We start from the raw sequence: 132175 nt of genomic DNA on the forward strand, positions 1-132175 counted from the left end.
GTCCAATTAAAGCAGCTCCAGCTAAGAAACCAGCACGCGGGCACACAAACAAACAAATAAATACATTAAAAAAAATAAATAAAAATAACTAAAATAAAATAAATTACAGGGAAAGGAAAGGGATTATACAAGGCCTCTGACAAAAAATGATGTGGGCAATTTTTGTATCCATGGTAACTGACTTTTTCAGTGTCACCACTTTTGCTATGGCACGCCCAACACAGATATATAAGGGTTTGTGCTTTGTCACTACGAAGTCCCCATTCACAAACACCTGTGCCTGGTGCAGGACACCAGGCATCCGCTCATTCAGACCGACAGACGTCAGCCCCACTGATCGCACCTACCCGGCACGCGCAGCCCCTCTGCAGCTGCGCACCGGTGACGCAATATGGAAACTTTTTGAAGCGCGTGCTGCTGATTAGCTGCACAGCTAGCTGGCTGGTCTATTAAAGCCTGTAAGTGTCAACTGTAAACTTGAATTTTTGTGTGTGTTTTAAATAAAAAAAAAAACAAAAAACTGCATTGTTTCCATGACAACAAGTAATAATGGCACACTTTGGGTTGTAATTTTTTATCTTTTTTCCCCTTTTTTTTTTTTTTTTTTTTTTTTTTTTACTGTTAATGTGTATATGCTTTCAACAAAAGCATTATGAATTTGCTTTCTTGTCTTCTTTTCTGATGGTCACACATGGTAATCTACCATAGTTCCAGCAGCCACACAGGCTTGCCCAGCTTTTTGTAAATTTAATTTAATTTAAATTTACTGGCAACTTCTTCCGAGAACAAACTAGACATTATCTGACACTCATCAACAATTTGATTGTCAGGCAAACAATATAGAAATTCCACAAAAGCATGATTCACGTGTACACTTGAAGACAACTGGATGTAAGCTGGTTGGTAAAGAAAGTAGGTGGGCTGCGGCGTTCAGCTTAATTGGCTGCACGATGAGCTCAAGGGAGAGGCAAGCATACAGGACGAATTTGTCTTGTATACAATGACTGTTCATTTTCTTCTCAGACGAGGCGCTGCCACAGCAAAGACACTTCATTGTAGCTACAGTACATGGCTTTATATAGGCTCAGGAAATGAATCACTCTGTCAATAAATGGCAACAAAATAAACTGAAATGTATTCAAGGCTCTCTATCTGGAACACAGCGATGTGATATCTGGCACTTACTGAGCTATAGATATTCCCTCTCTCTCTGGTCTGCCTTTTTTTTTTTTTTTACTTTGTCTCCCTCCCTCTCTTGCACTCTCCACCCTCTCTCGCTCTCTCGCCCACAGAGAGTGGGTGACCTGGAATGAGCTCTCCCACAGACGGCTCTGCTTCCAGCCAGAGAGGGGCAGTATGTGGAGCTCGGTTATGCCCGATTCTCAACATAATCAAGCATTCGGATTTCATAGACACCTTAGAGAACCGCTCATCTCAAAAACTGATGGGTGATTACTCGCTGTCACACTGCTGATGTCAGTGAAAAGTTCATGAGCGCAGCGGCCAAATCAATTAGCCAGGAGTGATGCACTGCTGTGTCTTCTCCACTTGGCTACATCAGCAATTATCCTCAACTTGAAAAGGTCAGTCAATAATTTAACAATTAATTGCAGGTAAGAAATTAGAAAGTGCTGGAGTGCTCCAGCGATACCTGTGTTCATGAAAATTGCCCATCTTCATTTTCGCAACAAAAACTCAACCACTTCAGAAACAGTCGAACCGAATAAGCATTAATCAGGTGAGCAATTTAGACTTTTTAAACTGAAGCAAGTTCAGCCTAAGTAATTGGCACAAGTTAAGCTTGGGGATTTGAATAATTCATATTGTGAATATCATTAGAAAAGAGTAAAATATACTGTAAATGAGAAACATCTGAGCTTCCTTAGCAAGAGGTTCAAAATGTATGAATTCCATGCGAAATATCCCTGCAAGCGAGGGTCTCAGCTTCAATAGTTACTGTAAATAAAAAGGAAAAAATACACTCACAGCGGGGAAATTAAATAATTATTTGATTCACTGCTGAATTTGCAGTTAGCAAGACATGAAAGGTCCATTCAAATGAAAGTAATATAAAAATAAGATACTGTTCATTTCTTTGTAAGTCAGCAAACTTACAAATTCAGCAGGGGATCAAAATATGGTGTGTGTTAAAGACACTAGTTTGGGAAATATGCGAATACGTTTTCTTTACTTAGTATCTATACTCGTGAATATGAAGCTACTTACTAAAAGTGCAGTGAAAAATGTGTCGCAGCATGCAGCATTATTATTAAGTCATTTTAAAAAGTTATTTAACTGCATAAACTTAGAAGCACCCTACAGTTTGCATTGAAATAATCCAATAAAAGGGTAATTACTGACCAACATCACTGCTTTAACGTTCCCCATAAATACTGAATTTGCCTGAGTGCTTTGCTGGGCTGTTATCACACTTAAGTTTCCATCAGTGGAGCTTCTGCTGCAATGCTACAATCAGGCAAAGCCATCCATATACAGGACGGTGTACACTGACTTAGAGCTTGTCTGTCCAGCCACACCAGTCAGCTACAATATTAAAACAACCAGTCTAAAAACAGATTTGAGGTGTGAGGGATAGATTTATTTTAGTTAACAAAGGTCACATTTTCAGTGTGACGTTTTGGTCATAGTTCAAGAATTCACATGCTAATGATCACAGAAGTGAACACAAATTATTAATAAGAAAAAATGACAAAGTGATGACATTTTCCAAAAGGTCAAAGGCCAACTTAATATAATAATGTTTTGCAAAAACACTTTTCTTGCCATTACTCAACCCTATATCTCAGGAACAGAAGGGAATATTGTGATCACTGAACTGAGACTAATCTTTAGTGCTGATCTATTAAATTCCCATGAAGTCTTCACTACATACAGTACATTATATAAATCTGTTTCCAACATACATGCAACTGAACTGGTTTGCAGTGGTGTAAAAAGTAAAAAAGATATTCTAGTTCCTCAAAAGCCGGGCTTAGTGCTATAGATTTGGTGCTTAGTACCAAAATACCATAGAATGTAAATAAAGGATGGCTGTTAGGCGCATACAGTTTAGTTGCATTGACTTCAGTTGCCAGTTTGCAGTCACGAATACAACATGATGTTCATTTTGTAAATCTTTCTTACATGTCAATGAAAAAAATTACCAGATTTCATATATTTAGACTTCCAACATCTAAAAAAACAGAGTAGCTGGTAAAACGATTGTCATGACAAGAAGATGATTTTGGTTTTTTGCATGTATTTTTGCCATGAAGTTAGTCTTTAAATCAAACACACCTCTTGCTCCCTCACTTACTCGCTGTTTAGTTCAGTTCCAGCCAAGATTACTAAAAGAGAGACCTTGTGCAACCGGATCTATACACCCAATTCCAAAAAAGGTCAGTCACTGTGTAAAATGTAAATAGAAATAGAATGCAATGATCTCATCAACCTCACAAACCCATATTTTATAACATAGAAAATATATGAAATGTTTAAACTGAGACATGTCACTATTTCATTAAAATACAACTCAGAATTTAATATAAATTTAATGGGTTTTGTCTCGTATTAAACTATGAAGCTGTGGGAGCACTACTGGGAACTCTGCAGAAATTGTGCAGCACATTTAGTTAGCAGCCTTTGGGAATGCTGGTCATTAGGCTGAGAAAACCTTTGGATACAGTATCTGTCTGAAACTATCCCTAAAACTGTTATTTGAATACATAAAGAATAATTTCCAGGTTTCATGAAGCAACCAGCAAGTTGCATCTGACAGACAGGGGAGTCGTATAGAGGTCACAGCCTTCCTGTTCTGCAGCGTTATGGCACACAAACAGAGGAGCAGGGAGTACACCGACTCCTCAACATGGCCCACTCGAGTAACAGCCTTGAACACCTGCAAAAACATGCAGAAATTATGCAATCTAGTATATCTGGGGAAGTACATATTTAGAGTGTGCTGGCTAATTTGCACTTAAAGCACCAGGGCACACTCTCTGGTACTCCGTTTGACAGCTTGGAAATCTGCAAAACTACAGGAAATCCCATTTGTATATTGCGTGTGTATCAAGTGTTCAATTCTCCGGGTGCTCGGAGTGTACGTTGGGTACTCAGGGCACTGCAGCCAAGAAGTTGGTGCAATAGAGCATTTCAATGTTGGAGACTGTAGCCAAATCAAACTAATTGGTCCAGTCCACAGAACAATTTAAAATAGCTCATCTTGAGGCTGTAACTTTTTATGACCTTTCTATTATCAGCGTAGCCAGAGGGTGCTTTAAATCTCTTACTGGCAATAACAAAAGCCTGACCGTGAGATTGAAGCATTATTAATTTTCAGATTACCACAGATCTCCTGATGAGGACAGACAGTATGTCCTCTAAATACGAGATTTACTAAAATGCTAAAAGGTTTGTCAGAACTTATTAGCTGTTGGGAAAAAATGGGACTGGGCTGTTTTTCACTAAAGTGTTTGAGGGGCTGTTTGTGTTAGCACACGGGACTGCAAAGGACTCAGTGAGACGCTGGATAGAACTGATAATGAACATGTGAACCAGCAAATATTTACAGATGAACTATAGCACTCCAGTGATGTATTTTTAGATCCCCTTTGAACGCTTAAAAGCCACGAGAGTACTTGTTTCGCTTGTTTTCCATTAACTTTGACAAGTAAAAAAAATCCATGCGATGATGTCAGTCAGGAGAGCAGCTTATCAGTTTAGTGTTGTTGATTAAGCTTCGACTAGATTGGCATACGTTTATCTGGGGATAACTCTCCGATTATGGGGATGAATCCAATAACCAGATAATAACATAAAACCCTCAGCCCGGCCATCAGCCAACTGCTGATCCTGAGTTCTTGGTGGTGGTGGGGAATGTTAAGGTTGAATGCCGGCATCAGCAAATCAGGTTAATAGGGAGAAAATGATCGGTTACTGGCTTCTCTGGGGATAAGAAAAGAGTGTGGGCTTATTTGTTTGGATGCTGTGAAGAAGAGCGTGTAAAATATTCTATTTTCAAAGTCTTAGAGGGAGCAATTATTGAAATATTAAAAAGGAAAGAATTCCTGAGGCACTGGCAGCGGGATAGACTGAACAATTACCTGAATTGCTGTCATGAGATTTAACCATTGATCAAGTCACTTCGTGAAAGTTCAGCTTGGGCTGCATTCCCTCGTCGTGGGTTTACTGTTCCAATCGATATTCCTTGATCACAAGTGTGACAAATCACTGAGCAAGTGATTAAGTCATTTTCTGCCATTGATCAATTGCATTAAATCTTGAACATGATGTTTTAAAAGGTTTAAACAACCGAACTAATAAAGGGATACAAAAACGGTTTTATAAAGTTAGTGCTTATAATTCTTTGCTGAATTTTTAAGTTGATCAATCAATCAGTTTGCTCAGACAAGTGCCCACTCAGTGTGCTGGCAAATGACTGTTTTAATCCCCGTTTGTGTCTCAGCTTGGTTATTGTGTAATTTCATGCAGATTGGTTTTTGAGACATTTTTCTCCTGAATGAGAAACTGCGGCTCTGTGAGGATATCGTCCATCTGTTGCATCTCCTGAAAGACCACAGAGGGATTGTGGGGTGGGGACATTATGCAGTCACACTTGCACACAGACGCCTACCTCTTTGTAAGGTAATGCTGTAGCATTTTCTTGCACATATGGTGTGGTCGATGTGATCAGTGAAGGCCACATTATTATGGCTCCAGTGGGATAATTTGTCTCCCGTCGGTGTCGTCGGTGTTTTCCACCTACTGTGCAATCTTCTACGATGCTTTGTACTTGGGTACCAGATGGCCACTTTTATTTGTGATACCCTGCATCCATGAGAATGTCATAAACATGCTGTTATGGACTGACATACAGTTAGTGTCGCTATTACTTATTAACTGGGTGCTTCATTAACTTAACCTTGCGATTGGCGGGTTGGACCACCTGCCAGAACTGCAATAATTTTTCATGGCATAGATTCAACAAGTTGCTGGAAACACCCCTCAGAGATTTTGATCCATGTTGACGACATGATAGCGTCAAATAGGTGCTGCAGATTTGTCGGTGCCACATCCATGATGTGAAACTCCCGTTCCACCACATCCTCAAAAGATGCTCAATCGAGATCTGTTGACTGTGGAGACTTTTCACATTAGAGAGCTTTGTGACATGGTGTGGGTGTGTTATCCTGCTGGAAGCAGTCATCAGACGATGGGTAGGCACCCATACTCAGGCAGGTTGTGGAGTTTAAACAATGCTCAATTAGTACTAAGGGGCTCAAAGTTTGTAAAGTCTGCACCACCATCCACCGCCACCACTAACTGTTGATGCAAGACCGGATGGAACCATGCTTTCATATTGTTTACACCACCTAACCCTGACATCGAAATGTCACAGCAGAAATTGAGAATTGTTGGAAGTCTATGTGAAATCCTGCTTTTAGGGGCCATGAGTAGCATCATGCAGGGGCATAACCAGAGTTTAGAACTTGGTTAGGTGCAGAGATTTTTCTCTTAATGTACCATATTTTAAGTGCAGCACCTGGGCTCCAATGACCAGTAGAAAAGGATGGCCCTACTAAAGACACCAGGTCTTAGAATTGCAAGCAAAAGCAGAAATAGTAAAAACTGTAAAGGAATTTATTTTCTAAAGCTTCCCTCTTTTGCAGGAGAAATGGTGTGTAAAGAAATATGGAAGAAGAGAGTTATGTGTTTAAAACAATTAAATACAATAACAACAACAAATACATCTTCACCATCCATCCATCTTCATCCGCTTTATCCGGGGCCGGGTCGCGGGGGCAGCAGCCTAAGCAAAGAGGCCCAGACCTCCCTCTCCCCAGCCACCTCCTCCAGCTCATCCGGGGGAACACCAAGGCGTTCCCAGGCCAGCCGAGAGATATAATCTCTCCAGCGTGTCCTGGGTCTGCCCCGGGGCCTCCTCCCGGTGGGACATGCCTGGAACACCTCACCCAGGAGGGGCCCAGGGGGCATCCTTGTCAGATGCCCAAACCACATCTTCACATTTAATCAAAAGCATAAGATGAACGGATACTTACGCAGGGGCTCTGACCATATTGAGATGCTTGTCTGCGTACCTTGACTGCAACAAGTAGTATGTGAGTTACTGTTGGCTTGTTACAAGCTCAAAGCAGTCTGGCAATTCTCTTCTGACCCTTGACCTCAACACTCACTGGACATTTTCTGTGAGCTCTGGCAATGGTTGTGTGGAGAAATCTCAGTAGATTATTAGTTACTGGAATACTCAGACCAGCCTGTCTGACACCTGTCATTAATTCAGGTGTACTTAATAAAATGACAGTAACGTCAGTGTCTGGTCACACCAGCAAATCATTAAATGTAACCGACTCCAGCTTGATGTGCCTTTTGAAATTTCATTGCAGCAGTTCACAGAGCAGTCAGTGGTATAAATCCTTTTTTTTCTGTAGAATTACATACTTTTGATTTATTTCCACAAATATTCAATGTCTCATCATATATTTCTTACTAAAAGTGTTAGCAAGTACCCCTTCAGCACTTTTTAGAAATCTGTCCTCCTCAGAAGTGCCAGGCTTAAAAGCGGGCACTCCCCCAAACTGGAGAAAACTGGGACAGCTGTGATGTTACTCCGAAAAAATGTTTTGTGTGAGAAACCCCAAACTGTATCCATTACAATGAGATTATGTGGATTTTTTTCCCCCCACTTTGACAAGCTGTTTGGATTGTAAGCACATACAGTACTGTGTGTAAAAGAAGAATGGATATCATTTGCTAGAATCAGCATCCTGTCAGTGGATTCCTGCTGGTATACTTCCCTGTTAAACATGCAGATATGTACACACAAACACGGCATATGCACCAATTAGGTAATTAGTTTGGTTGGATTCACGTGACACAGCAATGTATGCGGAGACGTGTGCATATGAGTCATAAGTAAACAAGTGAGTGTGTCATGCCTTAAATGAGGTGAACTTGCTCCAGCTGTTTCTTGACATTATCGCCGACTTTCTCCAGCTGCTACTGGAGGCTACACCATTCATTTACTCTTCCCCACAGAGGGGGGTGCGACAGACAGAGACACAGAAAGCGTAAACAGCTTTGGCAAAATCTCGATGCTAATTAGTCACGTGCCAACTTCAGAGGGTTTGTGTGAGTCTATGTGGAATGGAGAATTTGCTCAAGAAATACCTTTGATGGCTCTCCTCTCCCATGCATCCTGATTACAATTGTTGCTGCCTGTGCTTTTTCTGCAACTGGCAAAAACACTGTGGCGTAGGTGGACTGACCATGAGTGGCCAACTGGGACCAGCAGCGAGCTGAGAGAGCCCTGTGCCTTCCCCATGCACAGAGAGGGAGGGAGAGAGAGCACAGCGTGGGATGAGGGGGCTGGGGGGTTGTTGAGGGCATCACTTGATCACTTGTCTGTGGCTCTACTTTTAGGCTCTTGTTTAATTTCTGTAAATAGAAAAAGAGCATGCAACGAATGAACATAAAGCTCTGGTGAACTATAAACATTTATAGGCATCCTGTAAAAGTCAGAGGGGGAAGGGGTCGTTTGAAAAGCATGCAATGTAAGGATAATTGCCTGTTAACCAGCCGCTGTTGTTCTACTGGGTGACTGCTTTTAATAAGGAGTGGGGGTCCCTAAAGGCAATAGCAGGGGTTAATCTACAAATGGTTGGCAAGTGTGTTAACCTGCATATGCTTTTCTTTCATATTATGGGGTTTCAAGTGTATCTTAACAAGTCATTTTGCCTTTTCACATTAAGACATGGTTACTAGTAAAATGAACAATGGCTCTCTCAGTGTGAGAAAGTGTGAATGACACCAGGACCCTGAAATTGAGGCAGCCAAACAGAATTCATCCAGAAAGTGCAACTCAGCACACAAAAGGTCAGCCTTCTCTTAAATGTTTGACCTTCACTGTACTCCATGCAGGGCATGACATGGGCTTTTGGGTTGTTTTTTTGTTTTTGCTTTTAGATTTCAACACTTTAAAAGTATTGAAATCCAGCTGACGGGTTATGTCACCAGTGTTACCCCTCTGCCTCTTAGCAGATGCACTGATGATATAATTTGAAAATTCTCAGTGATTTTCATAAAAAGTTGACTTAGACCTTGAGTTCAAAGTCACTGAGATTTGAACTTTTGTGAGATTTTTAGTAGCTGCACATATGGTGTCAATTTCAAAATCCTGCATCGCCTCATTCTCGAGCTATTGCATTCACAAACTTGGGTGTCCCACCTGCCCAACGGCGTTTTAACAGTACCCCTCAGCCTTTTATGCAAGATGGGGTAAAAAAACCCCAAAAACTATAAAGCTTCTGAGTTCAAAGCTTTTTTACCTGCAACCACAATTTGTGAAATTGCAACTAGTTTGGGAGCCAAGCCTGGTCCAAAATAAGCCAAGTGCATTGTGGAAACTTGAAGCTTTTACTAGAGATACTCTTCAAAATGTGTCTTTCTGTGATGCAGTCAGACACTATGAATCCAGATCCAGTGGTGGAACTTTTGAAATTAAAACTGTCGCTTCCTTAATGTAGTTTCAGTGATCTTTTATTTTATCCTATTAACTTGTTTGTATTTATTTCTGCTGCTACTCACCAACCTGCCAGTTTCTCACATAGCCACTGCTTTTTCCAGTTAATGCCAGTGCACACTGCAAGACTTTTGCACTGATTTTCCACTCCTAAGCAAACCTGATTCTGCAGCTGCACAGCCAAACCTTATTACTCCAGCTGCATGGTATGTGTATATACCAGCCCAGTAATATTGCAGGTTCAGTCTCATGCTTTCAATATTTACTTACATGTTCTCTCTCTCTGAATTCATCACATCTGCTTACGGAAAGCATTCTCCCCTCTGTTAAATCAATCAGATCTTGCCATGACCTGTGAAACTGCTGCAGGGAGCTGTCATTTTAGTGTCAGATCAATCCAGCCCTCATCCGCCAACATTCAGCTCCAGTTTCAGAACCAGCAGCCAACGCTCGCTGGATTGAGCTCATCAGCAGCCCCGCTCCATATCTTCAGATCATTCTTCACTTCTGCTCCACCACCACGGCCTAGACGCCATTCAAAGTGCGAACCGCTTGTCACAAACTAAGCTTGTATAATAATGACGCTCCTAATCAAATAAATGTAATTAGTTTGGAAGCTTTTCCCTCCCTTGGCTCCATCCATTCTGTTTGTAAAAGCTAGTCACTTCTCTATTTTCTACAGAATCCGCCCACTACCGGCTCAGTAGACAGTTTGACTTGTCATGTTGTCTGCACAGGTGCAGTTAATACAATTAAAAATGGCTGCACTGTGCATGCTGGCCTCTTTGGGACACTTGATGGAACCAAACTTAATGAAATTAGTTTCACCTGTGCTTTTTCTCATTTGCCAAGTTAAAATGTGCAGCGTTGAAAAGGTCTGCTGCAGCCTGCTGTCTTCAGAGACAGAGACCATTACCCCAGCTAGTTTTTCTTTGGACTTTTGGCTGACTGCCTGATCCCTCCTGGCCTTGTTTGCCTCTGATGGCCGGCTACCTGTTACTGACCTAAATGCTGTCTTTTTGACAAGTAAAAGCCTATTTTTGTCCCACTACCTGCTGTGTTTGCTTGCAGGTCTCATTTCAAGTCTGCTATAGATACAACCTAATTTTTGAGGCTCCACATTTAATATGTTTTTATGAGCAGAACACAGAAACCCTGCTGACATTAGTAGGAGTAGCACAGTTAAGTATATGAATGCACTGTATTGATTTTTAGCCACTGCCTCTTAGGATATTTCCACCTTCACTACTTAACTGAACCTGTCGACAAACCTGGACCTCATTACCCCATTAGACCCACGCTATATGTAGCTTCCTAGTAGTTCAACTTTCTTCTCCAAATTGTCTATTGCAGCCTTTTTCTCTGCATCTACCCACCTGCCAGTGTGCCTGCTTGCATTGGTAACTTTGAACCCAGCTAGTTTTTGGACTTTTGGCTGCCTGCCCGAACGCTTCTAGTCCTGTTTGCTTCTGCTGACTGCCTACCTGTTTCTGACCTACATCTTGCCTTATGCCTAGTAAAGCTTCTTTTCTCATACTTACTCCTACCCGCTGATTCTGCCTCTGAGTCTGACACCTGTTACAGTGCTAACCTAAATTTCGAGCATGCTAAATGTAGGGGCAGAGAACACGAAAACCATTCCAACAACGGCAAGAGCAATGGAGCACAGTCATAAAAACCAAACAGTGTCTGAAGTATTTGTCCCAGCTAGTGAACCACGAGCTAATAAAGGGCACTGGAGGATAAAACTGTCTTCTTTTAATGCTCACCTGAATGTTTGATTTCACATTCAATTTCATTACATGTTACGAGTGTTTAAAATGCCAAGTCCATTTTAAAGGCTCTCTTGAAAAAAAATGATTATACTGTCTCTTTGTAGACCATGCAGTACTTTAATGTCTTCTCTGCGGGGTGTGGTGTTATTGCCGATCTGTAGAAGTTAGCCCTTCTGAATATAAATTTATGGAACCTGCCTCGTCCCGAACATCGATACACAAAGGGGAAGAGAAAAAAAATTGATAAATCACAGCTGCACATCTTCCACATATTAGGCGTAATATGAATAAATGTCTCAGATTGCAGTACAATTAGTCAAAGCAAGCAGCAAGTCTGCCAAGTCTAAGGCCACAGCTGTCCCTTCTGCTAGGTGTCTCTGCTCCATGTCTAAATAAAAAAGAAAATCAACTATGGGTGGACTGCCTACTTTCCTCTACTTAAAAAGATCAGAAATTGTAATTTGGCTTCATATAACAAGCTTACAAGATGCGTCAGCTTTCATATAAATTCCAATTCTGTGCTTCCGAGTGCCAACACAGGTGTTATCTCTGTTCCACAGTACCATCCCGACATGAAAGCCGAATCTCAGAACCGAGTGGCTCCCGATGATCAAATAATCACCTGCTGTGCAGAAAACAACGTGATAATTTTATCTCTGTTGCCCCTTTGCTCTCATGTTCTCAATAGTGGAGTAGATCTAAAGCTACACCAAGCAAACTTACAATGTTGTGTTCAAAACACCCAGAGGGGAAAGATGCTGAAGCTGAATCATGTTTTAATAGCCCCTTTCAAGAAATACAGCTAAGTGGGTTTGCTGTAATAAATGTTGTGAATGTAGATAAATACCAGAGATTTGTTCTAGTAAATGAAAGCTCATTCCCGGAAGCTGTAGAGGAGACAAATAACGTTACTTTCCATTATCTGTAAGCGATAACCAATCAGTCAGATATCATCCTGTGACGGGAGGTTCCTAGTCATTAAAATCAAAGCCAAGCTTTGCAAGCAAATAATAAAGTATTAATTCATTAGGTCTACTTTCAGTAAATCCTGCTCTCTTTCCTCATTTATTACACTAAAATGTTCAAATAAAAACTCTAAAATGTTCGACTGTTTTGTTTTCAAAATATTCTGAGCCGCAGATTTTTTTTATTAGTAAAATATTAACTTTTGGTGATAACAAACCATACAAAAAACAAAATCAGGTAGAAATGCGGACACAATAATCAGAGTACGACATGCAACTGAGAAAATCCACAGATGATGTGGTTACATGGAATCCGTCATGCACAATCATTTATCATGTCCCCATACAGGTATATTGTCACAAACTGATATTATCTGGGACATGATTGGTTGTTACTTTGAGTTTGTTTTGTTGTACATGTACAAAGACAACAAAGGGCGATAAATATGCATATCCTTTAGGGATAATAAATGAATTTCTGAGTTTTCTTGATTGCTACTAGACGTACATGCTATTCTGTGCTGTATCTATGACCTATTAGTCCATTTATAGCGGACATGCTTTTTACTAAACTAACTGATATATTCCCATGGGTCCACACCAGTCGTTTGTTTTTTTTGTTCATCTTTCACACACATTTGATTTTTTGTAATTTTTGTAATTCTTTCCCCACACACCACAAAACAAAACTACTGCAGTATCTGTGGAGGAATTAAATAAATCTTTATGTTTTCAGAGGCTTCAGACTGACAAGCAGTTTCATGGCCAGGTGAGAGCTGCTCCATTGTTATTTCGTGACAAATTAAGTGGATAAAATATCTGGAATTGATTTCAGCTGTTGAAGTTGCATTTGGTAGTTTTTTGGTTGAAGTCTCAATAAATATGAGGTCCAAACAGATGTTGATGACAGTAAACTTTGGGAATAGCAACATTTAAAATGTGGTACATTCTTAAAGAAAAAGGAATGCAGTTGCCCACTCACCAACACCAACAAAAAAAGATAAATAAAGTGGGTGATCACAGAATTCTTTCTATGGTTAAGAAAAACCACTTCACATCAAATTAAGACATTTTTCAGGAAGAAGGTAGGTGTTTTCCTGTCGCATCAATCAAGAAACACCCTTGTGGGAGGAAATGTAGGAAGTTTACAGCAAGATGCAAACCACTGGTTACACTCAAAAACAGGAATGCCACATAATACTTTCCCAGAACACATCTGGTAAAACACCAGAATAATGGCAGGAGTAAAGTATGGATCCGAACCATACCACATCTGCCAAAAATGGTGGAGGCAGTGCTCACTGTATTACTGCCAGTGGAACTGGGTCACTGGTGTTTACTGATGATGAGTAAAAACAGCCAGGAGAGTCAATTCCCACCTTAATTCTTTGCACTATTTTCCCTCTCTCTTTGAGAGACCTAACATTGACCCGGAACACCATGTCTGCTCTGTACAAGTCCAACATGAAGTTTACCACTTTAGCCTCCATCACAGTATACCAACTGCAAACTAATTTCCAACCGAGCATGCTATTATTTTCTTATTATTAAGGAAGTATCTTGATGTTGTCACCGGAGGCAATACCAAGCTGCAGCACACAAAAAGATGAACTCATTCAGCAACAATATGCAATAACCTGCCAATCAGATTTAATGGCTCATTAATTGAAGGTGCTAGAATGCTGTTCCGGCCTTTTCCGGTCCGTTCCAGCCCATTTAAACCCCCCTGGTGACTGCTGACAGAAGTAGCAGAAAGAATTCTTAAGTGCGCAGGGTTATACTCTGTGCTCAGCCAAAGATTGCAAAACTGACTAGAAAGCTTTTCATCCAACCTAACTCTTCAGTGAGCAAGTCAGCCACCTCATCTCAACCCAATAAAGCATGTCTTTCAATTACTGAAGACAAAAATGAATACAGAGAGACCCACAAACAAGCGACAGCTGAAGGTGGCTGCTGAAGGCTTGGCAGAGCATCTCAAGGAGGAAGCACGGCATTTAGCGATTTCCACTGAGCCTCTAAAAATGTTGATAATATCTTGAATTAAAGCTTATATCACATCTTGATTGTCTGATTTAAAATGCGCTATATAAAAATGTGCCATTGTTCAAATAGTCATGGACCTAACATTATAACTTATATATAACTTAATGTCCTTCTTTTTTTAAAAAAAAAAATTTATGTTCTCCCTCATAAAAGATTTTCACATTTCTCCACAGCAGGTCTTCTTCATTATGTAAGTCAATAAGTAACTGTCATACGTCCTTTCTTAACCTCTCAGATGTTTTAAGACAATTTATCATCATTAACTAACCCTCGCGTGCACACACACACACACATACACACACACACACACACACACACACAAACTCACACTTCATTGAAGAAGGTGTTTGATTGGATACATTGCCTGCGAGTCTCCAATCTGGCCTGTGGATGCACAAAAACAGCAGTTTTATGTGAGTGGTAGGAACAAATTCACTGCGGTTTGGAGTTCAACAGCAGGAAAGTGCGTCTCTGAACAGGAAGGGATTCAACATGTGACTCAAGGACACTTTAGCAGAAGCAGCAGGGTTTATTTGAAACTGATGGACACACAGCAGGGCCCTCGCTACTCCGACAGCCTCGCTGTTCTCCACGATCCAGCCTATCCAGGTGGAGCCTCTGTTAAGTGGATATGAACGTATGAGCCCTGCTGCTTTCCTCTCTTCCCAGCTCTCTGCTCCTCTCCGTCTCAGTCTATAGATTTGTCTCTCCTGCATGCAGACAAACACATACACACACACACACACACACACACACACACACACACACACACACACACACACACACACACACACACACACACACACACACACACACACACAGTCCTTCTGTCCCAGTGGGATTTCTCTACACTCACCCTCTGACCTGCTACAGAGACTGTTTGTCTCAGAACAGCTGTTTCAGCTCGAGACTCTGCCGACTCCTTCAGCAGGAAAACTAATGCTGGCGATCCACTCACTGCTCTTCTGCCCATCTGCTGTTCACCCAGCAAAGTCTGGTAAGCAAGAATGGTCACAACCGCATCCGTTTCAGACTCGAAAGGTAAGTAAGCAAGGGAGGGCTTTTTGTGGGGAGCTTTTGCTTTTCATTAAGAAGCCATGCATTTAGTTTCTTCCTTAAAAAAAAAAAGTTTATCTCTTATATTCTTCTGCACTAATATTTCTCGACTCAAATAGCAGTATATCTTTATCTTCTGATACCACTCCTGTAACTTGATGCATGACCTTTGAGTAACTGGGTTTTGCTCTATATGTTGTTCCGGAAAGGCAGCTCCAGCGTGTGGGGTGACACTGTAACTTTCCTTGACTGATTCACTCCGGAGGTGCCCAGGAACATGTCAAGCATGATTGATATTTACTGTTTTCAGGCCCAGAGCAAGCTGTTGTTGGGGAGCAACAATTTCTCGCAGCAACTTCTGGATGTAACAGCTCCAAAACAGCCAAATAATTCAAGCAAAGTTTTAATCCAAAGAGAAAAAAAATAGCACAAATGCTCGAAGCTGTTGCCACCCTGTAGCTCTCTAAAAATCACTAAAGAAGCATGCAAAGAGAAAGAGACAGAGAGAGAGAGTCATACCCTCTGCTATCATTTACTAAATACAGTGGTTCCCAGTGTTTTTCTTTTTTTTTCTTTTTTATTCTAAAATGAGGCAATGTCTGCTTGAAATCAATCCTCACAGGTTACAGATCAAATTAACCTTTTTCAAATTAACCAACATTTGAAAATGACTCCTTCCCATTTGCTCAAATAATTTTTGGAGTCCTGAAATTATCCACCACTTTAAAAATGCAATTTATTTGAGGAAAGCCTTAAGACATTAAAACTACCCATTTTTCTTTTTCTCCTGGCTGCTCCCTTCAGTGGTCAGCACAGTGGATCATCCGTCTCCATTTCATCCTATCCATTCATTGCCATCACCAGCATCCTCCTCTGTCACACCAACCCTCTGCCTGTCCTCCTTTATTTATGAATCTTCTCAGTGGTCTTCCTACATGTTCAACATCCTTTGTCCAATATAACCATTTCCAAGCCCACTCAGGCTGGTATCTCCACTTTTTCTCAGAAACACTCAACTTGGGCTGTCCCTCTGATGTACTCACATTCACCCTTTACACTCACCTCCAAATACTCCACCCTGCCTGCACTCTCCTCTTCACTTCTCTTGTGCACCACCTGTTGCTTTGGATGGTTAACCCCAGGTATTTAAACTACGTTCGCTACCTCTGCTCCTTACGCCTTTCCACCCATCGCCCTCTCATTTACAGATAATGTATTTTTGTCCTGCTTCTACTGATTTTCATTCCTCTTTTTTCCAGCACATACCTCCACCTCTCCAGCATCTCTTCCACCCGCTCCCTACTCTGGCAGGTGTGATCTACAAATATCAAAGTACATGGAGACTCCTGCCTGACCTCATCTGTTAAACCGTCCATCGCCATTGCAAACAAAAAGTGGCTCTGAGCCGACCCCTGGTGTGATCCCACCACCACCTTCAATCTATCTGTCACTCCTACCACACACTTCACCACTGTCTCATGAACCTCCTGCACCACCCTCACATACTTCTCTGCCACTCCTGACTTCCCCATGCAATACCAAAGTTCCACTTTTGGCACACTATCAAATTCTTTCTCTGAGCAAAACATTTTTCACTCTTTTTATATTTTACTGGTTATTTTACATCCATCATTCAGTTCAGTTCAATTTCATTTACATAGTGCCAAATCAACAAAACGGTTGCTTGAAGCGCCTTTATATTGTAAGGTAAAGACCCTACAAAAATGGAGAGAAAATCGAGAAAACCCAGCAATTACACGACCTGCTATGAGCAAGTGCTTTAGCCACAGTGGGAAGGAAAAACTCCCTTTTAACAGGAAGAAAACCAGGCTCAAGGAGAAGCGGCATCTGCCGTAACGAGTTGGAGGTAATTCAAGACAAAAGACATGTGGAAGAGAGCCAGAGATGAATAATAACTAATGATTAAATGCAGCACATAGTGAGTGAGAAGGTGAGTGAAGAAGAAACAGGGTGCATCATGGGAGGACCCCAGCAGCCAAGACTTATTTCAGCGCAACTAAGGAAGGATTCAGGGTCACCTGATTCAGCCCGTCATCTATGTGACACTAAATATGACATACGTCTACGATGAGTTTAGTGCACATTAGCTGTTCACACTGAGAGCTCTGAATATGTTTTTTAAAAAATGAGTTGAGTCCAGACAGCCGACTTCGCATTACCTGCGCTACCTGTTGTGTCTGGAAGCAACAACTATGAAAGATATCAACCAAAAACCGAACAAATCCGCTGACTGGCTGAACCCTATAGCATGTAAGTCGCTGTTTCCTTAACAGTGCCAAAAATAGCTCCGATGTAGCCAAAGGCTTGTTTGTGTGTGTGTGTGTGTGTATTTTTTTTTCCTTAAACACCAGCGAGGTGTTCTTGCTACGCGTCTCGCCACAGTGGGTTTTATATCAAAGCCAAGACCTGTTTTGATACAGCCGGGCCAGCCGGTCATGTGTGGGGGGGAGACGGCAAGGTCGTCTGGGTTATGGAGTGAATCCAGTGGAGATGCAGCAGTTTGTGGCTCTCTGCAGTTTGTTTGTTGTCAGGCGGGTCCATCTGGCGGGCAGCAGAAGGATTGCTCATGTGGAGACGTTAATGGCACATTTTGTGTGTGTGTGTGTGTGTGTGTGTTGTTGTTGTTGTTGTGGTAACTCTCACCTTCATCTGTTATGCTCCATTTCCCCCTTGAGCCATCTCATGACACACTTTCCCACCGTTGCTGAGTCCGGATGAGAGGAAGTGTTTAATGCAACAATAAAAAAACGCGCACTGTATAGCAAAGCTCCGACCAGCAGGCAGGTACACTGCAGGGGAAATGAACTTTTACCCACTTAATGGTGCTCCATCTTTTGAAATAAGCGGAGGTAGTTTATTAATTAGGTTCACGTCTTATTCACGTTTTATTAAGAATGAATGTCACGTGCTTCCCTTGTTGATTTTTTACACTGCATACATCAGCGTGCATCGCCGTGTATATGACTGCTGTTGCCCATCCGGGGGACCTTATCTCTTCACACCGGAGTGTGTGGAACTCAAGCCCCCGGCCGGCCGCCGAAGAATAGCGGTCGTTAAATATTCATCCTCCGTTCCCGGTGGCACACTTTTCCTCCCTGCAGACCGACCCTTACTGCTTCGAGACCCGCTAGAGCAGCAGCAAAGGCGTAAAGCTGTGTGAGTAATTAAGCTTTTTTTTTTTTAATTAAAAAGGGGATTGTTTTTTTATTTTATTTTGATTTTAGTCTTTCGCTCTATCTTGACCCGTAGGAGGATGGTGAAACGTGAATATGGAGCTCCAGTAACGTGAGGCTGCCCGTTCCCGAGGTCTGTGTGTGCCAGGGAAAGGTTGGTTATAGGTGCATAAATCCACACCCATTCCCCCTCCCTCCATGCCTCCCACATACAGTGCACATCTATCTGTTTGCCCGCATGCTTTGGCTTTGGTGGGTCTTATTCTCTCCTGCAGTATAATGTTTTTCCTGGAGCTGGATTGTTTCTCCCAGCCCGTTATTATAAGACTAAACTAAATCATGTAAGGAAATGCAGAATTGTTAGGTAACTGCTGTGTGTTGTGCAAGCTTTTTGCCACAGGCCTGTAAACTTACCTGATATCCGACCAACTCCTGACTACAAGAAGTGCTGCAGGTGTAATGCTGCTCCACTAGATAGCAGCAGATTACTGTGTGTGTATGTGTGTGTGCACGTGTGTGTGGATGTATGTGTGCAAAGTGACAAAGATGGTCTACAGCTTCCCCTTGGGACCTGAATGCGTTTGATGAGCCTCATCAAGTCCACCTCTGTCATAACTCTGCTTTTTTTGCCCCCTCCCGGGCATTTATCCCAGTTTCTCTATGTTGTCTCTTCTCCGCAAATTCTATCAAAAGATGGAGGACCACCTGCCAGCAGCGATTGCTTTGGGAGACTGGCTGCAGCTCAGAGCTTTTCACATTTGATAAGGGCTTTTCATTCTCCTTCAAAGGCGGATGTACAGTTTGAAACAAACTGTGGGAAAGCCAGGGGAAGAAAAAAAAAAACACTCTTTCATCACACTCTCCATCTATTTAATACACACGTGCACCCACTCAAAGGCATCTTTATGAGAAACCCTGTGCACACATGCACTGCTTGTGCCCTTTCCTGGTGTGTAATGATCAGATAGACTTACATCCAGAGACCAAAAGATCAGGATCTGGCAACCCAACACCTATACTCTGTAACAGGACTGATCCAGCAATCCGACCCCTTCCCTCTCGAAGAGGAATAATTTGGTTGATGGCACTAATAATCACAGCCCTGTTACTGATCCTTCACTGGTTCTCTGTGTATGTGTGCGTGTGTATGTGAGAGTCATTCCTCTGTCATTGATACCTAGAGGGAAGACGTCATATCTCTAGCAAGTGGGTGCTTCTCCTGCCTCTGCTCCTTCTTCTGCTGTTACGTATGTGGAAGTAGGTTGGTGGTGGCTGCATTGCTCATTTTGAGGCTGTTTAAATATAATATTTCTTGAAAAGAAGCCTGTGTGAGCAGGACACACACACACATGCACACAGCTGACAGAGTTCAGGAAACAGAGTTAGAGAATATTTAAGGTTAGATAGCATAAATGTGTGTCTGGGTGGTCAGGTCAGGGTTGTTATTTATTACATCTTTGTGGGGATGATGACATTTTACTGCTAATCAGGCTTATCTTATGCATCCCATGTCCGTCTACCTCTCTTTATCCTTCTCTGTCTCTCTCTCACTATCTCAACCTTTTGTATTATTTATGCCCCGCCCCCTCAGCCGCCCAGAGATCTCAAGTTTCACCTGTAGAGCCAGATGACAAATTAAGACTCCTTCTACGAGCTGCCAAAAGGAACTCTTTAAACCTACACATATACACACATACACGCACATTGGTTGTCACACACTCTGAGGAGGGCTTGGTGAACAAAGTGGCGTGTTGAGTGAGAGAATGTGTTGTAGTGAGCAACAGAGGACAGAGTAGGTCAGAGGAAGAAGCTCGGTGTGACCCAGAGACATTTGCCCAGAGTTTTTTGCTGAAGAAGAAACTTGCAAACAGGACGCGTCAGATTTGAAGACTGCAGACCCCAGCCAAGAGCGCAGCACTTCCTCTTTTGTGACGTTTTTTTTGTCAGTGAAGTGGAGGTGACTATGACGGGAAAGGTTTGGATGAATGATTGCGGCTTTAACTTCAAGTCTACAGATGAAGCACTGACTGGACCGTAGAGGGAGTACAGCTGGAGCTGGTGAAACAGCTCCATATGTTGTTTGTGTGTTTTCAGTGCTTGCAACTGCACAAACGCAAACACCGTAGGGATCAAACTGTGTGGAAATGAGTAAAATCAACACAGTAACAATCTCCTTTCAAAGAGTTTGCAGTGAGGTTTACAGTCAACACGTTGCATACTAATGTAGAATTGCAATTTACAGAAGGCTTTTAGAGCTGACCTTAAAGCCTATAGTACAGCTGGACATTGATAGATGATGGCTCTTTTCACTGAGGTTGTGTATCGCTAAGAGATTTCTGCATGGAAACTGGACATTTCTAGATGATGTCTTCATATTGTAATATAGAGATAGGTAAAGGATATGATATTACGACAGTATTCGTGCTAAGACAAGAACACTGACTTATCTTACTAAATGCATTTTACTCATGTTTCTGAATGTGATAGCAATATTAATGTTAGTCTTATTTGTATGTGTGAGATTGCAGCCATTCATCTATCTATCTGTCTATCTATCTATCTACCTACACAGAAGCCTTCATGGGGACCCGATCTGGGCAGTGTCAAACTGCTTTGGCCAGGTGGACCTGTCCTTACACAGATACAGAACCCGCATATAGCTCTGGCACAAAGTCAAACAGGCACATATAAGGCAAGGAGTCTTTTAAAGGTCAGACTTTTTGGAACACAACATGCCTTTTATTGAACTTGAGACATTCGCACAGTGGTGCCTTCCAAACTCTACACATGTGATATCTTTCTATTTGTCTTTTGAAGGTCAGCTCCATTGCATCTCGTAGAGAGGGCATGGTGTGCCCTTAGCCAAAATGCCTGGCAAGAAAGACCCCAAAAAGGACGCAAAGAAGGGTGGAAAACCTGAACCAGAGAAAAAGAAGGAGGAGGAAAAGAAAGGCAAGGATGACAAAAAGGGAGGGAAGGACGACAAAAAAGCCAGCAAGGATGATAAGAAAGGCGGAAAGGATGATAAAAAGGGTGGGAAGAAGGGAAAAGAGGAACCGCCCAAGGGGAAAGATGATGGAAAGAAAGGAAAAGACAAAGGGAAAGGCAAGAAAGTGGAGTCTGAGGAGGAAGAGGAGGAGCTCCTGAGCGATGAAGAGGATGAAGAGTTCAGTGATGAAGAGGATGAGGAAGACTCAGAGGATGATAGGAGAGGGAAGGGGCGAGGAGGCAGGGGAGCTAAAGGAAAGAAAGTGGGGAAGTCTAGACGGGGTGAAGACTCAGAGGATGATGATGATGAGGATGAAGATGAAGATGACGAGGAAGACGAGGATGATGAGGATTATGGGAAATCCAAAAAAAAATCCAAGGACGATCGCCACCATAAAGGAGGGAAATCCGATGCTGACGCAAAGAAGAAAAAGGGCAAAAAGAAAGAGGAAACGCCACAGATTCCAGTGAAAGAAATCCCAAGGAAAGGTCTAAAGAACATGTCCAGGATGTTCATGAAGTTTTCAGGCTTCAAGCGACGCAGGAACAGCAGGAAGAAGCTTAAAAGTACTTCACGTTTATTCCTGGGTTTGGGGAAGAGAAAGACGCGAATTGCTAAGAAGAAACGTCGCAAGTCCATGCTGAAGAACACCTCTCGTTTCATGATGAGATTCAAGGCCAGCAAAAAGAAGAAAAAGGAGAAAGAGGCCAAAGAGAAAGCAAATGGTGGGAAGAAGCCAACCTATATGCTGCTTCGCCTGGGAGGGAACAACTCCAATGAGAAGAAAGGGGGCTTCTTCAAAGGCTTATTTGGGAAAAAGGACGGTGATGGGGCTGTTGACGACTTCAAGAACAGAAGTCTACTGCTGGGGAAGGTTGCAGCGGCAACTAACTGGCTGACCAAACGCTTCCTGTCCACCAAAATGCGGGAAAATTCGGGACAGCATGGCTGGCAAGGGCGTAGAGCTCACAGTCGGCAAGCCAGCTCCCGACGTTATCTCCAGGGTTACCAAAACAATGGTTATGAGCATGAGGAAGATGTGTACGGATACCAGAAAGTATATGAAGGGTATGATGACGGTTATGGAGATGAGGCAGCATATGGAAATCATGGTCACTATGGTTACTATGACAATGACAATGGGGCAGGGGGAGCAGGATATCAAGACCTTGGTTACTATGAGGATGATGGATTCAGTGATCCAAATGCAGAATATTATCCTGATGTTCTTTATGATGAGAGCACGGGGGAATATTATAACCCTTATTCCTCTGCTGATTACTATGCTTACGAGCAGCAGCAGGCAATGTATGGTGATGAGGGTCTGGACTACTATGCAGTAATGGGTGATGACCATATGTATGGAGGGGAGGTGGATGGGTTCCTTGACCCTCAGACTCAGGGCTATTACGATGAAAATAATCAGGGAGTTTACTATGGTGGCGAACAAGTGGGCTATTATGACATTGGACAGGCAGGTTATTATGAGAACCCTTATGTATCATCTATGGGAATGCAAGGTGGATTTGCGCAGGACTATCAACTTAGCTATACTGATGTTGGCATGCCATACCAAGACTTCAGCTCCCAGCAGGCAATTGGATTCCCTCCAGGAGGCCAACAGGTGTTTGGGCTTGGAAACCAAGTTGTAGGTCAAGGACAGGACCTGTATGGAAACCAGAATGTTGGCCAGATGGATCAGTATGGAGATGATATCAGTTTAGTTCAAGGGGGGGAGATGACGTTTAGAGTTCCCAGACCTCAAGTGCGCCTTTTCGGGAAAGAACGTCTAGATGTTACCTTGCCTCCTCCACCAACTTTGCCGCCTGATCCAGAATTTGAAGACATGTCAGACATCCAGTACGAAGACCAGATTCCTCTCGTGCCAGGTCAGCCTGGTGGCATGATGTCATTACAACAACAGATGGCAATGTCACCACAACAACAAATAATGATGTCTTCTCAGCAAAATCTGTTGCCCCCTCAAGAACCAATAATGATGTCCCCTCAAATGATATCACCTCAGCAGCAAGTCATGTCACCGGAGCAGCAGATGATGTTACAACAAGACCAGAGTATGTCCCCCCAAATGATGTCATCGCCAATTATGTCACCACAGCAACAAATGATGTTAACGCAGCAGCAGCCGATGTTGCCACAACAACAGATGATGTCCCAGCAAATGATGTTGCCACAGCAGCAGACGATGCCCCAGCAAATGATGTTGCCACAGCAGCAGATGTCACAAGAGATGATGTTCCCACAACAGCAAATGATGTCACAGCAAATGATGTCACCACAAGAGCAAATGATGCCACAGCAAATGATGCTGCCACAACAACAGATGATTTCACCACAGGTAATTCAAGCTGTACTGTGTCATTGAACCTGACAACGTTCTTAAAGCTAGAGAGTCACAGGAGGGTGTCTTTGCTGACTTTCAGTGAGATTCATATTGCAATGTGAATATAAAAAAGAAAAAAATAGGACATTCAAAAGAGTACACATGCACTGCCCTTTCAAGTTACACAGTTCTCTTGTTTTAAATAATCCCACCACACAGAGAAATGTGGCAGTAACATATTCCATAAATAAAGAAAATATTGCTCAACATTGTTCAATTCAGTTTTTCTATATAGTGCCTAATCACGATAACAGTTGCCTCAAGGTGGTTTATATTGCGAGGAAAAGATTCTACAATTGTATAGGGAACAATCAGACCACCACGACAGCGGTAAGGAAAAACTCACTTTTAACAGGAAGATACTGACAGAAGCAGGTTCAGGGAGGGACGGCCATTGGTTGGGGGCGAGGGGAGGGAGACAAACTAAAAACACACTGTGCAGAGAGCCAGAGATTAGTAATAACTAAGAGAGTGAATAGCGCTGAGTGAAGAAGAAACATTCATCATCGGAAGCCTCCAGAAGCCTAAGCATTGTACAATATAACTAAGGGAGATATGTGTGGGGTCATATGATCCAGTCTGATCCAATCTTAAAAGTAGAGCAGGTGTCTGTCTCCCAAGTTCAAACTGGGAGCTGGTTCCATAAAAGAGTGGCTTGAAAGTGTCTGCCTCCCATTCTACTTTTAAATACTCTGGGAGCCACAAGTAAACCAGCAGTATGAGAGAGAAGTTGGGGTAATATGGTAAATTTAATTCTAGATTCAATATGGAGCCAATGAAGTGAAGCCAGTATGGGAAAAATATGCTCTCTCTTTCCCTCCAGTCCCTATCAGTACTCTTACCAACTGAAGGCTTTTCTTTTTTGGGGGGATGGGGGGTGGGGTTAGGACAGCCTGATAATAATGAATTACAATAGTCCAGTTTAGAAGTAATAAATGCATGAACTACTTTTTCAGCATACTGAGATGGGATGTTTCTATTTTTAGATTCTGAGTACTAAAACCTAAACATGTAACACTAAACGATTAGTGATAGCAGCATTAAACCATTTCATTTCATTTGAACTGGAAATAGCCATAGATAATCAATAAGCCAATGTTAGACAGGTGTACCTGCTTTCTTTTTTGCTTATGACCAACAATGTGATAAATAGTTCTTTGAAATAATTAGTGTAACATTTTCTTGATAAAAAATAATATTCCAGGCAAAATCAGCTTGCAAATCTGATAACTGCTTTTCACAGCCTGTAAGTTACTGGGCTAAAGTCCATGTTTCCATTTTGAACATAAAGCTTTGTGCTCTTTCAGCAGCAGATGATGAATGACCCAATGATGATGCCACAGCAGCAGGGTTATGGCCCACCATCCATCCCTACTCCAACTGCAATGATCATTAAGCAAGCGAACATGTCCCCTCTTCCGGGACGCCGTATTCAACCCTCTCCGACACCATCCCGCCGTTCTGTCATTATGCCCTCCCCACAAATGCAACGTCATCCTTCTGCTATGGCTTCCCCAGTACCCTCTCCTATGTTTGCACAAAGACGCAGTCCCTCTCCACAGCCATCCATGAGGAGTGGTTTAATTAATGCCCAAAGACCGCCCTCTATTATGTCTAGGCAACTCTCACCTCCTTCCTCGCCTATGGCCTCCCCGCTTGCTCGTCGTAGAATGCAACCTCAGAGATCACCCTCTTCCCTTGCTCGAGGTCCTTCACCCCCCCACTCTCCCCGTGCCTCAATGATCCGGCATAGTCCCCCACCGTCACCAAGACCATCAATGAGGCGACGATCTCCACCTTCTTCACCTCGTGCTTCCATGAGAAGGCGAAGTCCTCCACCAGCACCCAGTCCTGCCCGCAGCCCATTTGAAGCTAGAAAGATTCATAGGTCACCATCTCCTACCCTCTCTCCTGCTCATGTATCTCCCCCCCTCTCTCCACAACTCAGCAGAAGACCATCTCCTTCCCCATCTCATCGTAGCTTATCTCCTGCTGGGCCCCGGCCTCACCTATCATCCCCTACTCTTTCTCGCCGCTCAACTCGACTGCTTAGGGATCCAACACCAGTGGCCCGGCCTCGGATGGGTGGAAATGTTCCTTTAGGTACTGTCAGACCCTCCCCTATGGGTCTCCGAGGACGTCCAGTGCCCCCACCAACCCAGAATGTGCGTCCTTTTCGTGCCTCCTCTATAAGAAGCAATAGGTCTTCTGTTCTCACAGTGGACTCCTCGCTTCAGTCCTCTCCTTTCCACTCCCCTCACATGGTCCACCGTGCTCCCTTGAGGAGAAGAGAGTCTGGAAGATTACCTCCTCGTCCCATTGCTCGAGGACGTCCACTTGTGGCCCAGCGGTCAGTAAGAAGTATGCCACCCCCTTCCCCACAGTTGTCCATTAAACACATACCGCACTCCGCGTCCCCGCACCTCTCTCCTCGAGTCTCCCGTCAGCCCTCCCCCCTCCTGCCCCCTCGTGCTGTCCACTCGCCCACTTACACACCAGAAATTATGGCCTATGCTGATCCTTACACTCAACAGTCACATCAATTTGTAGCTCCATCTTCTCCCATGCTTTCTGGTGCTTTGCAGAACCAGTCTCTCCGACAAGCCTCCTTCTCATCCCCCCTTGGACCTCAGGTAGCCCAAATGGTAGGGATGGAGGATATGGTTCCTGAAGTAGACCCTTATGTTCCCTTGTCCCCTACTTTGTCTGGTGCAATGCAAAACCAGGCTATTCATGATGCCTCCTATGTCCCCTCACTCCAGAGACCATTGTCACCTTATGGTCAGCCTATGGCACCCTCATCTCCTATGCTGTCTGGGGCTCTGCAAAATCAAGCTCTACGAGATGCATCTTATGTTTCACCTTTACAAAGGCCAGTGTCACCTTATGGTCAGCCTATGGCACCCTCATCTCCTATGCTGTCTGGGGCTCTGCAAAATCAAGTTCTACGAGATGCATCTTATGTTTCACCTTTACAAAGGCCAGTGTCACCTCTTGAACCTTCTCTGTCCCCTTCTTCTCCATTACTATCTGGAGCTCTGCAAAACCAGGCAGTGAGAGAAGCGTCCTATGTATCTCCTATTTATAGACCTCAATCCCCTTATCCCCCATCTGTACCTCCATCTCCAGTGCTCCCTGAAGCCATGAGACATGGACAGGCACTAAGAGGCGTAGCTTCCTATCAGACACAGTTCAGTTTGCCATACGGACCAACTGTTGTTACGCCATATGATTATATCTCTGAGCCTGCCCCTGCGCCGCTGCTCCATGATGCACTGCAAAACCGATCTGGTTTGCAGAGTGTCTCAACTATGAGATCCCCTATGATGCAGCGTCGTAACCCTTATGCACCAGCTGGGCCTCAGCTCCACAGTGCTCTTCAGCAGAACCCAAACCTTCGTCAAGCTTCTTATCACACTCCTGTGCAACTCAGACGATCTCCATATGGACCCAAACCACCCTCTTCCCCAGCATTAGGAAGTGCCCTGCAAAACCCACAATTGATGCAAGCGTCTTACCGTCTGCCAGATGGAACTTTGGTTTCACCATATGCAGATCCACGTTCCTCCCCATTGCTTGGCCATGCCCTGCAAAATCAGCAAGTTCGTGGAGCTTCGTATGTTTTGCCCGATGGATCGATCAGGGTACGTAAATGGAATATGTCAGTTATGTAGGCTACAACAACAGCTGCCTCATTACATTATACTCTTCTAATTTACACTCTGCCTCTACCCACATAGGACCCTCGTATGCCTCAGAAGCCAATGTCTCCTAACCTCTCGAGAGCTCTTCAGAATCAGAACCTTAAGACTGCTTCATATACTCTTCCGGATGGGACCATTATAGATCCTAGACAGCAAGTAATCCATGTCTTATGTTCCTTTCTTAACTCATTCTTTTCATCATCTGTTTGTTCAAAATAATGAATCTTTTAATGCATTTTTCTCTCTTTGTTTTTGCTCATTCAGCAACCCATTTCCCCAAACTTGGCTAAGGCCCTAAGAAACCCAGTTTTGCGTGAGGCCTCCTACTCTCTCCCTGATGGGACCATTGTGATTGACCCCAAGAAACAAAAGTCCCCCAATCTCGCAGCAGCACTTCAGAACCCTTACCTCAAAAGTGCATCCTACACCTTGCCAGATGGCACCATCATCATTGATCCACGCAAACCTGTCTCTCCAAACCTTTCCGGTGCCCTCCAAAACAGCGCCTTGCGGAGTGCCTCATTCAAATTACCAGAAGGGGTTCAAGACCCCAATACACCCATATCACCAAACTTGACCAAGGTTAGTTATTGATATGTTATGTGCTATGAATATCTCTTTCAACTCACCCTCTCTTCCCCACATAGTAGGACTTGTGTAAAAGTTAACAAGTATAAGTATCATGTCTTTAAAAGTTCTCGTGGCTCCAGTTTGTCTAATAATCACTGTTGACCTGAGGTGCCTCTTTAATTCACTGATGACTAAATCATTTGTCTCTGTTTTAAAACTTAGGCTCTCCAAAACCCAGCCTTGAAAGGAGCTTCATACACACTCCCAGATGGAACTATTATCATTGACCCAAGAAAACCAAAGACCCCCAACCTGGCAGCTGCCTTGCAGAATCCTTATTTAAAGGGTGTGTCCTACACCCTGCCCGATGGAACCATCATCATTGACCCACGGAAGCCAGTTGGCCCTGATCTCTCTAAAGTGCATACCTGTTAAAAATAGTATATCATTTAGCTTTGCTACAGTAATCTGTTACTATTTATTACTATTTACTATTACTATTTATACTATTCAATAAAGTATAAAGTAAACATTATTTGTATTGCTTTTATTTATGTTTTTATTGCTGTTTTAGTTGCCTTTTTTTGCTTCTAAAGTTAAGCATAACATTCTAGCTATTACAGACTATTGAAATGAAGTGTAATATTGGGGACATTTTAGTGACCTAAACTGCACTCTTGAGTAACTTCTCTGCTTTTCCTCTGCCTCCTTCAGGCTCTTACGAATGCAAACCTTCGAAGTGCATCATATCGTCTTCCTGATGGGACCCTGGTAATCCCTGGTCAGCCTCCAAACCTTTCATCTGCTCTGAGGCAAAACCGGGCTCTTCGTTCTACAGGTCTCTATCATTTGTCAGAAAACTCTGTGCTGACAGGCGTGCCCAGACCCACACCTCCCAACCTATACACTGCGCTGCAGAAGGAAGATATGCGTGGCGCCAGTTACAGGTAGGAAACTATTCTGTTACTGGAAACTATCACAAGTGACCTGATTAGGTTTTTCCAGGTAAATAACCTGTTAGGAAATCAATCTGCAAGCTGGGGATTCATTTAAACTAACTAACAGACAAACCCAAATCATCTCCAGTTGACTTTATAAAATCTGCATATGTTGATGGTTCTTTTATACTTTGATTCTGACCATTTTGCAGCATTTAGTCTTGTATACTCCACATACTAGAGAGTAGGCCCACTTAATGTTCGTGTTCACATTTTGCCAGTGTTCCACAGTTATGTGCTATTCATCAATTTTCTTGTCCATTAGGCTTCCAGATAAATCACTTCTCACACGGCGGTTCCACAATCCAAGCCTGTCTGATGCCATTCAAAACCAGCAGCTTCGTTATGCTTCATACACGGTGCCAACAGGACTGCAGGGTGAGGACAATCGCTATGCTGTGATTCCTCCGTATGGGCCACGCTCAGGCCACTGGGCCAGAAATGCCCAAGGAGGAGGGGATGGAGGTGAGGACGTTTGGGCAGCTGAGAGGGTTTTACCACATGGCACTGTCCAGAATTTATCTAAGTGGTCGATGTACAAAGAAGATGGGGTGTTAGAAGGATATTCACCCGCACCTCGATTTGTGGATGGAAAGGCTCAGGACCCAGACTGGGCTCCGGAGAGAGAGAGAGCCAGGCTGAAAGTACCAGGTCAAAGCTGGTATGACAAGGTACCCGAATGCAAGATTAACCCATTTTTAGGAGGATTTAAGTTTCTATAATTCTTTACAATTGGTGGAGAATAGATTGGCATAGGAACAAGCGTAATGTACAGATTATTCAAGCAATAACTGAGAAGCTTTAAAGCTAAATGGCCCTAGCAGCATTTCCTTGTAGAGTTCACAAACATCTGAATTTCTGCATGTTTTGCATCAGCTATGCATTGAGCCGTGACTGTACACCCCAGGCTTTGTTATTTGTGAGTGCTTGACTAATTATGTACATTTCATGTGTGTGTCCAGATCTATTCTATCCTAAGCATGCCCACAACAAGCCACAGGGTTAAACGCTGGGCGGAGGGAATGGAGGACTTGACACAGCTCCCGTAAGCACAAACCATTATTAGCAGCCTCGCTTCTTATTTACTTATATCACACTCTTACAAGCAGTTTATTCCCTGAGCACAGTGTAACACAGTTTGTTCTATGGCTTGTTTGTTCCCAGTGTCCCTGTAAGCTCTGAAAAGCTTTGAAACACTATAATTATGTAAATTATATGTTAAGTATGTGAGTGTTATTAAAAACACATCCAGAGCAAAAACCCCACATTAGATATTTGTTTTGTTTTTAACTACAAGTCTTCGGAAATCAGAGAGCTCTTGAGTGTCTTTGAAAACGAATTAATGCTGGACGTCAAAGTGAGAGTGGGAGTGCTGCTTCAGCAGGACAATATGTGCTCAGGACATGAATTTTAATTTTCTGTGTTTAATTTCAGTGAGCTGAATGAGACCACTGTTCTGATGAACCTGAAGAAACGCTACGATCAGGATCTTGTCTATGTATGCTAAATCACTCATTTGCAAATTAAATAACGTAATATCATAAAATGTCACGGACACTGCCAGCTGCCTCAGTTCGTTTACCCTCCCTTTTGTCCTTCTGTCATCTCTGTTTTCCACTCAGACCTACATAGGCAGCATCCTTGTGTCCGTGAATCCATACAAGTTGCTCAACATTTACGGGACAGACATGGTGCTCCTTTATGAAGGTCATGGACTGAGTGATAACCCCCCGTAAGATCTGTGTTTGTGTGTGTGTGTGTTTGGGCTTTTGCATGTGTTAGAGTTTCTGCAAAGAGGTAATGCAAGATAGGCCATTTTTGAGTATTTTACTATTAATAAACTGCACAAGAGTATTAGGCTCGAAATGATTTAATTCTAACTTTGTCTCAGAAGTATGACAAAGGTCAGACATTTTCCCTTGAATTTAGCAAGAAGTCACCCTTTCTAGACTATTTATTTATTTATTTTTGTAGACTACCTGTTTTTGGATTTATCAGATGTGAACATGTCTACCTTGTTTAGAATATAATGAATTAGACGGCACTAGCCCTGTAGTTCTAAACTGAAAAAGTCGACAGGAGCTTTTCTTTTTGTTTATAAAGCAAAAAAAGCAGGTAGCTAGCTAGCATTATAGTTCAGCTTAAAGGATGCCGTTATTTTTTACATTCTGTCAGGCTGCCACTAGCAAAGTGAAACACTGAGCTGGCATAGTTCAGAATAAAGAAAATAGTTCCTTCATGAAACTTTTTGGGGGGAATAAACGGGTTGTAATTCATTGCAAGAGACATTGCTAATGACTTTTTCAAATGCAGCTTTTGGCAGTTTAATACACTTTATTCTAGAGAAAGGCAGATGTCTAAACAGCTAATTTCTCCTGGTTACCTTAACCCCAAAATCTAGATGCATAAATAAAACTAAAGGCCAGAGAATGGTTCATGGTTCCAACTTTTTCTGAACCATGAACCACAATTGTTTGAAAATGGAGTGCTTATTGAAACAATTTTTTGAAAAAAGAAAAATATTAATTTGCATATATATGAGTTTTAAAAAAATGTATTGTGTAATTCATTTTGGTTTTCGTGGGTGAAGAAATTCACACTGATGATGCAAAAGTCTCAAAAACTCACAAAACACCACGTATCAAATGTGATACACTAGCCGTTAAAAGGTTAAACCTTTAAGTGAAACCTTTACAGCTGTGTTTTTGTGGGCATACGCTGTCCCACTACATCTGTCTACATGTGTCGTAAGCTGTGCTCTGAGATCCTGTACGGCGGTAAATAAAGGTGTTAAAGGCCAGCACCTCAGGTGTTAGTAACAGGCTTGCGTTACACTGTTAATGGTCTGTTGCCAAGGGAGAGTTTGGTTATGGATTTCACTGCCACTTCTACACACACCAAGCTGACATGCACACAGCTGGTGTGTGTGTGTGTGTGTTTATTCTAATTCGACATCTTTTGTTGTGTTGCAGTCATCTCTTTGCCATTGCTAATCTCTCATATACCACCATGATGGATGCCAAAAAAGATCAGTGTATAGTGATCAGGTATGAACTGCTGATTAAAGTCTGATTAAAGGCATCATAAAACGAGCGCTATAAATCATTCATATTGGTGGTTTTTGTTATTCCAGTGGAGAAAGTGGGTCAGGGAAGACTGAGGCCACTAAATTGATCCTGCGTTACCTGACAGCCATACACCACAAACGCAATGTCACGCAGCAGGTATATGTCCAGTGTCCAATTTTTTTGTATGAGTGGACAGACACAGAATGAAGCTCATATTTAGACAGTTTAAACTAACTTTTTTTTTCTCTCACATCGTGGTCTTTAAATCTATCTTCTGCCTTCAGATAGAGGTAAAGTATTCTCATCGCTTCCCCCATATTTTGCTCTCTTTGCCGTCATACTGAAAGTGCTCATAGTAATTTTCCCTCTGTGCTGACTGGGCAGATCCTTGAGGCCATGCCCCTGTTGGAGTCTTTTGGGAATGCCAAAACAGTGCGCAACGACAACTCTTCACGCTTTGGCAAATACACGCAGATCTACATGGACGAGTGAGTAGTAACAACTTTTGCTGATACATTCTTCTTCTTTCAGCTGCTTCCTTTGGTGTTGGTGTTACGCCAAAAAGGGATTTCCGATGTTTCAGCGTGTTTTTTTATTTGTAATATTTTTGCTTTTATTGTTAGATAGACTGTAATCTATAGCATTTATGAAGAGGCTATATATAAAATAAAGAAACGGCCTATTTTGTGACTCTACTCTGTGTTATACATTATCTCGCCCATTTTGGTCTCTTGAAATGTCTTTATAGATCTGTAATGTTATCCCTGTATCATAACATACACACAGAAACACACACACACACACACACACACACACACGCACACACAGAGAATTGGTGACACTGGGCTTACTGGGGAATATGCTAATGTGTCCCACTGACACAGTTAGATAAGGAGTTGATTTTCTGTTAGAACTGTGACAGAGAGCAAATTACACATGCATGACTTGTTACTTAACTCAGCCTTACTCTGTGTATGCATGTGTGTGTGTGTGCGTGTGTGCGTGTGTGTGTAATTTTACCAGGGGTGTAATCAGCGGTGCCATAACGTCTCAGTACCTGCTGGAGAAGTCACGCATTGTCTTTCAGGTGAAAAACTCTCAAACACACGCATTCACACAACAGCTCAGGTGGAGTCTTTTTACCACTGAGTCATGAGCCCCATTCAGACATGCACTCCTTTCCATTAATCTAACGCCATCTGAACCTAGCGCTACATATCCTAGTAGGCACACTGTTCTCTTTCCTGTAAAACCTGCAACAGCAACCTTTCTTGGTACTAGGCCAACGGCATTTGCGTTGAAGAACAGGCAAGCACAAAGTCGTAACAGTGTCTTACCTGTGTAATTAAATTCACTGTTAATTTCAAGTAAAAATTCAAGTAAAATTTAAACATTGCTCTGTGATGTGCTTTTGCCATCCACAGTCCAGATATACCTCTAAGCCTGGTGTAAGGGAGAATTAAATGTTCACATACTGTGGCTCTAATAACACTGACGTATATCTGAATGGCTTTGAATGACAGACAGCTGTGTCCTACAGACAAAAAGAGACAGATGTAGAGATGTAGCCCGAGACCTTTCTTCGTGGTCGCTTTCATCTGGTCACACATCCTTTGAGTATCCCTCAAATATGTGTTTCTCTGTCAACGGCATTATGTGTGTCCGTTTCAGTCATAAGAGATTTAAACTGCTAAGCAGTCCTAGTGTGTGTGCGCATGTGTCAGGGTGACTTTTTTCTGTATGTGTTTTTATTCACAGGCCAAATCAGAGAGGAACTATCACATCTTCTATGAGATGTTGTCAGGCCTTCCTCCTCATGAGAAGCACTCACTGTACCTGCAGGAAGCTGAGACTTACTACTATCTCAATCAGGTGCTCAAATTCAAACACGCAGACATCCATCAGATATCAAAGAAAATCACAAGGACATTAACCTCCTGTAGAGTTACCATTAGCATAACTGCTACTTCAGTAAGCCTTAAGCCATTAAGTCTTGGGACTAAAATTCAATAAGAACCATACTGCAAAAGCAGCCCAAGAGTTTCTTGAGGCAAAGAAATGGGATAATCTGTAATGACCAAGACAGTCACCCGATCTCAGCCCAATAGAGCATGCTTTTCAGTTACTGAAGCCTAAACTGGATGGAGAGAGACCCACAAACAAACAGCAACTGAAGGCAGCTACAATAAAGCCCTGGAAGAGCATCTGTGTCACGTTATCTATAATATATACATTTATAAAAAATGGCTTGAATTCCTAAACAGTTAATGGAATTTTTTTTGTGAAACCCATTAAAGCTGAAAGTCTGCGCTTGGATTACATGTTGATTGTTTTATTTAAAATCCACTGTGGTGGCGTGTAGTGTGATCCAAAATCAGCCATTGTTAAACCAGTCCTGAACAATGGATGGTCATCCCGAAAGAGATCAGACTAATGTCACAGTATTAATACAGCACAGAAATGACCATTTCACTGCTCACAGATTTTCCATTGTTTTTGAGAATTTACTGTACTAGCTGCTTTGCTTCATAGGTGTTGTTTCATTTGTTTCCACATTATTACCCTTAGTTATTGCTCCCTAGTATTACTCATCTAAAAACTATGGCTTATGCCAAGTCGTTACTTGGTTATCACCACGGTAATTACATGCTAATTAAAGGGTATTATCACACTATCACCTATAAAACGCGTCCAAAATGATTTAACACAGGATGAGGTGATCACACAGAGCAACTTTATATTTAAATACCTCCCCCGGCATTACAACAGAGCAACCATATCTGCTTACAGTCAACTGTTTCTGACCTTTGAAATGTGTTGATGCTAAAACCATGAAACCACAGCCTATCCTGGTGAATAGGATTAACATTATACTTGTTGAATGTCCACTTTTCAACATTTATATTGAAACACAGGTGTGCGTAACTGCAGCCCAGCAAAGCTACAGGCACAGCTGTAGTCTTGTTTCTTCTTTGTCAGCTGTCCTGCCAACACCAAGTTTTTTTTCCACACAAAAACAATTAATTAGGGCCATTTGTTCATAATTATGACATTTTCTGTTTGTTTTTGCACCTGTGGGCTTTATTTCCAAGCTGATTTGCGCTGTTGTATTTCTTTATGAGGTAGTGTTCATCTTGGACTATTTCCCACCCAGTTAGCGGTGTGTTTGTGGTAATTACAACAACATTTTTTGAAGAGTAACTTAACACTGGGCTGAGAGATAGCGTGTCATTGCTCTCCCTGACTGAAAGTGTGCTGACAAGTGAGCCCTTTTGCACTCGTAACTGCAATCGCCAGTGAGGTCATGGTGCTCTGATACACCCTGAAGTGGATCCTCTCCATCACTGCACCAAGGGACTCAAATCGCTGATAAGTTGCTCTTAGATTAGACCTAAAGAGGGTAAAATGTGTTTTCCCTAACGGTGCACGTGTGTGTCCATGCATGCAGGGAGGGAACTGTACCATAGCGGGAAAGGATGACGGGGAGGACTTCAGGCGTTTGCTGAGTGCCATGGACATCCTGTGTTTCACCCCAGAGGAGCAAAATGGCATCTACAGACTTCTTTCCTCTGTCCTTCATCTGGGGAACATCTACTTCCAGCCACACCTGGTCTGTCTTTCAAACACAAACATGTATTTAGTTTCACAACCTAATGGTGAGGATGACGTTGGCAGTAATAATGACAGTGACTCCATATGTATGTGTCTGCGACTGTGTCCCGCAGGCTGAGGGTCAGGAGGTCGCGTCAGTGGTGAGCACGCAGGAGATAAGGGTGGTGGCTGAGATGCTGCTGGTCTCACCTGAGGGCCTAGAGAAATCTGTCACCTTCAAGCTGACAGTAAGTGGTGCACACTTTTGCAGAAACAGCCCCGTGCACACACCACAGATATGATTATTTCTGTAACAAAATATAGATGTTAGAGATGTGTTTGATCCCCCAGGATACGGTGCGGGAGAAGATCTATACTCCGCTCACAGTGGAGAGTGCTGTGGATGCCAGGTGAGTGAGTGACTAAAAGTCTCAATCTGTTAAATTAAACATGATGCACCTTGCTCTGCTTGGGGGAAAAAACTGAAAATCTTAGGGCTTTTTAATGTCCTCATGTTTTTTTCACCCCCTTCTTTAAAATCATACCAGGAGACTGCTGAGAGGGAGCGAAGAGTCTGTGATATTCTCTTCCAATCTTTGGTAGAGGCATGTGAGGACAAAGGACGTCAGGGCTTGAAGTCGGGGGGGGGGGGGGGGGGGGGGGGGGGTTTCAGATGTCCTCTGTTTCCATAGGAACCGGGTTTTCTGTTTCCATAGAAACCTTATTGTGCGTTTTTCATAGAGATGCTGTTGCCAAGATCCTGTATTCGCTGCTGTTTAGTTGGCTGACGGAGCGCATCAACGGACGCGTCTACCCTCGCAACGAAGCCCTCTCCATCTCCGTGCTGGACATTTATGGATTTGAGGTCACACTGAAGAGCACTCGCAGTAACGTCACATCTGTGTTTGTGTCTGAGCTGACCCGTGTGCTAAGTGACTCACATAACCCCCAGTTGTCTCTTCTGTGTGTCCTCCAGGAGCTACAGGTGAACAGTTTTGAGCAGCTGTGCATCAACTACGCCAATGAAACTTTGCAGTTCTACTTTAACAGGGTCATTTTCCAGGAGGAGCAGGTCAGAGAACCACAAGTTAATGTGTTCATTTCCCATTTAGCTCACATCAGTGACATCACTGACCAGTTTGTTAGGTACACCTGTTCAACTTTTCATTAATGCAAGTATCTAATTGCCCAATCACATGTCAGCAACTCTATGCATTTAGGCATGTAGATGTGGTCAAGACCACCCGCTGAAGTTCAAAGTGATTTAAGTGATTCTGAACATGGCATAGTTGTTGGTATGAGATGTGTCCGAATGGTTTAGAAACTGCTGATCTGATGGGATTTTCCCAAACAACCATCTCAAGGATTTACAAAGAACGGTCTGAAAAAGAGAAAATATCAGTTTCTCTGTGAAAATGTCATTTTGATGTCAGAGTTCAGAGCAGAATGGCCAGACTTCTTCAAGCTGATAGGAAGGCAACAACCAATGTATCCAAAAGAATGAATCCACAATGCCTTGAAACCTGAAGCAGATGGGCTACAGCAGCAGAAGACCACACTGGGTGCTGCTACTGTCAGCTAAACACTGAAACTGAGGCTATAATTGACACGGGCTCACCAAAACTGGACAAAAGATTAGAAAAATGTTGCCTGGTCCACTGAGTTTCAATTTCTGCTGCAACATTCAGATGGTAGAATCCAAATTTGGCATAAACATCATGAAAGAATGGATCCATCCTGCCTTGTATCAATGCTTCAGGGTGCTGTTGGTGTAATGGTGTGGGGATATTTTCTCGGCACACATTGGGCCTCCTTAGTGCCAGATGAGCATTGTTTAAACACCACAGCCTACCCGAGTATTGCTGCTTACTATGTCCATCCTTTTATGACAACAATGTACCCATCGTCTGATGGTTGCTTCCAGCAGAATAATACACCATGTCACAAAGCTCAAACCCTCTCAGACTGGTTTCTTGAACACAGTGGGTTTCACTGTACTGAATGGCCTCCACAGTCACCAGATCTCAATCCAGTACAGCACATTTGGGATGTTGTGGAACAGAAGGTTCACATCATTGATTTGCAGCCAACAAATCTGCAGCATCTGTGTGACGTTATCATGTCACTAAGGACTAAAATCTCTGAAGAATGTTTCTGAGCAGCTTGTTGAATCTATGCCATAAAGAATTAAAGCAGTTCTGAATGTCAAACACATTCAGAGCACAAACTAGCAAGGTGTTCCCAATAAAGTTTTCAGTGACTGTATGTATGCGAGGCTGCCTGCAAACGATCACAATAGTTTACAGGCAGCCACAAAGCAAAAACAACAACAACACAAAAAAAACACATAGTTCGCCACTGAAGCCAACAAGATAATTTAATGTAGCGACAAAAAAAAGTTAAAATGACACCAGAGAAGCTTAAAGAGTTTTGTGTTAATGATACAGAAGCACAACTATGAAACCTATATTCCCGTTTCACAGTTATAGCCCCATGTCACCCGTCTAAAAAAGGAGGGATTTCCAGAGGCACATTTAAACTCAGGCTATCAAATCTTTCACAAATCATAGCAGAAAGCAAGAAATAATTAGCAGCGAGTTAGTCGAGTTTTACACACACCAGCCTGACGAATCTTGCGCTTGTTTTGTGCTGAATTGTGCTGCGTAGGAGGAGTACATGCGGGAGCAGATCAAATGGCAGCAGCAGCCCTTCGGCCACAACGAGGCATGCCTCGACCTTATTGCTGCTAAGCCCCATGGGATACTGCGCATACTGGACGACCAGTGTGGTTTCCCTCAGGTAAGCCCATTCCTGTTAAACTAATAACCGTTTTCTCCAGAGTTATTGGAACTCGCTTAAATTGAATCAAAAACACATACAATATGAAAGTGAATACAATAAAGGTAAACACAAGCAGTTTTTAATTAAGACAAAGGTGTTTAATGACTTATAACTCCACGGAGAGAGAAGCCCCAAGTGTGCGAAGAACAAGTGATTGAGACAGACTCAGTATGTGGAAAGCGAGCGCACTTATAATAAGCTTATATTAGATTACAGGAAACTTTGGAAGAGTTGCACTCTTTAAGCGTGCTGTTAAAAAAAAAAACACAAGCCAACAACAGCTCTAACTTCATATTTCATATCTCAGTTTTTTTTTAAAATTGAGTTAAAAAAGAAAAAAAAAAACCCTGCACTATTGGATTTCTCATTAACCAGGAGACTGTATTGTAGCCAGCTTCAATCAATACAAAACTATCCCACATGCTCACTTAATTGCCTACCTGCTGCTATCATTATTCCCGGGGCTCCCAGTGTAAGAAGCTGTCTGAGCTCATAGTGAGATAAATGTATTATAAGTCTCTGATGCTCGGAGTGAAACATGAACACGCCGTTACATGAAAAACCCACTGAGGCGATCTGCCAAACGCACACACGCAGACACGCACAGGAAACATGTGTTTGTGCTGTAGAGGTTTAGTTTCCATGGCTCAACAACCATTAACCATCTCCAATCATTGCTAGGCAACAGACCACACCTTCCTTCAGAAGTGCCACTATCACCATGGAAACAATCCGCTCTATGCCAGGCCAAAGATGCCACAGCCAGAGTTTACCCTGAAACACTATGCAGGGAAGGTCACCTACCAGGTACTTCCTGCCTTCCCAGTTTTCTTTCTTTCCTGCTTCTCTGTGTTTTGCTTTTTAACATTTTCAACTTTTAATTTCTCAACATTTCAATCTCTTTTATAGCCTTTTTTTTTTCAATGTTCTTCCTCTGATCATTTCCTTTTTCCCCCCTCTTTTTTTGCATTCTCATATAAAGTGCATCTGGAAAGTATTCTCAGCTCTTTGCTTGTCCTACATTTTGCTATATTACAGCATTATTTCAAATCACTGATTAAATTCATTTTCCACTTTAGAATTCTACAAACAGTACAACAAAAGTTTGCTTGAAATTTTTGCAAATTTATTAAAATAAAAAGCTAAAATATAACATGCACATAAATAAGAATTCACACCCTTTGCCAGTGATCATCTGTCAGATGTCTGTACAACTTGATTGGAGTCCACTTGTGGTAAATTCAGACATACAAGGGCCGCAGGTCGGACTCAAACTGGGGCTTTTCAGCCGTATAGCATATGTGCCCCTGCTCAAACACTGAGTTAAACAGGTGCCCATCAGATCCAAAGTCCACATTGTTCTTGGATGTAAGGATTTTAAACAATTTAAAATGAATACACACCAAAATCCACACATGACATTTTTAATTGAAAATTTGAGTGAGTGATTTTTCTTTTAGTTGAATAATTGCTTAACAGCTCTAGAATTAACAGTCTGTCCATCCATCTATTTTTTTTCCCATCCATTCTTGTTCAGGTTCACATGCGTGGCTTCTATTGTGAATAAATCATTGTGAAATAGTACACGGGAGTACTGAAAAATTGTGTTATAATGACGAATGAATGTGATATAATATTGAAGGTTATTAGGTTTTTCATCAAAATGTCTTGCTTCGGCCAGTATGATTGTGAAACAGGTAGTCGCTTGAATGCTGTCTGGTATGTTTTAAACATATTCTAATGTAATCTGTCAAAGCCAGACTCCAGAGATATTTCCGTTCCATAAAAATCTCCCTGTCGTTCATGCATGTGGCTGTAAATTTCTGGTTTGAATCAATTTGCAATAGTTTTGAATGATTTGTGATGCAGGTCTACAAATTCTTGGATAAGAACTTTGATATGGTGCGCCAGGATGTTTTGGACCTCTTCACCCAGAGCAAGAACAGAGTGAGAAGTGGAAATGCTCAAAAAAAAAGTATTGATTCAGATACTAAAGTATGGTGAAGCATGATATTGTAACGTGGATATTATCTGTGTCTTTCTGTGTGTGCAGATGGTTTCGAGCCTCTTCTTGAAGCACTCAGAGTCTTTGTCTCAGCAGCGGTCTAACGTGCGGCGCAGCAGCGCGGCTCGCCGTTATCAGGCCAACACGGTCAGCGCAAAGTTTCAAAGCAGCCTGCAAGAGCTGCTGGAAAAGATGGAAAGGTTTTAGGCTCATTTATCTTTTTAAAACAAGAAGACTGCATCGCAGCTTTCTTTGAAATCTCTCCCTCTTTGACACTCACTCGAGTTCCCACAATACACTGAGCCTGTCATCAGTTCAGGTGGACCACAAAGTCAAGCTCAGCTACAACTGCGATGAATCAGCTGAATGTTCAGCTAACAATCTTCTATGCATCCAGCTGACAAATCGCATAATGGGTGGGCAATTTAAGTAGCTTTATCCTAAAGTCACACAAGGAAAAACAGTGGACCGCAGTGCAGCCGTGTGCAGTAAAATTAAATGCTTGCTTTGAAGATGAGAATCAGGTCAGTTACTGTCTTTAAAGCGGTTTTGGTGGATCAACATGCTGATAAAATAACAATACAACTGAGCCAGTGTGCAGCTGAATAGGGTCAATCTGGCAATTATGTGAAATCTGTTTGTGATAATCTGGTGTTTAACTGTGACTAATTCGATTAAATCACAAATCTGTTGGCATCAAATTCACATTAACTACTTTCATTCAGACTCCAGACACAACCTCATAGATTTGAAACAAATATTCAGAAATTACTTGTAAACTAACCATGTTACCAGCAAACCTGCTTTTATATAGACATGTAACCAGATTACAATCAAACGGAGAGATGAGTCCCCCGTTGCAAAAAAGACACCTGCATACATGTTAACCTTGACTCAGAATATAAATTAGAAAGTTACTTGCCAACTTTTACCAGTCTGTATGTGAGTGGTTGCAGAGAGTCAAGTCAGACTGCAGTTGTTTGGAGACAGGTTGCCAACCACCAGGCAACTGGTGCAGTCACCTTCCAATCAAAAGTGGTCGCTCATGAGGTTGCCATCCTGTTTTTGCTGTAGTGTGACTGAGCCATGACTCTGCTTGCAGTTAAGAATCATCTGCAAGTCCCTTTGTACCAAGCCCCCCCCCCCCCCCCCATCTCCTCCTTTTATGGTGTGTCTGACTTAATCAGTATCATGTCTGCTGTCAGTTCTGTGCAGACAGTCTCGTTGGTCCTCTCCCTGCTGCCTCTAGCTTTGCACGTGTGCACATGAAAGGACGGGGAGGTGAGCAGCGCCACACCACCAAATATGAATCGCAGTCGTGGGAAATATTAATCTCCCTTTGACTAAAGTGGTCCTGACTATCACTGGTGAAGAAAGATAATGATGCTTCATAAATGTATGAAATTGTCTGTGATGAGAGTGTCTGATGTGGGCAATGAGCAAAAGAAGGAGTGGTTTCTTTCACAGCTCTCATCAAACAACGCACACTCTATCATGGCCTTGTTCCTAAAGGCGAATTGAACAATTTGTTTTGCCGTGGTGTACCATTAGACTAAAGTGATTATCTCTGACAGCCTTATTAGCCTCAATCATGTCTCAAATATATGAAAACTGAGGCCTCAGGAGGTCTGTCAGTCTGAAATTGTTAATAATGTAGCTCCAGCTATAAAAGTACATGCCATGCATTCTCATTTTCAGCTGGAAAGTAGACTTCCCCGCACAGTTTATCAGGTTTCATCACCTCATGCATTTGTTTATTCACTCATCCATCCATTCATTCTCATCTATCTGTGACAGGTGTAACCCTTATTTTGTGCGATGCATCAAGCCAAACCATCTTAAGGTATATTTGCAAGTTGGATGATGTGTGCAGGCTTGCAGTGCTTTCTTGTTTAGATTTCTATTCATTTCTGTTTTTAAAAAAAGCATATATATATATATATGTGTGTGTGTGTGCATGTACATTGTACTGTTATAGGAGCCAGGAATGTTTGACATGGAGCTGGTCAAAACTCAGCTGCATTACTCCGGCATCATGGAGACCATCCACATCAGGAAGGAGGGTTATCCAATCAGACTGCACTTTCATAGCTTCCTATCGAGGTTGGCCACCTACTTATCTCCAAGCTGATTGTGTTTGAATCATCATTCTCAGCTTCCTTTCCTCAAATAAATTGTTTCTGCTGCCCTCTCCGCTCGCTGCTTTCAGTTTTCAAAAATTGCTCAGATGATTGGTCTTTTTTTTTTCTGGGTAGAATACGTTTCACACAGATTTCTTCACGCTGAAGTAGCCATCTGGCTTTTGTCACCTCCTGCAGTAGGAGAGCAGCTGAAATCAATTGATCTCACAGCGCCGTTCACTGCCAAAGTAGTCTGAGAAAAAAACCCAATGTCAGCACAGTCCAGCGTTTACAATAAGATTCACAGATAGAAGTTACCGAAGCTGTGAATGCCCAGATTCCCAATAAGCTCTCAGATAAGCAAAGATACACAAGATTTAGGTGTTTTCACAGAATTCAGATTGAACTGTCACATGTCGATGCAGGTATAAAGCCCTGCTCTGCCTGAAGGATACTCCACCTGCAGACGGCGAAAACTGCGTTGCCATGCTCCAAAAACTCGGTCCAGTGAAGACCGACTCGTATCAGCTGGGTGTCAGTAAGGTGAGCGTTCTCAGAAATCTGCACACAAGTACAAATCGTGAGGTCAGCTATGTCGTGCTTTAGATTTAAAAACAGATGAGTTTTTATTTGTGTGTGTGTGTGTTAGATTTTTCTGAAAGAGGAGTTGTATCAGCTGCTGGAGGGCAAGCGTGACCGTCTGCTGAACCTCGCTGCCAGGACGCTGCAGAGATACACGCGCATGCGCTTCATCCGAAAGAACTTCATCAAATTCAAGCGCTTTCTGATTGTGTTTGAAGCTCGTAGCAGAGGCTACCTGGCCAGGTAACGTGCCCATCGTGTTGCCTTCATCTAACGCTTCAAAGCATCATCACTTCACATTTCAAATGTCCTTATATATATATATATATATATATATATATATATATATATATATTTCCTCCTCAAAAAATACAGAAAACAGAGAAAAACTCCAAATAGTCACAATCTTATTTCTCTATTCTAAAAATCTTAAAGCTGAACACTATCAGTATCATCAGTCTTTTCCTGGAAGTCGACTGAGACTCGGCTTTCTTCAGCAGCCAACACGTTGCCCTGTTTAGTCTGGAGTTTCAGTCCTGCACTTGGCAATTTAGGCTTTAGGGTTTGGTTTCACAGAGTCAAACAGGTCAAACCTTATCTCAGACAACCTGCTTCTTTGTCCTTGATGTGAGGAGACAAGGCCAGAGGATTCAGGCTGTACTTATCCATCAAAGGTGATAGATGTCTGATTCGCTGCCGGCCCAGCAAAGCCCATAGATGTTCCAATTTACATTTTGTTCTAGTGTGTAAAAAAATCAATAAAAAAGCACTAAAACTCAAGGTCAGACATTTCAAGACATTAATTATATTTCAGGAGCGGCTGGTCTCCCTCTGATGAATTTGGGGAAATGATACATTAAATCTTGTTACACCGGTTGCAGCATTAATTCTTATTAGAGTAGGATGTCAGACTTTTGAACAAAAACATGGCAATTTTATTCATTTCTTTATTTACATACAGTCATGATAAAAAGAAAGGACATAATAAAAATGATATCAACTACTTAGCAGGTTTTAAAATTAGGTAAATGCAACCTGACATCAACAAAAGTGCATTACATATTAAACTTTGTCATTTTTTTTACTTTTTTTTAAACAAAAATTTAAGCAAAATGCAGAAGCAGTGTGTGAGAAACTAAGTACACCTCTTGACTTAATAGTGTCTAAAACCACATTTAGACATTTACATACAGTAATCATTTTCTGTATGACTTTATCAATCTCTCACACCTGAATGCTCCAGAGCAGAAAAGTGCAAAAGCTTCTGCTTCTACACAACAGCTGCTCACATTCGCTGATGATCAATTTGATTAACAGCACCCAGCTGCTACTTACCCTCTCAATTCCTATGGAAGCAGTAAGGGTCATCTTAGTTTTGCACACGCTGCTGCTGCATTTTGCTTTAGTTTTTGTCAAATAAGCGCATGACAGTGTAATATGTCACATTTGTTTGCTCATCTGAGATCGTATTTTTGTCATTTTAAGACCTGCTGATGACGTGATTGTTTTTATAACGTCCTAAAACATAAAACGTCCAAATTTTAAAATTTTGATATTTCAGTGATTTTACCATGACTCTATGCATTGAACATTAAATCAGTGTTTTCTCTGCTCTCTGTTTGCTTCTTTTCGAATCTTTCATGATTAATCCTTCCCCTAAACAGGAAAAACTTTGCTCTGAGGAGGAAGTACCTAATCAGGTTACGCACCGTCGTGCTGCTCATCGTCAATCGCCAGCGTTACATGAGGGTAGGCGCACACAGTTAAATAAATTGCTGGACGCATTTACATATTTCTAAAAACAAGCGAACAAATAAAAAATGAACCAGCCTGTCAAGTATGATGCTGTTGTGTTTCTGTCAGACAGTGGTGGAGCCTGCAAGGAAGGCGGAGGAGGTGAGACAGGGAGGACGTAGGGAGAATACGTCAAAGGGAGGAGGGCCGCATTTTGAGTAAAAGAAGAAGATTTCGTGTACGTGTATAAATGTTTGAGTGTGTGTGTGTTTGCAATGTGTGCAGGATCGCATCAATCGAGAAGTGGTGAATGTGACAACATTGCCCATTCCCGCTGAGCTGGCCGCCCTGCTACAGGCTGCTTCAGGTACACACACACACACTCATATATAACACTTGCTGATACGAAGACAGTGCTATAAAAATCCTCCATCAGAAGATGTGTTCCATCTTGTTTGCAGGTGGCCTCGAGAATATTTGCTGTCGTATTTCTGTGCTCACACACGGCCTGCTGCTCTTGTTTGTATGCGTGTGTTGTGCAGGTGGTGAGGAGCTGCATTCTGACTGCTTGGCTGTCGTTCAGGCTCCAAAGGTTCAGGTTGACCCCCAGCTGACCCTGCCCCTGGACATCAACAACTACCTCGTGACACACTACATCCGGGCTATGTTTAGGGTAATAATGAAGATACACAGTTATGTTCAGATCGTGTTAGAGGACATTACACTGACTTACATTTATCGCATGTAGACTTTCTGTAACCCTAAACATGCTGCTGCTGCTACTTGCTGAACCATAAACCTTTTACTGTAACATTAAATCAAGTGGTTGTCATAAAATTTAATTATTTACATCAAGAGGACTTGCTTTTTGTCACCACAGGGGAAGCAGGTCTGCACAACATCACTGTCTAAACAGCTTCATGTCCCTTACAACAGGAAAAGTACAAGCACTCGGGAAATGCATGCAAATTTTTGTGAATGGTTTAAATAAATGGGAAGCGTCACAGGACTCATTTATATGAGGGTTGTAAATGGTGACTGCATATATCATTTCTCAGGCTGGGTGTGTGTGTGTTTATAGGAGCCGTTGTTTGGGATGGTGACAGCCCCGCTGGAGAATTCCCTGATTCGAATGGATGAGGAGCTAAAACACGGAGCCCTCAACGTTTTCCTTCTGGTATAGTTACATTCAGTTGTTGCTGGGTAACTCTGGTATCTACAGTGTAAATGAAAAGCTTGCGGTGCTGAAAGGTCAAATCTAATGTCAGGAAATGAAAAGCAATCAAATGAATGTGTCCTCCAGTTTTTGGCACTTTAAAAATCCCTCAGCTACAGTTAAGTCCACAGTTTTTTGGAAAATTATACTTTTTTTTTTCTTGTAATGTTGCCTCTGTATGACACTTCAGTGTATTTTAAATCAAACATTCAAACAAGCAGGTGACCAGGTGAAGCCGGGTCTCTTGTTATTTCTTTAAAGCTTAGGCAGATAAAAGATCTGTGGCCGAAGGTGCATTTGCAGGCTCTTCAGCTCTCAATACGAGGTCCCAAGACATGCAAGGGAAGGAGGCTGTCAGAGAGGTGGCAAAAACTTTAGGAGTGGCCAAATCAACCCGCACCAGAGTGATGGGAAGAGAAAAGTATGGAGAAGGAGAGAGACAGCTCACCATCCAAAGCATATCACATTATCTGTCAAACATGGGGGGACAATGTTACAGCATGGGCATGTATGTATGGCTGCCAGCGGAACTGGGTCACTGGTATTTATTGATGTTGTGACTGCTGATAGAAGCAGCAGGATGAATAGTGAAGTGTGCAGGGCTACACTCTCTGCTCAGACTCAGCCAAAAGCTGCAAAACTGATTGGACAGTGCTTCACAGTGAAAAAGGATAGTGACCTAAAGGAACCCAAGAGTTTGTCCAGGCGAAGAAAGTACAAAATATTACTCAGTGACCAATCTCAACCCAGCCGAGCATGCTTTTCAGTTAGTGAAGGCAAAACTGAATGCAAAGGGACCCACAAACAAGCAAGCATCAAGCAGCTACTGAAGCTTTCCTTTTTTATGGAGCTTATAGTTGGGGCTGGATCAGGTGACCTTAAATCCTCCCTTAGTTATGCTGCAATAGGTCTAGGCTCCTTCATGGCTTCCCATCAAGTACTGACTGTTTCTTCTTCACTTACCTCTTTTCACTCACAGTGTGTTTTCACACCACTCTGTTATTATTAATTAGTTATTATTAATCTCTAGCTCTCTTCCAAAGTGGGTCTTTTGTCCTGTCTTCCTCCCCTCTCCCCAAACCGGGCATGGTATTCTGCTGGAGGTTTCTTTCTGTTAAAAGCGAGTTTTTCCTTCCCGCTGTCACCAAGTGCTTGCTTATAGGGCGTCGTTTGATTGCAGGTGTTTTCTCTCTATTATTGTAGAGTCTTTACCTTACAATGTAAAGCACCTTGAGGTGACGTTTGTTGTGATTTGGTGCTTTATAAATAAAACTATATAAATTGAGGGAAATATGCATAAAAATAGCTGTAGTTCCTAAATAGTTCGTATAATATTTATATTAAACCACTTAATTAAAGCTCAAAGTCTGCACTTCCATCACATCTTAGTTGCTTGATTTAGTATCTGTCCTGGTCCAAACACTTGTGGTTCTAACTGTATCTGTGCTGATTTAACCATCAGTTTAATTGGACATCAACTGTTCAAAATCAGTAAAACCTTTTTTTGACCAAACCTATAAATTTGGGGGCTTGAGTTTTACTTATGCATGTCTTAACTACCAACTACCCGTGCTTTTAATAGATACTTAGGTTTATGGGCGACCCAAACTTGAACGGGGCTCAGGAGAATCTGTTTGGGAACTACATCATCCAAAGAGGACTGGCCAATCCCAGCCTCAGAGATGAGATTCTGGTTCAGGTGGCAAATCAAGTAAGAACCACTTTTTGTGTCTACTAATAAACTACATTACTAATTTTTTTTTTTCCTAATTTACTTCATTGCCGTCTTTTGTACCACTAGGTGTGGAGGAATCCTAACATCCTAAACTCAGAGCGCGGCTGGCTCCTGCTTTCTTCCTGCCTTTCTGCCTTCCTGCCCTCTCAGAGGCTTGCAAAGTACCTGCTGAAGTAAGACGTGAGCCTGCATCATATAAACCATCCATCACTATCAGCAACAGTTTATTGATCTTTATGCTCTAAATTAATTTGTTCTTTTGAAGTGTTTTGCCCCTTGGTATATTTTTGCTGTGGTTATGCTGATACTTGTGCTTGTTCATGCTTGTTGTTGTTTTGCAGGTTTGTGTCTGACTATGGGCCGGAGGGCTATGACTGTGTGTGCCAGCACCGTCTGCTTCAGGCCCTGCAGAGGTTCAGTGTCGGGCCAGAGTATGTCAGGACGTACCCACCCTGCCTACTGGAGTGGACCGCCAATCGCAAGAAAGCTCACACGGTTCTGCATGTGCACTGTTTCGATGGTGAGAAAATGAACAACACACAATAAAAACCTTTATGAAAGAAAATGCAAGCATTTTTTTTTTTTTGCCTTGTTTGTTTGTTTTTTTTAGAGATGTGTCAAAGTGCCCCTGAGCCTGAGCCTGGGTCTACCAACTATATTTGTAGTCAGCATATTCACTTTCTTTGAATTTAGTTAAGCTCAATCCTATTTTCAAATCATTTTGTCGTTTTGTAAAACTTGCTAAGAAGCAAAAAGGGAGATGATCAAAAGAATGTTGAAAAAAATTGCATTTATATATATTTTTTAACTACCCTTTGCCTTTTTGACTGAATGCTCTTAATCTGGTGCAGCAACACTGTGCAACATGTACACACATAATAACTATGAGATGCAATCAAAGGTTACCTTACCTGATATAAAGTTGGAGGATCTCCATTTTCAGGATCACCTCCTTGTGTACCTCTGGTTCACTTTCAGCGAGGATGCTGCTTTTCTATTGCTCTTTGGAAGCGTTTTTTTTTTTTTTACCTATTTGTAAAAGAAGATGGGAAGAGGGCAAAAACCAGGTTAAAATGACTCATGTCTCAGTCTTTACTGAGACTAGATGGTGTCAAGTATCATGTCAGGAGCATGATGTAGGAGAATGGTCCTAATTTTTTCCCACATTCAGCAGGCGTTGCACTGTGAATTTATTACCCAGGATCGGTCTGTGAAAACTGAATCTTTCTGTAATGTCCTGAGATGTCCAAGGGAGATTATTCACTGCCATTATTCACACCGACACAATCATCGCTCACCACCCACAGTGTTTGACAAACGATTTTGTCCTTTTCTCCAAAGATAAATGGAAGTTGAAGCCTCGGAGTAATCTAAAATTAGCAGGAGACCATCTAAAATGTGAGATTGGCCACATTTATATCTGTATGGGAGGAGTTGTGGTCTTATTATTGAACCTATTGAACTGGTCATTTGGTACAATTTGACTCTCTGTAGCTGAGGCAACCTTGACTGTCTTTATTTCCCCCTGAGCCCTGTCAATGTGTGCACTCTCCAGCATGACAGCGGTAGCTGTCTCTCTCTCTCTCATTTCCGCCTGTCATTCAGCTAATCTGCCCTCGAGCCTCGTGGCAAGTCCGCTGAGGATTAGACAACACCTGATACTTGCTCTGGTTCACTGGTCTTGTTTGTGCCTGTTTGCTGTACTGGTGTCTGTGGGAATCTTCCCAAACACACCAGTGAGGGCGCTGAGAAGTTTGTTTAAGCAATACAGAAGGGAGAATGGAAAACAACACAGCATTTAGCAGTTCATTTTATTCACTCTGGGACATTTGTTCTTCAGGTGTGTCCTTTCTGTGTCCACTGCACTCATGGACAACAGGAGAAGAGATGGCCAAAGACATCTTACAACACAGGTAGCATCTTTGCACAAAATTCACTGGGCAATGTAGAAATGCTGAAAAGAGAAAAGCTGATGACAAGTGAACAGATTACAGTCTTGTATTGTGTGCCTCTGTGTGCATATGTGTGTCTAGGGGTGTGGTGGAGGGCCGTCGAGGATGGTCGGTGCTGCTGAAGGAGCCGGCTCAGTGGGTGGAGCTAGAGGGCTCAGACTACGTTCTGGACCTGATGTCAGATCTGGAACTTCCTGCTGACTTCCCCAAACACAGCAGCTACTTCATCATCTCTGCACAGGAACCAACCAGAGTGCGGGCCAATGCCAGCATGTAAGAGACACACACACACACACACACACACACACACACACACACACCCAGAAATCTCTGAGATTTCATGAACCCATCCAGCCATTATGGGGTTGAGTTTGTCACTGTTTACATTTTAAGATGATGAAGTTAATAAGTGCATTTTCTCTGGTGCTGTACTTACTCATAACTTTGAGATACTTTTGAGATACAACTTCAGGCCTGCTGGAAATATTCAACTTTCCAATCCACTGGTAGCACAAATTCCATTTAAAAATGTACCAAGGCTCTTTGGATCCATTGTTACAGGATTTTAAATAATTTCCCACTGGAATTTTCTTTAAATATTTCACAAAAGGCTAACATTAAGGGACACATCAACAAGGTTAATATAGATTTATTTACTGCAAATTTAGATTTTCTTCCTTCTTGCCCTGTTATTGATGTCACAACCCCAGATATTTATCATTTAACAACCACTAAACCCAAATACCTAAGCATACATGATGATTTAAAAACAACTCCACCTTGACCTGATACATCTCTGAAATGTCAGTATGATGAAATAATATACAAAAAGTTTCTAGTCTCAGAGGTATTTTAACTTCAGATGCTTAAGGTTAGTATAGTTATAAATTATGCTTTCCTTTGTCTGTACCTGCAAACTGAGTGATTCAGTTAGAAACAACAGTAAATACTGTTTGTAGCTGTTCTCAGCAAAAAAAAAAAAAAGTTAAAAAAAAACAAACAACAAAACTCCTTAAGCTGCAGACTGTATATAAAAGATGGAAGTTGCCAGCATGATGTCAGGGATTCATTTGTGAAGCCACATTTTAAAAGTTAGATTTTAGCATTTTGTCTGTCGCTGTCTTACTTTTATTGAAGCTGGAAGTGGGACATTAGCTGCATAAACAGCTAATGTTTGCAAGCTTGGCTAGCAAAGTGCATCTGAAAAACACAGATATTTGCTAATTAATACTGTGTAGCATACAAATAAAATGCTAAATCTCACCCAGACTTCAAAGTGTACTCTTTGTCAGAGAAACTTAGCAGGTAGCTATTGGTTATGGCTCTCTGGGTTTGTACCCACCTATCATTAATGCGATTAAATAGATGAATAAGAAGACTGAACATTTGTCATGAACTGAGAAATTTGCTATGGAGACCAGAACAGGTTTTTGTTCCAGGGTGAAACATGTCGATTTCTGCTGTGAATTTGGATATTCTGGCATGTGAGTCTCTGGGGACTGACTTTCACTTTTGAATCCAGCCTCAAACACCAATTCTTTGGCTTCATTTTCCAATCGCAGAGGTTGCCCCCTGCTTAAAAGCAACTGCACATTCCCTGCTCGGCACCAGATAAAAATGCAGTAGCACAAATAGTGACTCATTGGTTCACAAAGCCGAGCTTTTATTAGCTGAAGACAGTTGGTAAAGACCAAAAATGGAGCTTCCCAGAAAAACAAAGACATGAAAGTTGCTTGGAACTGTTGGATGTGTACATAACTAATTGTTTGCATGTTAGTAAACCTTTAAACAACTTTAAAGGACATTTTAAAAGTCTGTAAAGGTGTCGCCACCAGTTTTAAACAGCCTTTTCTTTCTTATTGTGTTACAGAAGCCTGTTGGGGGGTGGCTTTAACACAAACGATGATGTCATATCTATAGCCATGTCTAGCTCGGATGCAATCAGCCAAGGTACATCACTACACCAAACATATGTGTGCACATATTGATTGTGACTGGAGCAGACTTCAAAGTCCTCTCCCCTCTCTCAGACCTGGAGCCTCACAGAGGGATGGATCGTTATCTTGACAGCCTGTTTGACCCTGTGCTGTCTGACGGAGCTGGAGTAAGTTACATAATTCATTCACTCTGAAACACTTGCGCATGCGAGCAGACTCCTCCATCAACCACTTACTGTCAGTCACTGTAAATCTCTGTAGAGCTCTATTTTTAGAAAGTGGGCATGGAGTGTGCCTTCAAGGAATGAGCTGTATACTGGGTAAAAGTCAGTGAGATGTACAATGCATATAGAGAGCACTTTTGCCACTAGCACACAGACAGTTGTGAATATACCTATGAGAGCAATTTCCAGTAGAAGCACCCAGTTTCAGGTCTGTCCTATGGACGTGTAGGTCTGAGATGTTCAGAAAGTCTAGTGTTTGATCGAATAAACCTTTTTGTAATTTGCAGCCATTTTTTCCACAGTTTTTCCACCAATAATAGTAAAAATATAATACAAAACATAACTGGATAAGGTGCATAAAATGAGAGTAAGGACAAAAGTCATTAAAGAGAGCAAAATCTAATTAAAGAAGAACAATAATTGTTTTACATCACCTTCTCAACAGGCGTCATTGAGAGACTGAGAAGATTTAAAAGGAACACGAGACTCAGTGGGAGTTTGGTAGAGAGTGAATATCATAATGTGAGGCCCTAATAGCAAAAGCCTGAGCGTCTTTGTCACAAACTGTGAGCTCCAAGTTAATTACAACAAAACTGTGACTGGGAATTAGGGCATGTTTCTAGAAAGGAGGATATTTAGCAAAGTGTGTCTGGTGATTTATGTTTTTTAGCCTGGTTGTGCCAGATAAAAGCTTTTTTCACTTGAAAATTGTTTTCTTACAGCAGTAAAAACAGTTATTCTTCATCTAAAATGTGTGATTGCAGAGACTATCTGAAGACTGAGTTAAAGCCTTTTGTCAGGGCAGTGGTGCAGTGAATGCGTGACTTTGTCGGCCGGCCAGTCCTCTGGACGCCGATGTGGTGAATGTTAGTCATGCTATCGGATGTGGCTGACAGGAATTAGCATGTATCAGATGTGTTCTACAGACCTCTCCCGGCCAGCAACCTATTCCGTTACCCAGTTACCGTAACTGTCACAGCCACCAGATCGCCACGATGATTTCCCACCCAGGGGATCTGCTTACGAGGGACTGACTCTCTGGCAAATGAAGGGCTTATTTTTTAATGAGACATGACCCACAAACGCACACACTCCTGAGGATTTATGGGTCAGTGGCTGATTTCTGATGGAACGGTTGCACACTGAAGAGGGAAATTCCTCTGATCACACAGCAGACAGTCACTCGCTCTAAGATACTGTAAGCACAAATGCTGTTTCAACAAGCAGACACACAGATACATACATATATTGTATTTATATTTAAATATATACACATACAAATATACATAGAGTTCTGTGCAAAGGTTTTGAGCTAACCCTCTTTTCTCTACATTTGCTTACAAGCAGCCTGACCTTCTTGTGATTTTTAAAATGGACAGTTCTCCAGGCTTTCTGAAGGCCTTTCAGAGTTTTTCTTTGAAGATTGGCTGCTTTAAAAAAAGAAAAAAGAAATCAGTTTAGACCTTGAACCTGACATTTTCAGAGGAATTTTCTTTTTGTTAAGCTACTTTTAAATTGTACCTTTAGGCACTTGGTCCATTTTCTTATTTTGTATCTATGAAAAATGACAAATATAAGAGTTTGAATGGGATCAAATGGTATTTGTGCATCAACAGGTGATTACCGAAGAGCTGTTAGCTGAAAATTTTTACCTCAGCATTGTGTGCAGTGTGTCCTTAAAAAAATTGAGGAAGCTGAACTTTGCTGAAACCTCATTAGAAATGGTCTAAGTGGAAGTGTGGCTGTGGAAAAAGCCATGGAAGCAGAGAAAATGCATTTGGTTTGCCAAATTATACAAATTACACAAGAGCTGAACCGAAAATCAGTGACAACAGGTGTGATTGAGCGATTAATCCAAATTCAAAGTATTTGAAGTGTTTCTTAATACATTTAGAGCAAAAATGACTTTGACTCTTTGGTGCTTGACCTCACGGTGACTATATTTATATATTATTATATACTGTATATATTTATTTTATATACAGTCTGTGGTTTTAAAGTCTGCTTGTGTATCCTCACAGGAAGTAGAATCAGCTGGCGGACTTTCCAGTCGGATGAAGGGAGCTGGGGGAGTTGGTGGTGGTTGGCATCAACAAGGAGCGTCCACGGGCCCACCGCCTCCACCTGGAGGTCAGTCACAGACATGGGCACACATGCTAAATATTTACTCCTTCGCACTCCACAGTCCTGACAGATGATTAGCGTGTGAAATAAAACAAACACACTTAAAATCTGACAGAAACTGGATGGCTGTGTGTGTTTGTGTTCACAGCTGTGCGAGTACTTCCTGTGGGAGGTGTGATGTCGCCTCCTGTTGCTGCAGTGGCACCTGTAACACCTGGTTTGTATAACGAATGATGATGATGGGGGGGAATCATCAAACATGATTTTCCATCTTGTTTACTGTGTTTTTCCTCCAGATGCCCGGCAGGCTGTTTTGTCCCAGCAGCAGCAGGCGATCGTGAACCAGCAGGCCGTCATCATGGTGCGCCTCGGTTTTGGATCCGCGTCTGTTTATCTATCCCACTGCTCTCTGCTACCAATGTAATGTGTCATGTTCTTGTTTCTCAGGCCCAACAGATGACTATGCAAGCCATGGCTATGGTCGGCAGCCCGGTGTCGAGTCCGCCCACCTCCCCGATCATGAGCCCTCCCATGAGTCCTCTGTTCCATCACCCTCTGAGCCCTTATGCCCCCACGAGCCCGTATGCTGCCATACCGCCAAGCCCGTATGCAAACATGCCACCGAGCCCCTACGCCAACTTCACCCCAACTCCCTTTGCAGCAGCAGACATCCCGCCTCGCCCCCATCCTCTCTCTGCTCAGGCTCCGTCACAGCCTCAGGCTCGGCCTCCTGCCGGTCCCCAGACTCAGCCTCAGGCCTCCCCTGCCAACCCTAACCCTGAGCCAGCCTCCACAAAAACTGACAAAGCTAACCCAGCAGCACAGGTCAGTAACTCCGAGACATGTGAGGAAACAGTTCGCACTGACACGTTGCGTAATATTCCAGCACTGCCGAGTGTATAAAAGAGGCTGCCGTGAACTTAAAGCAACAGGAGCCGTTTATTTGAAATACAAAGAAGATATGTGTTGTCAGGATAATAAGCAGCAGCTGGTTCAAAAAAAACCCCCAACAAATATAAAAAACCAAAACACATAAATGCATCAACCAAAGATCTGCAATAGTAAACATACACATTTTTAACGCCAAATCAGCCAATCGAAATCAAGCGTATCTGAAAGTGACTCTCAAATGTTCAGACAAATGAGGGTGAAGCAGTTGTGCGACTTCAGCTGCTGCGGAGGCGGCTGCAACTTTTCTTTGGTTCTGATATCTTAGTTTTACTCGTGGAGGTTACTCTGGGTCTGCAATCCTCCGTAACACTGTTTGGAAGTGGTATCTTTTTTTTTCTAAGAGTAATAATTGAATATTTTGAGTTATGAAGCTGCGCCTGATATTATTAGAAAGGTTGAACCCCAGTGCTCCCAGTACCAGAGACAGAGGGGGAACATCTGGTTTCACTGGCTCTGCTATTTAAATATAGATATGTGTGGTATCCACAGAAACATCAGAATCTCAGCTAAAAACTCACTAATTCATTAAAGAGATAAATAGATTCACAAACACTATGTGCAGATTGCCTCGTTCACCCTATGCACAGCACCCTGAAAACACAGATCTCTTTATAAGGTGAGAACAATCAGCTGTGACTGAACTTGGATGAGTGACGAAACGTTTCTTCCTTATTCGTTTCTTTATGCACAGACGCAGACGTATTATATGGTATAAAAGACAAAATAAGGTGAAATTCGGTGTCTGCCTTGGTTACTGTTTTGGTTTTGTTTTTAAGGTTGCAAATTACAAATTTAGTTTGCCAGTCTCATCCTCCCTTTGATGTGATGCCCAGAATCCCTACCTGCAAACATTTACTCTCACAGTTTGCCCATCTTTATTTCCCTGGCACACGTTGCTGAGTAAAGTGGCGCGTATTAAGTATTCTGAGGAGAAAATTTCAGACAGGTTATGGGCGAAGGAGTTAAATTGGATTGAGGCACATTCCATCAGTGCGAGATTTCAGCTCACTAGTTGATGGATGGCTCACCAAACTGAATAGAATATCTCCCTCCGTCTCCGCTACATCTGCTAAGTTCATGTCAAGTGATGAGATCCTCGGGTCATCCCTTTTTTTCCCTCCGAGCTCATAAATTTCTGGGATGGTTTGTACTTTGATTTGTACAGTGAGATATGTAAAGTTGTTTCAGCGTCTATATGACTTTTCCTCTTACATTATTACAAATCCTCATGTTTGTAGTGGTCAAAGGGAAAATAGTTATCTGAGAGGGAAAGATGTCACCCTGTGCATTGACTGTATTGTCCTTTGATCCACCAGTTTTATACCTTTCATTTTAGACCTTCCTTCATGTCAGAACTCTGGCATGTCTATCTTTTAATGTTGCAAATCAACAACAAAAAAGTCCCCCAAAAACATTATGCACAGTTGCAGACTATCCACAGGTTTGTCTGCACCAAAAACACAGTCAGCTTCTTTTTTCTTTGCTCCCTCACTGACTTCTCTGGCAAAATTACAGATGACTACATTGAACATCTGCAGAATCTTGAGTGCAAACTCTCTGTTTTCTCTCTCTGTGTGTGTCTGCGTGGCTTTTTCAGGCTCAGTCAGCCAAGGACAGCGTCCCTCTGAGAAAAGCTCCGGGCATCCCCATGAACAAGGACAAACCAGTCAGGAAATTTGGTAAGAGAGTGAGAGAGAAGTTCGCTTCTCACAGAACTCTCATTTAAGAGAGCAGAGAAAATCTAATCTGTTTTTGCGGATGCCTCAGCCCCGGTTGTGACGTCTCCTCTGCCCCCTGCTGGAGAAGTGGTGAAGTATTCACCTCAGACTTCAGATCATGTCATCCCCAGCCAAGATATCCAAGGTAACTGCAATTTTTGACAGGTTCACACACACATGTGAATGAGTCTTTTTCTTGACATTCTTGAAATATTGTATAAAACTTTGAAACCACCCCCTGTTGACATGTTTTATTTCATTAAAAAGAAATCATTAAAAGATACAACTCTCCACCACCGCCGCCGGACCCACTGCCACCTGGCAAGAGGTGAGGCTACACAAACACGCACGCACGTGTTCTGTGTTGAGGAATCAGCTCGGTGATCAGATTTTCCTACAACAAACTTTGCTTGTAAATCCAGCACAGCAGTTGATGCTGTCTGCAGACACAGAAATAACTGTGCACGCTGTAAACAAAGCACCGACAGACACCGGCTCCGACGTTAACGCCTGCATTAAGCACGCAGCACCAGAACGATCGTGTTTACACTCAGTAAACATAAACGCAGATTATGCAATTTGATGTATTTGTAGTAGAAAAGCCCTGCGCACCGTAATGTGTGATGTTGACACTGTGTGGTTGTACTTAGGAGACCAGAAGGGAAGTTTAAGAAGACGCAAACACCTCGCGATGAAGCTTTACAGATCCTCAAACCACAGATGGAGAACCCTCCTGCTCCACAGGTGAACACACACACACACACACACACACACACACACACACACACACACACACGTTAATGCAAGCAGATACAGTTGTGGTCAAAAGCTTAAATCCACTCATCATAGGCACAACTGTCATGGTAATTTAAGGTTTTGTTCTTTTTACTGGGTGGAATGATTGTACAGGTGCAGCTTTAATGACTTAAAAAACTACAACTGGTTTAATTTAGTTTGAATTTATTATTTTATTTTCTATAATCCACACAAGGCAAACCAGTCCCACTGGCAACAAAACAGGTTCAGAGCGTGACGCTTCCACCACCGTACTTAACAGCTTTTGTTCTTAGGTCTGAGCATCACCTGACCCTGTGTGGATGCAAACGTTTGACCACAGCTGTAAAAGGTCACATAACAAAATGTTTTTGTGTCTCCCCAGCCCAAACGTCCTGCTGCTGCTTCACCCTCTGCGTCTGCAGTGAAAGAGGCAGGGTTTAAACCCACCAAGAGCACAAAGACCAGAGCGCCTGCCCGTCCCCTCCCCATACCTCCTCCAGGTATACACTGATTTGTGTACAGATGAAGCTAAATCACTTGCCCTTGTTAGAAAAATCTCAGCTTTAACCAAACAACAGTAGTCATCTCAGGACCCTATAATCCTCAGGCTCAAAGAGGATCGACCATGACCAACTGGGATGAAAGGAAAGAGGAGAGGGAACAGTTCTGTTTTGTTTAGATCAAATAGACCTTACAAGAAGAAATTACGTGCTGAAGATATTGTCTGGCTCACAGAAAACCTGCAGAACCTGATTTTAGTTCAAAACTGTGTTTCAAGGCTTATAAATGATGAATAAAAAAGAAAAACCCACATGAGCCCTGTTTTAGCTTCCCTTCACTGGTTTCCAGTCAGCTTGGGAAATTAATTTAAAGATTTTATTAATCACATTTTAAGTGTTTTATTGCTTGGTTACGAGCATTATTACTGCTGCCCTACCAGCCAGATTGTCAGCAAGGACTCGGATGACTAGATCAAGTCTAAAGCTGAGTGTTTTTTATTTTCACCAGGGGACTCTAAGCTATAAAACTGGTTCAGTCGGTGACAAATTTTAAATCACTTCTCAAAGTCTTTCAATAATGTTTCTAATTTACTTCACATTTTATAGTATTTATTGTCGGGCTTTGTTTGCCTACTTCATTTTCAGAGGTCTGCTTTTATTCATCGTACTCTATTAAATTGCTTATTCTGAATTTGCCTTTATAAAGTAACTCATAATGTATTTGGAAAAGTGCTTTATGAATAAAGTGGTTGAAAATTCCCAAGCTTTTATTTCTCCTCCAAACCTCTATGCCACGTGTTTAGTTAATGTTTTTTTAAAAAATAACATATATGCTTATTGTTACATAAAGTTAAGGCCAAGCACCCAGAAAAGAGTCTCTTAACAGTTTTCAGGTATTACTGGGTCATTATGTTGCCTCCTTGCCTCTTTTTTATCTACTTCTCTGTCCTCCTGACGTCATCTAGGAAATGCCACTTTAATAGTTCCAGGTTTCTCTGAGAATTTCTAGTAATTTGATATCTGGTTATTATAAAGTTTTGGCCTACTCACTGGATAGTTAATGTCCTTGCATTTGGGTTCATTTTCTTCTTTAAGTTGGTTATTTGTGTTCTTAGTTTCCTCAGTGTTTCCCAGTCTGTTCCTCCATCTTTCTTGTTTCTGTCTTAATGTCATGGTTCCACCTGAGTAATTTCTTTTGTTTAATGCAGAGTCTGCATTAGTTCTCTTTCCACTTTTACTTGAACACTTGGGTTTCTTTCCTGCCCTGCATTAGCGTTTTTTCCTGCTTCCTGAATGTTTTCACCTGTGTCTAATTTCCCCTCCTGTTCCTTGTTCTCAGTTAACCCAGTGTGTATAAATAGTCTTGTCTCCTCTTAATCCCTCTCAGATCTTTGGTCTCCTCCCCCTTTTTTTCTGTGATCTGTATGTTCTTTTAGACTTTTAGTATTCTTCACTTTGCCATTTAACAGCTTGCTTTTGTATCTTGACTGTCAGTTGTAATTTTCCTGACATCTCACATTACCTGCTTGTAAACACTAAGTAATAGCTGAGACAACTGTAATAGCTCTCTAAAGGTCAGGATATTGACAGTTGTGAAATGGGAGGACTGTCACAGCAAGCCGGCAGTGAGACCCCACATGACCCTGAAGGCACATAGATTCTGAACTATAAGAAACGTTTGACTTTCTGTTAAAAAAAAAGAAAAAAAGAAAAAAGTTTACAAAATGTTGGAATGAGTTTTCCCTATTTTCTGTAGTAAACTAATAGCAGACATAAAGATTCACTTCACATTAGCCTCCCCTATACTGTGGAGTGCTAACTAGCACAGGTTAGGGTGCTAAACAGAAATGGTGAGCATAAACACCCTTGTCTGGTTTCCCTCCTATTCCTTGTTCCCAGTTAGCCCAATGTGTATAAATAGTCCTGTCAGATCATTTGTTTGCCTCACTCTGTGTTTCTGTGATCCACACATGATCTTTTAGATTTTAAGGTTTCTTAACATTGCAAGCAGTTATTAAACTGCTTTCTTTTGTGTCATGCTTGCATTTTGTAACGTCAAAATAGATAACTATAATAAATTACTCTGGACGTCAGGGGAAGGAGGGCAGTGAAATGCAAAGTTTCTTTGCGTAGCTTAAAGCACAGGTTTGCCTGAGCACAGCCTCATCTCTAGCTTCATGTATAAATAAGAGTGTTGACCGGAGGTAACACAGACATAATCTGACCTGTTTTTTGCAGTCTCTCGAGAACTTCCAGTAGAGACGCAAACTATCCAGACGCAGCTTCATCAGAGGACCAATGAAGAGCACTACACCTACACCAATGTTCCCTGGAGGCTGTATCTGAGGAAGGAAGTGAGCACATATACAAATATAAATCATAAAAATTCCACTTATTCTGACCTGTATCTCCTCACTATTAAACCACGTTTCCTACCGCATTTCTTTTCCTTCACAGGTATTTTATCCCAAAGACAGCTTCAACAGTCCCCTGGTGCTGGATCTAATTTTCAAACAGGTAACTTTTCTTTTCTTTTCTTTCTTTTTTAAATTTCCAACCCATTTGAGCTCAATAAGTTTAACTAATAACACAAAGATCATAGAAAGATTCGTCTTAATAATTTCTAACAATTCCTCTTCTCTGCTCTCCTCTGTCCTCCAGATAGTAAATGACACCTTGTCAGAGGCGTGTGTTCGCGTCACCCGGGATGAAAGGCAGAAAATGAAAGCTCTTTTTGGTAGTCTGTCTGTTCTTCCGGGAGACACTTTTTAAGATTGTATGCTTGAATCTCTTTGACATTCATGAGTTTGTGTGTGTCATTTTGTGCAAATGGCAGCTAAGCACGGCGTCAGACAGAATATGGATCCAGTGGAGGAGCACGTAAAGAAAACTGTTGTCACAGCAGCCAGGGAAACCTGGGAAATATACTTCTCCCGACTCTTCCCAGCCTCGGTGAGCCTGGCGGTGAATCCTTAGGGCAGTATGATTTCTGAGTCGGTGGGGAATTTTCATTTTTAATAACACTTTTTTATATTTTTTCTGTCTACATTTCTGCAGGGTAGTGTAGGAACGGGGGTGCAGGTATTGTCAGTGTCCCACAGTGGAATCAAACTGCTAAAGACTGTAAAAAGCAGTGCTACAGCTCCAGACTACTTCCGAGTCCTAAGACCATACACGTATGTGCTTGTTTGTCTCTGTGTAGATTTCTGTCACAGACAAATACACCAAACATACACGGAAATACAGCACATAATGCAACAAGCAACGTTTGCACAATTCTAACAAACGTGACAGTCAGTATTTGGTGTGAACACCTTTAACACAGCCTGAACTCTCTTAGGAAACCTTTCTCATCCTGTCTTTAAGAAGTATTCAGGAATAGTTCTCCAGGCTCCTTGAAGGACATTCAGAGCTCTTCTTAGGATGTTGGTTGCCTTCTGTTCTCTGCTGATATGATCCCACGCTGCTTAAAAGAGGTCTGTTGAGGTCTGGGCTTTGGGGAAGCCAATCCGTGACTGATAGTTTTTCATTTTTCTGTCCAGTTATGCCTTTACTTTACAGATGGCTATAGGCACTCACTGTTGTACCTCTCATTTGATCTCCTCTATACATACTGATGACCAAAAACTTTCAAATTTGGTGCTAACCCATCTCAAATGAATTAGCACTGTTGCCTCACAGCAAGAGGGCTCTTTGTGGAGTTTGCATGTTCTCCTCTGTGTTTGTGTGGGTTCTCCCAGAGTCCCGGTACTCTTGCTTCCTCATACAGTCCAAAGATATGCAGTTACTGGGGTTAGGTTAATTAGTAACTCTAAACTGCATAGTTGTGAATGTGAATGGTTGTCTGTCTCTGTGTGTTAGCACTGCGACAGACTGGTGACCTGTCCAGGGTGTACACTGCCTCTTGCCCTAAGTTAGCTGGGATAGGCTCCAGCAGCCCTGCAACCCTAACAAGGGTAAGCGGAAGAGAATGGATGGACTCCATTAGACCTGTTGCTGCTGCTGCTGATTTTCAGTCCAGTTCTTGTGTAATTTCACATGCCTCAGCCTTTTCTCCCTGCTTTCCTTCATGGCTTCTTCTTTCCACTGTCACCATTTCCATTGTCAGTGAATAGTTTTTCCTATTTATTAGGACATGACTTTCTGCTATCAATAGTTTCTTACCTGACACTTCTTTCTTTTTTTGTATATGAAACTGAAGAAATCAATTATGTCTTTATATATCAGGCCGCAAAAAAACATTCCTCTGAAAAGGACTGGACTGAAAATGAGTGGAAAAACCAGCCAGTGTTCAAAGGAAAACTTTGAATGGTCTTCAGAAAGCCTGGAGAACCAGACCACCTAAAAAATTGAGAAGTCTAAAGAGAAATGACGGTTGCCTCGAGACTTTTAGACAGTAGTGTATCTCCAAGCTCTCACCAATTTGTTGTCTGATAGTGTGTTTTATTTTGTTTTGTTTTTATTGTTTGTTGTTAGAATATTTACTCCGCTTTTTTTCCAGCTATGCCGACATCCTGTTTGTGACCATCCCATCTGAGAACATGCTGGAGTTCAATCTGACCAATGAGAAGCTCATACTGTTCTCAGCCAAGGCACCACAAGTCAAACACCTCATAGACACGTTCATCAATGAGATCAAAAAGGCACAAAGCACACACGCACACACAATTCACCTTAAACATTCAGCTTAAGTAGGTTATGCCAATGTCCAGATACACAAAGATAAACAACAATTACACATATAAAACGTACGCAGGTATTTGAGCTGTTTAAAAAAAAGAAAGAAAGAAAAACCAAAAATAAGCTCTTTTTTCTGTGTTTTTCCCGTTTCCCCCTCAAGGACTCAGACTACGTGATTGCAGAGCGTAACTTTGTTACAGATGACCGCTCGATGCTCAGTTTCCATAAAGGTGACATCATCAGGCTTCAGGTTATGGATGGGCTGGAGAAAGGTGAGGCACTGGTGTGGAAGTCACGCTGTATTCTGTGTGAATCTGCGGCAGACTCATGAGCTCATATTTGCCTTTGCTCATTCTCCAGGGTACAGCTATGGCTGCGTGGTGAGGAAGAAGGTTGTGTTTTTGGAGGAGCTCAAAAGAGACACTCAGGACTTTGGTATTTATGAAATCCTGTTATTTTAATAACAAAAAACAAGGAGTTTTGCACAGAGTTCCCAGATGTTGGACGAGGCCCAAATATAAACAAAGCGACAATTCAAAATGACGGTTTTAAAGGATTTACTAACCTATGCTGCGCTGTGTACCCTGGGGATGTGAGGCTATTTTTAAAGCCAGGGAAGAATAGCTGCAGTCGTGTTGACGGCGCCTGCGGCACTCTTTAAATACAATATTGTATCAGAAAATTATTTTCCAGATGGATGACTGCAATGCAGTTCCAAAACTATTGATTTATGTGTTTTCTTGAGGACATAAAAGATGAAATGGGATCACAAATGTCACGTCAAGCAGTCAGTGGATAAGACAAACTACAGCAGAAGTTTGAGCACATATTTCTAATTTAATCTGATGTATTGGTTTTGTTTTTCGGGGTCTTAAATTCAGAACTTATAAATTGCTCATATAGCACTCCACGCTCATGTTTTATTCATGTGAATCCTGCCCGCGCCATTCAGACCGCTCTCATTCAACCACAGTCCTTAAATGGTAGCATAAAAAGCTATATTTTTACATAAATTAACCTTTAATGTTAAGTTGATTTATGGGCTGCATAAAACATTTTTCATCAACTACGTGCCTGAAATGTGCGTTTGTTTTTTCTTTTTTAAGATTCATTGCGTGTGTGTTCTTATGAAACACAAAAAGGGACTTACTGCTGACCTTGGGGCAAAGTGCTGGTCCCTACAAGCCGAAGTTTCTTTTACTTCTGCCTGAAACAAGATGATCTCCAAAGTTGAGATGCAACGGTTTTCTTATCCAATTACTTCTGTCACTTCTCTTTGAGTTGGTCCCCGGCCCTGTTTACGGCTTGAGGATGTTAAACTTGACTTTATAGCCACCAGTGTGGGAATGTGTGTGTGAATGGGTGGATGACAGGTTGTGTAAAGCGCTTTGGGGTCCTTAGGGACTAGAAAAGCGCTATACAAATACAGGCCATTTACCACATGAAAAGCTAAAACTATTTTATTTATTTTTAGAAAGGAAAGTAACATTGTTTTGGAGCACTATATCAAAATTGGAAGATTAACAATTCAGGTTTTTTCAGTCATATTGCCACAGGAGTATAAAATCATGCACCTAGCTATGCAGTCTGGCCATACAAAAATATGTGAAAGAATGGGTCAGTCTGCAGAAGGGATGTCCAACTCAATTTATGTAAAAGGCCACATACTGCTTACTTTCATCTAAGAGTAAACCTCCCTTTCTGTCACTGTAAAGAAGTTTAACTGCACATTAAATCTGTCAAATATCGTAATATAAGCAAAAAAAGAAGGAAAGTTCAACAGTTCAACTCATTTCTTTCCTGCATGATAAAGAAATTAAGTAAATAAAAGACATCTGTCAGCATGATAATCCCCACACTGTCCTGTAATTACAAAACAAATTTTCATTAATTCACAGGAAATTCTGTTTCTTTTTTTCTTACTGTTGATCTATTGCAAAAATCAGACTGAGATTTCTATTGTAGATAGTGGAAAAAATGGGTTTTCTGTCATTTTCTTGTTTATCTTTTACATAATTACTTTGGTGTAGTAAGAATGGCCGCAGGGAGGTCTTTATCAAATGCTGTATTTTAAAGTACACCATTTAAACTCTGTTTCATATTTCCAAAGCCATCAGGTGGGCGGGATTGGAGTCCTTGTTGATTCTTTCCTCCGGATCTTATGTTTGACACTCCTGTTCTAAAGGGTTTCCTAAATTTGGGTGTGGAGCTGTCATAGGATGGTAGTTTTGCTACAAGTCAGTTGGGGACATTTCTTCACTCATAGATATTTTCCAATCAACTGCAACATGTACTGTTGCAAAAGTGGAAGCATTTAGGAACCACAGAAACTTGGTGTAAACTTACAGAGCAGGTTGATGGGTTGAGCTCCAAACCTCCTCTGGCATTATCATAAATACAAAATCTGTATTTATGGAGCCATGGAAACTGTGACATAGGTTTCCATGGCTGTCCAGCTGCATGCAAGCCTTACATCACTGAGCAAAATGCCAGCTGTCAGATGAAGTGTCTCTGGACTCTAGAGCAGTCAAAACATATTCTGTGGATTGATTAATTTTATTTCTCTATCTGGTAGTCGGATGGATGAATCTTGGTTTGGCAAATGACAATTGCATGCTTCTAACTTTGCTTCTTCTCCTCAGAAAACTGAACCAGTTTTCACATAAGTCTGAAAAAGAAAAAACAAACAGCGTCTCTGGAAACTATGAGCCAGCTGACAGGTTAAACTATTGAATATTGCAGCATTAATTTCATCACTCGCTTAGCTTCGAGGATTGCTACAGCACCATGTCATGTTTGGGATCAGGGTTGGAGGTTGCCCCATATCCGATAAGTTAGCCTTATGTCTCTACAATTATAGAGGAGACTGCCTTTTGTGCCAGGTTATCAGTGTGGCAGCAGAGAGGTGGGAGGGGGATCACATCTTGTAAATGAATGCAAAGCCTGCAGATAAAGATCCGACCACTTTAATTGAAAAGCTGACCTGCTGGTAGAGGAAAGGCCGATAGCGATCAGGATTTGCAGTAAAGCAAAAGCTTGTTTAGGCACAGTGAACAATCAGGTGTTTGCCCTGCATCACTTGCACCTTGTTACCCCTCTGCTCTGTCTGCGCATCAGGCTGGAAGTTTGGCGCCGTGTTCGGCCGCTCCGGCTCATTCCCCGCCGAGTGCGTCCATCCCGTCGCTCCTCCTGACTTCCTGTCACTTCCACTGGACCGAAAGTCGGAGCCTCGAGGTGGAGCGGGACAGTTCGCTGTGTCATCAGCTGTCGCTGTCGCCGTAGCATCCACCATGGCCGCGCATGAGATAGATCAAACAATTGAGGTTCGGAGACACTCACACACACATACAGATTGCTTGCTTTTCTGTCAAACTGAATTCAGGTTGTTTTTCACTGTCACTCTTTGCCTTTCAGAAGGTCTCTGTTGATGGCTTTGCTGATGGAGATCTGGATGAAAGTGCCCTGCAGGACACGAAATATGACATGGTGGAGTTTGCCAAGAAGTACTTCAGACAGGCGCCCAGCGGGAAAGGGTGAGGGAAAACACAGAATGAGTTTACCGTGCTCTAACAGCAGAACAGGAAAAAGATGTGTTAGTTATCTTTTATTCTTAGTAATCAGCAGGGAATAGACAAAGCCATCAGACTTCCTAACAATAACACTCTGTTGTAATTTTGGCTGTATTTTCATGTAAAATTATCACTGAGTGAGAACATTAGAAGCAACAGAATGTCTCCTTAATTTTAGTGCACAGTCTTCAAGTGGATGCAGCTGCTGAGCAGCAGGAACAGCGGACCTGTTGTTGTTAGAAATTTCTCTAGGCAAAGATAAAAGAGTGAAATGAGGAGGTACAGCCCGAGAAGGAGCATCAGAAAGGGGCATCGAAAGTAATCAAAAATACTTGAGTTACTTTGAAAATCATTTAGGTGCTCCTGTGTTCATAAGTTCTGCATTGAAATACAATTTACGATGATAAGTCCTGCTCCAATGATAGAATATTAAAATGATGTAACACCGAGAGGTACTAATCTGCATCATAGGTACACTGAAATCAGTTGTGTCGAAAGTGCTTGCGTACTCTTGTTTAGATACATATTTGAAGGTTGCTAATTTTCAGGCAATTCAAATAAATGCTCTGTTTTATTGGAACTAAAAGGCAACATGAGGCATGACTGACTGTGTTCACAGAGATTCCCCGAAGAGCAAAAGCAAGAACAGAGACTCCCGGGAGCCCATTGAAATGATCAAGTTTTCCAAGGTGCCTTCTTCTTTGCTCTCAGTTTTGCTGTCGTAACACTACGGCCGCACCGAGTCGTTCGCGTAACTTTTCTTGTACCGTGTTCACCTTTGCAGATGCCTCTGACTGAATCTCTGATAGAGTTCACAGATCCGGCCATGAACAGAGTGGCAGCCGATCTCTTCCTGTGTAAGTTCTCACCTTCTGTCGTCTTCAGCTGCATTAATAATTTTCTGTTTTTTTTACAACCCGGGCTTCAAGTGATCCTCTGTTCAGAGGAGATGTTCTCATATCCTGTGCCATCTACTGCATATCTGTTCATCTCGGCAAGGGAAGAGCTGAGGTTCCTGCTTTTTCCCCGTAAAAAGGATTTGAGGGGAATTTTTCATTATGTGATTTGACCATCTGAAGTTCAGGTTTAAATGTTGTTGGTGTGCGTGTGTGTGTGTGTGTGTCCTGGTTGTGTATTTTATGTAGCCATCATGCGTTTCATGGGCGACTCTCCATTAAGGGGGCTAACAGAACAGGAAGTGGTCAGCACTTTCCTCAAGGTAAACATACAGATCATTTTTCGCCTTGTCTACTTTGCTGTTTTCTCTTTGACAGCTGGCTAATCTTTTTATGCTGTTTTTTGTGTGTATGTGTGCGCGTCCATCCACCGCTCAGCTCATAGGAGAGTTCTCCTTGATGAGGGATGAGGCTTACTGCCAGCTCCTCAAACAGCTTACCGCTAACACCAGCTCCAAACCGTAAGTCCGCACACCGACACACACGGTACAAGCCTCTTTCATCACTGAGCCTGTGATTCCGAGCGTGCACTCCTGTGCTCCACAGCGACAGTTGCCAGCGAGGTTGGCGGCTGCTGTACATCCTGACTGCTTTCCACTGCTGCTCTGAAGTCCTCAAGCCCTTCCTCCTCAAATACCTGCAGCAGGCCTCTCGCAGCGCAGGAGTGCAGTATCAGGGTAACGAGCGGGCACAAACACACAGCTTTTACTGTCCCGTGAGTGTAAATGTGTAACGTTGCCTATAAAATTGGCAGGCATAGCTAAAGCGTGCGAGCAGAATCTGAAGAAGACGTTCCAGTTTGGAGGCCGCATTGTTCCACCCAACAGCATGGAGCTGAAGGCTATGATGGTCAGTGTCTCTCTTTAATTTACGTCCCGAAGTTTCCACTCACAGTTTATCACCTTGTTTATATGCTGATTTGTGCATAAAATGAATAAAAAGCAAAACTATTCGTTGTAAATTGTACTAAAATAATGGTGTTAGGTTTAGGGAGCATTCAAAGCTGAAGCTACCCCAGCGCTTAAATAGTGCTGTGCTCCTGTCTGCATTGTTTCGTTGCACCTCTGTGGGTGTGTACACTCTTTGTTCACTATATTTTTTTTGTTACAAACTGAATAAGGACAGACACAATTTCCAAACCCAGTCTGCCTTGAATTAGAATGAAGTTTACTCCTATTATGTTATGTTACAGTACTGTTATTGATGTAAGCAGTAAGTTAATGAGGTAGCTGGCTGAACTGAATTGGCTTTTGAAAGATGAAAAGTTATATTCTATTTTATTGTAATAGGCAACAAATTGAATGAAAGACCAAACCCAGCAATGGTCGGATCCCACCAGCAGGCATTGTCTGAATAATCAAAGCTTTTTTTCTCCCCTTCCTCTTTGCCAGGGAACTCGATTGTTGTCCAAAATCTATTACACATCAGAAAGCCACAGTGTTGCAGTGGCTGATGCGCTTCTGGGGATTATAGTGTGAGACTAATTCCCAACAAATGCACAATTTTCTCCTGTTTCAGCAATACTTGGCAAAAAGTGCAGCGTCCAGCTTTTTTAGCAAATAACTAAAGGATGCAACTTGGAAGCCACTTTAAAAGATTTATTGAGGAACCAGCAGGCTTGGGGGGCTGAATGCTACAAACAGGAGAGCCTAATGAGAGAAAAACATGCTGTTAATTTAAAATAAAAACAGGTTTCATCGGGTGTAGGATCTTGTGAAGTAGCCCCACGTATACAGTGTGTGTAGTTTAATCTATAGCAGCGTATTACATGTGTATGTGTTCGTGCCTCCTCAGGCGGGACGGAGTTCAAAACGTCAGCTGTTCCTCTTCCCCGGGGGTATCGAACGTCACGTGAAAATCAAAACGTGCTCTGTGAGTGCTCAGCTGCCACTTTCACCGTCACTGGTGTGCATCATGAGAGCGAGGAGGTCGTGATGCATTCGTGTGTCTGCACTGACACTGTTGTGTTTGGGTTTTGGGTTTTTTTAGGTTGCCCTGGAGGTGATCGAGGAGCTGTGTTATGAGATGGGTCTGCACAAGCTGGAGGCTATGGAAGAATATGCCATATTTTTAGTGACCAATAGAGGTATGCTCATGGGCAGCTTGTCTCAAACACATACAAACACATAAATATTCAACTTTGTATTTATGCTCTTTGAGAATCTCTGTTAGTTGCTCTCTGAGGTTTAGCTGTAGGAGAAAGTCAGGGGATGGTAAAACTCATCATCTAATCCTTTGCAGGTCTTAAAATGAGGTAAATACAGCCTGCAGTGAACATAACACATGACGTATTGCAGTGCGCCATTTTTAATTTACCCAAAATTACACTAAAATGCAGGTTTCTATCTGACTTAACGGGGTAAGAAGCAGCCAGCTGCTGCTAATCAGATCCACTCGATTAAAGCAGAAGTTTCGGCAGGTTGCTCATCTGCAGCATTTTGGTGTGAGTTAACTCTGTTAACTCTGTAAAACCTTATCATTTGAAGAAGAGGCACCTTCTTTCACATGACTGTACCTCTAAAAGTAAACATTTTTTCTCTCTACATTTGTTTGCCATTTGTTTGCCTTTTTTGTGTGTATTTAAAAACACAAGTGATGAAGAACAGCCCTATGGCTTGTTTATTTGCTCGTTTCCTCCTGCTTTATCAATAATTTAATGTTTAAGCCCCTTGAAATGCTCTCACAGTACATATATTTTATACAAAAACACCATTGTTGTCTTTTTTCTTCCCTGAGCATTAAATATCGCCACATGATAACAGCTGGCAGCTGCTCTGGCTCCTGCGCTTTTCCAAAGCACAGCAGGTCACGCAGCATGTGGCTGCACAGCACATTTCAGAACACGAGTATCAATAGTTTTAACTCCTTTTTGGGGGGGTGAGCAGTGGCCAGTGTGAAAATATTCACGTCCACTGTGTAAAAACTTTGCATATTTGCATGTTCAGGTCAGAATGTGCGTCCTTTGAACAAGCGTGAGTACATCCTGGATGTGGCGACAGAGGCCGAGTTAGTCGACACCGGCTACAGCTTCTGGGTCAGGCGAGTTGTCTGGACTCAGCCGCTCAAGTTTGACAATGAGCTCTGTGTGGCCATGCACTATAACCAGGTACAACATTTGCCGCACATACTGGGTAGCTGCTGTTTACCTGTGTGTATGTATGTGTGCATAACCCTGTTTTTGTGATTATTTAGATCCTTCCAGACTACTGTAAGGGTCTGCTGAATGTTCTTCCACATGGAAAAGTGAGCGATCAACAGTTTCACCAGATCTCCAAACTGGCAGCTTTGCAGCACCGAGCCAAAGACAACATCTTCATTCCCAGCATGTGAGGAAACAGCAGCACTGAGACAGTGGTTATAGTTTAATTCTAATGAGCCCCAAAGAGGACTTTAAATTTAACCTGGAGTTCAATTTTACTTAATTTTACATACTTACTTTGTTCTGAACAATTTACTTTAGTGATAATCATTGTCCTGAAAACACAAACTTATTGTACTTTAACAATCCTGATGTCAAACAAATCCCAATTAAAAGAAAATATTAGCAGCAGGCATGGATAAGCTCTAACTCTGTGCATTTAGGCAGATAAACATGCTTGAAGAAAGTTAATTTAAATGACTGGATGTGGCGTGGTTGTTCATGCCAGATGAGCTAAACTGAGTATTTCAGAAACTGCTAATCTGCTGATCTCTAGCGTTTTCAGAGAATGGTCTAAAGAAGAGAAAATATTCTGTGAGCAACAGTTCTGGCTCAGATTGGCCAGACTGTTCCGAGTTGATACAAAGTCACAGAAAGCATGCAGAAGAGCATCTCTGAATGCATAGCACACTGAACCTTGAAACAGAGAAGCTCCAGGCAGCAGATGACAACACTCGGTGGCACTGTTGTTAGCTAAGAACAGGAAACTAAATTTTGCACAATTTGCACATTATCGGCAAAATCTGGTCTGGTAAAACCTGACCAGTGGCATACACTTTGTACAAGTATGGATCCATCCTGTCAACAATTTATCCTGCAGGTGTAATGGCTTATTTTCTTGCCATACGTTTAGCCACCAGCATCCCAGCAAACCTGAATGTTGTTCCTGATCGTGTCTATCCCTTTATGGCCACAGTGTACCCATCTTCTGATGGCTGCTTCCAGCAGGATAACGCACCATGCCTAAAAGCTCAGAACATCATAAACTGGTTTCATGAACATGACAATGAGTTCACTGTACACCTTTGGGATGTGGTAGATTGAGAAACTCTCATATTCGATTTGCAGCTGACAAATGTGCAGCACCTCTTTGATACTGTCATGTTAATATGAACCAAAATCTTTGTGGAATGGTTCCAGCAGCTTGTTGGATCTTTGCCACAAACAATGAAGGCAGTCCTGAAGGAAAAAAGAGATCCAGCCTGGTATTAATAAGATGTACCTTATAAAGTGTTCAGTGACTGTAGATGGAAGTCATTCATGAAGTAAAAACAGTGTCACCATGTTTCTATACATTCTTTATGTTTGTCTAACTTTGGTTTTGTTTTTGCCTTTAAATTCTTATAACTTGTTAACTAAGTTATTCTTGATATTTGAACACTGAATGAACACTTTCCCCAGTATTTCTGGATGGGTTAGACTTTAAAATGAAAAAATTCTGTTCCCATCGAAAACTTTGGTAATACTCCCTACAATGACCAAATTTGTTGTGGTCTTTTATATCTATAATGTAGTATTAATGCTCATTTTAGTGGTGAGAAATTACAGCAATTAAGGTGTAAAATAAAGGAACGAGAATTTAGTGTCATGCTGAAAAACTAAGAGTAAAGACCTCATAAAATGCCCTGCAAAAATGAAAACAGAGTAAAATCTTGTATAATGTGTAATGTTAATGTTTAAGTGGAGGATTCTGACTCGACTTGCAGCAGTTTAGTAAATGCAGGCACAGACTGTGGTGCAGTCACCAGTTATTGTGCTTAAAAGGCATGACTGCTTTTCTACTTTCTCAACTGTAAAAACTCTTATATGACTTCTTGCTTTAACCGCTGTTATCCTCGATCCTTCCTCCCCCATACACAGACACACACAGACACACACAGACACACACACAGCCTAAAGCGGAGAAGAGCAGCTCACTGAGTTGTAAAACTCTTCTGGAGAAATGTGGGAAATCACAGAGTGAAACAGACTGCTGTTTATCTGATACTCTGTTTCTGTTCTCCCTCTCCTGCAGACACGAATTATCGGAGTACATCGCCACACCTCTCTTCAAAAAGCAGCCACCCCAGCAGTGGGTTACCATGGCGACACAGCATATGCAGCAAGTACAGGCACTGAACCCGCACCAGGCCCGAGCACAGTTTCTGGGTAAGATTGCTGTGGACATTAAGAAGCGCTGCAGGAACACCTGGGTGGTCTACAGTAATGTGTTAAACTAAAACTCAACTGCTTCACCCCAAGATTGAAAATTTACTCAAATTTTTCTTGTGCGCTTTCAGGCCTGGTCAGTGCATTCCCCATGTTCGGCTCTTCGTTCTTCTACATCCACAGCAGCAGCTCCACCACCTTTTACGCTCCCTGTATTGTTGCTGTCAATCAACACGGTCTCCACTTCCTCCACAAAAATACCCATGTAAGGAGCGCGCACACACACACACACCTTTGGTCAGCTTATGACTCAGCGCATCGTGACGAGAAGATGAGCTCATATGCAGAGCTGTAATTTCAGCAGACAGCTGTAAAAGTTTAGTCTCTGTCATGCAGGAGATGATGGCACTGGTCCCCCTGGCGGATATACAGTCCACCCGCACCCAGAGACCCACTGCTGGGACCAGTTACCCTTATGTAGACCTCACCTTTGGGGATATGAACGCACAACGTGTCATTCAGCTACAGCTGGAGCAGGTATTATGCAAACCACACATCTAAAGAATCTTGATCATCTTTAGCCAGTCAGCTTTCGGGCTCTGATCCACTCTTTCTTCATCCTCAGGGCCTGGAACTGTGTCGAGTCGTCGCCATGCAGGTGGAAAACATGATGTCGGTGAGGGAGAAGAGGCTCACTCTGCCACCCAGCGAAATCACCATGCTGTAACGCACAAACTTTCACGAGTGCTCTTTCTAATGTACATGAGACCTTCATAAATAGCCTACCTCTTCTCAGCTTAAGGTGTTTGTATGTATCTCACACACACAAATGTGAGGTCACTTTCTATGAGTGCAGAACAAGAATGGATCTCAATACTGGACGAATTTCTTGTTTTTCTATCTGTGTGACTTATTAATAATTGCACTTAACTGTTTTATGTGTACAGAAGCTGTAAATGAAATGTGGGGAGGCTTTGCAGGGCCGGTGTCGTGTCTTCACAAAGTTTTATAACTGATAGGCTACATGTTTTATATTTTTTTATAAGTACAGTTGACTGTACTCTTTATTGTTATATTCAGCCCTTGATAATGCACATTTTGTTAAAAAAAAAAAAATCAAAACAAGAAACATTATATATAAATCACAATAAATCAGGGTTTTTAAAAACAATTGTGAACTTCTTCAGTGATTATTATATTACGTGCATAACTATACACTGCTGGGGAAAAAGTGGAATATTTAACCAGCAACCTTCCTCCTAATCAGGTATTTACTTACTTCATTGTTTACACACATAATATTAAAAATATACATTGTTTCAGTGTGCGAGAGTTAAGCCAAATACTGCTTGTTTCCAAACTCTATAGCGGCCGGTAAGTAGTTATTTTTACTGTATAACAACACAGTTTTTTATTCCACTATATTCACTGTTTTATTCTACTTCGTGATATGTAATGAAATAAAAAGTTTGCATAAAAAAATTTTAAAAACTATTTTTTAGTCGTACAGTTTTCTTTCTTTGTATATCTGCTATATAAACTGAGAACCAGCGGAGTTAATAAAATAAAAAAACAGAGCTATCTGGATGTAAAGTGTGGACTCAGTGGAAGTAAATAAGTGGGACAGAATTAGCGGCAGCGGACTAAAATGTGTCCTCGGGGCTCCCAAAATGGATTTAGCCCCGCCCCCACACTGTCAAATCGTCACCGAGCATGCGCAGACTTCTGGCAGGTTACACGAGTTTATTTTCAGCCTTTTTCTTGGAGACGGTTTGTGCTGGTGTAAACTAAGAGGAGGTCAAGATTCGTGCACATATAGCAATGCGTTTCCCAGGCTATTGGAGTTAAAACCTGACTCGTCTGCGGAGCTCTGAGGTCTGGAGTTTGACGGCGACATGTGAAATGTTGCTGCGTGGTTTGTCTGTTTTTCCAGGCGGCGACGGACAGACCCAGCCAGGCTAGTGGAGCTAACTAACTTACTAGCTTGCTTGCTCGCTAGCTGGTAGCCAGGCCGCTCAGATAATATTGTTCGTTTCTGCTGGCCGAGCGTGCTGCATTTGCCACGGCTCTGTTTTCCTGAGAGAGTCCGGTAAGGTCATCTCCAGACTGTCAACTGTTACACCACATCGTTACTTCAATGCAGACGCGGGGTGGCCCAGCAGCTTAGCTAATGTTAGCTACTTTATGCGCTGCGAGAAACTAACTGGACCCTTTAAAGCAAGTGATATTCTTCTGTTAGACGTCTAGTCCGCTCACGCTAACAAGACCCCGAGAAATTGGTGCTGAAATGCAGCGCTGATGCGTGCTATCTGTTAGCTAGCAGCCCTCGTCGCAGCACGCCGGTCATCTTGTTTTGGCTGATATGGCAGCCAGTGGATACTCCGACCTGAGGGAGAAGCTCAAATCCATGACTCCGCACAGAGACGACTACGAAAACAAGTGCGTGGACGAAACCAGCAACGGGAAACACCGAAAACGCAAGCACCGGGAATCCGATGACGACGAGTACGAGCACAGCGATGACAGCACGGACCTCCGGGAGCAGGAGGCCCGCCGGGTGAGGAGCAGCATCCAGCAGAAGACCATCTTCACGCCGGAGGAGTGCGCCCTCATCGAGAAGAAGATCGACGAGGTGGTTGCACAGGCAGAGGCCGGACTTTACCGCGAGCACACCGTGGATAGAGCGCCCCTTCGGAATAAGTACTTCTTCGGGGAGGGCTACACGTATGGAGCCCAGCTGGAAAAGCGTGGTCCGGGTCAGGAGCGGCTGTACCGCAAAGGAGAAGTGGACGAGATCCCGAGCTGGGTGCACGAGCTGGTGATCAATCGGCTGGTGACAAACGGAGTCATCCCAGAGGGGTTTGTCAACAGTGCAGTCATCAATGACTATCAGCCAGGTGGCTGCATCGTGTCACACGTGGATCCTTTGCACATCTTTGACCGGCCCATCGTGTCCGTGTCCTTCTTCAGTGACAGCGCTCTCTGCTTCGGCTGCCGCTTCCAGTTCAAACCGATTAGGGTGTCTGAGCCCGTGTTTGTCTTGCCTGTGAGAAGAGGAAGTGTCACCGTGCTTAGGTGAGTATAGCTGTGTTTGCTGTCATGTTTTGTGTTTTTGTGTAGTTCCCACGGGCTGCAGAGAGCAGTCACTAAAAGCCTCTTTTCCCCTCTCTCAGTGGCTATGCAGCAGATGACATTACCCACTGCATCCGACCACAGGACATAAAAGAAAGGCGTGCAGTAATCATCCTCAGAAAGTGAGTCAACACACTGATTTTGAAAAATTGACCATCCTAATTCAAACTTCTCTCTCAACCCCAGTGTTTCTTATTCTGCTTCTTCTTCTTTTTGGCAGGACTAGACCTGACGCTCCTCGACTGGGCTCTGACAGCTCGTTAAAAGCTTCTTTGGCACAGAAACCAGGTCGCCTGAAAGCCAAACGTTCTCATCGCAAAGCAGACCCTGATGCTGCTCACAGGTATCCACCCGCACGTGCTAACACACCAGAGATCTTCATGGTACAAACTAAACTGAGAAAAGTCAGACTAGCTTTTAAAAATAGCGCACGAGTATTTCATCTGATGAGAAACTGGTCAAAATGTAATTGGAAAACATAGAGGCTGCAATCAGTGAGTGCTAGGAAAGGGTACCAGAGTTTGGCATTAAATTGGTACTGATTCCAGTCTCCTCTAAACTGAAGCATTGATAAGTGTCTGGACAAGTGGTGCCACTCTCAGTATTTATGTAAGGTTAATTCATTCTAACAAAGCCGGTGTTTAGAAATTCACAGCTGCCCCCTGAAAATGAGGCTGCTAGTCTCAAGCAGATTGTCTGCCCCTCAAGTCACAGTAACTAGGGCTATTAATGAGTCTTTTATGAAATGCACAGTTGGCATCAGTGTGAGTACTTCTTTAAGTGGCCCTAATTAATTCTCAGGCAAACAGCACAACAAATCCAATAAATGAGGCAGAAAGCCTTGACCAAAGATATTGTAGGGTTAAGTTTGTTGACATGACAGTACAAGCAATGCTTGTTTTTGCCAGCATAATTAGATGTGTGGAAAGTGTGATGTGTACAAACAAAAGCATTTACCTATTTCTGCCAAAGAAAAAAAAATGCGCAGCAGAGTAGGTGATCCCATGTTGGGTCAAGATGATGTGTGTAAACACCAGTGAGTGGTATTCATCATACAGTCTGTTCAAGTTTAAACATGTAGAAAAGAAATCAAAAGTAAAAAGATATAGAGGGTGTCACATCTTGCTTTTTAAGTTGCTGTGACAGAAAAGCGTCTTCCACTGAGGTCAGGGACGATACTAGCCTCTGGTCTCGCTACCCACTTGGAAAACTGGGCAGCACTTAAGCAGAACTCTAAGCTGTAATATTTTGTCATGGCTCAGAGGTGGTGAATCTGCAAGAATAAATGTGAGGTGTGTTAGTAAGATAACTCTGTGCGATAAAAGGGTTTGTGATGAATGACCCAAATGTGACTCCACCAGGCCGAGGGTTCTGGAGATGGATAAAGAGGAGAACAGACGTCCTTCACTGTCCCGTCATCGTCACAGCATCACCTCAGAGAACTACAGGAGACGCGGCCAAGACTACGACAAAGAGCAGGAGAGTTCAGGGCGCAAAGTCAAAATGAGGCGCCACTGAGGACTCCTTTCACGTGTGAACATATGAATATCTGGTCGTTTTTGTTTTTTTTTTAATGTAAGCCCATCAGCCACAACATGAAAACTACTGACAGGTGAACGTGATCATATCGATGATCTCATTACAGAACAGCGTCGTTTGAATCCCCGGGGTCCTGGCGTTCATGTCAAAGTTACTTTGACCAGCTAAACACTGGAGCACAGCAGGACAAACAGCAATGAGGAAAACATCTTAGCAGGACACACAGGCAGCCATCAGAGACACCCCTACCCCTATGGCATGATAGGTTAAATCTGTTTTGGCAGCACTGAGTGCAGCCTGCACCGTTTTGAGCAGGTGGTTTTAATGTTATGGCTGATTATTATATTTCAGTATTATATTATTTGTTCATTCAAACTTGCTCCTTTTGTTTCAGTTTGGCACAGGGAGGGCAGTTATCATACTGTTGCTTTTTGATTTGAGTCTGGATTAGTTTTTGTTTCTGGCAGACAAAGCTTACATCTCTGCTACTTATTACAGCACTTGGAGTTATTCACTACAGTTAGGCTCTGTTGATAAACTGTTCAGTTAAATTAAACTTTTTGTTTGTATGTTCATAGATACCTAAAACTGGCATGTTTTGTTTTTTTGTAACCAAGATGTACAGACCTTGAGAGCTGAAAGGAGTATGGACTTGTAAAAAGGAAACCCTGGGCTGTAATCTAACTTGTTATAATGTACAATATGTTTATATAGTGTTTGATTGGAGGACTTTTATGGAGCGTTTGAGTTTTAGCACCTACGTTTCTGACCTGTAACTTCACTCAGTTCACTTTAGCCTCCATTTTGCAGTTTTAAGTTGCAGCAGACGTGAAACCTGGATTTCTGTTTTACGATTCAACTCGGCCACATGGCTTCTCTTGCTGGTCTGTCAGCTGGAGTGATGCACCATTTCAGGAGCAATGGAAAAACTCAGGTCTTGTTTTACACTCCTGTTTCATTCTGACGTTGTTGCTGTCCCGTGCTAGATCTAAATTTTTCTCTTTTAAATAAGGTGAAATTGGGGTCAGTCAGAACTTTAATTTGAGCAGAATGACCTCCATTATGTCCTGTTTAGTTTGGGTCTGAGCAGAAACAATTTCCTTGCGGTTTGCTGTGTAAACATAAATTTGTTGCTTGCTTCCAGTCAGCCATGTTTGGCAGAGGTACTCATTAGATGACTGCTTAGTATGGAGTTACATATGAGCAAAAATAACCTTGGTTCAGAGGAGAAATTGCTTTCTAAAAACAGGACGTGGGGTGTTCATGGCTCTGTAGCTCGGCTAAAGTTGAAATGATTGTGTGGACAGTGAAGGAGCATAAAATGGTTTCATGGGTTTTTAGTTGTCATTTGTTTTGACTGACAAAGGTCCTCGCTAAATGAAATAAAGCTGAATTTGCCTCTCCTGAGTCTATTTATTCTGCCTGCCATACTGACAAATATGTATTTGTTACATCTTTTAAGTGCAGAATTTGAGATTAAAAGATCAACACTGGTCACTTCTATTGATAAATCTTATTTTATATCTAATATCAGTAAGAAGCTGAAACATATGTCACTACAATTTACTGCAAACTTTCCAGCCACTGCAAACTGCTAAACATTTTTTTAATGGTCTGATTCTGTGGTATCAGAAATACAATTTCTTCTGGAAACTTCAATCTAGAATACTCTCATTTTATTATTTCAAAGCAGAAAGCTGACATAAGCAGTTTCCTCACAAGCTCCACCTCATGAACTAAGTCAGGGTATTCATCTAAAGTTTCCTCTACAAACTACTGCAGAATTTAACATCTGATCCAATTGAGCTGTTTATGTTTTTACACTATGTTGAACTGATGAAATTTAATTTCAGTGAAGGCTTGCTGAAAAGCCTAAAAACCTTTCTTGTCAGCCACTTGGAGTTGGAGAGAACTTTCATCTTTACTGAAATCTCATCTTATAGCTTTGGAATAGTTAATTATTAAGTGATGATTTAACTTAAAGGGAGAACCACAAAAAGGAAAAAAGCTGTCCTTTAAAATTCACTGCAGGTGTTCCTTTAATTTTTTCCCTTTTTAGATGTGTTATATATAATCTGCATATGAAGACATACATCTTTTGGTTGCCTGCCTGCTTGCCCGGTCTGTGTCAGTAAGTAAAACGCATAAAATGTTTCATTTTAAAAATAAATAAATAAATTAAAATCATATATATATATAGATATATATAGATATGATATATATATATATATATGTTACATTATTTTTGGAAATTCAGATAAATGTATAGAAATAACCCGATTAGTTAGAACAACTGTACAGAAGAGAGCCGGACAGTTATTGAAGGTCTGTTGTGCCAGAGCGTCACCAGGGGGCGCTAATGCACCTTTAACGATGATTATCATATCCGAAATTTAAAAAAAAAAAAAGACGAAGAAGAAGCCACCAGCTGTTAGCTACTGTTTATGGCATATTTATGGCAGCAAACGACAGTCGACAGGCTTTTGCCAAAAAAGCATCAAAAGACGTGTTCTGTCAAACTCCAATGGTTCTGAACCTGAATATCACATTTTCTTCGCACTGAGTGGTAAGCATATTTATCAGGAGAGTGGAGAGATAACTTATATAATGGACTGCTAACATGGCTAACCAGCTGGCTAGCTGCTAACAATGAGAAACGCTTTGTTTTTGTCTGCGTTGTTATTCGGACAGCTGTGTAACTTTACTGCCTGTCAGTATGTTACTTATTTCCGTCGACGTATTTTTCGAGTGTTTTTGTGAGGCTAGAGATAAGAGGGGAGGTCGGCGCTAAAATACTGTCACAACTCGTTAGTAGTGAGACCTTCAAAAGTTTGAGTAATTCCAGATGTTTTACAGAAGCACTTAATTGAAGTCTCCTCTCTTAAATTTCCTAGTCTCCCTTTGGAAAAATGCCTCACCAATGTATTTGGAGGCTGTTAAAGGACCAGTTATGCAAGCAATTAGTTCGTTTGGATATAACCCAGAGCATGACTAAAGCAGTAACCGCAATAATATAATATTATTTGGAGGTAAAAACAGAAACAAGATAACAAAACAGATAAAACTAGGTGAGTGATTAGCAAACTCTAAAAGTTGTTTCTGAAGAGGAGAGTTAAAGAGGAGTAAGAAAAGTTGAAACAACACCATATGCTTCTGTTCTGCTTTCCACACTCTTTCTCAAAAGCACCAAGAGACAGATAAAAGAAACTGACTAAACAGGGGGTTAATCAAACCTTAAGCATGGTTAAGGTTCCTCAAAGTCTGGAGCCACATTCTGCAAAATTGACTAATTTGGTCCAAACACGTTGCACTGTTCTGCATCGTGACATCACATGAAAACAGGCAAATAACTCTCTTTAGCAAGCAGCAGAATCAGAGCATCTTGGATTTACGTAAAGACAGTCGACTCTGAGAGAAATTAAACCTTCAGAAGACTTATGGCAAATTCTCCAAGATGCCAAATATATTGAAGGCTTGTTTTAAGGGCAAAAGATCAGCAAACCAAGATTTTTTCTTTTCAGTTTACTACTCTTATTATGAAGTCAATTAACATTAAAAACTTTTCCACAGTACTCTTACGGTGAACATACTGGCAGTCCAGTCAGCAGGATAAACTGCAAATCCTTTAATCCTGTGGGATAAGTCTAACTTTGCCCTTACTACATTTGCCATACTTAACATGTGATATGTTTAGTGTTTGGTCAGTAATCTATCACACAGATGGAAAAGGAAGAAAATTGCATTTTATTTGTATAATGTCTTTGTTAGTGTCATATATAATGGAAATGGCAGGTTTATTTATATAAGATGTTTCATTGCATGTAAGCTCAATGTGCTTAAGATAAAAACCTAAAAATCTGTGCAGGTTTGCAGTGCTTTAAAGTGAAAATGGCAAAAATAAAACTTTACAACCTCCCATTCACACACACTCACAGCTATTAAATGTAGAGTTTGTTTTTGTTTTTGAATGTTGGCAAAGACGGAGCGCTGCCTGTCTTGTTAGTTGAAGTCTAGTAGGATATCCTGCTGCTGCTGGTGGTGGTGCTAATGTGTCTGTAATATAGTGTTTTATTTATTTATATATATATATAATATATGTTTTCACGCTTAAATTAGCAGTTTGAATGCGGTGGTATAATTAAGCACTATTGTGACAGCAATCAGGATATTGATGTAAGTATTGACCTGATGATAACAGAACAGTGACCTCTGTTATGATAGTTAAAGTGACACCTCCATGCTGTACATGCTGTAACTAAATGACTCAGGGATGCACCGGGTCTATAAATAGAGTGCTCCTTTGGTCTTGGGACCTTGTGCCTCTTGCAGGGAGCGAGGACACAGAGTTGTTTGAAATTGTTTTGAGTAATATCTTATAGCTATTTGTGAATATCAGGCATCTGGAGCTAAACGCGATAAGCTCAACAAACTTTTGGCTTTGTACAAACTAAAAATACATTTCTATCACTGTCATGTTCAGTTATAGAAGCTTACAATCAGCTTAAACAAGCTCCTTAACTGGAGTTTTGCAGTGCACTGGATAATAGACCTCATAGTGGGAGGGATGTTTTACCAACAGACTGATGTGTCACAACAGGAAAATCCCAGGTGTCATCAGTGAGGGCTGGTGTACTGTAATGAGCTTAGGAGCGCAATTAATGGGATTGATTACACCTGTGGAAAAAGACCATGACACGAAAGTCTGCTTTAAATTAGCTTGCCTTTCTATAACACCTAGTTATGAAAGAAAAAAAGAAAGGAATATCGTTGCATCAAGCCCAGTTAGGCGAATGCATGTCAGACATTGATCCTGTGAACTTACTTTTTTTTAAACAGAACCTTTATTGTGGCTGTTTCAGGTCTAAAATATGACCTTAGTTGCACCATATTCAAGGCAGCCTTTGCAGACATATTTAGTTCCTGATACTAAAGCAGTGAGCAGAGCCCCGAATGGTGTAGTCAGCTACACCAGTCTGTGAAGCTCTCTTCATGTAACTACATCACTATTAATTCAGTGACAGTTTTGAAGCATGACACTCCCAATGCCAAACCTGAGCTGTCAGGATTCCCACTAACAATCATAGCCATGTTTGTTTATGTAACACTGTTTCTGCCAGCACTTTCTGACATGTTTAGTTATTCGTTAACTGGGAAGGGATGCTGCTTTAAGAAAAATGAGAGCAGGTTTTGTCATTCTAAGAAATACTCTGTGGCTGGTAGAAGTATTGACATAAAGAGTGCTGAAAGATTAAGAACCAAGCCCTTCATTCAAGGTATAAAAGCTTCAGTTTATTTCTTTAATGTGTCCACACATCTTTGAAGAATACTTTGCTCGATGTGTGTGAAGTTATTCATCATATTAAATAGATATGTTGCTGTGCACACTATTCCACTTTCATGAATTATTCAGACTTCAACACTTTAGAGTGCTGTTGCATACAGTTATTTCTAAACGAAGAGAAACCCTTAAATGTTGTTTTCCCTCTGACAGTCAGTCATATCTTGTGTTGCCTTCTGCTATTCCAAATGCATGCCGTCTCCTTTTCCAAAGGCTGACCACGAAAAGGGAGAAGATGAACTTCCAGAGCAGTCGGAGGCGAGGAGAGGAAGGCATCGCTGTAGTGATTGACTTTCTGCTGTCTAATGCACGGCTGGTTCTGGGAGTTGGAGGTGCGGCTCTGTTGGGGATTGCTACACTGGCAGTGAAACGGGTGAGTGCTTTTTGAGTTTGTTAGTACCACATCAAAACATCTTTCCCAAGCCCAGTGAGTATGGAAATATTGTGTATCTAAAAGGATGAATGACAGATTCCTCATTATTTGTTCATCATTTTTGCCTTTTCTCGCCTTTATACATCACTCTTGTAGCTGCCAGTAACAATAATTTTGAATTCTGATCTAATAATCAGATCAGAATAATGTATGCGATTCTGAAAAAGATCATTATGCACAATGAGTACTTTTACTTAATGTACTTTAACTGTGTTGCAAAAGGGATGAAACAAGTAAAAGTAATAGTGCAAAATCTGAATTTTGCACTATTACACATGGATCTAAAAATCATGCCTTATGGCATCTCTCCATTTTCTTTGCTGTATTTACGTCAGTGTTAAATATTATAATCTCGTATGATTCTTTCACCCTCATCTATGCTAACCCATTTAAAAAAATAAAAATCTTACATGCACTTTGGACTGCATGTTCTGAGGATGGTTCTGTCTATCAACGTTTATTTGCTTGTGGGTTGTGATTGTGTATGTAATTGTATTTGTGGAGTGTACGCATGGCTGCACGTCTGTGACAGTGAGTGTTTTCATTCAGCTGATAGAGCGCGCAGGCCGCGCAGCAGATGACGAAAAGGTGGAGCGGAAGATGGCTGAGAGCTGGGAGGAGTTGAGTTTGGTCTCTGCTTCCCCAACACTCATCAGGAAGGGCATAGAGGGTGTGGTGATGAAGCATGTCGCCAAGGCAACCAAACAGCAGAAAGGTATTTGAGTGACTGAAAATGGGCACACAAATACACAGAACGTATCCTGTGTGACGCCTTCTGTTATTATATCACAGCTGTTCTCTTTTCACTCAGCTGATCTCTGCCAGCAGCCTCAGATGCTGGACGTGCAGACTAAACCGGAGTCAAAGTCCAAGAGGCTCCAGCTGTGCACCCTGACTTTGCAGGTACACTCTGACACTTCACCTCTGAGCCCTTGAAGAGAGAGAATATGAAGTCTCAGCAGCTGCTCTGTAGTTCCTCCGCTGCTGTTGGCTCATTTATGTATGGGCGTCCAGCATGTTTTGTTAAGTGCAGTGCTTAGGGGATACATATTTATTATGCACTAGTTAGGCTGACAGAGCCCCAAGAGCCCTGCCAATTCAAAAAACAGTGTGTGCTGGGCAAGCAGAAGATACAGAAGAACTCAGACAAGCATGACATTGCTCTGAGGTATTGTGCATAACATCCACATAAGCAGAGAAATTAGTATAAGATAATAATTTCTTCAGTAAATGTTAGCAGTGCTTTTAAATGGTCAAATCAAGAGTTGCAGTATAAACTTTGGAAGTTGCCTTGCATGATGACTATAAATAGACATAGATGTGTTAGAACAAAGTAGGGAGTATTAAAACTGATTTTAAATCATATGAATTGTTTAGGAGCGTCTGCAGCAGTACTACCACACAAGGGCGGCGCTCTCTCCCCAGGAGGTGCAGAGGGCTCAGTCTGTGGCTCTGGACATCTGCACTGAGATCCAAGGTTTTCTGCACAGCCGTCACCCAGACATGCCTCTGGGAGATATGAGACTCGGCGGTTCTCTGCTGGATGATTTGCAGGTATACACAACAGAAATATATTTCCCACTGATGGGAAACGTGCCTCTGATTTTGTCTAGCAACATCTTGGAATTGTTTTGTTATGTGCTGGTCTTTAGGTGGTCAGTGCAGACCATGCGTGCCTGCTGGTGCCTCTACAGCTGGAGTCTTCTCTGTGGCGTCTCATCCCAGGAGAGGAAACGTTGCTCACACATCCTCTGCACTGGATGGTCCGACGGATCAATCTAGAATATTTTCCCAAAGGACTCAGCTACTGGGACAGGTGATCACTACACATTTTTTGTTTATGTCTGTATTAAGTCAAACACATGTGTAGCATATTAATATAGTGTATTGGCCTCCACTTTCCATTTTAGAAGCAAAATTAATAGAATTTGGGGGTTTTTGAGACGCTGTTAAATGGATGAAACAAGGGTCTCTACTTGTGTCTTGCAGGTATTTGGTGGGCGGCTATCTGTCTGCAGAAGCTGTGGTGAACATGTTCAGTAAGGCTGTCATGGAAACTGTGAACTGGCCGTCAATCAGCAGCACTTTGGACTGTGTCGTCAGACCTGTACTAGGAGGACCTGACCTGAGATTGGAGATCCGGTGTGTTCCCATGCTTAACTGCTTATTTGTTGAAAATTGTGTTTTTTAAACAGTAACATGTTGTATTTAATAGTTCACTGCTGACATTACTTAATTAATACAGTTTGATATTGTATGACGAAGCACACACACCATTCATGAAATGAGCCTCTGGATCTAGAAAGATGTATTGGTCCAGATTAGTTTGTGATATACGCTCAAAAGGTATAAATATTTATAAATATTTATATTTGATGCAAGATAGACCTAGCTTCACCCTCAGTATAATTTTCATTCAAACCTGAGTTTATGAGTAATCTAACCAACAAACATACTAACAAACTGAGTGATGGGTATAACTAAGAAAATAATAAACTCTACAGAAATGTCTGTTTGCATTGAACTGACACTCCTCTGTTGTCATGCTGCAGGCCTGGAAATGCAGTCGAAGGAGCAGAGAGCGACTATCAGCCCTTGTTTGTCTCTATGTTGCCTCTGTTGAGCGAGGGTGATGTGGTCCTGACCGCCCAGCCAGAGTTTACGTCTCCTTGGGTGAACGCCTGGCACCTCTCTCTCTACCCGTGGGAAACTCAACGTCTGGCTCAGCTTGATGCAGCCGACAACGGCTGCCGCAAACACACCCTTAAAATCCTCAAAGCGGTGTGCAGACAGAACCCTGCCCTGCGACCGCTCAAAGCCACCCCGCTGGCCAATCTCATCCTGCACCTTAGCGACTCCGAGAGCGACTGGTCCGAGACCAGCTTGGATGTAAGATTCCAACAATGTATCACAGAGCTAATTGGCTACCTTGAGCAAGGGGCGCTGCACAGTTACTTTAAACCAGCCGTCAATCTGATGAGCGGCTTGTCAGAGGACCAGGTGGACCAGATGGGCTTCATGTTCTACTGTGCTGTGTCAGAGCCGGAAATACTGCTTATTTAACGCTGCACACCCACAGCATGTCAGTTCTCTCAAGCTCTGACATGCAGAGATCAAAGGAATAATCTTATCTGTGATGTCTGGTTCAAGGCTCCTTGTCTAGCGCCTCCATATTTGACACAAATGAAAAGGGCACAGTTGCTGTGGCATAATGGCAGGCACCATGGTTTGATGTCTACGCTGGTGGAGGAGACGTTACAAGGAGGCTGCAGATTTGCCAATCAGGCTAAACAAGGCACTCTGAGGGAAAGAGACAGGCAAAGAGTTGAAAAAATATTTGTCAGAATGTCTGAAATGGTGTGTCAGACCTTTAGATTTGTGTGGTATCTTTCCCAATTACACAGCTCAATATATCAACAGCAGAAGAGGAGAATGGCTTGTTTCTTTATCCTCTGATTAATGGTGTGTGCCCTGAATAATCTTCTTAGATCACTGAAATGTTCTCTATGCAGATCAATAATAACATGATGAAAACCACCAGCTGTTGCTGCACTATCCAGTGTATCTGAGTTGGGCTTATTTAACTCATTGTGTACATTTAATTATGATGATGGTTTGAAGTGCTGAGCATTTTTCTTTGTCTTGTTTAGTCATCTGTCTGTTGTGAGTCGTTTCTGGGTATAATAACCCTTTAAATTATGCTTTGGACCTTCCTAATGATTTTATGCAGTTTTTTTTAAATACAGAGTGAATGTGGTGGGAATATTTTAATTGTGTGCTTTGATGGTCGTAAGAGAAATAGTTTTTCTGTGAGTGAACAGCAAAACTGCAAATAAAAATGAAAAGCTTTTATTTAGATTCCTGTAACTTTGTTACATTAAAAAGTGTTTTACGTTTATGAACCTATAAGGTGGCATGTCTTGTGAATTTCAAATGAGTCATGTGGGTACCTCAAACTATTGCATAAGAAACTTGTTAGGCCTCTTACAGTATATTCATTCAGCGAGCTGTGAGCACTGAAGCCCACTCACCTGTGGTTCAAACCCTATGTTTGTGAGGAGCAGCCTCAGAAGAAAGTTGGTTTAAGAGAAAGGTGGATTTAAAGGATAAGGGACTAAAGAGGGATGAACTTGGAGGTGGCACCAGTGCCCAGAAAAGATTAAATAAAGATCATTTTGACCTGTGTGTCATGCAAAGCTGCTCCAGTAAAACAATAAAAATATGGAGCTGGAAATAAACATAACAAGTGTCCTTTGAAATAATTTGACATGCTCTTATGTATTAACTTGTCTTTATTGACTCTTTGTTAAATCCAGAAACGAATTAAACATCCTTTTCCACATATAAAATAATCAGGTCCCATCACGCCTTAAAGACCTCATAGTACCATATCACCTCAGCACAGCACTTTGCTTTCAAACTACAGACTTACTTGAGGTTCATATGGACTTTTTGGTAAAATTGAGAAACAACTCTCCATTAGTTATGCAGCAAAAAGCTACGCTGTGTTTTTAACTGGCAACTTCCTTTTAAAAGGCAGGTTTTCTTTTCCACTGTTGCCAAGTTCTTGTTCATAAGGGGTCATCTGATTGTTAGGGTTTTCCTGTGGTAGGAACTGTTTCTAAGATTTGGTGCCAAAAAAACCTGAACTTAATAGGATTAAAAAACAAATATATTCTAATGAGGTTTCTGTAGGCTGAACTACTTCAGTCAAATTAAGTGTCGATCCTCTGTTTTTAAGGTAGTATTTCTAATATGAGCAAGCTGACTTCTATTTTAATCTCTACGCATAATTTTCTAAACCTAATGCAATGTCTTAGTTTTATTGTTCAGATTCAGCCGTGTTTTGTATTGGGTGTAGTGTGATTCAATTAATTAGAGTAATAATAGTGATAAACATTATTTATGTAAGACCTTTAAGTCCTTTGACAAATACACAAAATTAGAAAACAAAATTTGGCTAAAACCAGCCAAATATTAAAGACACAAAAAAATGCAGTAGACAATACAACAAAAGACACTGCATTATTGTGTAGACATGTTAAGTTTAAAAAAAGCGTGCTTCCATTAAAATAAACTGAACAGATAAATAAAATTAGTGGTTAGTATAATATAATTCAGGCTTTAAAACTAACAAAGCGTTAAATCAACACTGTACCACACACCGATAATGACAAGCTTCATGAACACATGAGTTTATTTTGCAGCTTGTATTTGTCAGTAGGTGCCCTCTTTAGTTGAAACCAATGACCGGAAGTGTTTATTATCGAGTCTGGCTGCAGTGCGGACCTCCCGCCGGGCTTCACATTAAAAGCACCCACTTTGACGTCTCAAGGAATGGGAGCGTCTCGGCGTCTCTCCCTGCGGCTGCCCGTCACAAGATTAAATATTTGCAAAGAGGCACAGGTCAGATATGTGACAGCGAGGCACATGTTTTAGACTCAAAGTTAGCTTGCTAATTGCGAGAAAAAGAGGAACACGTATCCCGGGAGAAGGTCGGCAAACCGTGTGACTTGAGCCCGCAGGGAACTTTCGCTTCTCCGTCGACTTTTCTGTGCTGCGTGTTTGTGGAAGCGCCGCTTGTTTGCGCTGAAACGCAGTGGTTAGGAGGACCCACATTGAAGTTTCAATCTGGTTAACTTTCAATAACATTATAGTTTTGTTGCAACAAAAAATTGCGCAGCTGTTTTTATTTTTTTACCTTCTTGGTAGCGGTTGTTGTTGTTGGGTCCCGTGTGAACAGCTGACTCACGGACTGTAGGCTGGGCGGCACCGGGACATGGCGGTGTTTGAGCCCGTAGCCTACTCTTCCTCCCCTGCGGAGTAGATCAAAGGTACTCGCTGATACCCTCCTGGGGGCTGACCCTTCACCGAGTCAAGATGATCGGGTCACCGGACCTGCTGGCCTTCACCAGCACGGAAGGCTTTGGGGGAGAGGAAGACGAGCAGGAGGCTCAGGGTCTACCCGAAGAGCTCTCTGTCCCTCGCTTCCCCTCTTCTCATCCCTGGAGCACAGCAGCACAGTTTCACAGAGACTTCATACTGGTGGCTGAGTTCTCAGAGCAGGTGTGTTTGCTTCATTCAGACAAAAACTGCTGGTTTCTTACTGTGATCGCACTTGTTTTAAACGGGATCACATGTTTTTGGGGGTTTATTTTCTGTCTATATAGTTTTAACAGGGTGGGTTCTCATAAACACTTAAAAAAGCTTCAAATAATGGGGTCAGTACACCTGCAGGTAATCCCTGTGTGCTTGATATAAAGGTGTATGAGGCATTGGAGAAGGGGTAGCTTTAATATGGTCATCTTATGTACAATCAGTCAATCATGGTATGAGCTGAGGGGCTACAGCAAGTGTGGGATAATGAAAGATTATTTTGAACTGTTATGTGAAGCTATTTTACAGTTAAATAATACAAATATGGAGCTTGTAAAGTGTCAAATGAGATACGCCAAAGTTGGACCCCCATATTTACTGATTCTCCTTCAGAAACAATAGGTGTTGAAGTATTGCAAACCCATCTGCTAAAGATTATTTTGTAAAAAAAAAAAAAAGTTTAAGTACATTTATAAATTCTCAGAAGAAAGCTAAAGACAATCCAGGACTAGGTTCATAACCCTGCTTTATCTGCATTAAGGTGCATAGGTATTACAATAGCACGGCATCACTTGTTACACACACATAATCAGGCTGCATTCTCTACAGTGCAACCATGTTTACTCCAATACAAACAATATATTTCCTGCTGTTTTCTAGATACTTATGCATCACTGTGTTGCAGCAGATAGTGAGTTGACGTTGATTCATTCAGGAAGTCTCTTTAATATTAAGATCTTTTTTTCAAGACAGAACTACTGAATGATTAACAGGAAATACTCTCCAAGTCAGTCACACAAACGAGCCACCTCTCACACAGAGGGACGCCGAATCAAAAAAGTTACAAATATTAAATTAGCAAGTGCAACTTCAGGGTTCAGTGATGAAGGATGAATAAAACACATGGCATGACATGAATACACAAAGGCAAGTAAAGAAATAATATTAAAACAAAAACAACAAATGAGGAACCAGGTTTAAGCATTTATGGTAATATTAGTCTTAATTTTGTCATCATTCTTTATTTCTGAAAAAGCATAAAAATCATCTGAAAACAACTTTCTTCTGTTTATAAGGCCATCCCTTGTAAACAAGTACATTTTAGGATGTCTGCTCCCAGCGGTATCATACGGATACACGTTCGGCAGTTTGCACCTCAGGCATGTTAAAAGCTCACGACAGTAAAATTAGAAAAAGACTCAACAAGTATTGCTTGTTTGGAAGCTTTGCCAGGAGAAAGGCTATTCTCTCTAAAGAGAACATGGCAGCAGAGCTTGTTAAGTTTGTTAGCTTTAATCTGAACAAAACGCAAGACTTCTGGAAATTTGAACAGATGAGATCAGGATGGCGATGTTTGACCGTAATGCACAGCGCCATCTTTGGAGAAAACCAAACACAGGACACCTCATACTAACTGTTAAGCACGGTGGTAGAGGGGTGGTGATTTAGGTTTGTTTCACAGCCACAGGAACTGGACTCTTTACAGTCATTGAGATGCCCATGAACTCTTCTGTATATCAAGGAATTCTAGAGTCAAATGTGAGGCTGTGTGTCTAAAAGCTAAAGCTTGGTGCAAACTGGATCGTGCAACAGGCCGATAATCCCAAGCACAGCTGCAAATCTACAACAGAACGAATAAAAAAGAGGAAAAAAATCAAGCCGTTTCAATGGCTCAGTCAAAGTGTGCACGTCAATCGAAATCTGTGATGGGACCTTACCATAGCTATGCAGAAACAAATGCCTGAAATTCTCAATGAACTGAAGTAATGCTGTTAAGAAGAGTGGAACAAAATTCCTGCATAATGGTGTGAGGGACTGATAAAGTCATAGAGGAAATAATTACTTCATGTTATTGCTGCTAAAGACGGTTCTACAAGCTATTAAGTCATGGGGTGTGTTGAGTTTTTCTCATGACTGTGAATGGCTTTTCTGTAGACTTCATCTTATTTAAGGCTCTAAGAACAGAGGGTGTGGTATGCTCCATATGTGGTAAAAGCCCCTGAATCAAGTTTGTGATTTTGGACTACCTAAATAAATCCACAAATCTAAAATTAAAGCCAGATGATTAGTGACTGATTTGATTACATCTCTACAAACCCCCTGCTCTGTGTCTCCAGGTGGGTCCATCCCCTGTGCTGACAATACCGGAGGACTCCAGAGTCCTCGGGTCATTTGACCTCAACCACTTCTCTGTTCGCATCATGTCTGTGGATTACCAAGCGTCTGGCCCCGGCCACACCCCTCCATCCTCTCCCGGCCCCCGACTCAACTTCAGCGAGGACTCCAAAGTAATCCTGGGAGATTCAGCAGAGGACGCGTTTGCATATGTTCATCACCTGACGCTGTACGACCTGGAGGCTCGGGGGATGGTGCGCCCTTTCTGCATGGCCTATGTGTGCTCCGACCAGGTGAAGCTGATGGAGAACTTTTCAGAGCTATCGACACGCTTCTCTGAGGCAGCTGAAAGCCTCAAGACGGGAAACAGACAAGCATTTTCCATTGAGCTGCAGAGAAAACTACAGGAGCTCGAGTAAGAGCAGCACTTTTTACTTTGATTAAATTGGACGGTTCTGTGCAAAACTGTTTGTACTAAAATATCCAAGCTACTTACTTCTAAATATTCAAAGTAGCTTGCAAAGAAAAGCGTCTGGACTTCTTTAAGTTACTTGAAGACGTTTCACCTCTCATCCGAGAGGCTTCTTCAGTTCTAAGGTCAAATGGTGGAGAGTCCCAGATATAAACCTGGTGGGAGTTTCCCCCCACAGAGGGACAAAAGGACCCTTCTAAATATCTTTAATTTGAGCAGATTTAGAGCGTAAATTGGAAGGAATAATGAAGACGGCCTGAAGAGAGTGAAAATGCTTCAATTTCTATCTCAGTGGTGAAAAGGGGAAGCTGTTAAAGAGGAAGCAGTCATAAGCTCAAGCATCACTTCATTTATCAAACAGGATGCTTCTTATTTTTCAGATCCTCCTGTGTGGCCTCTTGTTTATTTGGCACAGCTGCATTTAGTAATAATTTCACTGTAACTTTGAATTTCTAGCCTCAAGCCTAACCCTAACCTGAAAGGGGAAGGAGCTGGATACCACCTTCCACTAGTAATAACTTGTAATGTGCAGGGTTGGTTAGCAGGTCTAACATTAGGCCCCGCCTTCCCTGATAACCTTTTGCTAACTTTAACCTTATTTTTGTTAAAAGAACTGCATCCCCCAGCTAAAAATCAAATGGATTTTTAATGTAGGATCTTTTACTTTTACACAAATCCACTCACTTGCTTATAACACAGCTCTTCAGTCATCAAATCTCAGGGATGCTTTTATGTTTTAAAAAACATGTATAAACCCACATAAGTGTGTATTCAGAAATGTAGACTCAGAAGTATCTTGGGCATGGTTGTCATGGTAATTTTGAACTTTTAATGGTTTCTTTGAACTGTTCTTTTTTTTTTTTCAGGGTGGATGATTGTACAGCAAAAATATCTAATGACTTTAAAAAACAAAATTCAGCTGCGCAAGCTTGAATTTATTTTGGACTTTTTATAATCTCTGATACAAACAGATTCAAGCACCCCACTTGAAAGCCTGTGGGGTGCTTGAAACAGAAGGTACGTTTGGAAGACTCTTCCAAACCTTGATTATTTTGGCTAAGATTGTGGCTCGTCTTCTCAAGAAATTTAGCTTTTTCCAGAAGTTTGTAGTTCATGGCAGCCTTGAAACTGTGACACCACTGTTAGTTAATTAAGGGCTGCTCACCACATGTTACTCCCTCTGTTTCAGGTACAGACGGCTGACCCTTCGTAAGGGCGCAGAACGTCAGACAACGGTAAATGGGTTGACAGAATCTGAAGGAGAAAGTGAAGAGCTCGAAGCTGTGGAGCGTTCAGTCTTAAATCACAGAGAGCTCCTTCGTCAGGTCGCATCTTACCCAAACAGGAAGCTCAAACAGCCCGACTTCTTGCCCTATGACCCAGCCACCTCTCTCACAGATCCATTGCTGTTGGCACCTTTTGAGCCATGCTTCTCGTTCTCCACCCCCTCCTGCAAGTCAGAGCACCACCTGAAGCCACTGGAGGAGCTTTGCAACGAATACTACCTGTCTCTTACGAAGGACCGGCTCAAAGACACAGAGCGACATCTCCGTGGTGACAGAAGTGTCCTGCGAACTACTTATGCCACACAATCATTGTCCAGGAGACTAACGCTCACCAACTTCCTGTTTGAGCTATGGAGCCCGGACGATGCTGATGAAGAGGGCACTGAGGTGGAGCTGCCGAAGGACACGAGTGGGAGTAAGAGGACTGGCGGGGCGTTTCAGCCAGAACCACCAAGCATGGAGTCGTTCTTCTCCTGTGTGGAGGAGATCCCAATCAAACTGGAGGCAGCAGAAGCACATGCACTGACCCCTGGGCCTGGCACAGAGATGACGGGGAGTGTAAGCAGCAGTGACAGCATCGAAGTGCTCGGAACTGAGAAGTCGTACATGACGCAGCATGTCGCCGACAGCAGAGGTATGGCAGTGGGGGGGATTGGGTATTTTTGTTAGTCAATTCATATAAGAACAAAAATAACAAATAGTGTCTGGTTGTTGATCAAGAGTGCCAAATATATCAGAACCAGCCCACCTAAAGGTCTAATCAGGCCCACTGGGTGGCTTTCAATAAACTCTGACATGTTTGATTTTGTCTTATATTAATTAAAAACCACACATGCATACCAAACATTTGATCCTCTGCTCCTGTGTGGATGTCTGGGATTTAAGGAACAAATGATGGTTTAAAGAAATATCAATGGAAAAAAAGTCTTTCGGCTTTTCATTACATATCTAGTGAGATTAAATGCTTATTTTAAAATAAAAAAATGAAACAAAAACCTTTCTCTTCCACAGACACACCAGTCGGAATGATAGAGAGTTGCAGCAGGCGTGCAGCAGTAGATACTGGCATCAGACACCCGCGAACTTATGCAAAGCGTGCCAACAGCGAGGACAGCATTGAAGTGCTCAGCACCACAGAATCCATCCTTACCGAAGACCTCACCGCCATCACAGAGGAGGAAGCAGAGCTGCAGACTCTGAGCAACGGCTTTGAGAATGAAGAAGAACCACAGATGGAGGATAAGTCTTATAAAGTCCTCAAAGAAGAAGAGACACTGAATGCACCTGCTGCAGTAGGCGAGGATGAAAATGAGGAAGATCAGTGTTGCGTTGAAAGTGAAGAGCCTTTGGAGCAAACAATGGTTACTGATGACATCACGATCAAAGAGCAGCCAGGCGCCATAAAGATGAATCAGTTTCACAAAGACAACAGTGAAGAGAAGACCTCCAAACTACTGCAAGGTAACACGTTGTACAGCTATTCATTTCTCAAGCTCTTGTTATTACATCCATGCTATAAAACTATGAAAAACATATATTCACTTTGTCGGTATGGTTTTTATCCGTTTTAAATCAAATCTGCAGCAACACAGAAACGAATGAGAAGCTATTTTAAAAATGTGGAAAATATGCATTTGTAATCGTGGCTATCTTTACAAATTTACAGTTTATTTTTTTTCTTCTGACATAATTTAAAATTATAACGGTAAACGGAAAGTAGCTGATTACTGTAGTTTTTTTTAAAAAACATAAAATATTGTTATTACTCCACAGCTGACAATGCGATGAAGCCCTCACCTGAGGTTCACCAGAAGTTGCGGCTGATTCCTCAGGACCATGCGAACTTTGCACCTGCTTCCTACATGGCTGAGGTGGATCGCTGGTCTTCCCCCCGCCCTCCCCTGAGGCTGCTGAGTGTTGATGAGGAGTCAACACTCAGCAGCATCAGTTTCACTGAATCTTCAGAGCTCCCATCCCCCATTCAAAATATCCACAGCAACATCTGCTGGGATAAGAGGAGGAGGAGAAAGGCTGGACTCAGAGCCCTCAGGTTTATCAAGCACAACTCGTTCTCCCAGCATGCAGTGTTCTGTCTCCTGAGTGGCCGGCCACTGGTTGTCATCGGAGGAGATGAGAACCTAGTCAGGAAGACGGTGGATGCTCTGACCCTCTTCCTGCCTGCTCCTGGTCCTCATAGAAGTGCTGTGAAGATGTGTTTGACCACGCCCCTTCAGCTGACTGACCTGCTCACCTGGAGACTGATGGGAGTGCACAGGTGAGGGATATCTGCCATCCTGCTGTTTTGTTTTTTTACAAACTGTTCTCACATCGGTACTTTCTAGAGAAAAACACAGAAAAACATTACATTAAAGCTTATGATATTTGGTATGCAGGCGTTACAAACTCTTTCTGTGATGTTGCCTCTAAAAGGAGATTTGCTGCCTGAAAACAACAAAAACCCAAACTGCAGTTTAAAAAAAATGACATAGCCACTGTGATGTTACTCATTGGCTTGTGGACTTGTTTTGAGTCATTACCTTTATGGCCACTGCTATTTTTATGAACTTGGCAGTAAATATTTCGGTAACAGGGTGGCTAGTGGCTAATGCTAGGTTGCTGGTCAGCACTAACCAGATACGTGCTAACGTATAAATAAAATAATACTAAGATTTCACTCGCCAAAGCCAGAGTACAGACTTGTTAAATTACATTACAAGTCCTGTTTTTTTTTTTTTTTTAAAATAACTAAATTAAGGTAATTAAAAGTCAGCAACCTCATACCGATGAGATGTCCAGTTCATTGAGCTAAGGTTGGAGCTAGCAGGCAGCTATGGCTTATATCCACTAGTCCTCAAATTGGCCAAACCATTAATAATGCATGACTTTAAACCAAATACAGTTTAACTGGAGATCTTATAGAGAAATTTAAAAAGTATGACCCTTCCTACAGTTGTAATGAGCGAGAAGGGGACATTAGCCAAGTTTTTGTCCCAGACTGTAAACATGTTTGTCTGCTGTCAAGTTGGGTGCTTTAACTGTATATAAACGCTTTTAATCAGGTGGCCATTTAAGGCGAATGACTGCAGTTATTGATCAGACCTGGAAACATTAAGTTCTGTCACCACCTTTACAAACTGAGCAGCTGAGGTTTATGCTTTTCATTGTTTACTTGCTATGTTTATGGCTCTAGGTGTCTTCAAGTTGATCCGAAATGACAGTAAACTGACATGTGTAGAAGGCTACACCTTATTTCTTTTTTTTTCCTTCAGCTTCAGGCCATAAATGAAATTTATTAATATCACATCCATGTCATGGTTTCTTCCACCAGATCATCCTCAGCTTCTTTTTCCACCATCCTTCCTTCTCTGAGTCGCTACAGTCGTTATGTGGCTCTGCTGGACCTCGACCAGAGGACGCTGCGGTGCCCATCTTACTCTGGTTCTCTTCTCAGCAGACTGGCCAATCCTCACACTGGTATCACCCGGGGCATCACCTACCTGCAGCATCTGGAGAGTTGCCTTGCTGCGCTGGTCAATCACGTACTGGTGTACACGTTTATACCTCTTTTTAAAAATCTATGCGCGGCTAAAGAGAAGGGTAATACAGAAGAGGATTCCTGGTGCCACAGCGAATGTGATTTGAGAGTGATGAGCTATCTGTCTCATCTCATTAAACAGCGGTATGCGGGATGTGGACCTCCAGTGTTAAGATTTGCTTACAGCTCAGTGCAAATGCACAGAAACACAATGACATCATAGGTGTCGAGACGGAGAAAAAGAGAAACCCTGAATGTTTCGATGTTTCTCTAATTTTTAGGTTTGATCAACTGCTGCTGTGAACATTTTGGTACAAAAATAATGTTTTTATGTGCAGTGTTAAATATAGATTAAGGTCACATCGTTGCACTAGTGCCTCACTTGGCACCAAAACCCTTCCACATGCTGGCAGCCTTATCACTTAATGACACACGAACTTGTAATTTAAGAAAACTGAGCCTTATCTGAACACTGTGCAATGTAAGCAAGCCTGTAACCTCTATAGAGTACTGTTTACTATAGAGTACAGCATGACATCCACATGACATGTAGGTCCATTACATCATTACTTTGTAAAAACCTGTCACCCTGCCTTTAGCATGTCTGATAGTCACAAATAACTGGCAGCCTATAATTATTCTACGACTACTAATGATGATAATGTGGCCCATGCAGTAAACCTGCAGGTCTGTTGGATGTCAATGGGTTCTTGCTAAAGGTTAAACAGAAAGATCAGTACCATTTTGTTTGAACAGACAGGTAGTGCATTACATTGAATCACCAAAGTCTCAAGTGAAGCATTGGTGGAGAAGTGTACACTGTTTTGTAAAAGCTGTATGTGGTGTAAAGGTATGTGTACTTTTAAAACACTTTACCACTGAGTACTCAGGTGCTTTTTACTGCAAGCCTCATTCAAACCAGCACATTTTTCTATACTGGAGCCTTGTCACACATTTGCACAAACACTGAGGGATGCAGCAGGGCCAAATGTTTAGTATCTTGCCCAAGGACATTTGATGTGCAGGCTGGAGAAGCCAGGGAGTGAACTGATCACTAATGTTTCTTGGCTGAATTGATAATGGATTTATAGTGTTGGCATTATTATGCCAAAATGGTTAGCTTGCATGAACACCAGATTACCTTTTTTCTTTTTAATCCCTCGATTATGAATTTGTAGGATTTTTTTTTCCTTTTTCAAATTAAGCAGAAACAGCCCATAGCACTTACAATTTTTTTTTAAATTGATATGGTTCAGGTACCTCTTTTCCACTGTAGTAGTGCCAGTGTGGGCGCAGATTCTGCACCAGGAACCACAGATTTCCTTAGAATTAAAAAATAACATTTTTGTAAAAAAAAAAAAATCATTATTTTTGCCTATAAAAGTACACATTACACCATCAGTTACTGTGGTAACTAGAACTCCATAAAAGCCCGCTAATCCAACCGTGACTTTTTTTTTGTATACAGCACACGATTTGAAAAAATAAAGTGCCTTTATAAAATGACAGAGCAACAACATCCTTCTCTTTGACACTTGTACTCTTGTTTATCTTGCTGTGTAGACAAAATCATTTTATATTCAAACAGTGATTCAGCAATCTAATGCATAAAACTGTCTTTTTATTTATAAGTGTAACAAATTAACATTTTACGAACATTAAAAAGGTGAATCAATATCAAGTCTCTTGTCATCAGATGGTGAATAACAGAAGTATGTGCAGTGTACCAACACGAACTGGTGTGAGGACGCAGGTACAGTCGGACATCTGTAACAAGCTGGCGACTCTCCACAGTATTTAACCCTTTGTGGAAGGCAACAGTGCTGTAAACAGTGTTTAAGACTTCTGTAGCTCTGCAGGGGGCAAGTATGTGCAATCAGGATGCACTGGAACAAGAAGAAAAGTAATGACACCAATGAGATTCAGTCAGACACACGTGCAGTGCTGAAATGATCACATGGCTGTTAGAAAAAAAAAAATCCTTTATCAGACAATATTTCATAGTTAAAAAGTCCTTGCTTGTCCCACTTGTGCTGAGGTAATGTATGAGTTGGTATAAATATCTAGCTCTAACGCTTTTAGAGCCTCTCTTCCCTCCATCACAGACACTTATCGCACCTGCTGCATCCGCAAAGCAACTTGCATTGTGGAGGAACTGCACACACACACTCTTCACCCTGCTGCCTTCTGGCAAGAGGTACTGGAGTATTCAGGCCTCACTGCCAGACTGTGAGACAGTTTCTTCCCAAGCTGTCAGACTCCTGAACACTCAGTGACTGGACTGTCAATACCAAGCACTTATCTGCAGAATCACACACACACACACACATTCATACACCAAGTTACTTTTTGTACATTTCTATTGCACTGTTGTGTCTGTATCGTTCTGTCTGGTGTTGCACTGTCTTTGTTTTGTGTTTTTGCACACTGCACTTTATGTAGTCCTGTGTTGATTGCGTTCTATGTCATATGTTGCACCAGGGTCTTGGAGGAACGTTGTCTCGTTTCATTGTGTACTGCACAACTGCACATGGTTGGAATGACAATAAAGCCACTTGACATCACACTCCATTTTTATATTTACATTTAACGCACACAAACTTTTTTGGGGAACTGGGATTGTATTAAATCAAAGTTTTTCTGTTTCTGGAAGTTAATTTGATTAGCTAAAGGATGCTGAGATTTGTAGTGATTTATCTCAAGACTTTCAGTGGGCTGGTTTCAGTCATTATGCAAATGTACTGTTTATAAGATTGGGGAAACCTGCAGTTAGCTGAGACTGAAGAAGTCACTTGGATGAGTGACGACACGTTTCTCCCGGAAAACGCTACGTCCAGATGAACAGAATCAACTTTTGGAGATATCTCAAGACTTGTTCACATACCTGTTGTTTTCCCTCTCCTGTGCAATCCCCTGAAAGAATCTTTTCAGATGTTCTTCACTGGAGGAAAAACTTTCACAAAGCCACCTAAAGGCCCATGAATTCTCCTGCAACACAAGAAAGCTGATTAAACAACAGCACAGCCCCAGAGAATTCAAAGTGTGAAATTATAGAATCTTTTCAGTCAATAGTGACCCCAAACAAACAGACAAAGCATATAATTTTAAAGTTGTGGTGTCATATGTTTAACTGCGAGTAACACTCTCACCTAAGAGAAAGCATCCTGCATCCTAAGTGTAATAATGTCAGAAGAAAGACTTCTGTGAACAGCTGGAAACTACACACTAAACTTCAGCTGCTTTTATTAATTTGGAGAGTTATTTATCCATTACTGGTGTGTTAATCTGACCTGTCACAGGTGGTATCCATCACAGATGAGACTTGAGTGAAGAGCTGGATCTTAAACATTTCTTTAGAGAGCAGCTACAAAATTGTAGATCAAAGTAACTGAGGGAAAACAGTGTGTGCCTCCAATAACCGAAAACACGTGGATTTTATGACTCTTCCACAGTGTGTCTTTTGTTTTGTTTTTGTTCCCCCCCCCCCCAAGTCTTAAAAGGTAGGTTTTCCTCCCCACTGTTACCAATTGGTTGGGTTATCTGCATTACCTTCCAATAAATCATAGCAGGAGGTGACTATTCCTGTGATTTGGTGCTATATAAATAAAAAATGACCTGTAATCAATTTGAGAAGAGTGAGGCTGAGAGTGATTCTCTCAAACAATCAGATCACCAAGCTTTTCCATGTTTCTTTATACTGTACTTGTCTTATTTGTTATGTACGTCTGTTGTTTTGTAATTTGAGGGGGGAAAGAAAAAAAGGAAGGACATCCAGTGCCAAATGAAAAGATGCAGATCCATCCGCTGTGGCGACGCCTTGGGAAATAAGGGAGCCGCGAAAAGTACCTTTAATTATTTCTTTAGCGAGACAAAGATGCAAGAGACACTCAAACTGTCATAGTTACACAAAATTATAGCACCGTTATTGTTGCGTGTGCCAATAGAGCCCTTTACATGATATAGCTTAAGTATGTGAAAGCACAAACAGTGGCGTGGCGTCTATGGAAGGAAAGTGAGAGTTGGCTACCTTAAAGGTGTTGAGCACAGGTAGGATTGGATACAAAACGGAATCGAGGATTCTTTGGCTCAAAGCTTCCGTCACCAAGAGGAGCAAGGCCTGATCTGGATACACCTGTGAACACATTGGACTGTTTAGTTCTCGCAAATTCTAAACACTGAAGTGTAAGTGTTAATGCACTGACCTCATGCAAGGATCGTGGGATCTGCATATTGAAGCCCTTCTGATCAAGCAATATCCCTTTCACAACATCCCGCGCTTCCTTCATCATTCAGACATTGAGGAGACAAAATACAGAATGAAACAAAGCAGAGAAACATGGAGAAAGCTGCAAGTCTAACTAACAATCAAGAAGTACACACCTGCAGAAACTGCATACTGGGCATGGGTAAAGCAGTGAGTGAACCGCAAGGCTTGTTGACAATCGTGAGCAAACTGGTCCAACACCGAGACTGGATCAGAGGAGTATTAGACATGCAGTCAGACATGGGACATACTAGACAAGGTTTTAACAAGTATAAAATGTACCTAAACCAAGAAATAAAGATGGCAGATATCTAGAGACAAAAACATTTTTTAGACTTGAATGAGGAGATTGCTCAAAAGCGAAAAGGAGCTTTTAACTTACATCAGCATATACATCACTGCAGCATCCCTGAGCCCTGAGAGCAAACCTCACCAGCTCATGACGTTTCAGCGGCACAGCATCTACACACAGAGGGGAATCAGATTTCTTATCAATCCTTGTTTTATACTAAATCTTATCCTGAAGCTACGTTTACACTGCAAACCTCATTGCTTCATTTGGATATTTTGCGTTGATTTTTTTTTGTTGAACTCTTCATATTAATGTTGCAATTGTGTGGCCAAAATCAGATTCCCATGTGATCTGATTCACAGGAGGCAGTCATACAGACGCAAGCACAGAGGTCACAGTTAGTATAACTTTAAGGGGCTGTAGCTGCGATCACATGACATTATTGTGTGTGCGACATCTCTATTGAGGTGTATGTGGATGCACAGTTGAAGCTGGGAATGTGGAGTGATGGCATGAATGGCTTCAGTAATGCACTTTCAACTGAATATTTCGTGATAATTACAGTAACACTAAGAAAAATCAGACACGAACACAAAACTGACTTGGGTCACTTCTGAACTTGGTACGAACCCACCCCCCAAAAAACAAAACATCTCTGCTGGACCTTGAATAGACTCCCACGCTGCACCAGCACAGCAGAGCTCTCCCGGTTTACTGACTGGTGTCAGCTTTGGTGCAGTCGCTGTTTCAAAGACTTTGAGATAAAAGAGGAAGAGGTCCGGATTAAAGCGGGAAGCGGGAGCATTCACCGAGGGGAACAAACTCGTGAGAGCTGATGAAAAGTCTCCAGCCATGCACATGAAGTAGGGGATGAGGTCTTGTATCTGCTGAAACCTGACAGAGAAACAAATCCAATGCAGCAAGTCAGCAACATGTCACTGCTGGTGTCTTAAATATTTAAATGTTTACGATTTTAGTTTCTCTATAGATGGTAACTGCAGATTGACAGTCATTTCTGAACCTATATTTAACGAATTAATGAACTCCAGATGGGGTTTTAAACTATGAAATATGGAAGAGCTACAGTTTTCCCCTTTTTTAATTTAAAATTTATTATCCATCCTAGACTGGAAGAAGAAGATTGAAAATGTGAAGCAAGTGCAGAAGTGCCTCAAACCTCCCCTCTTCCTAATGGCCGTGGCGTGGGGGTGATCGGCTTATAGTTTTTACTTTGTAAATGTAGAAAAAAAAAAAACACGTTAAACCTACGACACTGATATCCTGATCCAGGAAACTGTCTCACTCTCGCCTGCACCTGGATCAAGGATTTTCTTACAAAGTGCCTACAAATAGTCAAGCCTGGTCCTCATCTCACCCCCAAAACATCACTCAGTGCTGGTTATGTTATTAAATCATGTACTGCCTTTTCAACTCAAGTGCATTACTCAGGACTGCCACTCCTAATGTCACTGCATCCTCAACACAACAACATGAAAGGCTTTATTATTATGGTAAATGGCACCACCGGGCCCTCTGACCACCACTAGGACTAAATAAACTAAAATAAATAAATAAATAAAACTATGCATAGACTGAATGACACAAAATGCACTTTGCTGGAAAGAAAAACAGAGGAACGTGTGCATGTACTCACTGTGCGGTGTCGTGTGTCTGGACGACTCGTAGATATCGACACAGCTCTCTGTACCTGCAGACAGAAACAACACAGTTAGACAGCTGTCTACACACAGCAAAGTGGATGAGTTCACGTATACGAACCTGCGCTGACGCTGCAGTAGCTCCGTCCTCAGCAGAATCACAGAAATCTGTTCAGCCAGGACGTCTTTCTTGCCTTTGTCCTTACGCACGCCTGACACGTTCTGCCCCTTCATCACAGACACGAGCAGGACGTCGTTCCAGGGGCGAACACACAGGCTGGAGCACACAAACGTCAAGTTATAGCAACAACATATACATGTAACAGGTATCCCTGGAGGTTAAAAGGCAAGCACACCTGTTTTTCATGTTCCTCAGCTCAGCTGGGAAATGCAGTTTCTTGCAAAACTCCTGTAGTTTGTTAATGAAGTCTGGAGTAAAATTAGCCATCACCATCTGTCTCTGTACCAATGCTATTACCCTGGTAAGCACACACAAACACAAGTAGAAGATGAATATCCAGGTGAATGAGCTACAGGTATAACACAGGAAGTGAATGTGCATGCACTTACCTCTGCAGTAACATCGTTTTAGCTGTATCAACATTAGCCATTGGAGAAGCCAAGATGAAACCCCTGTAAATGAAATAAAAAAAATATTGAAAAACATTTGAAAATGAAGAAAAAAAAGGAATGCGTGTAGAAGCAGAAATGCTGCAATGAGTACCCTGAGAAATGGAAATGTCTAATAAAGTCCTCAGCAGCCCCCAGGCTCATGATGACTGCCGCTCTGCTGTCCTGTTGATCTGCCTGGTTCAGGAACGAGGACACAAACTCAAACACCGGTGAGTAACTGGAACAAACACAACAAAAAACAAAGGAAAGTTAAAGAGACGTCCTAATATACAAGTGTGTGGACCCGTTCCAGCACTGCACTGCTAAAATTAACAGCTGACCTCACTGAAATGTTACGTCAGACTTTTTCAATTTTATATCACTTTAAATAATTACTTACAGCAGATCACAATCAGCGTGTCTACAGTTTAGAGGAGAAGTCAGTAATGCATGAAAAGAACAAGCAATAAATAAAGAAATTATTTTTAAAAAAATAATTAAAATTAAAAATACAAAAATCACAGATTTACAACCAGGCAGTCCTATGAAAAGAAACTGAAGCTTTTATAACACTATCTCCAAATACGTCCCTAAAAGCAAAAAAAAAAAAAAAGTGTGTACCCTTTCTCCAAGAATGGCTGATGTTAAGGCATCAGCTGTGTTAAACAATATTGGTCACCAGGACTCAGGGAACCAAAATTACCTCAGATGGTCTAAAGGGACATGTTTTTGAGGTGAGCCTTGGTGATCTGTAGGATGAATAACTGGTCTTTCCACAAGTTTAAGCTCATTACTGGGAATGTTCAAAGCAAAAATTGTCACAGCAACTTCCAGGCATGGACCTGATCCGTAACAAGATATGGCAGACTTGCCCCCAACCGGTCCCAGCAGTTAGCTGCCCCTTCCTGAGCTCTGTTTTGCTGCAGGTTTCTCCTGCAGTGTGAGTTTTTCCCTTCACACTGTCACCAAGTACTTGGCTTGTGAGGGGTCGGCTAATTGTAGGATCTTTACCTTACAATCCAAATCACTGTGAGGCACTTGTTGCTGTAATTTGACACTATATAACGAAAGTTTATTGAATTGACTACAATTCAAGCCCAAGTGAATATAAAGACCACTGATGGCTACTTTCTTCTTTTTTGCGTGGGTTTCACAAAAAACTGTACCAACCAGATTAGAAAGACCTACACCCGATGGAGCTCATGACATGTGATGCTCTGACCAATGACCAGAAGGAAGTGCTGAACAAGGTGATCCACGACAGTGGTTCACACTTCAATGTTGGCCTTCTGTCAAATGTCTAAATAATTATAAAAAGTTATTGTGAACTGGACTGTACATCAAAGCAGAGCATTAAGTGATTTACGAGCCAGCTGCTTGATGTATACCTGCAAGCTCAAGAAGCTTAAAAAGCCTTAAAAAGTCTGACTTGGGGAAAGTGATGAAGTTCCATGTTGAAGGTGGTGGCGGCAGTGCAGCAAAGGCAGAGGGCAGAGACAGCGGACAGCTATGACCATGCCCGTAGACAGTGTAAAAACACTGACCTGAATAATCAATGTAAATGCTCCACATATTTATAGACATATTGGGAATCTCTTACAGCTATGGATGTGTAATTGGTCCAGATGTGGCTCTTAATCATTGCAATATAGAAATCAAAATCTGAGTGTTATGAAACATACTTGTAGATGAAGCCTTGTTGGTTCTCTTGGCTCAGACCATATTCCTTTAGTGCCTCGCCTTTCATGTAGGACGAGTAGAGCGCAGAGAGCTCTTGTCTGAACTGCTGCAGCAATGTCGCTGGACATGAAGTGAAAATAAATAAATACATTAGTACATAAATACATTAGATATATTTAAAGTCACAGTACAAGAGGTTCATCTCGAGTGTCTCCTCGCATGAATTTGTTGTTTGCACCTGCTTGTCGGAGGTGCGAGTCCATTTCTGACAGGGTGAGGTTGAAAGCAGTCAGTCCTCCCAGCAGCTTCTGGTTTCTGAGGTTGCTCCAGAAGGCGCTCCTCTTGTGGCTGTTGCAGTGACAAATGCCGCTCACGCACCACATTTCACACTGGAAAACCAGCGAGAAAAGCACATCAATCACTATTTCGTAAGAGACCTCCCCATGACTTCAAGGACCTGCTGGGCACATACGGATGTAAAACGTCACTGACATAAGCTGGTGCTTGTTCATGAAGAGCTCTAAAAATCAAAACCTGAATTTTTCAATAGACTCTGAATTTAATCTGGAGTCAGTGCAGCTGGGTCAGCAACAGTGTGCCATGAGAGCTCTTGGAAGACTTAGCACTCTGATCAACCTTCAGACACTCCAGGGAGTTGTGTTTACTTAGACAACAATGAATTACAGCAATCCAGGGGTAAAGAAATAAATGCATAAATAACAATCTCCAGGCCAGAGTGTGACACAATGGGACTTGACAATATGTCTTTAGTGTGAACCACAGATCAGACATGAACACTCAAAGTGATGTTCATGTCAAATCTTGATAGAAGTTTAGCAAACAAGGCAAGGGGACCAAGAGCTTCTATTTCCTTAGGCAAAAATAAGTCAGGGGCATAAACAAGGACTTCCTCATTAAATTGGAGAAAGCTGTTTGCCATCCAACTCTTCATAGACCTATTCAGGATCTGTAGCTTAAAAAGAGAGCTGTATAACCAAAGGTCGTCAGCATAGCAGATAGCAGCGATGACAGTCATGTCATTAAAGGTGCCCAAAATGTGCTGAAGAGGGAGCAGATACAACGGAAACAATAAGAGCCCAGTACAGAACCTTATGGCACACCACAAGTAAGAGAAGTGGAAGAGGACCTGTATTCAAAATTAGCTTAAAATGAGCTGATAACACTACAAAAAATTATTTAATTCTTTATTTCCCCCCATACTGTTTCTTGATACACTGCATTTATTTAATTTTTGAGTAGGCAAGAGCAAAGAGACAAAACAAACAAGCAAAAAACCAGATGAATACAGTTTGGTGAACCCTCCAAACTGCTGGTCAGATACATTTTGTCCTGTTAACATTAACACCTACCAACGATGCCAGCTTATCGCAGATGTAGCAGAAGCACTGATCACAAATGAGCTGGTTACTGTCTACTGGCATGTTAGTCTCCAACTCTGTAGGCCTGAGCATGCCAAAGAAAAGCAATGTGAGCACCTGACACAGTAAGACGGGGGTAAAGAGCACTGATGGTCATTTCAAATTGTATCTCACGTAAAAGGGTGTATGGGACAGTCGTAGCGAGCATGAGGTAGCACATCAGCGTGGCGGGAGAAGGTCACAACCAGGTCTTCCTCCAGAGTGCTGGGAGAGGACACGCAGTCTGGAACACAGAGGCTGTTAGTGGTTAGTCATAAGATCATCCACAAACACATGGAGCAAACAAAATAAAACCGCTGGCACCTTTTTCCTTCACATCCTCCACCTCCACGATGAGGCAGGACATGTCTCTGCCATCCTTATGATCATCGTCATCATCACTACTCAGGATGATTATATCTCCACTGTCTGCTGGCGTGCACATCAGAAATGCCTGGTTAAAAAAAAAGAAGAAGAAAGAAACAGAAAAAGGAAAGCCAACCATTAGTTAGTTCACAGATGCAGACCTGCAGTATGAAATGCCTGCATGAATGTAGACTTAACCCTGCAGTCATGCAGGCTGCTAGCCCACAGGCTCAGCTGTGTGCTTTGTTGTGAGTTTCTAAACTTTAGAGGTCATACTTTCTCAATAACACTGTGTTATTCTGCAGCATGAACTGTTCCAGCCAGGCCTAACAAAGGGACAGTACGGTTTTCTTACTTTTAAGAGGACAGTTATTTATTTTTACACCTTTAGAAACGCGTAGAAAAAAAAGTCGACCTCGCGCTTTATTAGTTGCAGGCGAACGTGTAACGTAAACCACATAAATGACCGCGTCGGTACCGTAAACCATAGTTTTCTTACCTTGGTCTGTTTTACTGTTTGTGTCTAAACCGAAGTACGCTTTCCTTCGCGCCTGGCGACTGAAATTTCTGCGTCACCGGATGTGATGGCGTCGCTTCCTCTGCTGCTGTTTCCTTCTTCTGTTTTTTGCGGCTGTGTAACAGCTTCGAGTTGCATTACCGCCGCCTCCCGCAGAGAAGAGGGAAAACAATCTAATTAAGGTGAAAATCATCATCTTGTTAATACATTGCTCCTAAAAATGAAGGGAAAACTTGGTCACTCGGTCGAGTCTCTTCAACTTTTTCAGTTAGGAAGTAGAAACCATGTAAGCTACTTCTTCAGGTTAACATCAGTGTTAAGCCTGGGTTTGAGGTATGAGCTCACCACCTTCTGACCAATCAAATGTTCGTCTTCCCTCCTGTCCGACCTCTATGCTCGGACAGGGCCATGTTTAAATTCAGTTTTTCTATGTACTCTTCACTTCCTCTCTGACAGTCAAACACCACTGCAGATAACATGTATTAAATTAAATACTCAATAATAATCTGTCAGATTTTACCAGAATTGTGATCTTGGTAAATCTGTTTACTAACACTTTCCTTCCTTTCTTTCCTGGGATCAAACAGACCTTAATGATATATTCAAATGCCAAACCCATTCATTAAACACTTTTAATACACAGCTACTGCACTCTGTCCTCTCATAGCAGGTTACTTTCAGTATGCATAAATTATGTGATTTATCAGATGCTGCCAACATCAATAAACCGTGGTACTTCAACCTATATGCTGACTGTTGTTGTTAGAGTGAGAGAATCCCGATGGGGAAAAGAGACCCGGGTATTATGAACCTCCCTGTCAGTACAGGGCCCAGGTGACCTGGAGAGGCAACACCAAGACAATTCCCCCAAAAAGGAAGTGACTTTGCAGGTGATGGCCGCAGATCATTGCTCTCTCCTTATCGCTCCTGACTGACTTTTTTCACTGGTTTTGATCTTTGTTCATGTCCTTGTCACTGCTGGTAACATAAGACAGTACTTGCAGCCAATTTAGGTTGCGCAGAGACTCCAGCTCCTCCAGGAAGGTATGTGCTCCGTATGTGCCATCACAAAATTTGCCATGTTTTACAACACAGACTAAAAAACATGAAGGAGTACCAGGAGATTAGCAAATACACAAGCATACCTAGACAGAGCCGTAGAAGGTCATCAACCCAGCAGCTGGATTGGTTTGTGGAAGAAGTAAAAGGAGGAACACTGCCAAAGTTCTACAAAATGACCTCTAGCAGACTGTTCATGTGAATGTTACAGAGCAAAATGTCAGATAGAGAATCAATGAGCATAGTATGAGATCCTCCTTTAGCAGACCTGCGCTCACAGCCCTTCACTTTGCAGCTTGAACACAGATCCCTTACAGGTTCACCACTGTTAGTGATCAATATAAATATATAAACTGATATGGATGTATTCATGTTACTGATTGTTTTAAAGATTGCTTGTATAAAAGTAAAGTACATGTTTACATTTTTCCCTCGAAATAAAAATGTCAACTTCTGGTAGGTAATTTTCACATATACAGCCCACACACCGAGCCAGACACCTCTCCTCTCCTTCTCTGTGCTTCGGTCTCGTCCAGCAGTTAGCACAGGAGGAAGGTTGAAACTGAACGGAAATATAAGCCATTTCTGCAGAATCAGTCTCAAGCAAATCAACAGGAGATCAAACTGAATCCATTAAAACACAAAGTAGTGCAGTCCTGTACTGATGAAAGGTTTGAGTGGGCTGAAGCAGCGAGTCTGGGAATAGCTACTTTAGAAATCAGAAATGCGTTTGCCTCTTATTGCCAGATGATTTATCTTCAGCTCTGGGTCATCAGGTTCACGCTTACTGTTCATTTGGATAAAAGTTGACTTTGAAAATGAACTGAGCAAACCTGACATTTAACAAAGGCCCTCAACTTGCTTACAAATGCAGGTAATCCTCACACCAAACAACGTTATGAAACTGCTGTTTGTTTATCAAAACGCTGATCAATATTAATACTCAGTTAACCCAAAATCCACAAATTTTATGACCAGTGTGGGTCACTGAAAGCCAATGGGTTGGTTGGGTACCTTTAAAATGACAGTATAACTGAAAAGATGGATATGAAGAAGTTTTATTTTTCAATAAACAAGCCAAAAAACTTGAAACTGGAACATAAATTACAATGACATCACTGTTTTTCAAGAATAAGGCAACCACACGAGCCACTATTTTGATCCAAGTCCATCCAGGGTTATAAAGTTTATTACAGAACAAGCAGCAGGTAAAAGAGTGGTCGTGATGATCTCCTGGAGTTCAGTCATACAGCGGACGTGCTGCTGCTCTTCCTGTCCCTGTTGCGAGTATGACACCTCCTGGCTGCTGCTCTGTGGTTCCTCTGGGCCTCCGTCAGCCCATCTGCAGCCTCTGTTCTCAGCTCTGCAGCATCTGTCTGGGACTGCAGCGCTCCCTGCTCCTCCTCAGCGCTCTGAGCAGGCATGTGCTTGAGCCACTGCTGGTAGTAACCACGGAAACCGTCAATTTGGACCAGATAGTTGTTTCTGGATTTGTACTAGGATAGAGAGAGGGGAGAGGGTGCCAAAAAGTGAGGGGAGCAGAGTGAAAGGAGACACATGAGTCATACAGTCACCTTCCAAGTTGGATCTTTGTTGTGCCACAAAATGAGAAGAAGTTGTTTGTTTACAGACTGCACTGAAGTCTGTAAACAGAGAGGCATTAAGATTGATAGCATACACACTTTAATTAGAGCAACATAGTTTACAGTCTTTTTTATTCCCGTGTTTCCAAATTAGATTTTACTTGACTGGTCTGTCTGTGTATTTTAACATTGGCTGGACTTGCAACTTGCCTGCTTTGGACTGCAGCCGGTGATAATTGTTCTGCTCTGTAGCCTGAGTGAGCTTGCCACCAGCTGAAGTCTGTGATAAGAGACTCACTGAAGAGGCAGCTAATTATATGGTACTTATTTGTGAATTAAAAAACTTATAAAGGAGTATAAGTGTCTAATGTCTAATAATTATTTGAAAAGAGCATATGCCTACTCTAAATATGTGGGAAACACTCATGTACCAATCATTATAGATGTGCTCAGTATAGATGGGTGCATGCTGACCTGGTCATAGTTGGGAGGATATTGTGCAGCAAACTCCAGCTGTCTGATGATGACCTCATTAGGCCAGACTTTCATGTCACTCATGGTTTTAAGGATTGTTCTTAGGTAGACGTAATCCAGTTTGCGACTCGCTCGGCCAATCAGAGCAGAGAACACGTGGACATTAGGCCTCAGTCCTGCTTCCTGAGGAAAAACGCATAGAGCAAAGTTAACTAAGATGCACAAGCACCTAAACCCTGCATTCTTTCTACTGACCAGCAGGGGGCGAGTTCTGCACTAACAATGCCAGAAACAGAATTCAGGTGAATAAACATCCAAATTTAGTGTAATAACATATGCTTTGTCACCTCTATGCCTTTCAGCAACTGAAGGCCGTCTTTCTGCTGGTCACAGGCTAATGCAAGGCACCCAAATGTCTGCAGATCCACATTTACATTGCGCTGTCTCATTACACTCAGCACAGCCTGAAAAGTGAAAGAAGTGTGTGAAAAACAGCACGCACAGTAAACATTTCTAACTCCACTTTTGTTAACGTTTACCCAAGTTTAAAATTTGTGTTCCTTCTTCCTCCAGATTTACAGATACCAGATAGACAACAGTTTTTCTGAGGACTATTTCTCCTAAGAAGTTGCTCCAGGATGGGCGTCACAAACAAAAACAACAGATACTTCATACATGGCTACACACACACACACACACACCTTTGCCTCGTCCAAGTCCCCGGCTCGCGCTGATCTGTGAATCACAGAGTTGAAGAACGCGACATCAAGCTTCACTTGATGCCGTTTGGCAACCTTCAACAACACCTGCAGAGACTGGTAGCCTGGCTCCATCGTGTCGGCCAGTAGGGTCAGAGTCCTGAGGTTTGGACTGAGTCCGTTAGCTTCCATCCTCTCTAGAAAACCTTTAGCTCCACCGATGAGGGCGAGCCTGTCTGACATTTTATTTACAGTGCCAAGGGAGACCACAGCACCTCTTTTACCCTCAAAAAGTTCTAGTAGGTTAGGAGCAGAGGAGTTGGCGACTAACTCTCCGGGTAATCGGGCATTTACTGTTTGCCTGACCGGGATCAGATGGGCTGAGTTATGTCTGAGTCGCGTCTCACTGCTGTCTTCCTTCTGCTCAGGCTGGATAAATAACTGTCTCTCAAGTAGGTCGATGTCTATCACAGCCTTGCACCTGGACTCCGACGCATCCTTGCTCCCTTTCTGACCCTCACAGTCAGTCCCCAGCAGAACAGCAGTGGCCAAGGCAGGATCGCCAAGTCCACAATCTCTGGCAGTTCTCAGGAGCAGGGTATAGTTGTGCGAGTCAGGACGAATCCCTGACCGCAGCATCTGGCGCCACACCTGAAATGAACATTACAAATGAGCTTATTTGTGTAGCAAGTATCAATATTGTTTAATGACCACCTGATGTATCATTGTCAGATTTTTAAGATCAATGAGAGCTGGCATTGGTTGGGCTATTTTAAAGTTTACTCCTAAAAACATCCCACACTTAAGTATTACGTACCTGTAACGCCAGCCTGAATCCTGCCTCTTTCTCCTTCAAGCAGCCCATCAGCAGGTAGTGAAATGTCTCCTGAGTTACAGCATGACCATTCTCCAGCATCTCCTACAAAATGCACACAAACCCAGAATAAGACACAATTTGGTGACAATGGATGAGTTTTCTCCCTTATAAACATGCAGCTGTGTGTCCTACCCTGAGCGTATAAATGCAGGCCTGAAGGTGGTTGGTGACGGCGTGCGCCTTCAAAAGAGCGTGGTACGTGATTGTGCTGAGAGGGTAGTTTTTGCGACGGAGCTCTTGCTCTAGCTTCAGCGCTTGCTGCAGGCCAGCCTGTTTTGAAGGCGACTCGGCGCAGGCGTTGAAGAGCGCTGTGTAGGTTGCATCGTTAGCAGTGAGACCGCACTTCTTCATCTAGGAGAGAAAAAAATAAATAAACACAAATAATTACAGAGAGGGTTTCTGACTGTGTATAACGATCTGTCAGAATAAAGGACAAGAATGAATAACACACTTAAATATAAAAAAAAAAAAAACCATCTACAATGAAACTAAACTGATTGTGAAAGCTGGCTCTTCTATGGCATTAGTGGACTAAAGCAGTCCCCAAGCTTTTAACCCCTCTGAATTTGAAATAAAACTTCAATTTATTTTAACACACAAACACATGGGAGTCTTGCATCAGTGTCTGAAGCTTTAAAAATACTAGAATCTGTTCTTTGATTATAGCCAATCTCCACAGTTTTCCTGACACAAATCTGGAGGATGGAGGGATTGGCAGCCTGCAGCATTTAAAGTAATGTTTCTCATTAAATCTTGACTGCCATACAAATAAATTTATAGTAACTTTGATGACTGTAGTAGCTGGTATGTGGGGCAGTTCAATTGTACAAATCATTTGTATTAATCTTAGTCTCTTCTTGTGGATATTAAAAGCGAGGTCCATATTCACGCATCTTCTCTGTGGTCTTCCTTGTTTCCCGCTGGCAGCTCCATCTTCAACATCCTTTGTTCACTACATCCACCATCTCTCCCTCTTGCCTCTCTAACTTTGTCTCCAAATTTCTTCACCTGAGCTGTCCCTGTGATACACTACATTTAGAATTTTGTCCATCCTGGTCACTACTGATGAATATCAGGGCATCTTCAACTCTGCCACCTTGAACTACTCCTATCTTTAGTCAGAGCCACCGTCTCCCAACCATACACCATAGCAGCTCTTCTAGACCTTCCCTTTAAATCTTTCACCCTGCCTGTTGCTTCGGATTGTTGACCCCAGGCATTCACCTTCTCTACTCCTTGCACATCTCCCGTCTTGCTTCCACCTGCTCCTCAGCCTCACTACATATCACAACGTCATCTGCAAACATCACAATTCAGCAACTGGAAACTGCAGCACCTGAATCAACACCACTCTAAAACTGTCAAACATGAACATTTTAACTTAGAGTTAGAGTGTACCTTGCACATCGACATCTCATTTCAACTGGTCAAATTAAAGATGCTTACATCATTGTAGAATTTGAAGGCTTTTTTCAGTTGTCCAGCTCGTCCACAGCCTCCTATAAGGACCGTGTAGTTGTACTCCTCCGGCTGCAGCCTCTCTCCCTGCAGCATGTCTCTGCTGAACACATCCAGAGCCTCCTGTAGCTGTGAGAGCACAGAGGAAGGTTATAAACACATCAGTAGGGAAGAGAAAGAACAAAATGCTCCTTTACGTTGGTTGCCAAGTTAAACACAAAGAAGAAGAAGAAGAGAAAGAACAGCAGTTAACATAAAACTGCTCAGCCACACTAACCTTGTTCTCTTTGATGAGCTTTTTGCATTGTAAGAAGTACCAGTACGGTGTATTTCTCCTCACGGGCCTCCTCTGAGGTTTACCGGCGTCTTCTCGCTCTTCTTCGTTCCCGGTTCCGTCTTCCCGGTACTGCAGGTCCCGAAGGCCTGGGCTGCTTTTCCTGAACGACCTCCTGGAGGCCATGTCGGTAGACAGAGAGCCGAAGTTTTCCCGGTCAAGTGGTTCAGAGGGGGAGTCCAGTGGGCCCGCGTCTCCTCGGAAGGGGGCTGACAGACACACGGGCCTAGGATGCCAGGGAGTGTGTGTGAGAAGCCCGGATAAGGATAAAGGGTGCTGTGACACATCCCGTCTGCCTGTTAGAGTTAGCGGTTCTGGTGACTTCCTAAGGGTTGAAAATGTGCACAGCCTGGCAGCAGAAAGCGATATTTTCCTCCCGTTTCGCACACACGAACAGGCGACGGACGTCAGCATGTTTGTTAGTGTTAGCGAGCTGGTTAAAAGCTAACGGATCATGTCGGGTTTCTTCCTTTTGTCAGAAAACCACAAAATGTGTTACACTTACAAGGCTAGCTAAAGGTGCACTAACTAGCTGCTGACAAGCTGAGTACAACCACGATGTTTCAATGACACAAACTTGCCCAGACCTTAATAGTAGATATACAAATATAATTATGAGCGTCTTTTTGGGGGATTATTTTTAGATCGTTGGAGTAAATTAACAAATTTAATAGTTTAATTAAAATTATATTTCTATTAACGGTTTACATAAATTGTTGAAAAATACCAGTCTAGTTAATTAAAGATGGCATACTTCGATCGACTACATCGACAATATGTTAGTACGCCTGTGTGGTGTTTAGGCTTCACATTATCTTTAGATAGATTGATATCGCCCCCAGCTGGCTATGAAAGTACATTTTCCGTCTTTTGAACGGGGTGAAATGAGGTGAAGGCTAAAGCCACATCTTTCTATTTACTAAACATCCAGGGAAATGTTCTAGTTAATATCTAAGTGGCGGGTCAGGTGGGGTCAAGCAAGGCATAAATGAAACAGGTAATAAACCCTCAAGTGAATAGGCAGGATAGTTTAGTCAGCATTATTACCCTTGCAAGGAAAGAATCAGAATCAGAATACTTTATTGATCCCTGGGGAAAATTATTTTTTTTGTTACAGTGCTCCATTATAAACCAACATTAACAAGACAGACAATACGCTAACTAAGAATAGTACTATATATATATATATATATATACATACACACACACACACATACATAAGTCACTTATTAATAAATAGCTGGAAAAGAAACGTGTAGTTGTAGCAGTAACCAGTGTGTTAAGTGGATGCGTTGTACAGGGAGATGGCCACAGGCAGGAAAGATTTCCTGTGTCGTTCAGTGGTGCTTTTCGGTCATCTCAGTCTCTCACTGAACGTGCTCCTGTGACTGACCAGCATGTCATGGAGTGGGTGGGAGGTGTTATCCAACATTGTCTTTATTTGGGACAACATCCGCCTCTCCGACACCACCTTGAGGGAGTCCAGCTCCATCCCCACAACATTACTGGCCTTACGGATTAGTTTATTAAGTCTGTTGGCATCTGCTACACTCAGCCTGCTCCCCCAGCATGCAACAGCATAGAGGATCGCACTGGCCACAACAGACTCGTAGAAAATCCTGAGCATTTTCTGGCAGATGTTGAAGGACCTCATTCGCCTCAAAAAATAGAGACGATTCTGGCCCTTCCTGTAAAGTGCTGTGGTGTTTTTAGCCCAGTCCAGTTTATTGTCAATGTGTACTCCAAGGTATTTATAGTCCTCCACAATGTCAACACTGACCCCCTGGATTGAAACAGGGGTCAAGTGTTTCCTGGTCTTCCTGAAGTCCACTATCAATTCCTTGGTCTTTGCTACGTTGAGCTGCAGATGATTCTGCTCACACCACGTGACAAAGGAGTCGACCACAGCCCGGTACTCTGTCTCATCATCCCTACTGATGCATCCAACCACCGCAGAGTCATCAGAAAACTTCTGAAGTTGGCAGGTCTCTGTGCAGTCTTCAGAAGTTTTCTGAGGAAAGGAAAGCTATATAGCAGCATGTCACACTATGGTATTGTTTCAGCAGAGGGCTCCAAGTTCAGTTCAATAGGCTAAAGCTTGTTAACACATATACTTAACCAGCCAATCACATGACAGGAACTCAGTGCATTTAGGGATGTAGACGTAGTCAAGATGACCAGCTGAAGGTCAAACCGAGCATTACATAACTTCGAGTGTGGCAGGTGGGATAGTTTGAGTGTTTCAGAAACTGTTGATTAACTTGGCTTTTCCCACACGATCATCTCTTTTTATTACACTGAATGGTCTGAAAAAGAGAAAATATTCTGTGAGCGGCAGAGGAGAATGAAGCTGATACAAAGGCAACAGTGATTCAAATAACCAGTTGTTACAACCAAGGTATGCAGAATCACACCAGGTGCTACTTCTGTGCGCTAAGAACAGGAAACCGAGGCTACAGTTCGTACAGGCTCACCAACACTGCACGAGAGAAGATTACAAAAACATTTTCCGAGCGGAGGAGTCTTGATTTCTGCTGTGACATTCAGATTGTAGGTTCACAATTTGGCATAAACAGATATGTTTAGTTATAACAGTTCGGACTGGTAGGGATGGTGTAAAAGTGTGGGTGAGTATTTTTTGGCAAACTTATGGCCCCTTAGCATCAACTGAGCATCACTTTAACACAGCCTATCTGAGTATTGTGGCTGACATTGTTTTTCCCTTTGGGACTAGGCTTTACCCATCTTTTGATGGCTGCTTCCAGTAGGATAACACACCATGTAACAAAGCTCAGGTCATCAAAGTGATTTCTTGAAGATTTAGAGTTAAGTTAAAGGTGAGTTGGACTTAAATGGAGTCCACAGTCACCAGATAGCAATCAAGTACAGCACCTTGGTGGTAAAACGGGAGAGTCACATCATGAATGTGCAGCTGAATAATTTGCAGCAACTGTATGATGCTGTCATGTCCACATGGACCAAAATCTCTGAGGAATGTTTCCATCACTGTGAACTCTTTATTGTCATTGCACGGTCATAGTTAGTACAATAGTACAACAAAGTTTGAAAAGTGTTCCACGTCAACACTAAGCACAACTAAACACAACACAGTAAACTTTAAAGTGGATAAAAAGTGCAAAAAAGGTATGAATAATAAATTAAAGAATGAATGTTCATTGCAGCAAGTGAGTGTATATGTTGAAGCTGTGATTAATTTCATTACTTTTAAAAATGCTAAATTTTAATTTTCCTGAACATTTTTAATTTAATGCTAGCTTTTATTTGAAATTAAGGAACTAAGTATTTTGGGGTTTTTTCTAAGTTCTGCATTTTGCTGTTATTTTGAGACAAAGCACTGAATTGTGATGTGGAAAGAAGTGCACCTGTTTCCTGTTACAATCCCTGTAGATACATATATTTGGATCTTAATTTTTAATCATGCAAATTACCCAAAACCAACAAAAGTCAAATACTCTTGGTGAAAATAATCTGCCTTTATGGCACCCTGAAGCTGCCTTTGAAGAAAATAAAAATTCTCTCTCTTCTTCAAGTCTTTATTATTAAAAGGCCAGCATGGCACTCGCTGCTGTGGCTGATCAGAAAAATCAGGAATCTACAACCCCAGTGTACGAGAGACAGCTTCGGCAGTGTTCGGAGTGTTTTTGAGACTGCGACTGAAATCACAGACACCAAGAAGTTTGGAAAGATTTTGCAGCTGTTGGAGTTTACAGATGTGTGAATGTGGACAGATCTTCAATTTTTCAATTGAATTCAGTTTTATTTCTATTTTGCCAAATTAGAACAACAGTCCCCTAAAGGTGCTGTATATCATGGTCCCATGGACCCATACAGAGAAAACCCCAACAATCATACAACTCTCCATGAGCAAGTATTTTTCAACAGTGAAAAGGAAAAACTCCCTTTTAACAGGAAAAAACCTGAAAATGTAACCGAGGAGAGGTGGCAACTGGTCTTTTCCTGCTCATCTAGCCTACCTACAGTAAATTTTAGTGTGTCATAGTTCCTGACCAAGTCACACAGACTGATGGGTATCCATGGCGACTCACTCACTTTCTGTGTGCTTTGTTGAGTCAGACTGACAGTGAAGGACATGATTCATGTTCATGCAGCCACACAGCTTGTCAGGGTGATGGCATGATATTCTCTGAGGTCATCACTGCTGTAGGTGAGCCCAATATCACACAAGAAGCTCCATCTTTAAGTGGCTGTAATAAAGGTCTGAGTAGAGCTCCTGCTGATGGCTCTGTGGGTCAAAGATTAAAAGCAGTAATTAACTGTAAATGGTGTTCCATGAACATTAAATATGATTCATTTTGACTTTCTGCTTCTTTCCAATTCATTTTGAACTTTGTACATGGTGTTAAAAAAAGTCTGTATCCCAAATACACTTTATAAAAAGGTAATTGAGTATGAATATGATAACTTATCAAATAAATCAAATCGCCACCCAATTTTGTGTTCTCAGAGAATATTGAAATGAAAGAGATGTCAATGTATTATTTTGTCTCAAACTGAGTACACTGAAACACAAAAAAGAAAAAAAGCTACCTCCAGTGCTATTCCACTATAGTTACTTTAAAAAAAAATAAATAAAAATAACAGCCTGACATGAATGGAAGAGCAGCACACAAGGATTAAAAATTATTTATACAGACTTTATTATGATATTTGGTACAAAGTTTAAAATACAAATGCATCCTAAAATCCATTTTGGCACTTCATTTTAAAGGAACTGTAATGATTTGTGATAGAGAAGCCACAACCGTCACAGAGCCGCAGTGCATCTGAAACATCCTGGAACGAACCGTGAGCCTGAGTGAGTCTATTTCCCTTGGAAAGATGATCACCGGTGTAAATGTAAACAATCGTGGAGCACACAAACAGAAATCATGGTGCTGATGACATTCAGTCTCAGCATCATTTGTGGATTTTATTTCGTGCAAGAGAAGAAAAAAAAAAAAAAAGAAAATGATGAGAGCACCTCAACTGCTGAGCACCAATCACACTAAAGCATCCTGATGAGGTCACAATGGTGATAAATGTGGTGGTTGAGCCACGTGGCTCTGAAACAAAGTGATCCGGTCCAGCAGTGTTAATGGGATATCTCTGATGACCGAGGGTAGGTCTTCATGTTGTAACGGATAGATGACCACACTGAGTGCCGGGCGCTCTGCTGAGAACCTTAAGAAGGAAAAAAAAAAGAAGAAGAAGAAGAAGAAAAAAAAAAAAAAAAAAAGCCAGAAAATACACAAAACGAGTGAAAAGACCCCACAGGTAAAACTTGACAGAATATGCCCCCTAGCTTTAAATACATGAACACAGTCACCAACCTGTCCAGCAGAGTTTTCTGCAGTGTGCGACACATCACTAAGGTGCCGCCCATGAACATGTGGCACATGACGACATGGCAGCACCGCTCCATGAAAGTTTCTGTAGCTGATGGGTCAAAAGTGCCACAGCGTGAGATAAGGCAGACGCGCTGCAGTCGGGAGCAGCAGGACAAAGCCTCGAAGAACGACGCGTTCGCATTCAGGTAGGGCTGCTCCAACCTAAGAAACAGATGCACGTGGTTAGTTATCCATCCATCTTCTTCCGCTTTATCCGGGGCAAGCAGCCTAAGCAGAGAAGCCCAGACCGTCCTCTCCCCAGCCACCTCCTCTAGCTTATCCGGGGGAACACCAAGGCGTTCCCAGGCCAGCCGAGAAATAATCTCTCCAGCGTGTCCTGGGTCTGCCCCGGGGCCTCCTCCTGGTGGGACATGCCCGGAACACCTCACCCAGGAGGAATCCTTGTCAGATGCCCGAACCACCTCAGCCGGTTCCTTTCGAAGTGGAGGAGCAGCAGCTCTACTCTGAGCCCCTCCCGGATGGCTGAAATTCTCACCCCATCTCTAAGGGAGAGGCCAGCCACCCTTCGGAGGAAGCTCATTTCCGCCGCTTGTATTCGCGATCTCGTTCTTTCGGTCACTGCCCACAGCTCGTGGCCATAGGTGAGGGTAGGGACGTAGATCGACCGGTAAATTGAGAGCTTCGCTTTTACACTCAGCTCTCTCTTCACCACGACGGACCAGTGCAGCGTCCGCAGCACAGGAGGCCATCACCCGATGAAGCCAACAGAACCACATCATGCGTGAAAAGCAGAGATGAGATTCCGAGGCCACCGAAGTGAAAGCCCTCCGCCTAGAAATCCTGTCCATAAAAATTATGAACAGAACCGGTGACAAAGGGCAGCCCTGGCGGAGCCCATCACCCACTGGGAACGAGTCCAACTTATTGCCGGCAATGCGAACCAAGCTCTTGCAACGGTTGTATAGGGATCGAATGGCCCGTAGCAATGGGCCAGACAACCCATACTCCCGTAGCACCTACCACAGGACACCCCGAGGGACACGGTCGAATGCCTTCTCCAAGTCCACAAAACACATGTAGACTGGTTGGGCAAACTCCCATGCACCCTCAAGTATCCTTGAGAGGATAAAGAGCTGGTTGGTTATATAAAGACAAAAATCTGAACAGACATGTCTTCAGTCAGAATTAAAAGTAGAAACAGTCTGTTTGAGATTTGTCCCAGTTCAGAGTAAAATATAGACCAGGAGTGGGCAACTCCAGGCCTCAAGGGCCAGTGTCCTGCAGGTTTTAGATCTCAACACACCTGAATCAAATGATTAGTTCATTACCAGGCCTCTGGAGACCTACAAGACATGTTAAGGAGGCAAGTTAGCCATTTGATTCAGCTGTTTTGGATCAAGGACACATCTAAAACCTGCAGGACACCGGCCCTCAAGGCTTGGAGTTGCCCACCCCTGATATAGACCAATTGGACAACTGGAAAGTGAATATCCTATTTATTTAAAAGCCTCTCAAAACCAAAACATAATTCCCAAATTACACTTGACAGGTAATTAACATTAAATGCTTTGATTGAAGAGAGTCAAGGGCAGGTCAATTTGGTCAACTTTAAATTTTGGGTAAATTTTATTTCCTTAATGTTTTTTCTCCAAACTAACAGAAAAAAACTGAGCCAACTGTCTGCTGGACAGTCATACAGGTTAGTGCTTCTTAGATGAGATCCTCTCATTTGCATATATGAACCTAACAGTCTATAGGGGAGAAGAAAGATAAATATGAATAATATTTAAGTGATGTTAATGTTCTTGCTTCAGGTGTATGAAATCAGACAGTTTTAAAGCACATTTTCATACTATGAGCATACTTCATACTATTATATAAACAAAGCGAACACAAAGTCATCTTCTTACCTGAGCTCCTGTAGCTGCGTGCACTGTTTAAGTGTGTCCAGCAAGGCAGCGGTGTAGTTCATGGTTTTCAGCGAACCCAGATTGGCGAGGGATAATACTCGCAGGTCTCTGCACTGCTTTGCCAGCTGTACCAGTCCCGTTCCCCTAAGAACTCCAGGAAGACCAGCCAGAGTCAGGCGACGCAATTGAGGCAAAGCCTCAAGCACCGCCAAATGTGCGTCTCCAATTCCTCGTGCCCAAGCGCACATGCCACGAGGCTCTACGCTTGCACGAGTGCACGGCTCAAGCCGAGGCAGTGTGGAAGCAAAGCCTGGACCGATAAGCTCAAAGGTCTCTAAAAAAAGGCAGCCAGCTAACAGCAAAGCGAGCCCCGATGTGCTGTCCCCTGACACAGAGGACTCTGAGGCAGGCTTGTAATTCTGGAGGCCCACACGAGGAACCTTCTTCAATCCCTGGAAAAGCGGAGAGAGATGAGTGTTCTGCATTTGCGTGTGATTTGTATTTAAACCGTCTGACAGGGCGCAGGCAGGGAGCGTGAGGGAGAGCAGGTGTCTGAATTTGGCCAAGCTGGCACACAGGTGGGTTTCCCCTTCCAGCCCAGGTGAGTTTTCATGATGATAATGTGTGTGCATCAAGTTTAGGTATTTTATGTTGGAACAGCTGTCTGCCAGCTGGCTCATTGTCCCAGCAGCCAGCTGATCTTCCACAATCCTGCACTCCGAATAAGGAACGTGGTTGATCCCGCTCAGATTCAGACTAACAAGCTGCGTGGCGTCTCTTACACCCCCGTTCAACAGCGACTGGAACACCTGTGGCCACAATGCCGGGCATCGGCTGAAGCTAAGGTGTTTGGGGCTGTTTCCTTCCAGAGCTTGCTTTAGCGATGCAGAGTCCAGCCATGACCGAGGGAGCTGCAGGGCAACCAGGTCGCCCCGCTCACCCAAGCTCTGAGCCACTGAGGGAGCAGCAGGCCAGGGAGCTGGGTTTGGGCCGGGGATGGACACAAGGAAAACTCTGAGATGCTTCGGAACGTTAACGCTGAACACTGCCAGGTATAGGAGGAGCAGGGTCTGGTTTACCTAAGAACATGACAACACAGACGCGTTAATTAAAGCCCATATAGGAACAGGTTTCATGGACATAAGCCCCAACATACTCACCTCTCCTGGAGCCAGCCTGGCAGTGAACTCCTCAAGCTGTTTGTAATGTGGCACGCTGCTCTGACCGACCATTAACTGACAGCAAACGCCGACACCCTCTTTGGTCACATCTGGGATGTCAAACTGCAACATCAGCCTACGGTGCAACGACAAGCAAATGCACACAACACTGTATCATTTAAATATCATACATTTTTGTTTTTTTAAGCCAAAGACTCACAGCTGTCACATAATTTACAAATGACAGCCATTTTATAGGCTATTTATAGATTTTTTTAATTAGACACATTCCCTCATTATGTCATGAAAATTAAGCAGATCAAAGAAAAATCAAAGTAAACCTATCAGAGAGTGGCTGTATTAAAGGACTGGCAGAACACCTCAAGGAAACGCAGTATGGTGGTCCAGAGAGCCAAAACCTGTAAAAACTGTGACATTGTCCAAATATTTCTAGACTTTGAAGAGGGCCGCTCCTAAGCATTTGAAAGGGGTTTAGGGAGGGAAGGGATCAAAAAACATAGTTGGGTCAGGGCCAACATCCTTACTTGCGGAGTTGGGCACAGCATGGCACTACACCATAGCTTGGTGTCAACAGCATCTGCCTAAGCTCCGACAGGCGGCTCAGTGCATCCACCGCCTCTGAGCTGAGCTGAGCAGAGTTGAAGCCTGGTGTCACGTCAAAAGCGAGGGATTTGAGGAAAGCGAGGGAGGAGAGGAGACGGGACAGGCGAAGTGAAGTGATGCGACAACCGGTAACATCTAGGTGCGTCACTCCTCTGCAGCGTGCGATGTGCTCCATGGTGGAGCCAGATAGCCAGTAGCAGCCATTCAGGCTCAGAGACTGCACATGATTGGCCAGCTGCTTTAGTATGCGTCGAACCAATGAATCATCAGCCTGGAGAGAAATAAAGAACAGAGTCTATTTAATGTTTCATTAGAATACAACTTGCTGTTACAGAGGCATTTTATTTTTTTAAATACATGGAAAGTTGTACACATACATGAACTTGAATATTGCATTAAGTTACCCAATAATCCTCAGACAGGCTGACATTTGTGAGCAGGGTCTTGTCATGGCACAGTGTGTTAAGCTTCTGGCAGACATTTGCCACATTCAGCAGCAGGTCACACACTGGAATATGGCGCAGGATGCATAGCAGGATTTCATCAGACAAATCTGACATCCCCACGGAGGAAGAAGACAAGGTATCCTCATCGCACACAGCCTGAGCCAGACAGTACACAGTGGCAGTGAGAGGCGCTTTTAGGCCATTTGGAGAAAATTAGTCAATTAAATTCCTCTAGAAGGAATTTAATTGACAATATAATTTATACCAGACACAGTATTATTTTATGTAGCTGTTGTACAGCTCTCCTTTTAATGTGTCCTGTTTTATTGTAATTTTTGTACGTTTTTTTAAAAACAGTAATATCAGGTATGTGTTAAGTATTCAATTTACTCGATCAGAAACATTCTGACATCATTTCTCCATGTTTATCTTTATTCATAAAGTATGACCCCCACTATAGCTGAAGCATTATTTAGCAGAAACAAAATAAAAATGAAATATTTTTAATAGAAAATGGCAATAGTGGTCACTGTGCTCCAGGTTATTTTTTATTTGATAATACCACTTCTGGACAATACAACCTTTTAATGGTTATAGTACCAGGGCGTTTGAGCTTAGCAGGTTTTCTCGATAAAACAAACAAACAAACAAACAAAAAAAAACCCCACACGCGCGCACACCAAAACACACTTATTTCCAACACACTGTCGACGCCGGTAAACCAAACTCGGGATTAAAAAAATAATTGTGTAAAGTGTTTGGAGCATAACCTTACCTGACCGGCGTTAACATTTTGTCGCTAACGTTACTTTGAGCTCAGCAGCACCGCTAACTAACTGTGAACCCCGTCTTCACCAACCTGTAAAATCTGGTAATCCATGTCGTCTGAAACTCCGCACACATCCCCACTCATGGTTTTAAAAAAGGCTCATCCACCCAGCCGGAGCTTCATGTTCCGTGAACCTGCTGTGTGAAACCACAGGCGGCTGAACGTTTGTGATACCGTTAGCTGCACGGACGATATATGCTGCCGCACTTGTCGGACATCTTTTTGCGACGGACACACTTCCTGCTGGTTCAATTTTAAAAAGTTGCAAATTTATAAATGTACACAATAAAATACAAATTCTTTTGTAAAAGTCATTAAATAAAGTTTTGTATTTTTATAGATGCTATTAGATAGATATAAAAAATATACAGGGCGATAACAGAGCTGTCTTCTTTTTCTGGCTGCTCCCTTTAGGGGTCGCCACAGTGAATCATCTGTCTCCATCTCACCCAGCATCCTCCTCTGTCACACTAACCCTCCGCATGTCCTCCTTCACTACATCCATGAACCTTTCCTGTGGTCTTCCTGTTTTCCTGCTTTTTAATACCTGTTAAGAGGTGAGCTGCCGTATTCTGGACTGACTGCTAGAGGCGTAAAGATGATTGTTCAATTCCAAAATATAGGCCAGGGGTCCCCAATCCCTTTCCACGAGGGCCAGTGTCCCTGCAGGTTTTAGATCTCACCCTGGGTCAACACACCTGAATCACATGATTAGTTCATTACCAAGCCTCTGGAGAACTTCAAGACATGTTGAGAGGGTAATTTATCCATTTAAATCAGCTGTGATGGATCAAGGACACATCTAAAACCTGCAGGGACACCGGCCCTCATGGACTGGGATTGGGGACCCCTGATATAGGGACTTAAGTAGTCCAGGCGGGAAGTGATAAAGGCATGTAGAACTTTTTCTGGGTCCTTTTGTAAGAGATGATGTTGATAGTTGATAAAAAAAAACAAACTTTAGTGAAACTCCTTATTTGGTAATCCATTTGAAAAAAAAAAAACTGGCAAAAATTGCATCCAGATTTTTTACTGCAACAGCAGCAGTAAAGAGTGAAATGACTCGGAGTGTCAGTAGAGTCACTTTCATCCTCATCCAGAACTTAATGTCACTAAGGCAGTGTAGCAGAGGCTTCCATGTATCCCTGTTGTTCACATGAACGGGCATATACACCTGCATTATGTCAGCAAAGCAGTGGAAAGAAATATTATGTTTTCTAAAGTTAGACCCTAGAGCAGGGGTGGGCAACTCCAGGCCTCGAGGGCCAGTGTCCTGCAGGTTTTAGATGTGTCCTTGATCCAACACAGCTGTTTTAAATGGCTAAATGACCTCCTCAACGTGTCTTGAAGTTCTCCAGAGGCCTGGTAATGAACTAATCATTTGATTCAGGTGTGTTGACCCAGGGTGAGATCTAAAACCTGCAGGACACCGGCCATCAAGGCCTGGAGTTGCCCACCACTGCACTAGAGGCAACATATACCAGACGAGACAACAGGATCTTGCGGTCCACAGTATCAAAGGCAGCAAACAGGTTTAGAAGAACTAAAATGGCAGGGCTGCCAGAGTCAGCAGTTAAAAGCAGATCATTAAGAACTCTCAAAAAAGCCATCTCTGTAATGTGACCTAACACTGACTGAAACTTTTCCCACATACTGTGTATGCTTTAACAATGACAGAATTTGCTTAAAAACATTTTTTCCAAGAACCTTAGACAGAAATGGTAATTTAGAAATAGGTCTGTAGTTAGAAAAAAAACAGCAGGGTCCAGGTTCTTTTTAATAAGAGGCTGCACAACAGCATGTTTAAAGGCAGCTGGAATACAACCAGATATAAGAGAACTGTTTATGAGAGGAATAGCTGGTTCCATTGAATCAAAAGCCTCTTTAAAAAGATGAGCGAGAAGACAGTCTGAGGGAGAATTTAAAGGTCTTATATACTAAACACAAATCACCAGTCACCAGTCCTGTTTTCATACATGCCCCACCCTCACATATTACTTCTCCTGCACTCCTGACTTTGGCATGCAGATTGATAAGAGAGTTATGCAGGATTTATTAAATATTAAATCTAATGTATTGGTAAGACAAATGTATGCCAGCTTTAGTGTTAAACAGAAAGATAGTAAAGTTTCAGTGCAGCAGTCTTTATATTTCCTAATTTATAGAACTATATGACATCTTATATATTTTCTAAAGTTATTAATGTAAAAAAAAGCTGATTATAGTTTCTCATAATCAGTTATTCACATGATGGCACTATAAAAAGTTTTGTAGTAAAGTTATACTCCTCAAAATCCATCTTCAGTATTCAGCCTGCCATGAAGGCTGATGGCTGTAAAATTTAACTCTTGACAGCAGTCAGACTGAAATGTGTTTTAAATTCTAATTTTAAGACTGATTAAAAAAAATCTTGAGAAAACTAAGAAACTACAGAATTCACATAATACAATGTTTGGATGGAGGCTTTGATGCATCAGCGTTTGTTGCATGTGCAGCACCTTATACTGACATGCAAACAGTAGCCAAATGGACTCCAGCCATCAATGTCATTTACGCCAAATGCTTATCCCATTTCTTAATTTAGACATCCTTGATTCCTTTCCTCACATGACCCCCAAGTCCTTCCTACGAGCTGCAAGTGTTGTTAAGACAAAAGCAGGCTTTGGTTCTTGGATTTTTAATTTAACAAAGACACTGTTTCAGTCATATTTTGCCAAGATTAACATGAGACAGGTAGCTTGTTACGGCACACAACTACATTTATGACACTGAAGTCACAAGTGTTGCCCCTGAAATTAAGGGTGTCGAGTTCATCTTTTATGACATTTAGATGTGCAAACTTAACCTATCCACTATGGTTTGTAACTTCCAGGTGTCACACCTCTTGACCTTTGCCAGTTATACCAGCAAAGCCTCTGTCTCTTCCAGATGCATTTGACTAAATCTTACATAAGCTGAAACAACTTTCCCAGAGTGCAGTTTGAGGCCAAATGATGAATAGGTGGTTACTTTGATGCATTCAACATAAAGACCAAATCAGACTTTAGTCAGACATGTGCGCTTTATTGGGTTGTTGTGTACACCAGAGGCTTAAAGCCCTATGCACAAACCTTCATACACCTCAATACAAGGTACAAGCCTTGTCTTTTGCATGATGACAAAAACAAACTGGACCAAGTATCATTTAAGGCTGAAAGTACAAAAACAAAACAAGTTTCAGATTACATAATTTACATATTAAGCAATACTACAGTTCTGATGGGCAGCGAGCCCACCAGAGAATAAACCTTCATAGAGGCAAATAAGGTGGTGAACAAAGACAACTGGAATGACCTACACAAACACGACAATGGATATCATGTTTCTCACACATTCACACCGCCTGGGATGCTCCGTACTTCCCGCAGAGTTTCTCCCCATCAGGGGGCATGGTGCCGTAGCCAGAGTGATGAGGGAAAATGGAAGAGGTGTAGGCTCAGCATACACCAGTGTGGTGGTGTAGGCATGTATGCCGAGCTAGTTTGGGTTTGTAGCAGTGTGTGTTTTGGTGGGGGCGGGGACAGTCTGTTTAGAAGCACTTTCTGTGGACAATGCTGGGGCCGGACTCATCGTACTCCTGCTTGCTGATCCACATCTGCTGGAAGGTGGACAGAGAAGCCAGGATGGAGCCTCCAATCCATACAGAGTACTTCCTCTCTGGGGGAGCAATAATCTGCAAGGGCAGAAGTAGAGTTGTCGGCAATGAATACAGTCCATTTATTATAAATGTATAATAAAACAGAAAGAACAAGAATTTTACCTTGATCTTCATGGTGGTGGGTGCCAGTGAAGTGATCTCCTTCTGCATGCGGTCAGCAATGCCAGGGTACATGGTGGTACCTCCAGATAGCACAGTGTTGGCGTACAGGTCCTTACGGATGTCAACGTCACACTTCATGATGCTGTTAAAGGTAGTTTCATGGATACCACAAGACTCCATACCTGTGGAGAGTTGGAAAATTAGGGGTTAAGGTTAGCCTTGCTAAGGACTACTTTTTACAAATCACAGAAATCTGTCTTAAAGCTGATGTTGCTTACCAAGGAATGAGGGCTGGAAGAGAGCCTCTGGGCAACGGAACCTCTCATTCCCAATGGTGATGACCTGTCCATCAGGCAGCTCATAGCTCTTCTCCAGGGATGAAGAGGAGGCAGCAGTTCCCATCTCCTGCTCAAAGTCCAGTGCAACGTAGCACAGCTTCTCCTTGATGTCACGCACAATCTCACGCTCAGCTGTGAGACAAGAAAACATTACAGTTAAGATAAGAAAAAAAAAACCTGGAAGCCTCACATCATGTCTCAAAAACCATCCTCATGCTCACCTGTGGTAGTGAAGCTGTAGCCCCTCTCAGTCAGGATTTTCATGAGGTAGTCTGTGAGGTCCCTGCCAGCCAGGTCCAACCTGAGGATGGCATGGGGCAGAGCGTAGCCTTCATAGATGGGCACAGTGTGGGTCACACCATCACCGGAGTCCATGACAATACCAGTGGTACGACCAGAGGCGTACAGGGACAGCACTGCCTGGATGGCCACATACATGGCAGGAGTGTTGAAGGTCTCAAACATGATCTGCAAGGAGAGCAGGAGAAAAGAGATCATCAGTGAACCTAAGAGTCAGAGTAATCTGAAATAAGTTTGCATGTGTTAGTTCAGTCGTATAGAAAGAACAGCACACTGGGTTGAGTATTATGCCAACTACAATAGAAAACTTTCAAAACTGCTTTGTTACAATGACCCTAAAAGTTAAAGTGCAGCAAACTGCTCTATTATCATCCATTGCTTCATGCAGACACCCGTGTAGTTAAACACAAGTCTCAGTCTAATTTATAAACAGCAGTGCCCATGCTGCAGCTCATTCCTGATGCATCACAGTGCAGAGATAGAAACCTGAAGCATCTGCAGAGCTGAAAAGATCAGTCGAGGGCAGAGGAAACCTGGAGGGTTGAAGGAGGATGAGGAAAGACAGATTGAGCAGGGGAAGAAACACCCGAGTGGCAACACTGTTTCCTGTTGTTGGGCACTGCAGCTCAACAGTTTCCTGACTTAGGGGGAAGTTCGTCAAGGTGTCAGCTCTGTTACCTGCGTCATCTTTTCCCGGTTGGCCTTGGGGTTCAGGGGGGCCTCTGTGAGCAGGACTGGATGCTCCTCAGGGGCAACTCTCAGCTCATTGTAGAAGGTGTGATGCCAGATCTTCTCCATGTCATCCCAGTTGGTGACAATTCCGTGCTCAATGGGGTACTTGAGGGTCAGGATTCCTCTTTTGCTCTGTGCCTCGTCACCAACATAGCTGTCCTTCTGGCCCATACCAACCATTACACCCTAGGAATGCAAAGAGGAGTGCAATTATGAAAAGGTCAGCAGTTATGAAAAGGTTAAAAGGTATGTGAGGTTTATTAAGGAATATGTACCTGATGCCTGGGGCGTCCAACAATGGAGGGGAACACAGCACGTGGAGCATCATCTCCTGCAAAGCCAGCTTTGCACATACCAGATCCGTTGTCAACAACGAGGGCGGCAATTTCGTCTTCCATTTTCTGTATGAAGAAGAAACAAGACGGAGGAAAGGATTTTTAATCCTAATGTTCAGCAGTAGTGTGCGATACATCTGGCAGACAGCCTGGATGAAGTCTTGCCGTTATTGAGAACGGACGCTGGATGTCGCAGTGGCGCAAGGTTGAGTCCTAATCCAGAGCTGAGAAACAAAGGCAGTTTCTCACTCGGGCTGGCCATGGCCATATAAGGCAAAAGTGAATGCAGCTTAGACACTGCTGTAGACCGGCCCGGAAGCCGCCCCGTGTGTCGCTAAACCTCAAATGACACCGACAAGCGACCACTCCCTTCACCGAGCTCACCATAACCGTTAACCACAGAGAAAACCCTTTAGCAGCTGAACGAACAAATCACAGTTAAAGCTGATATAAACGTCGTGACTGCCGCATTTGCAAGGTTACACGAACAAAAAGCCAACTTCGCACATTTCTTTAAAGCAGACGCACCAGGATTTGCACATTAACTGATAGCTGCAGTGACAAAGCAGAAACCCTTAATTTCAGAAGCTCTACTTACAAAATTAGTAAAGTCTCTATAAACCTAATCCAGCTAATCTGCATTTGCCTGCTCTGGTGTTTGAAACCGGAGACACCCGAGCTGCAGACCTGCCACAGTGGATGCTTACATGTAAGCGAGAAGGTCAAGCTTTTTTTTCCCCTTAAAACGTAGTCTTGATTTGTCGGACTACAAAGTGATGACAGCATCGAGTGGCAAGGTTATTTCACACCCTCTTAAACATAAGCGGGATCATGTCATCACATTTCTAAACCGAACCGTTACATGGTTAAAACTGTGGCGATCAAAATAATAGGAACACCGTAAAGCCTAGCAAGTGGCTTCAGCTTGAAAGACGTCTCGAATGAGAAAAAGACTTGCTTCGTAAGCTAAGAAGTGATATATATATATAAAAAGAAAACACTCGCTGTTTAAAATGTTACATTAAAGCGTTAAAATGTGAGGAAGAAACTTCCACCGACATTCCGCAGTTGTCTTACCTGTGTGAGGGAGGGTTTGCGGTGTAGGAGAACTGTGACTGAGCGCTACACTCCGGTATGATGTAGTGTCTGAACTTGACTGCAATGAAGGCCAATAAATTGGAGGATTTTTATGAGGGCTCGTGCTGCAGCCCCTCTCCATAAAAGGAGAACTTTCCGCACGGCGCCCGCTGATTGGTTCGGCTCCATCCACTGGGTGTGGCGCATGCAGATCATGGTTTGTGCGCTCTGACATAGCAGTGGGGGGGACAAGTTCCACTAAACTAACCCATATACCCCCTAAAAGTTATCAATCCGGGGTCGTTCAGTGTTCAGTAAACCTGCTGATTTTTTTAAACTGTCTGCCATAATGTGATAATAATACATAAGTGGGATACAGACTAGTGGATGACAAATCCCACAACCCCTGCTGCAAAGCACTGAATGGTCCCTGAGCATGTATTAGTTATTACTTTAATAGACTGAATTAATCCAGCCTATAGTTATGTCGTTTTTACATCCTCTACATTGTGACGATGCCAGGATCATCATGATTATAGCATCAGTGATATAATATACACATGAATGAGTGCTCTTAATTTAATTCACGGGGTCAGGGAATGCTTCAGAAGACGATTTCACCATTCCATTTCCCATTTGTTTGCAGATGCTTGTTTGTGGTGACAGGACTGGGGATGGTGTTTAATCTCAGGGTCACTGACAGCACGGTTAACCGTCTGTCTGACTCCTCTGCCCCGGCACACCAGCGTCACACACACACAAATCCACACAGTGCAGACTGACAGTAATGCATGTATCCAGGCTGAGTTGCGGTAATGTTTAGGGCATGACTGTAACGAGACATATATATATATATATATATATATATATATATATATATATATATATATATATATATATATATTTAGTCTGTTAACTGTTAAATCTTTTTTCTTTTACTATATTTTATTAATATTTTGCACTTTACTGTTTTTTACTGTACCAGTCTGCTGAGTGACTGTCTTCTGCTCGTCAAATACATTTCATTGCAATGTTGACCCTGTGCTAACTTGCATATGACAAATAAAACTGAGACTGTAAATGTCTTACCTTTTCATCACCTCGCAGGAATTGCGCAATTGAGTTTACGGGGCTGATTAATCTTGTGAATGACGTGT

The 132175-nt window shown here is 42.2% G+C and overlaps 8 protein-coding genes across 13 annotated transcripts; 4 read left to right on the forward strand and 4 right to left on the reverse strand.

Moving 5' to 3' along the window:
• The first annotated feature begins 577 nt into the window (after positions 1-577).
• On the forward strand, positions 578-74465 carry myo15ab (myosin XVAb). Its single transcript, XM_085163631.1, has 76 exons — positions 578-18554; positions 18648-18725; positions 21144-21281; positions 21389-23919; positions 25272-27608; positions 27705-27824; positions 27933-28250; positions 28461-28658; positions 28953-29185; positions 29502-29907; positions 30199-30281; positions 30671-30734; positions 30859-30968; positions 32209-32283; positions 32370-32466; positions 32689-32792; positions 33328-33391; positions 34063-34176; positions 35753-35914; positions 36030-36143; positions 36247-36305; positions 36637-36760; positions 36872-36967; positions 38563-38694; positions 39418-39543; positions 40606-40683; positions 40790-40941; positions 42539-42584; positions 42720-42844; positions 43287-43404; positions 43511-43686; positions 45108-45192; positions 45307-45339; positions 45463-45544; positions 45720-45850; positions 46259-46354; positions 47976-48104; positions 48195-48301; positions 48470-48648; positions 49969-50041; positions 50162-50353; positions 51951-52030; positions 52111-52184; positions 54263-54371; positions 54514-54582; positions 54662-54726; positions 54813-55190; positions 56914-56995; positions 57084-57179; positions 57302-57362; positions 57685-57778; positions 58194-58311; positions 60550-60665; positions 60769-60828; positions 60973-61048; positions 61148-61263; positions 61369-61487; positions 62813-62954; positions 63152-63263; positions 63352-63426; positions 66109-66314; positions 66406-66524; positions 67180-67249; positions 67345-67417; positions 67706-67779; positions 67895-67977; positions 68063-68193; positions 68271-68365; positions 69311-69388; positions 69506-69602; positions 70462-70622; positions 70709-70842; positions 72730-72863; positions 72995-73128; positions 73260-73400; positions 73489-74465. Exons 4-76 carry the CDS (start codon positions 21439-21441, stop codon positions 73588-73590), a joined length of 13293 nt encoding a protein of 4430 aa, XP_085019757.1. The 5' UTR covers positions 578-18554; positions 18648-18725; positions 21144-21281; positions 21389-21438; the 3' UTR covers positions 73591-74465.
• A 132-nt stretch (positions 74466-74597) lies between these two features.
• On the forward strand, positions 74598-78937 carry alkbh5 (alkB homolog 5, RNA demethylase). The gene is made up of 4 exons (XM_085163625.1): positions 74598-75938; positions 76037-76117; positions 76216-76338; positions 77357-78937. Exons 1-4 carry the CDS (start codon positions 75226-75228, stop codon positions 77511-77513), a joined length of 1074 nt encoding a protein of 357 aa, XP_085019751.1. The 5' UTR covers positions 74598-75225; the 3' UTR covers positions 77514-78937.
• Positions 78938-79928: 991 nt separating this feature from the next.
• On the forward strand, positions 79929-87214 carry mief2 (mitochondrial elongation factor 2). The gene is made up of 8 exons (XM_085163621.1): positions 79929-80100; positions 83086-83245; positions 83855-84020; positions 84117-84208; positions 84683-84859; positions 84958-85121; positions 85295-85447; positions 85858-87214. Exons 2-8 carry the CDS (start codon positions 83108-83110, stop codon positions 86366-86368), a joined length of 1401 nt encoding a protein of 466 aa, XP_085019747.1. The 5' UTR covers positions 79929-80100; positions 83086-83107; the 3' UTR covers positions 86369-87214.
• A 137-nt stretch (positions 87215-87351) lies between these two features.
• Positions 87352-98171, forward strand: smcr8b (Smith-Magenis syndrome chromosome region, candidate 8b). The gene is made up of 6 exons (XM_085163597.1): positions 87352-89371; positions 91519-91931; positions 93178-93908; positions 94286-94735; positions 95048-95549; positions 96603-98171. Exons 1-6 carry the CDS (start codon positions 89186-89188, stop codon positions 97030-97032), a joined length of 2712 nt encoding a protein of 903 aa, XP_085019723.1. The 5' UTR covers positions 87352-89185; the 3' UTR covers positions 97033-98171.
• LOC146517261 (uncharacterized) lies at positions 95465-107775 on the reverse strand. 5 transcript variants are annotated; one of them, XM_085163607.1, is made up of 18 exons: positions 107599-107771; positions 107058-107187; positions 106869-106977; positions 106686-106779; positions 105554-105704; positions 105318-105435; positions 103748-103873; positions 103594-103656; positions 103380-103502; positions 103145-103300; positions 103020-103073; positions 102030-102259; positions 101456-101535; positions 101190-101279; positions 101012-101089; positions 100837-100941; positions 99694-99797; positions 95465-95612 (listed from the first exon to the last, which is right to left on the reverse strand). In XM_085163607.1, the coding sequence occupies exons 2-18, from the start codon at positions 107176-107178 to the stop codon at positions 95585-95587; spliced, it is 1830 nt and encodes a 609-aa protein (XP_085019733.1). In that variant the 5' UTR covers positions 107179-107187; positions 107599-107771; the 3' UTR covers positions 95465-95584. The 5 variants fall into 5 exon arrangements, with proteins under 5 accessions (XP_085019733.1, XP_085019734.1, XP_085019735.1 ...); XM_085163608.1 differs by lacking the exon at positions 95465-95612 and adding an exon at positions 97135-98695 and having other exon boundaries at positions 107599-107766; XM_085163609.1 differs by lacking the exon at positions 95465-95612 and adding an exon at positions 98757-99111 and having other exon boundaries at positions 107599-107769.
• Positions 107776-109514: 1739 nt separating this feature from the next.
• Positions 109515-114802, reverse strand: ptcd1 (pentatricopeptide repeat domain 1). Its single transcript, XM_085163606.1, has 8 exons — positions 114043-114802; positions 113754-113894; positions 112440-112658; positions 112248-112349; positions 111434-112081; positions 111080-111196; positions 110733-110915; positions 109515-110171 (listed from the first exon to the last, which is right to left on the reverse strand). The coding sequence occupies exons 1-8, from the start codon at positions 114511-114513 to the stop codon at positions 109920-109922; spliced, it is 2133 nt and encodes a 710-aa protein (XP_085019732.1). The 5' UTR covers positions 114514-114802; the 3' UTR covers positions 109515-109919.
• A 1013-nt stretch (positions 114803-115815) lies between these two features.
• fbxl18 (F-box and leucine-rich repeat protein 18) lies at positions 115816-124662 on the reverse strand. Of its 2 annotated transcripts, none has more exons than XM_085163604.1 (7): positions 124468-124662; positions 123567-123764; positions 123084-123433; positions 122539-122674; positions 121379-122457; positions 119451-119669; positions 115816-119301 (listed from the first exon to the last, which is right to left on the reverse strand). In XM_085163604.1, exons 1-7 carry the CDS (start codon positions 124519-124521, stop codon positions 119145-119147), a joined length of 2193 nt encoding a protein of 730 aa, XP_085019730.1. In that variant the 5' UTR covers positions 124522-124662; the 3' UTR covers positions 115816-119144. The 2 variants fall into 2 exon arrangements, with proteins under 2 accessions (XP_085019730.1, XP_085019731.1); XM_085163605.1 differs by having other exon boundaries at positions 124384-124514.
• Positions 124663-127479: 2817 nt separating this feature from the next.
• On the reverse strand, positions 127480-131166 carry LOC146517264 (actin, cytoplasmic 2). The gene is made up of 7 exons (XM_085163623.1): positions 131019-131166; positions 129882-130007; positions 129553-129792; positions 128796-129042; positions 128515-128706; positions 128237-128418; positions 127480-128149 (listed from the first exon to the last, which is right to left on the reverse strand). Exons 2-7 carry the CDS (start codon positions 130002-130004, stop codon positions 128006-128008), a joined length of 1128 nt encoding a protein of 375 aa, XP_085019749.1. The 5' UTR covers positions 130005-130007; positions 131019-131166; the 3' UTR covers positions 127480-128005.
• Positions 131167-132175: the final 1009 nt, after the last annotated feature.

The sequence above is a fragment of the Neolamprologus multifasciatus genome, chromosome 6, assembly GCF_963576455.1.
Source record: "Neolamprologus multifasciatus chromosome 6, fNeoMul1.2, whole genome shotgun sequence".
NCBI lineage: Eukaryota > Metazoa > Chordata > Actinopteri > Cichliformes > Cichlidae > Neolamprologus > Neolamprologus multifasciatus.

Excerpts from the sequence above, each read along its gene's own strand:
- myo15ab (XM_085163631.1), top strand. The coding sequence starts at position 21,439 with ATGCCTGGCAAGAAAGACCCCAAAAAGGACGCAAAGAAGGGTGGAAAA. Across the intron at positions 48,302-48,469 it reads CTTGCAAAGTACCTGCTGAA|GTTTGTGTCTGACTATGGGC; the intron begins GTAAGACGTGAG and ends GTTGTTTTGCAG. Across the intron at positions 61,049-61,147 it reads GAAAATGAAAGCTCTTTTTG|CTAAGCACGGCGTCAGACAG; the intron begins GTAGTCTGTCTG and ends TGCAAATGGCAG.
- alkbh5 (XM_085163625.1), top strand. The coding sequence starts at position 75,226 with ATGGCAGCCAGTGGATACTCCGACCTGAGGGAGAAGCTCAAATCCATG. Across the intron at positions 75,939-76,036 it reads GGAAGTGTCACCGTGCTTAG|TGGCTATGCAGCAGATGACA; the intron begins GTGAGTATAGCT and ends CCCCTCTCTCAG. Across the intron at positions 76,339-77,356 it reads GACCCTGATGCTGCTCACAG|GCCGAGGGTTCTGGAGATGG; the intron begins GTATCCACCCGC and ends TGACTCCACCAG.
- mief2 (XM_085163621.1), top strand. The coding sequence starts at position 83,108 with ATGAACTTCCAGAGCAGTCGGAGGCGAGGAGAGGAAGGCATCGCTGTA. Across the intron at positions 84,021-84,116 it reads GGCAACCAAACAGCAGAAAG|CTGATCTCTGCCAGCAGCCT; the intron begins GTATTTGAGTGA and ends CTTTTCACTCAG. Across the intron at positions 85,122-85,294 it reads GGACTCAGCTACTGGGACAG|GTATTTGGTGGGCGGCTATC; the intron begins GTGATCACTACA and ends TGTGTCTTGCAG.
- smcr8b (XM_085163597.1), top strand. The coding sequence starts at position 89,186 with ATGATCGGGTCACCGGACCTGCTGGCCTTCACCAGCACGGAAGGCTTT. Across the intron at positions 94,736-95,047 it reads GACCTCCAAACTACTGCAAG|CTGACAATGCGATGAAGCCC; the intron begins GTAACACGTTGT and ends ATTACTCCACAG. Across the intron at positions 95,550-96,602 it reads AGACTGATGGGAGTGCACAG|ATCATCCTCAGCTTCTTTTT; the intron begins GTGAGGGATATC and ends TTCTTCCACCAG.
- LOC146517261 (XM_085163611.1), bottom strand. The coding sequence starts at position 107,178 with ATGTGCACGCCAGCAGACAGTGGAGATATAATCATCCTGAGTAGTGAT. Across the intron at positions 106,780-106,868 it reads TGTCCCATACACCCTTTTAC|GCCTACAGAGTTGGAGACTA; the intron begins GTGAGATACAAT and ends TGGCATGCTCAG. Across the intron at positions 105,705-106,685 it reads GCGATAAGCTGGCATCGTTG|TGTGAAATGTGGTGCGTGAG; the intron begins GTAGGTGTTAAT and ends CTGGTTTTCCAG.
- ptcd1 (XM_085163606.1), bottom strand. The coding sequence starts at position 114,513 with ATGCTGACGTCCGTCGCCTGTTCGTGTGTGCGAAACGGGAGGAAAATA. Across the intron at positions 112,350-112,439 it reads CCTGCATTTATACGCTCAGG|GAGATGCTGGAGAATGGTCA; the intron begins GTAGGACACACA and ends TGCATTTTGTAG. Across the intron at positions 111,197-111,433 it reads GGGACTTGGACGAGGCAAAG|GCTGTGCTGAGTGTAATGAG; the intron begins GTGTGTGTGTGT and ends TTCACTTTTCAG.
- fbxl18 (XM_085163604.1), bottom strand. The coding sequence starts at position 124,521 with ATGAGTGGGGATGTGTGCGGAGTTTCAGACGACATGGATTACCAGATT. Across the intron at positions 123,434-123,566 it reads GCCTGTCTGAGGATTATTGG|GCTGATGATTCATTGGTTCG; the intron begins GTAACTTAATGC and ends ATTTCTCTCCAG. Across the intron at positions 119,302-119,450 it reads CAGAAAACTCTGCTGGACAG|GTTCTCAGCAGAGCGCCCGG; the intron begins GTTGGTGACTGT and ends TTCCTTCTTAAG.
- LOC146517264 (XM_085163623.1), bottom strand. The coding sequence starts at position 130,004 with ATGGAAGACGAAATTGCCGCCCTCGTTGTTGACAACGGATCTGGTATG. Across the intron at positions 129,043-129,552 it reads ACCGGGAAAAGATGACGCAG|ATCATGTTTGAGACCTTCAA; the intron begins GTAACAGAGCTG and ends CTCTCCTTGCAG. Across the intron at positions 128,150-128,236 it reads CCACCACCATGAAGATCAAG|ATTATTGCTCCCCCAGAGAG; the intron begins GTAAAATTCTTG and ends CTGCCCTTGCAG.